The 136,213-nt window shown below is 38.6% G+C and overlaps 6 protein-coding genes and 1 long non-coding RNA gene across 12 annotated transcripts; 4 read left to right on the top strand and 3 right to left on the bottom strand.

Annotated features, from left to right (window-relative positions):
- The first annotated feature begins 15,197 nt into the window (after positions 1 to 15,197).
- Positions 15,198 to 22,641, top strand: LOC122011815 (probable tocopherol O-methyltransferase, chloroplastic). 2 transcript variants are annotated; one of them, XM_042568202.1, is made up of 6 exons: positions 15,198 to 15,624; positions 21,075 to 21,244; positions 21,343 to 21,447; positions 21,793 to 21,996; positions 22,093 to 22,195; positions 22,305 to 22,641. In XM_042568202.1, the coding sequence occupies exons 1-6, from the start codon at positions 15,423 to 15,425 to the stop codon at positions 22,406 to 22,408; spliced, it is 888 nt and encodes a 295-aa protein (XP_042424136.1). In that variant the 5' UTR covers positions 15,198 to 15,422; the 3' UTR covers positions 22,409 to 22,641. The 2 variants fall into 2 exon arrangements, with proteins under 2 accessions (XP_042424136.1, XP_042424133.1); XM_042568199.1 differs by lacking the exon at positions 15,198 to 15,624 and adding an exon at positions 20,039 to 20,707.
- A 581-nt stretch (positions 22,642 to 23,222) lies between these two features.
- Positions 23,223 to 31,586, top strand: LOC122011814 (SH3 domain-containing protein 2-like). Of its 2 annotated transcripts, none has more exons than XM_042568197.1 (10): positions 23,223 to 23,586; positions 25,119 to 25,235; positions 25,304 to 25,373; positions 25,452 to 25,600; positions 25,831 to 25,932; positions 26,015 to 26,215; positions 28,240 to 28,302; positions 28,465 to 28,986; positions 29,949 to 30,023; positions 31,147 to 31,586. In XM_042568197.1, the coding sequence occupies exons 1-10, from the start codon at positions 23,527 to 23,529 to the stop codon at positions 31,270 to 31,272; spliced, it is 1,485 nt and encodes a 494-aa protein (XP_042424131.1). In that variant the 5' UTR covers positions 23,223 to 23,526; the 3' UTR covers positions 31,273 to 31,586. The 2 variants fall into 2 exon arrangements, with proteins under 2 accessions (XP_042424131.1, XP_042424132.1); XM_042568198.1 differs by having other exon boundaries at positions 29,949 to 30,091.
- A 2,078-nt stretch (positions 31,587 to 33,664) lies between these two features.
- Positions 33,665 to 37,645, top strand: LOC122011722 (external alternative NAD(P)H-ubiquinone oxidoreductase B3, mitochondrial-like). The gene is made up of 10 exons (XM_042568094.1): positions 33,665 to 33,753; positions 34,284 to 34,548; positions 34,698 to 34,904; positions 35,288 to 35,538; positions 36,262 to 36,478; positions 36,553 to 36,657; positions 36,768 to 37,040; positions 37,135 to 37,256; positions 37,347 to 37,466; positions 37,558 to 37,645. Exons 1-10 carry the CDS (start codon positions 33,665 to 33,667, stop codon positions 37,643 to 37,645), a joined length of 1,737 nt encoding a protein of 578 aa, XP_042424028.1.
- Positions 37,646 to 42,933: 5,288 nt separating this feature from the next.
- Positions 42,934 to 46,723, bottom strand: LOC122011811 (equilibrative nucleotide transporter 3-like). Of its 3 annotated transcripts, none has more exons than XM_042568195.1 (10): positions 46,542 to 46,723; positions 44,996 to 45,103; positions 44,810 to 44,914; positions 44,573 to 44,728; positions 44,343 to 44,486; positions 44,142 to 44,247; positions 43,879 to 44,057; positions 43,624 to 43,784; positions 43,289 to 43,547; positions 42,934 to 43,216 (listed from the first exon to the last, which is right to left on the bottom strand). In XM_042568195.1, the coding sequence occupies exons 2-10, from the start codon at positions 45,035 to 45,037 to the stop codon at positions 43,109 to 43,111; spliced, it is 1,260 nt and encodes a 419-aa protein (XP_042424129.1). In that variant the 5' UTR covers positions 45,038 to 45,103; positions 46,542 to 46,723; the 3' UTR covers positions 42,934 to 43,108. The 3 variants fall into 3 exon arrangements, with proteins under 3 accessions (XP_042424129.1, XP_042424128.1, XP_042424130.1); XM_042568194.1 differs by lacking the exon at positions 46,542 to 46,723 and adding an exon at positions 46,278 to 46,436; XM_042568196.1 differs by lacking the exon at positions 46,542 to 46,723 and adding an exon at positions 46,376 to 46,399.
- A 22,670-nt stretch (positions 46,724 to 69,393) lies between these two features.
- Positions 69,394 to 85,616, bottom strand: LOC122009535 (equilibrative nucleotide transporter 2-like). Its single transcript, XM_042565727.1, has 5 exons — positions 85,542 to 85,616; positions 85,356 to 85,460; positions 85,115 to 85,270; positions 84,975 to 85,028; positions 69,394 to 69,525 (listed from the first exon to the last, which is right to left on the bottom strand). The coding sequence occupies exons 1-5, from the start codon at positions 85,581 to 85,583 to the stop codon at positions 69,394 to 69,396; spliced, it is 489 nt and encodes a 162-aa protein (XP_042421661.1). The 5' UTR covers positions 85,584 to 85,616.
- Positions 85,617 to 87,685: 2,069 nt separating this feature from the next.
- LOC122011813 lies at positions 87,686 to 88,505 on the top strand. The gene is made up of 2 exons (XR_006120039.1): positions 87,686 to 88,004; positions 88,074 to 88,505. It is a non-coding gene; the product is annotated as an uncharacterized LOC122011813 (long non-coding RNA).
- A 7,720-nt stretch (positions 88,506 to 96,225) lies between these two features.
- Positions 96,226 to 99,131, bottom strand: LOC122011810 (equilibrative nucleotide transporter 3-like). Of its 2 annotated transcripts, none has more exons than XM_042568193.1 (10): positions 98,910 to 99,131; positions 98,322 to 98,385; positions 98,136 to 98,240; positions 97,895 to 98,050; positions 97,665 to 97,808; positions 97,465 to 97,570; positions 97,202 to 97,380; positions 96,952 to 97,112; positions 96,617 to 96,875; positions 96,226 to 96,539 (listed from the first exon to the last, which is right to left on the bottom strand). In XM_042568193.1, the coding sequence occupies exons 2-10, from the start codon at positions 98,361 to 98,363 to the stop codon at positions 96,432 to 96,434; spliced, it is 1,260 nt and encodes a 419-aa protein (XP_042424127.1). In that variant the 5' UTR covers positions 98,364 to 98,385; positions 98,910 to 99,131; the 3' UTR covers positions 96,226 to 96,431. The 2 variants fall into 2 exon arrangements, with proteins under 2 accessions (XP_042424127.1, XP_042424126.1); XM_042568192.1 differs by having other exon boundaries at positions 96,227 to 96,539; positions 96,952 to 97,118; positions 98,910 to 99,130.
- Positions 99,132 to 136,213: the final 37,082 nt, after the last annotated feature.

Below are 136,213 nucleotides of genomic sequence, written 5' to 3'. Positions count from 1 at the left end.
TCGTCAATGGTCCTTTTATAACAGCTAAGTTCGGTAACGTCATTTTTGTTTGAACTTCCGTTGTTATCACTTTCAACATTTCCCTTTTTATTTGGGAATACGTTTTCAAAGAATATCGCATTCCGAGATTCTATGGTTGTTCCCACATGTATATCAGGAATGTCTGATTTGTGAACTAGGAAACGATATGCACTACTATTATGGGCATATCCGACAAATACCGCATCGAACGTTTTAGGTCCGATCTTTACTTGCTTTGGTTTAGGTACTTCGACCTTTGCCAAGCACCCCCACACTTTCAGGTATTTGTACGATGGCTCGCGGCCTTTCCATAGTTCATATGGAGTTTTATTATTTTTCTTATGAGGGATTCTGTTGAGAATGTGATTTGCCGATAATATTGCTTCCCCCCACAAGTTTTGAGGTAAGCCTGAATTTATCAACAAGGCATTCATCATTTCTTTTAGTATCCGATTTTTACGTTCGGCAACACCGTTTGATTGAGGTGAGTAAGGCGCCGTTGTTTGATGGATAATGCCAGATTCTGTACAAAATTCATCAAACAGTGCACCATATTCTCCACCTCTATCGCTTCGAATTATTTTAATTCGTTTGTCAAGTTGGTTTTCAACTTCTGTTTTATAGGTTCTGAACGCTTCTAGGGCTTCGTCTTTACTTCTTAAAAGAAAGACATAACAGAACTTTGTGCAGTCATCGATAAAAGTAATAAAATATTTTTTACCTCCTCTAGTTTGCACAAATTTCAAGTCACATAGATCACTATGTATCAACTCTAGAGGAGTTGTTGTCCTTTCCACCGAATGAAAAGGTAGTTTCGTCATTTTCGCTTCCACGCACACTTCACATTTGTGTGTTCCGTCAACATTGACGTTTGGTAATAAATTTAATTTGACGAGACGTTTGAGAGTATTATTATGCACATGTCCGAGTCGATCATGCCATAAATTAAAACACTCAACAACATAGCTGGAAGCATTTATTTTATTACCATCAAAATTTCGGAGTACAAGCATTACAACCATTTTGAATAGACCCTTTTCTAGGTACCCCTTTCCTACGAAGATACCATTCTTCGTAAGTACAAAGTTGTCTAACTGGAACACTAGCCTAAATCCGGCCTTGACCAATGCCGCTCCAGAAACTAGGTTCTTACTGATGTCGGGAACATGGAGTACATCAATGAGTGTTAGCTCCTTTCTGGACGTCATCTTCAGAACAACCTTTCCGAGTCCAACAATTGGCGACGTCGTGGAATTACCCATATAGAGCTTCCTGTCATTTATCGGAGTATACTTGGAGAACATCGCCTTATCGGAACAGATATGACGAGTTGCTCCAGTATCAATGAACCACTGCTTCGGGTTGGTATCCACCAAGTTGGCTTCAAATACAACTGCAGTGAGATCCAAGTCCTCAAGAGAGGTTGCGACATGATTCGCAGCATCCTTTGGCCCCTTGGTTGGCTTCTTTGGGCGTCTGCAGTCCTTGGACAGGTGTCCTGCCTTTCCACAGTTGTAGCAGGAGCCTTTGAACTTCTTTGCTTGAGCCTTCCTTTTGAACTGCTTCGGCTTTTTAGCGTTCAGCTCGACCAGGTTGGACATTTCGTCTATAGTCCGCTTGGTTCCTCTGGAGTCGGATAACTTTCGATTATCCTCCTCTATTCGTAGCCTCAGGATCAGGTCTTGCAGCCCTATCTCCTTTTGCTTGTGCTTTAGGTAATTCTTGAAATCCTTCCATGACGGAGGGAGCTTCTCAATTACTGCAGCAACTGCGAATGTCTCGTTCAGCTTCATACCTTCGGCGTCCAAATCATGCTGTATTAATTGCATATCTTGGACTTGAGATGAGACGCTTTTTGAGTCCACCATCTTGAAATCCAGAAATCGACTGACGATGAATTTCTTCAATCCAGCATTTTCGGTCTTGTATTTCTTCTCAAGGGATTCCCACAAAGATTTCGCCGTCTTCAGAGAACAATATACGTTATATAACGTGTTGTCTAAGGCGTTGAGTATATAATTGCGGCACAGAAAATCTCCGTGAGACCACGCATTGCTAGCAGCCTTACTACCTTCCGTAGCGGCTGGCGTGTCTTCGTGCAAAAACCGTACAAGGTTTAGCGTTGTTAGATAAAACAACATCTTCTGCTGCCATCTTTTGAAGTCGGTTCTGGTGAATTTCTCCGGCTTTTCTCCGTGCGGAATGGTTGTCGGAATGACGGTCGGAACGACGGTCGGAACGGTCGTCGGAATGTCGTTGGTAGCTATATCAGTTTGCACGAAATATCGTTTACGACTGTTATTCCCGGGTAGATTCTGGAGTATGCAAACTGATCGTCGAGGCTAGTGTTCGACATTATCTCCGTAAACGATATTGTTCCGCTACGGTGCTTAACGGATTGTTGTAATTCGTTCCCAAGATACAACGACGACGAACGTCACGGAATCGTAGCACTCCGACTTCCGAGACCAGCGAACCTTCTAGTAGACTTCTTGGACTCTTGAATGCACAAGATGAGATGAATGCTTGAGGAAGAGAAGAGAGGATTGAGTGAGTATTCCATCATCTGGAGGGTTCTATTTATACTGAAAGAAGAGGTTGAGTGTCATTTGGGTGAGTGGATGTGTTTCTTGGGCTGGATCGATCTAGATCATCCATTCTGAAGGGTTGTAACCCTTCACCAAGCCCACTTCAATCTCATCCATCAGATCTGAGGAGTTGTGACCCTCAGATCCCGCCCATTGTCATCGGCCATCGGATCTGGATCCATTGATTCGATGCTTCAGATCAAGTCTCATCCCAAGCCGTCAGATCGTTACTCTTTGCGATCCAACGCTCTAGATCGCATCACAAGCGATCCATCATACCTATTTGATCAACGTTGATCAACGGTAGCCATCCATTCCCTAAGTCAACTGTCCAGTCATCTCCCTTTGCCCACGAGGATGCCACGTCAGGTACGAGCCTGACACGTCACCCGAGTGCCACGTAGGCACTGCAATGTCACCTGGAGCATAAATTTAAGCTCCTCGCGACGATGCGAAGTGCAAAGTGCGCCTACCAAGCCGTCAGATCGTTACTCTTTGCGATCCAACGCTCTAGATCGCATCACAAGCGATCCATCATACATATTTGATCAACGTTGATCAACGGTAGCCATCCATTCCCTAAGTCAACTGTCCAGTCATCTCCCTTTGCCCACGAGGATGCCGCATAGGTACTGCCACGTCAGGTACGAGCCTGACACGTCACCCGAGTGCCACGTAGGCACTGCAATGTCACCTGGAGCATAAATTTAAGCTCCTCGCGACGATGCGAAGTGCAAAGTGCAAAGTGCAAAGTGCAAAGTGCAAAGTTCCATTAACACATCTTCATTAATAAGTAGAGAATACACATCGAGAATTTCCGATGTGGGACTATTCTCCCATGCACTTTATTAATGAATAATAAATGTTATTTTGGGCCGACTTTAAACATTAATTTCTCATTCACCCTTAATCGATTTTGAGCAAATTAATAGTTTAAATCTATCTACGCGAATTGTAGATTTCAATTTTGAAGTCAATTACGACTTTCAACAATTGATGGCTTCCTTCCTCAAAATCGTTTTTGGTCCATTTAAGGCCCCAATATCCAACAATACACCATTCGCTTAACATGTTCAAGAGTAGGGTGGGGTGGGTTAGTCCTGGGCCACCCTATTAGTTTATGTTTATTATTATTGATATTATTATTTATTTATAAAAAAATTATAAATTTTAAAATTAAAAATTGAATAAAAGAGGTAAAATTTATTTTTTAAAAAGTAAGATTATTATTGATCCGGCGGTAAAAATCCGGAACCCCATAAGGAGTTAACGCTGAGGGGAGGTCAAAGGGTCCAGTGGCTCGCCGGAAAAGGGCGAGCCGACCGGACTCAGAAGAAAGGGAAATCTGATAGTAAAAGGCACCCTGGTAGGGACCAGGGGTCCGACGCTCAAATAAAGCAGTGCGTAATGACCGAGCGGAAGGAGGTGCCGCCCGGACGGCGCAAAGAATCAAGGCCGTCCGGACGACGTTCATCGCCCGCTCGGCGGGCCGGGCACCCCAGTCAGACGGTGGGTAAAAGACGGGGACATCTTCTGACAGCCGTCAAGTCGTATGGTTGTGCCATACTTCTAGTCTGACAACGGGTGGTCCTGCCATCCCATCAAAGAACATGCTCGGACTGTGGCAGCATGGTGTCAGGTAAGCTCTCAGACAAGTGCATACCGTGGTATGGGTTGCTGACACGTACACACCTCGGTGGGCGTGCATCAGTTCCTTCTCCGTCTTATATAAAGAGGCTATTACTTCGCCAAAATACGAATTTGGCAGCCACTTTCTCCACCACTTACCTGACTTGAGCGTCGGAGGACCGTCGCCGGGACATCCCTCCCGGCTCGGTTTTGTTGCAGGTTCGCCGGAGCACACGAGGAGCCAGCGGAGAGCGCCACGTGCCCAGCGTCCACTGACTCTTGATTCGGACAGGATCAAATTGGCGCCGTCTGTGGGAACGCTCTTGCATCCGACCGGAGACAATGGACGAGGCTGGACGACAACACACGGTGACGCTTTCAACAGAAGAACTCGATGCTCTGGTCGAGATGAGGGCCGCCAAACTCATGGAGCAAAAACAAAAAGCATCCGCCGAGCGGGCGGAGCAACAAGCAACATCTGCGTCTGGTGGCCGAGCGGAAGCACCTCCAGCCACCGTCGCATTCCATCGGGCCTTATTTCGCACCCCTGAAGCCATACCAGCCCGAAGAGATAGAGGATCTTTCTCAGATGAAATGCCAAGACGGGAAGACAGGAAGGGGAAAGCTCCCCGAGCAGACTCCTCCCCCGAGCGGATCAATCGCCAATTTTCGGAGGCTATCCTACGAGACCCTCTGCCCAAGCACTACGTGCCTCCGACGATCGGCGAATACAATGGAACAACAGACCCGGATGATCATCTGGGTAAGTTCGATAATACAGCCACGCTCCATCAGTACACAGATGGAGTAAAGTGTAGAGTCTTCCTTACCACCCTCTCGGGATCGGCTCAACGGTGGTTTCGGAGGTTGCCGGACGGATCCATCACGAGCTTCAAGGAATTCCGAACGGCCTTCCTCCACCACATCGCCAGTAGTCGGCGTTATCAAAAGACAAGTGTCAGCTTATTCGCCATCAAGCAAGAGCCGAGAGAATCGCTTCGAGGCTATATTCAGCGATTCAACCAAGTGGCGATGGATATCCCCACGGCCACATCGGAGACGATGATGAATGCCTTCACGCAAGGCCTTGTGGATGGGGACTTCTTCCGGTCGCTCATCCGAAAGCCGCCCCGAGATTATGATCACATGTTACATCGGGCCAACGAATATATAAATGTGGAAGAAGCGCACGGAAAAAGGAAACTCCAGCCGAGCGCGCACCTGTTCATGCCGAGCGGAAACAGCACACCGCTCAGCAGCCACCCAGAGGACCGAGGGCCGAAGCAATTCGATCCCCTCACGTCAGATCGCACGTACAAGAAGTGGCTGCCGCTCGGCCCAAGCCAAAGAAGAGGTGGACCCCTATGTTCTGCAAATTCCACCAGACGGATACGCACAACACGAGGGATTGCCGAAGCCTTCCCTTTGTGTCCAATCCTGTTCCCAGGAAAGCCGAACGACGGTCGCCTCCCATCGACAGGAGACGTAGGACTCATGAAGCTGACCGGACCCGCACCGAGGGACGACACCAGCAGACACCCGATCGGCACCGATCCCCGAGGCAGGAGAATCGCCGGGCGTCCAGAGAACGGTCACGACCGTCCGCTCGGGAGGAGGAAAATAGGAGCAATACTTCTCGGGCGAGATCAATGTGGTGGTCCGGCCGGAGGAGATTCCAACCGAGCCGAAAGGCGGGCGTCCGGCATTGCAGATCCACGCCTACCGCACCAAGAGCGGCAAGTGGGCGAAATCACTTTCGGACCCGGGACTTAGAAGGAGTAGAAGTGCCTCACGACGATGCTCATTAAAGCGGTAATAGCAAATTACACCATTCACCGCATATTTGTTGACACGGGAGCTCGGTCAACATCATATTCAAGAAGGCTTTCATCGCAAATTGATCGAGCCGAGCCGCCGCCATGACGACCCGCCTACGGGTTTACGGCAACGGTTCACCCTACGGACAAATCCGGGCCACCCTGGGAGAAGAGCTCGGGAGGACCAGACAATAAACTTCGTGGTGGTCGACTCTCCTCATCCTACAACGTCATTTTGGGACGACCGGGGCTCGGCGAATTCCGAGCGGTTGTCTCAACCTTCCACCGAAGATAAAGTTCCCGTGGAGGACAAAGTAGGAGAAGTGCGGGGATAGCAACTCGGCGGTGCTATATAGAGATGATCCGAGCAAAAGCTTGTTCCGCGAAGGCGCCCGAATTGAGGTACACGCCATAACAGAAACCTCCCTTAATTTATGATGAAAAGGAGGAAGTCCAGATCCATCCGACCCGATCGGAGGCCACGACTTTATCGCCTCGATCCGGAGAAAGAAGGAGAAGTCGATTCAATGCCTCCAACGAAATCATGATGTCTTCGTCGGGTCGACACATGAGTTACCCGGAATTTCGCCGAGCCTAGCGCAGCATGAATTGCATGTCCGACCGGACGCCCGACCAGTGAAGCAAAAGGCAGAGCGGAATGCCATTATCCGGGCGGAGGTGGAAAAACTTCGAAGGCCGCCACATACGCGAGGTGCAGCTGCCTGGCCAACGTAGTCTTGGTCTCCAAGGCGGCAAGTGGAGGGTCTGCATCGACTTTCGAGATTTAAACAAGGCATGCCCAAGGATTTTTATCCTCCGCCTTGATAGATCACCGGTGGACTCCACGGTGCGAACTAATTTGCATGCTTGACGCTTACCAAGGGTATGTCGCTCGCCCGGAAGATCAAGAAAAAGTAAGCTTCATAACGGCCGGCACATATTGTTACAATGTGATGCCGCTCGGATTGAAGAATGCCGAGCCACCTATCAACGCTTGATGAACAAGGTGTTCAAGGAGCGGATCGGGAATCTGAAGTTTATGTGGACGACATTCTTATCAAATCCGTCCGAGCTACCGATCTTTTCAAGGATATGGAAGAAACCTTCCGAACGCGCAAATATGGAGTCAAACTAAATCCCCAAAAGTGTCTGTTGGAGCCAAAGGAGGCGTTTCTTGGGGTATATAGTGACCGGGCGGGAATTGAAGCAAATCCCAGTAAGATAGCAAGACATGCCGCCCCTAAGAAATACAAGAGAAGTGCAAAGGTTGACCGGTCGGATAATCGCTCTATCGAGATTCATCTCTAGAACCGCCGACCGGAGCCTGCCATTCTTCAAGATCCTGCGCAAGGCTACTAAATTCCAGTGGGATGAAGAATGTGACCGAGCATTTGAAGAGTTGAAGACATATCTTAATTCTCTACCAGTGTTAGCCAAGCCGGTCGGGGATGAGTCACTTTATATGTATCTGTCGTCAACTGAGCATGCTGTAGGCTCAGCACTTGTGAGGGCGAACGACGAAGAACAGCCGGTGTATTTTCTAAGCCACATTTTAAAAGATCTTGAATCTCGTTACACCGGGCTCGAAGTTGGCCTTTGCTTTAGTTCTAGCCGCTCGGCGACCGTATTTCTTGGCTCACACCATTATTGTCCGGACGAACAGTCCACTTGGAAGAGTCTGTGAATCCGAGCGTCCGGACGGCTTATCAAGTGGACGGCGAATTAAGTGAATTTGACATCCAATATCAGCCCCGCTGGCGATTAAAGCCCAATCCTTGGCTGATTTTGTGACCAAGTGCAAAGGGCCGAAGCTATGTGGAGAATATATGTGGATGGATCCTCCACTCGGCTTGGAAGTGGATCGGAATATTACTACTCTCACCTCGGGAAGAAAAGATGCACCTATCCGTCCGGCTAGATTACAAAGCTACTAACAATGAGCGGAGTATGAGGCCCTCATAGCCGGATTGCGGCAGCACGGCATGTGGGAGCAGGTCGGGTGACACTCTATTCGATTCACAGCTCGGCAACTTTCCCAAGACCTTTGAAATCAACTGTTCAGCTCAAACTCTACCGAGGCCTTTGAAAACTCAAAGCTACTTTCCGGGAGGTGCTTATTCAGATCCGAGCGGAGAACCAGGCTGCCGATGAGTTAGCCAAACTCACGAGCTCAATAACGCCGGCCGCCATTCAGCAACCAATTGAAAAAGCACTGCTGGTGGTGCATGTCGACCGGATGCAAGGCCTCGCGTTTCCAGTGACTGGAGGATACCTATTATAGAATTCCTCCGTTGGCACCACACCATCCGATGAATATGCAGCCCGGCTCCTCGGAAGAAGAGCCGGTCAGAGATCAGCTTACAAGAAAGCTTTCTCGTGCCCTTTGCTGAAATGTGTAAGCTCGGGACTCACACATCCTCCGTGAAGTACATCAAGGATCATGCGGGGTCATCCGGGCGGACGCTCATTGGCCAAGAAGATCCTCTTGGCCGGATACTTTGGCCAACTTTACAAACAGATGCCGCTCACAGTATCTACATGCCTTTCATGCCGAGTATCACAACTTCTCCCACCGACCGCAGAAGAGATGAAGGCATCAACCATCTCATGTCCGCTCGATCAATGGGAATGGATATTGTGGGTCCATTTCAGATGGCGGCAGGGCAGAGGAAATTTTACTAGTGGCGGTAGACTATTTCTCCAAGTGGATGGAGGCCGAGCCGCTGGCAAAGATCACTGAACAAATGGTTAAAAATTCATCCGCAACACATCATTTGTCGGTTCGGCATCCCTCGCCGACTAGTGTTCGACAACGTCACAGGAAGATGTTAGAGGATTGGTGCAAAAGCTACGGCAATTGAGCAACATTTCACGTCCGTGGCCTATCCTCGGAGCAACGGTCAAGTCGCCAACTCGGAATTCTTCAGACTCGGCTCGACCATTTGGGAGGAGTTGGCGGATGAAGTGCCGAGCGTCTTGTGGGCCATCCGAACGACGCCAAAAGAAGGGACGGGAGTCACACCGTTCCATTTTGTATATGGCGGTGAGGTGTCATACAGTCAAGTCGGCGTTGAGTCAGCCGGATTGAGCTATGATGATGACAACGCCGAAGAAACATGGAGTGGACTTGGTAGAAGAGGAGAGGGCAAAGGCGTCGTTCGACTGATGGCATACCGTCAGCGGATGAAGCAAAACTACAACCGGCGGGTAATTCCTAGATCGTTCAGGCGACCTTGTGCGGAAGAAAGTCAAGCCGGCGACGTCGGCAAGCTTGAAGCTCCTGGCGGGCCCTTTCAAAATCATCGAAAGGCTCCGCTCGGGTGCCGGATGAGGAGGACGGCGGCTAGATAGGCCGTGGAGCGAACCACCTCCAGCAGGGTGAAAGGTGTATCACTGTAAATCACCCCGTGTATTTCATTTTTCGACTAAATACTTGAAATGCAGAGATGAAAAGTCAAAAGAGCGAATATAAGGCATTATCATCGAAACGGCCTACTGCGTGAAGGCCCCGAGCCGATCGGCCAGGCGTATAATTATACGAGCCGGAGCTCGAACCGAAAGACCCAGTGCCGTTCGGGTAGGGTGTAGAATATAAGCAAGATCAAGTCAAAGACCCCGCGCCGCGCCATTCGAAGGCTGAAGGACGAAGAGCCAAAGCCGTTCGGATGTATATGATAGAGGTTAGCCTTAAAGGCCGAAGCCGGTCGGCCAGGTATATGGTTTTCCGAGCCAAGTGCTCGACAACGAAGGCCCCGAACCGCTCGGCCGGAGGTATACGGATCAAATTGGCGCCAAACGCTCTAAAAACGGAAGCCCCGTACCATTCGGACGGATATAAATTATCCGAGCCAAAATGCTCGAAGCAGACCCTGAGCCGTTCGGCCAGGAGTACGTTCTTGGGTAAAAGGGGCATATGGATTATCCGAGCCAAGCACCCGAATAGTGAAAGCCTCCCTGCCGATCAGGTTCGCAAGCGAATGATTCGTGCTGTTCGGCCGGGCATAAATATTGTTCAAGCGCGGGATGTGAAGGCCAAGGTCGCTCGACCTGGTAAGGAGTTAGCCTCGAAGGCCGTCTAGCACCGACGTTAAACATCGAGAGACGAGCCGGCGTCTATAAATCCCCGAGCGGAAGACCGACGAGCACCGTCGTTAAAAATCGAGAGTCGCGCCGATCGGCTATAAATAACCGCGCCGTCGAGCACCGACGTTAAACATCGAGAGACGAGCCGGCGTCTATAAATCCCCGAGCGGAAGACCGACGAGCACCGTCGTTAAAAATCGAGAGCCGCGCCGATCGGCTATAAACCTCCGCGCCGACGAGCACCGTCGTTAAAAATCGAGAGCCGCGCCGATCGGCTATAAACCTCCGCGCCGACGAGCACCGTCGTTAAAAATCGAGAGCCGCGCCGATTGGCTATAAACCTCCGCGCCGACGAGCACCGTCGTTAAAGATCGAGAGCCGCGCCGATCGGCTATAAACATCCGCCCTGACGAGCACCGTCGTTAAAGATCGAGAGTCGCACCGACCGGCTATAAATAACCGCTCCGTCGACCACCGACGATAAATATCAAGAGACGAGCAAAGGATGGTTAATCGGAATTAAAGAGGCAAACAAGTTTGCGCGCTGAGCGGCTGATCAGGCGCGTAACGAGACATTAAAGATAATTCGCTTGTCTGGCATAGCGAGGGGCCGAGCGGAATGGTTATAAAGAATACTTAGTAAGTTCTTGCCACAATAAAAGGTGAAAGGAACAGAAGATCATCTACTACGCAAGCTAAAAAATTCATTACAAAGATAGTCCGGGCCGAACGGCTGGAATACAAAAAAGTTTATAAAAACGCTCCTCAGACATCAAAATCAAAGAGAGCGTCGGGGATGGTGTCCATCACGCTCGCTATATCTTCGGGGGGGATGGTCAACTCGGCAGGCAGGTGACCTTTGGTCTTTAGATATCCCACCGCCGCCTTGATCGCCTCCTCAAACGTGAGGGATATCTTGTCAGTGAACTTCTCTCCGAAGTCCTCCGAGCAAAGGAACGCTTTCCTCACCTCGTCAGAGCGGGCCGACTCCCCCTCCTGGTATTCCTTGAGCGCGGCATGGGCGGCATCGCTGGTGGCTTGGAGCTCGGCCAGATCTCCGTCGAATCTTTGGAGATCCGCCGAGCGGCCCTCCTTCTCGGCGGCCAACAGGGCGTCCAAGTCTTTGATGCGTTGTTCCAACCCCCTGATCTCCACCTTCATACGGTCCATATCATTGATGGCCTGTTGCTTCCGAGTGGTCGCCGTTTTGAGCTCCTTCTCTCGTTGCTTGATCATCGTTTCGAGCCGAACGACTTTGCTCGCCAAATCGTTAGCCCTTTTCCGTTCGGCATCCAGCGATTTTTTGGCCTTCGCCAGAGCGGCAGCCGACTGCCCGTTACCCCCAACGGTTTGTTTTTTCAACTCGTCCTCCAGCTCGGCCAATCGATTGCTAATAGCGATCTGCTCCACCCAGTTCTACCAACAAATGTCCACAGGTTAGAAACCTAATTCGAATATGCAAATAAAGAAAAGGAGAGCATACCCCGGTGGCCTGTTGAAGGTTGCTATCGCCGAGCTGCCCGGGAGTCATCTTGGCTATGCGACGCCGAGCATCTATCCAAGCTTGGGCAAGAGGGCCCGTCAGAGTAATCTGCTGCTCGGGGACCACTGGCCGATCAGCAGCAGCCATGTACGCCTCTGAGGGGAGGCGCAGAACGGTCTTTATCAAGTTTTGGCCGCTCGGCTCGCTCTGAGAAGCAGCGGCCTTATCGGACGGCCCACCGGCAGAAGAGGAGGGAAGCTCACCCATACGCCTGATACGGCGCAAAGTTCTGGAAGGGCTGGACGGCGGCACCTCCGAGCTGGCCCTCGGAGAGCCCTGAGGAGTTGGGGTACTCTCGAGGGAAACCGTCCCGGATAGCACCGGTGCGCCCGCGCTCCGCTCGGGCAGTGGCTCATCAAGGTTAGAGGCAGGGGCAGAGGCAGGGGCAGATTCTGGTCTTCGGCGCTTCCGAGTGCGTAGCGGCACATCATCGGCCGAACGGCCCCCTACCTCAGCCTCGGTAGGAGGTTCCAGGTCACCCGCGGCCTCATTGGGAAAGGCAGGGACATCTGAGGCTTCGGGGACAGTTGGTGTCCCCTCACTTTCTCCACCGGTCGGATCGGATGGAGCAAGGCCCCGCTCGGCGGCCTCCTTGTTCGTCACCTCCTCAATCTGAGCAGCTTTCAGTTTGAGCTTCTCGGTAGCCTTGGCACGCCACATGACTTCAGCTGCAGAAGCAAAAAATAAATCAGTTAGAACAAAACAAATGAGGAGATAAGGAAACTTACTCATGCTGTAGGGCAGATCGGCGGGGATAGAAGACAAGCCAAATATATGCATTACTCCCGGAAGGAGCATCTCGTCAATATGATAGCGCTGACCAACTAGCCGTTCGGCTGCATGGAGATAGTCCGCGTCACCTCTAAACTTGCTGAGCTCCGGTTGCGCGGGCATAGCCGTCTGCCACTTGGTGCGGAAAGTCGGCCGCTCGGGAAAACGTATATAGAAAAAATGCTCCTTCCAATGTTTGTTGGAGCTCGGCATATGATCAAAAAGCACGAAGCCTATCCTAGACTGGAAAACAAAGGTACCCCACTCGGCTAGCTTGGGATAGTAAAAGTAGTGGAATATTTTTGGGTCCAAGGGGATGTTGTTCAACTTGAACAAAACTATCACTCCGCTCAGCAGCCTAATAGAGTTGGGAACTACCTGGCCGAGCGGAATGCGGAAATAGTTGCAGACTTCTAAGAAAAATTTGTGAGGTGGAAAACGCAGTCCGGCCAGAAATTGGTCTCGGAAGAAAAGCACTGTGCCGGACGGCGGTTCATGAGGCCGATCGGCTGGTGTGGCTAACACTATTTGGTGGTCGGTCGGCAGGTCATAAGTCCGGACGAGACGCAAGGCGTCTTCCTCATCAAAACGGCTCTCCATGGTCGTGTACCATAGACCTGGAGCGCCGCCAGTCGACTGTGAAGTGCTAGTCATGGTCAGGGGACGAGAATATAGGAGGCCGAGGGAAGGGGTGAGCAAAGAATGGAGAAGAAGCCGATTGAAGGAAATAGGTAACAAAAAGAAGAAAGCGCTGGGAACAAGAGAAAAGGCCTTACAAACAAAGAAGATGATCGACGAAGGGCCGAGGTTTGCCGAAGAGTTGAGGGGCGAGGTTGCCGGAAGAGAATACGAGCAGAGAAGTGCCGGAGGAGAATGAAGCAGCGAGGCGGCGGTGGAAGCGGAGCCGCAAGCTTTATATTGCCGCCCGGAAGCAACCTCCACCGTCCGATCCAGGTCGTCGATATCGAGGTTGTCATCGGATCGTCCGTTTCAAACGGCGGCTGTCCCATCGGAAGTGACGTAACCGCCATACTCTGACAAATGCACGGTCGCCACGTGTCAGCCAGTTACTAGCCGCATTTAATGAGCTCCCCTTACCGTGCGCAGAGCACGTGATGGGAAGTGTGGGAGAACAACGGACATCGATTCCCAGAAAATACAAGGCATGGACAAAGTGTCGCCGGACAGACAGATATCGCCACACGGAGGAGCATCTTTATGCCTGGCCGAGCGGCCTAAGGCAATGATCATTGTTCGACAGATCGGCAGTCCAGTCAGTCGGACTTTGCCTCCTTCGACTAGACTCGAGAGGAAGGCAAGTGATCCGGCGGTAAAAATCCGGAACCCCATAAGGAGTTAACGCTGAGGGGAGGTCAAAGGGTCCAGTGGCTCGCCGGAAAAGGGCGAGCCGACCGGACTCAGAAGAAAGGGAAATCTGATAGTAAAAGGCACCCTGGTAGGGACCAGGGGTCCGACGCTCAAATAAAGCAGTGCGTAATGACCGAGCGGAAGGAGGTGCCGCCCGGACGGCGCAAAGAATCAAGGCCGTCCGGACGACGTTCATCGCCCGCTCGGCGGGCCGGGCACCCCAGTCAAACGGTGGGTAAAAGACGGGGACATCTTCTGACAGCCGTCAAGTCGTATGGCTGTGCCATACTTCTAGTCTGACAACGGGTGGTCCTGCCATCCCATCAAAGAACATGCTCGGACTGTGGCAGCATGGTGTCAGGTAAGCTCTCTGACAAGTGCATACCGTGGTATGGGTTGCTGACACGTACACACCTCGGTGGGCGTGCATCAGTTCCTTCTCCGTCTTATATAAAGAGGCTATTACTTCGCCAAAGGTACGCAGAATACGAATTTGGCAGCCACTTTCTCCACCACTTACCTGACTTGAGCGTCGGAGGACCGTCGCCGGGACATCCCTCCCGGCTCGGTTTTGTTGCAGGTTCGCCGGAGCACACGAGGAGCCAGCGGAGAGCGCCACGTGCCCAGCGTCCACTGACTCTTGATTCGGACAGGATCAATTATTATTTTAATTATAATAATTATAATATTTTTAAAATATATTTAAATTATATTTATTTAATATGTATTTATTTTAAGATAATTGAGAATTTATAATTAATGTTAAAAAAATTTAGATGAAAGAGATATATTGTTATAATTAGTATTTAACAGTAGATCCTATGATTTTTGATGAGGCGTTGTGGATGTTCTTACTAATCACATCACTAGAAAGAAAACTTAGAATTTTTTTATTGAAAAAAAACTTATTTATAAATTTTATCATAAATTAACTTGTAATGCACTTTTTATTAATAATCTGTAAATTAAATTATAATTTCAAAAGTAAAAATTTTCACTTCAAAGTATTCGCTAGGAGTTAATTTATAAGATAATTCAACGGATATATGTTTCAAACGCGATATTTAGGGCTTTTTTTTTCCAGAAAACAATATCCAAATCAGACTTTTTTTATCTGTCATTAATTCGTAATAAATTATATTTTTAAAATCTACTACAGTCCCTGACACAATTTTCAAAAAAAAAACACGTGCATGCTTTTTTATAATAATAAGATCTCAAACTTGTTTGAAAGTAAAACAAATTATTATCAAAACAACACGTGCATCACCCTTAATCAATGCAGGTTTATAGAAGGTTTGACAAGTAAAACAAATTATTATCTTTAATTAATGCAGGTTTAGGGGGCAGACACAAGGGACGACGGAGGCGCCACCGCGATACTAAAACAAGAAGGAGCGCCGCTTTTCCACCGCTCCCACATTTGAAGTTTCACAAGAAAATGAAATGAGAGAGACAGATCCCTACGGACGTCACATGGGAACATCATCGCTATACATCCAAGGGCTTCTCCACTTGCCAACGCGCTTCCGCCTCTGAGAGGTGAAATCGTACGACTTCTCTCTTGCTGTGGGGATTCCCAAAGCATAGCGGATTCCGGCGATGGCGATGGAGAGTAAGGAGGAGGCGCTGAAAAAGGGAATCGCCGAGTTCTACGATGCGTCTTCCGGGACGTGGGAGGACATCTGGGGCGACCATATGCACCATGGCTTCTACGACCCCGGAGCCACTGCGCCTATCCGCGACCACAGGGCCGCTCAGATCCGCATGATCGAGGAGGCTCTCCGATTCGCGGGCGTTTCAGGTGTATTCGCTTCTCTTTTCATCTAACTGCAAACTAGTTCATTCATGATAGTCTTTCTATTTAACTGTCCAAATATGTTGCATTTCAAGCGAGGTTTTCTGTTTGTCTACTGTTTCATTTATTCACTTTTCACCGATTTGGTTCTTTACCTTCCATAGATTCCCATTTCATTTTTCAATTTCTATTTATTCCGCACTAGTTTTTTCAATAGATTTTTATCTTTGTTTTAAAAAACGAGACGGGGAAAATTATATTCACCCAGTTGTAACAAATCAGATCTAGTGCACAAAGTGCCGAGAAAAGTACAGAACAAACATTTTGAAAGAAATCTGAGCCCGCCAGGCCAATAAAGCACAACAAAACAATGCTTTGCACAAATAAAATTAAGAGAGAGAGTGTTATGGCAGCAAGGCTCCCAGTCGGTGTGTGTGCTTTTGAAATCCTCTGAAATGCTTAGAGATGCATTGGCAGAGGGCATGTAGCATCCTGACTTGCTCTCCCCTGACAATTATCTCATTTGTAGTCTTAGGAATGGTGTAAAGTTAAGCTTGAACGCATATATCACACAAATTCAAAATTTTTGGGCATGGGATCCATGGAAAGAGGTCAGGGAAAAGCATCCTTTCTAATTTCAACCAAAGCAGAAAAAAGAGAGAGAACGACCCCTGGTAAAGAATCCAAAGAGGAATGCTTTTGCACCATCAGCCAGTAAGATCCAAGCTTTAATAGAGCTTAAGACAACCAGACAATAGTTTTCGTCTCGTTCATCTGTTTGATCTACCAACAAGAAATATTCTGCCTCTCAGCAATTTGTAAGCATGGGCCTAAATGTGGCAAAAGATGGCGCGACCAATTTACACGACACACTTACCCACAATTTCACTAGTTAGGTTTTGAATTGAAAATCCTGGAGCAGGAAAAGGTTGACTTATGTATGACTTCCACATAAACGGGTTGAGTTTGAGTTTGGGTTTGGGTTTGATTGTGTTACACATATTTGACATGTTTAAAGGCAACTTGTTTTGATTCATTCAAATATGATAAATGGCTTGTTTAAATGTTTATTCATTCCCCATGTTGGTGTTTTTTTTTAAATTCTTTTTTTAGCTTCATAACAATTTCTCTTGAGAGCCACATACATGCCCTATCATGACTAGGTCCCACTACCAGCTAATTGATAAGTGTGTGACCCGATGACCTAATGGGACCCACTTAATTAACAAGCTAAGATGGTTCTGGTTAAACTATCTAAAACCATGCATTTTTTTGTTGTCATAGTTTTAACCCATTTATTAAATATGTGGTGTTCAGGTTTGAGTTGACCATTTCATGTGTCAAGGTAATATGACCGATTACACAACCTAGCTAGCCAGAATTACCACCTCTACATGGGTCCATACTAGTTTATCAAGGTGGTATTTAGTCCTCTCTGGCATTGATGGTTTATGTTAGTGCTACTGCTTCCAAAACACAATCACTAAGTAAACACATGCTGGCTTTCTTTGTGTGGATCTGTCACTGTCGGATCCCACGAATATTGTAAACACATTCAGGGTGGATGATTAGATTGATGATTAATTAGATTCTATATATCATGCTTAAATGAAGCGTACTCTTAGAGCATTCATAATGTTCTAATGTTATAACACCCACCATTTCATCAAAAGATATGAGGTTCATTGTCACATATTCGTTATAACAACACCCTTCTTTCATCCACATCCCTTTTAACGTTAATACTCATTATTCATGGGCTCCACCATCCACTCACTCATCTTAAAACTATATCATATTAAATAAATATATTTTAAATATATTTTAAAATATTTAAATAATTATTTAAATAACTATCTTTTATTTAAAAACAAAAAAAAGTTTTGCACATGGGGTGAGCCCGTCCTGGCCCACCCCACGAACACTTGAACACGTTCAAGCTTTTTAACGCCGCATTGGCATCTGCAACGCGGCGTTAATGCACAGTAGCATTATAACGCGGTGTTTAACGCCGCGTTGTAGATGCTCTTAGTCTAAATGATAATCTGCATGCCATGATTCGTGCTTCATGAAGCAACAACTTACTCATATATCATACATTCCATTTGGACGTATGCAAAGGATCGTTGTACTACGACGAAGGTTCTTCGTGATTTATTCTTTTTTCAGAGAGTGTGGGGCCATTTTGAAAAGGTTTTTAAGATAACGACTTTATCTTTTTACTCTAATACTTCCTTTGGCCGTCACAACTACCTGGTAAGTATAGTTTGAACAATAATGGTACGTATGAGAGTCTCTTTTGTATGATCGTTGCACTAGAGGGAGGAGACGAGTAAATAGCACTCGTGACTTTTCACGTTCGTTTAAAACTGGAAGTAAAATGTAGTGGAAATAGAAAGTAAAAGCAAATAAAACACTAACATAATTAAGTTTTACTTGGTTTGGAGCCTATGATGACTCTTATTTCAATGTATGCACTTGTTGAATGATTTCGATGAGCAATCCACTAATAGTTCCAAATAAGGATTACAAATTTAGTACAAGAACTTATAACAAATTACAAGAACGAAAATTAAAGTTGCTGACGACTTTAAAATTAAAGATTTGTGAGTAGTAGTCGTCGGGGCAGTGTTCAAGCATCGTAGGGACCTTTTCATAGCAGCGTGTAGGAGCGAAAGTTATTTGAATTGATGTGATGTAGTTATTGGTCGAACCCTCTTTTTATAGCCCTATCCATGCTCCTGGATCCCCTCACGGGCGCCTGGAGTGTGTTGACGTAGCGAGCTCTCGTCAAAAATTTATCCGAGAAGTTTATCCATGTCCGGACACCTAGACCCCTTCCGGGCAACTAGACCGTTGATGTGGTCGGCCAATAGTAACGTGTCGCCATGGTCGAAGATGAAATTTTGTTGGTCCGGACGCTTGGAGCAACTCCAGGCGTCCGGACCGTCTGAGTGCATTGCGAGGCACCCACTCGGTGTGCTCCCTCGTCACCGCTTACTCAGGAGTCTGGAGCAACTCCGGGCGCTCGGACAAGCTTGGGGCATCTGGAGCCCAGTTTTCCAGCCACCAACTTTCTGCATCACAAGGTTAGCATAAGAACAAGTAATATGTAAAGTAATATAATTTTTGACAGTCTTCATACTGTCCCGATTCTGACTTTGAGTTTCGTTGAAACTCTAGGTCGAACCGACATCTACTATTTCCTCTACGGAGAGCGCATCTTTACCCACTCCTTTCAAGAGAGTTTACCTTTTGCCAAACAGGTCCTCCAGACCGTCTGAACTTTTGCTCAGTATTCGAGACCTCAGGACTTTCCGCTGGACGTCTAAACCTCGACCCATCTAGTCTTCCGCCTAGTATCCGCGACTTCAGGGCCTCCACCTAGTGTCCACAACCCTAAGATTTCCTCCGACGTCCTCGACTTGCCAAGACTTCACCCAGTCCCCCAGACCAAAACTTCGTTGCCTAGTCACAACTAAGACTTTTCACCTACCTAGTATCCACTAGGACTTCTTTTGCTTAGCCTCAACTAGGACTTTCACCTTGCTTAAGATCACTTAAGACTTTTCTGCACACTCAGTTAAACTCGTTAGATCACAATACAACTTAACTTTGGACCTTTGCCAAATATCAAAGAATAAATTTGATTAGCTAGTGCTTCTAGCACCAACATCTTTGTGCTGGTTGTGAGCATGTTCGTGGCTGTTGATAGAATTGTATCACAAAAGTAAAATTTGAATCCCCTTATATTCATTCTCTTAAGGAATTAGTACCTCTAATATGGTTCAGTATAGTGATTTATCTCCATTTCATGGGAATTTAGGGTGGATAGTGGAGGGGTATTTGAGCGAGCGGCGTAATGACTTGGTGAGCGAGCAGCGTAATGACTTGGTGAGTGTAATCAAGTCCTGCCACATACCATAAACTCTCTCGTATTTTATCTTACAATTAAGAGATGCTGGACTTTTGGGCTGTCCACCGCTATTACTTCCCGATTTATCTTAGTGGCCAGTGAAAAATTTTCGTAGGACTGGATCGATCACTCCAGACTCAACGTTACCTAAGCTGGTTAATTATTTCTCTTATTTTACCTTGTCCTTGTCACATTCTTGGTGCAGTGCGTGTGTTTTTTACTAGAAAAAAAAATAATAAAAGAATCCTTCCTTTTAGAGCTTCCCCAATAGGAGAGGATATTTCTGATTCCACTTCCACATCATCACTCAAATATCCCACTATATAAATATTCAAATTTCATAATTAAATATTTCACCAACCAAATATTTATATCCTACTCTTAAATATTCACAATTCTACCAATATCACACAAACTAAATATTAAATATTTTTATTTAATATTTATCTATATATTTTAATAATTATTTAATATAAAAAAATAACATTGATAAAATATTTTTACTATAATTACTTTTTTAAACAATGATTGAATTTTTAAAAAATAAAAATTGGCAACGTTTATTTTTTTTATTTTCCAAGACAATTGAATTTAAAAGAAAACAAAACAAAAAATAAAAAAATAAAATAAAATGTAACGGTTGCCCACCTTTTGGTGGGCCCGATTGTATGGCAGCAAAAAAAGAAATTACAAACTCCGGATAATTTCTAACGTCTTTCAAATATCCTTTACAGTGGGGATATTTTAGATGCGGGGATATTTAAAGAAATAAATATCTCCCATTATCGATGTTCTGAAAATTTCACGAAAGGGTGCATTTAATGGCGCCTTTTGATTTTTTATCCAGTTTTTGCCCTTATAAAGCACTCCGGCCTTGATCAATTCCTCATTCCGAGATGGATGCTGTGCTGCGGTCGAGCTACTCCCCATTCTCGAGCTTCTACGATGCGCCATATCCGCTCACGGAGACGACAACGTTCAATAAAGCACGCGGTGAGGAGCTGCCGCAGGGAGCGGCTCAGCTGAACGTTTGCGAGCCATCAGGTATATGGAACATGCTGTGGTCTTGGAAGGGCTACAAGCATCCTGGATTATACCATCCGGATAACTCCATCACCTTTGTTTGCCAAGCCCCGATGATTGAAGCGGCGCTCCGATTTTCTGGCATCACAGGTCCTTTTTCTCTGATTTAAACTGTGGTGTAAGGCCTAGTCTTTTTTCTACCTGAGATTTTAACGACTGGTCACTTGATCTGTGCTGTGGATATTTTGCGACTGTATACATAAGCAATCCGCATGCATGTTGCTTACAGATACCTTCTATGTAACTCGTGTTTTTATGAACTGTTTATTATGTCTAATTTCAATTCAAATACTCTGACATTGTGGTCCTCGTGATCACCCGGTATGTCGGGTGATATAGTACCATGCATACCTATCAAAACATTACTTGATTAAATGCCATCGTATTTGGCATATATCATGATTTTATTAAAACAATGAGCTGAAATTTAGTTTCCTTTTGATTTTCCTTCACGCAGATAATCCTCTGAAAAAACCAAAAAAGGTTGTGGATGTGGGTTGTGGCATCGGAGGTAGCTCTAGATACATTGCAAAGAAGTATGGGTCTCATTGCCAGGGCATCACATTGAGCCCTATCCAAGTACAGAGAGCACAAGCTTTATCAGCTGATGAAGGACTAGAAGACAAGGTATGCAATATTGCCTTAACTTCCCCCCTGTTTTCTCTAGCCTCAACGGGGAAAATTTATTCTTGTTCAGCTATAAATGACCTTATGGACATGGACAGGTAAATTTTCAAGTCGCCGATGCTTTGAATCAACCTTTTCCTGATGGACAATTTGACTTGGTTTGGTCCATGGAAAGCGGAGAGCATATGCCAGATAAAGTGAAGGTAGCTGTTTTATACTACTTTAGAATATGTTCTCTAGCATTATTTTGCTATGCCCTCAGACTGTGATGCTATTAAGTTTCTACTATTCCCCTGGAAGAAATTTTTTTTCAAGTATTTAGAATGCACTGTAGTTCAGTGCCCCAGATCTTTCCTATTTGGACATTGTTCCATATCTCTTGCAGATAAGAACATGAGGAATTCTTTTTCTTGACTGTTTGCTTAATTTCCAAGTTGGAGGTTAGTCAGGGGCATAAGAAAGTGGACATTGTTCCCTAGTACTCCTGGATTTTTTTTTTTCCTTTTGCTGTTTGATATTTAGTCTAACATAGTTTTCTTATGAATCAGTTTGTGAGCGAACTGTTACGTGTTGCTGCACCTGGAGCTACAATCGTTATCGTAACATGGTGCCACAGAGATCTCTTGCCATCCGAGGCGAATCTGGCTCCTGATGAAACAAGCCTCTTGAACAAGATATGCAATGCGTATTACTTGCCGTCCTGGTGTTCAGCTGCAGACTACGTTAAAATAGCTAATTCTTTATCACTCGAGGTAGGAAGCTTCTCAAATATATTAATCGAATGTATTTGACAAATATACAAGTCTTGTGACGCTCACTTGTACCGGAAATAACGCATAATGTTTCAGGACATTAAGACGGCTGACTGGTCTGATTATGTAGCTCCATTTTGGCCTGCTGTCATCCGATCAGCCTTTACATGGAAGGGTTTTACGTCTTTATTGCGAACTGGTATAATCTCCTTTACCCACAAATTGTTATTGTAGCGGTAATTTTTTTGTTTCCTCCCTCAAATTACTTGTGGTGTACATGCCAATGTTGAACTTCTAAGCTTTTATAGGATGGAAGACTATTAAAGGTGCATTGGTGATGCCTCTGATGATCCACGGCTACAACAAGAAGCTGATCAAGTTTACCATCATCACATGTCGTAAACCAGCATAATCGTTGCTGTATCATCCAAATATCCTTATATAATAAGGACCTTTTTAGGGTTAATTATGTGCAGTGTACCTTTTTCAGATGCAGAGGTATTTTATGTACTTCTATTTAGCTGCTTTGTTTGTTTGTTTGATTTTTTTTTTAAATGAGTGTTTGCGTTTGCCTGGAACTTGTATAAATTGGCAGGAAAACTGATATTATTAATAATAATTTAATACAATAAGAAATGTTGATTATTCTTAATGGCTTTGCCGACCCTGAAGTGGGGTGACTTCACTCGTACAATAGTGAATCATGGAGTAAAGCAGCAATGAGCTGTAGTCCACTCTGTCAGCTTAACTCATGCAATAACGGATCTAGTTCGGTCTTTGTATATGATATGCCCAAAAGAAGTGTTAATCTCAAGTTCCTCTATTGGTGAGAGGGCAGTTCTTGATCATGGTACCGTGATAAAACATTTAGGTATCATTTAGATACCTACGATTTGAATTTCAGTTATGATGTATTTATAAAAAAATTTCTTCTAAATGAACTTACGTAATCAAAAAATGCTAGACTTCTAGACTGATCGTGACGTATATTTCTCGATTTATCTTGATAATCGATAAAAATTTTTCGTAAAACTAGATGGCCATCCACAAATAATCAATACGATTAATTGAAATTATTGTTTTTTTTCTCTTATAAAAATAAAAATAATAATAATAATAATTTTTTTTCAAATATATTATTTCCTTATTTGGGATTATACCCAACCACTCCCTCCGCTCCACTCACCCCACTAAAAATATCCAGCACTTTGCAACGGGCCACCGGCCATGGCGTTGAAACAACGCACTTCTGTCGGTTCCGTTCCGTCGCTGATGCAGACTGGTTCATCGATTCGGCGTGCGCTCAGACAGCCATCCCCGGAGCAGATGACGTGGCATCCGGCCATAGAACCGTAGGGGTGGACCCCGCCTTTCGTGCTGTATCGCCGCTATTGCGTCCGTTACCTTTCGCTAATGACATTTTAACTCCTCTTTCTCATCCTCTGTCTCTTTCTCTCTCTGTCTCTCTCTTTTCCGACTGGGATTTGAGTTCTTGATCACTGTTTTCTCCGCCGCCGGACTCTCGGAACCATGGAAGCCATCCGTAAGCAGGCCAGTAAGCTGAGAGAGCAGGTGGCCAAGCAACAACAGGTGCGTGCCTCGGCCCTAACTTCTTCCCCTTTTTATTTCCGCAGATATCTTATTAATTGAAACAGATAACTCTTTCCTGCATTCCGAAAACCAGAGAGGCGTTGTTTTTCTCTTTATTTTAATTTGGACATGAGATAGGTCTTGCGACGATGCACCTTTTCCGAGATTATATCTTTCACCATCTAAGAATGGTGTCTTCCGCAAATTTGTGCATATCAGTGAGTTGGATGTGAATCAGATATGAGTGTGCTCGTTCATACTTTGTTTTAGTGGTTATAGTTGCTTTGATGAAATTGGACAGTCGTAGATGGATAAAGATAACATCTTTTGTATTTGAAAAGATGATTGGAGAAATTCTCGATTGTATTTCTCTTAGCATAAAGAATATAAATACAGGCTATCATACAGAATTTATGGAAATATCTTGGTGTGTATAGCAATATGAAAAATATAGATATATTTTTCATCTACTTGAAAGCAAGGAAGTCCAAATGGAAGGAAAGGAGGAGGGAAAGCAATCATCTCCCTTGTCTACTTCAATGTAAGAATAAAAAGTTAGGGAAGAGAAAAGGAGAATTTGGATATCTTTTCTACACTTTTACTTCTAAAAATGAGCTCAAAAGTCTAGAAAGTATTGTAAGACCAATCTATCCTTGAATTTTTGGCAATGGTAAAATCAAAAGGATGAAATTGTCATTTTCTTTATTTCTGCATCATTTCAAAGGACTCTTTGTTCCTCTGAATAGGCAAAATAAATGATCATTGAGTGGAAAATGACTGCAAAAGTTTTGTTGAAAAATCACCTTGATAATCTTTTTTAACCCGTTTTGACTTGAAAATACTTTGTTTTGTAGATCTTGTTCTCATGAATTAAACAATATATTTATTTATGCAAACTGATTAGCTTTTAGTGTTACAAAAAAAAATAGAAAGGATGATGTTTTAATTCTATACACTTAAGGATATTTTGGGCATGTGGAAAAGGTAGGCATGTGATCCAGTGAAAAACAAAATGTGGTGGGTCCTTTGAGAAAATCTATGTATGTCATTTCAGAAATATAGTTATAAATCCAAACACAAAACATAAACATCGTAGTCATGCAATGCTTAAATTAGTAAAACTGTGCAATTCACATGTCAGTCTGTCCAAACTCAGCAAGTTCATATCAGTACTGTTTAATAATTATAGAACTGTGATATTGAGTGGTCTATTTAGATTTCATATAGAAGTGAATATACATGCCACATGAGGTGATCAAAGTAATCTCTCATCCAGGTCGGTTGACACAATATCTTCCCAGCTTAATTGACTGCTGCATTGCTATATATGATATCTTCCCATCTGAATTGACACAACCTAACCAATACTGATTTCTTCGTCATTTTTTCAATGCATTGTTGTCTGCATATTCTGTCAATAAGAAGAAAAAAAACTTGCTCCAAGAGCTTCTTAAAATAGTAAAATATTTGTTTAATTTGCTTTGTGAACATAAATTTCTAGTCACTAAAAGAAGTTCCATTCAATTGTACAGGCCGTCTTTAAGCAAATTACCGGACGTTTTGGTCATGATTTTTCTCTTGTTGATGAATCTGAACTTCAATGTCATCAAAAACTTCAGACACTAAACGCTTCTACAAAAGCAGCAAAGGTAAAGAGAAGTTGAATAAGAACTTACCTAAACATTTTCTTTTTATTTTAAATTAGCTGTTTATATAGCGCCTTCAACGGGATATAGTGCGAGGTGTAGAGGCATATATTGCTATAAGTTCTAAGCAGGTGGAAATAGGTAATATATAAATTCTTACTCCTCTTAAGTCCTTAATGATTATCATTCTTACATCTTAACACTATAATTTCTTTCCAGTAAAAAAGCTAGCTGAAGATTGTTGCAAATATGGAACTGAGTATCAAGATTTTGGTTATCCTCTTGCCAATGCTACTCTAGACTTTGGCACTTCTCACATTCTAATGGAGAAAGAGAGGAATAATCTTCTTAGAATGCTAGGAGATCAGGTTATTTCATGTGATTGAATAATGTTTTAAATTTTTAGCTGAACTGAAAACTTGGGTTTTCTTTTTTCTGCTACTTGCAGAAGATCAACATCATCTGACACAGTTTTTATATAATTGAAATTCGTTAGAATTTCTACAAAACCAATGATAATTATTTAATAACATATACTTGCAAGTCAGTTGGTGCAACTTTGTGCATTTTATTATGAACTTGATTGTTTTGAATGCAGGTTTATGAGCCAATTCGAACAATGATAATGGGTGCTCCTCTAGAGGATGCTCGCTTTTTAACTTATCGATATGAACGCATTAGACAAGATGCAGAAGCACAGGTAATCTTGTCTTTGCATGTATATTGTATTGGAGTAAAGAACATATGTTTAATGGGTTAGTGAGTACATTCATGCCAATTAGACAGCTGAAGTTGTTAGACGTCAATTGAAGTTCAAGGAAGTTGGTGCAACAGCAGATGTTTCTGCCAAACTACAAAATGCAGAATCAAAGTTATCAGAACTCAAGACTACTCTGTCAGCATTAGGCAGAGAAGCAACTGCAGCTATGATGGCTGTGGAGTCTGAACAACAACAGATTACTTTTAAGGGACTTCTCACAATGGTACTACCTATTTTAGTTAGACACCTATATTGGTGTCGTATTACTTTTTCCTTGTTCTTAGGGATTTAGTGCTTATTTTGTATAAGTTTTCTTGCTAAGGTAATGTGTTTATTTAAAGTCAAAAAAATTATTTAACCATATTGAAAAGATTGGACTAGATCATTCAAAATCAAAACTGGCTATTTGTTTCTGTTTGCTGGAGTACTCCTTTGGTCCTTCCAACTTGCCAGATTTGACTAATTTTGGTTGAATTATGGTGGTTCAAATGTAATCAATATTAGTTAAGTTTGCCAAGCTCTTTAGGTATGCTGTTCTAAGAAGGATTTAGGACACACAGTGCCTTTATCTACAATGCCAATACTCAACGTGAAGGACATCAACTAATTTGAGCTTAGGAAACCATGTTCATGGCTATAAAGGCTTATTAATTTGCAACATTCAATGCAAAAGTGATTGTGCATCATGATGTATATTTGAAGAACAAGTGCTAAAATTCTTTCATGATAACCAGTAATTAGATTCTTTTGGCTTCTCCTAGCAGAAATTTTTAGGTCCTGTCAAAGCCTATTTAAATTAAACAATGGTTACTAGAATCTCCTATAGACAGGTCTGTCTAACTGAATCATGATATACCTGCTTGAGCTTGAGAATGCTGTTTGTAGGGTGATGTGGCAGACAAGAGATCTCAAAAGTCATAGTATTGACATAACACCACGTAATTGTTCGGTTCCAATGCGAAAGTTAAACAAGAAAATGCAGCGGAAATAGAAAAAGAACCACCAAATATCCATGTGAGTTCTTTGATTTTTGTAAAGATGTCACCTCTTGATGCGTAAAACCCTTTTGCGTATCTAGAGAGTTTGGTCGATCTCAGATCAGTACATTACTGCCGCCCGTCTCACGAGCACAATTAGAGTCTCTCGATATTGTGCACGTAGTGTTAGCTACCATGCATATATATAAGTTTAGATCAAATCCTAACCATTAAGGTTATCTTATTTTATCTGTGGCCAAGTCTTATCTAATAATGTGGCCAAGTCTTATCTACTAAGAAATTATCTAATAACGTGGGCTTCATTTGATTTGGACTTATTTGAAAAACCCAAACAAATACTAGATTAATCATTAATCCAATAAGTTTATGATCCAATTAGATTAATCCAGTAATCCAATTAGATTAACCCATGATATTTTCCAATGTGAGACTTTGATTGTATTTCCAACCGTAACTTTAATTTTTGTATTTTTATTTGTATGTAGATTGCATTCCTGAAAATATTCTGTTCAAAATGATTTCATTCACCCAAGGAAGCTGAATTTGCCCACACTATCTAGTCTTGACTGTCTGTGTTGATTTGGTTTAACCAAGATTTGGTTTAAGAAAAGGTTTTAAAAAATAATAAGCCGGTTAGCTTTTTGTTTGTGTAACATGCACGAACAGGGAGCCTTAACTCTTTCATCCTTGTGTGTCGGTTTGGTCCAAAACTCACTGCAACTGGCAAACAACTAATATCCATGACCCATACTTCATGTTGATTACAAAATTATGAAATTTCAAGAAATAAAATGAAATACAAGATTACAAATTTGAGAGCAATTGAATCAGATAAATATGATGTGTTTCAATTTAATGCTTCCAGGCCTTGATCTCCAACAAAATTACATTGCTTTCTTCCCTGCCTAAATGCATTGAGGTTTAGACTTCAGATGTTTGTGTTTGAGATTTTGGCCTGGAAATTTGCAGTCTTCATGCACCGGCAAACAATTAATATCCATGGCCCATACTACATGTTGACTACAAAATTATGAAATTTTAAGAAATAAAATGAAATACAAGATTACAAATTCGAGAGCCATCAACTCAGATAAATATGATGTGTTTCAATTTAATGCTTCCAGAACTTGATCTCCAACAACTACATTGTTTTCTTCCCTGCCTAAATGCTTTGAGGTTTAGACTTTAGATGTTTGTGTTTGAGATTTTGACATGGAACATTTACCGTCTTTGTGTTATTAATTTTCAGGTTGAAGCTGAGAGAACGTACCATCACAATGTTGCTGATATTCTTGATAAGCTCCACGATGAGGTATTTGATTTGATCATTAAATAACTTCGACAAAGCATCTAAATGGAATCTATCAATCTACATTCTTGACTCTTGATAGGTAGTAATAGGTAGTTCTATATGTCATAGTTCACATGCCTTTTTATATAATGTGCATTTATAAATGTGTTCATCCTGTCATAGATGGTTCAAACCAAGGAAAATAATGAGTTACTGAGGCATACAGCAACAAGTGAACCAGTGCAATCTCAAAGTGGAAAGGAAGATTTCAAGACAAGTTGGTCTCATAGCGACCCAGAGACCCAGACTGCAACAACTGATTCTCAAACAGCGATGGAAGATTTCAACACAAGACATTATCCTGATGAGGTAAAGAAAGAAGCTGCAAAAACTGAGGTGGTAGAATCTCGAGCAGGAACGGAAGATTTCAAGACCAGCCAGCCTCATCACGAGTCTTTAACACACACAACAATAACTAAGACAGTGCAATCTGAAACAGGAAAGGAAAATTACAATACAAGTCGATCTGAGGGCGAGTCTGTAACACAGACTCTTCCCTCAAACACTGATTCTCAAATTGAGGCTATGACACAGGATACAATAACTGAGACCATGCAGACACAAACCAAAGACAGAGATCCAAAAAAAATTAAACCTGGTGATCCTGCTGTGAATGGTCAGCATCCAATGTATTTTGTTGCACAAGTAAGAATTACACTTTAGATGATTGTCTTAATTTTGATGGATGTTTGGCTTGCAAGGCCTTGCACATCTAATTGATCCATGCAAAAAATTTCCTTCACATTTAAAATTTTCTTGGAAGTTTTTATATATAACTTTTATTTTCCATGAACATTTTATGTTATGCAACTTTTCCCAGAATTACTATTGAGAATTGCTGCTGCAATGCACTCTGTAACTTCTAGACATATTTTATGTAAGAATGTTACTTCTAGAATTTAGTCAAACTTTCCAAAGAGGCTCCTAACTCAGTATTGAATGATGCTCTTGTGATAGTTGGGTTTGTGTGTCTTATCACAAGAGTTTCTGCGTATTGTCAAACTTAATAGTGAGATGACTAGTGGATACTAAATAATTAATGATAAATTTTGTGAAACAAGGGATTAGTCAGGGCTATTTACAAGAATTGGTGGTACTGCTAATTTACTTGCACGCCATTTATCATTCCTGAATAAAAAAGGAGATGAAACTACTTGTTACTATGACCTTGCTGCAACCAAAGTACAAAACTGATAGAGAAAATGTGTGGTTTTGTAGCCATAATGGCTTTGTTGCTTATTACGGGCTTTAGCCTAAGCATCTTGAGTCACATTCCCATTGCACTCATTAAAAGAAATTGTTTGCCAACAGGTTAGTTAAATGTAACAAACACCAAATACACAATATTAAAATATGTATAATTTTTAAAAAAATTGTTTTATGGATTGACACCAAGTAGCGTCTCACAAGTTTTCTTGTATCTTTTTCTTATTTTTATACAAATAGCAAATATTTGCTTTATTCCCTGTTTGCAGATTTGTGTCATGAAATAATTCTATGGGCGAATGTGTTTCTCACTTTCAAAGGCAACTTTTGCGTGAAATTAGTTTAGTAGATAAATTTCATGAATTTGGTACTTATCTTTTTTTTTTTCTACTTATATGAAGGTTATTCACCCATTTGATGCACAAACTGATGGAGAGCTAAATTTATCTGTGGATGACTATGTTGTAGTGCGCCAGGTACATCGTCAACAAGAGACAGGCTAAGTCATCTATGCCATGCATTTCCATTTGGATTTTCTGTTTGTGTAAGTGATGCACCATATTAGGTTGTGAAATAAATGATTTGAACAAACAAATTAATTTATTTGGGTGCTGGATAAGTTAGAGAAGAGAGAACAAAGAGGAATCAGAGGATAATCTTGTCATGCTAAATTTTACGACCAATTGACTCCAACCATTGTGAATATAAATTTTTTTAGTCATGTAGCAGAAGTCTAGTGAATCCCAGATACAGCTGAGAATCCTTTCGCCAATGTTAACCTACACTAAATGATATCTAAATTGCGACTACATAAGCCCACTCTGTTGGAATCTATATGCCACTAGGTTTGTACTTATTATCTTTGAATTATACCGACCTCCAACTCTTCTTCACAATCAGTGCCTTCAAGGCTCCAACTATACTTTTAAATCCAACCAATTAAAACTGTCATTCTTGTCCCTTACTCTTCCTCACTCTCTGTATAATCAAAGAGACTTTAGCAGTTGGAATGTGATTAAGCATTATTCTTAGAAAGGGAGAAGCAAGAGAGCTGCAATGTTGGTAAAGTTTCTATTTCCAGAGCAGTGGGTTGATGTGATTCATGTTGAGTTGTTTTGTTTTTGGAAAATAATCAATACTAAAAAAACTTAGTAATGATCAAGTAATCATCAGAGGACTTTGAGCTTGTTATGATATTTTCTTAGAATTGCATCACTACTCTACCTTTCAGATCCCTCTGGGAATTTTCTCACATACATCCACAGAGGTTGCAAAAATGCCTTTTGATAATAAACACAGAAGAACTAGCAGTAAAAAAAGTGATGGATTTTGATAAATTCTGACTTGTACGGTTGTTTATACAATCGAGTGCTCTCGCAGTGTTTCCATTTAGCCTTTTAGTGTGACTGTTTAGGTGAGAAAGGTACCTTGCAAACGTACTACTAAAAGTTTTATAATTTATGTTAGCTTTTGTTCTCTACTCCTACGTAGCTTCTGCTCATCTTTGTTAATGGTTGCAACAAAAAATGTGATAAGCGCTTTGAAGTTTTTTACGTAGGCAAGTCCATCGTTTCTTTTGACTTCAACAAGACTCCACAGGTAGCACCTAACGGGTGGTCCGAAGGTGAATGCAAAGGAAAAGCTGGGTGGTTTCCATCTGCTTATGTGGAGCGCCGAGACAAAGCACCGGCAAGCAAGGTGATGGATACTCACTTGCTTACTTGACTTTTCTATGCACGTTAGAATCGTTGTACAGATGCATGTGTGAGTTTCCCCTGCACACTGGTTGCTTGATGTCCACAATCAACTTGTTCATTGAGCGTACCATTGCTTTCTCAAGAAGGCGACACTAGAAATTATTGTAGAGGGCCATACTATTTCATTCAGTTGGCAATAATCTCTCGTCATGTCTTCTGAATCTGTATTCTCAGTCATGTATGTACTCCACGTGCTGTATAAAAAGGAAGAATTTTGCTTTACGGTTCAAGATGTGTAAATATTGAACAGAAATAATAAGTGCTGCATATGACAATTGCTGTTCTCGGCTCCAAGTCTGAACTCTCCTCTTTATTATTTGTAGGGCTGTAAATAAATCGGGCCGAATCGAATTTTGGAGTGTTTAAGTTTTTTGATAAGATAGCCAAGTCGAGTTTGAAATGAACTAAATTTTTGAAATGAGTGTTCAAGCTTGGCTTGGTTTATTTTTTATGAGCTTGAGTTTGTTTAAAATTTGACGAGTTTGATTTATTTAGATGTTATCAAGTTCTCAATTCAAGTTTGGTTTCAGCTTGGTTTGAGTTTGGTTTAAGTTTGCTTCGTTTACCAAGTCGAATACCAAACTTGTTCATAAACACTTGATTCATTTACAATCCTAATTATCTACAACTATGACATCTAGCTCCTCACTTCATGAGTCTTTCAGCCCTGCTAGACTTGTCTTCCTCGACTAATGATGAAAAAATTAATATTTTTTATTGGTTTGGTTTATTGTATTTTTATAGAAAAATTAGAGCCGTTAGATAAAGAAATTAATTTATTCTATTCAATTTAAGTAATAGATAAAATTAAATCTATTTTACTAAAATTACCATATTGATTTTAACCTAAATAATAATGATGATATAAAAGGAAGTATTATTTTAGGACAAATCAACTATTGAGCATGATTTTTTATTTTAAACCGGTGGAAAGAATATTTTTTTAAAATAGTGAATGGATGAAAATTTTCAATTAAATTAAATTTCTTATAATTTCCAAGTCATATTTAGTTTTCTCTGTATTATTAATTCTTCTATATTTATGCTCTTCGCCCATGAATAGGTTGATCATTATTTCTAATATTATTATTTATAATTTTTTTAATTATTATATTTAATAACACTTTAACGCTTGTTTGGGGGTTTTAAATTGGACCGAAAGAAAAAGATTTGGATGGAAAGGGAAGGGAAAGTTTTCCTTTCATAATTAAAAGATTTTCCACCCAAAAATGGGAGGAAAGGGAGGGAAATTTTTATTGAAAGGAAAATCATTAATTTTTATTCCAAATATATCTTTCAAAAGTTAATACAAAATATTGATAAAGTTGTTTTCTCTTTCAAAGACTTCCAAAGAGCAAAAAAACTTCACTAGTTGAGTAATATTGAAAAATGCACATCTTCTACCATATCAATTAACAGGTAATATTTTCCTTTACTTTTCATTTTGTTGATATCATTTACCTCTTTCTCACTTGTTCATAGTTATTTGTTGATTTATTTAATTATTTTATGCTTATTTTTGTTGATGGGCTTTATTTTTTTTCATATTTTTCTTTATTTTTCATATTGTTAATATACTTTTGCTCTTTTCTCATAATTATTTATTGATTTATTTAATTATTCTATACTTATTTTGTTTTTATGCTACTTTAATGGAATATAACAATCATAAATTATTAAAGGTATTCAAGTAATTGGAATACTAATGATTGTATTTTAGATGTATATGTAGCAAACCGAAGTTTTAAGAGAGCATGATTTCCTTGAGAGAAGTTGACAATTAATTATTGTTGAAATTATTTGTCGTGTTATATAACAGCGAATAACAGTAAAATATATTTATGCATACATTTGTAATAATATTTATATTGTCCATGTTTACCATATCAAACATACAATTAGAGCTATAAAAAATTAAAGATTATAAAAGACAAATAAATATATTATTAAGTATTTTCCTTTTACTTCCTTAGAACTTCCAAATAAAAAAAATAATTTCCTTTCTTTTCTTTACTCCGCTCCCAAATAAAACAACGCATCATTTCTCTTCCTTTCTCTCTCCTTCCTTTCTTTTCTTTTCCCTTCCAACTTCCAAACTAAGCATAAAATTTTTAATGATCAATTAGTTACGGCATGTAAACAATTAAGTTATTTTATTTTTATAAATGTAAATAAATATCGATATTTAAAAGATTTTAAATCAAATTTAAATTTTAGAATGTAATATCAATTGATTCGGCCTTGTATCGCTCCCTCTATATAACTGGTACGTGTTGCTGTGATTTCTTCTTCATCTACGGTTCCTCCTCTCTTGCTTTTCTATCAGAGGTTCCGATTGATCGTTGTATTGCATAGCACCAATGCGGTTCGCAGCTGCCTTCGAAGCGGCGTCACAAGCGATTCGACGCCGCCCTAAGTTCTCCCGACTCCTCGTCATATGTGCTATCGGGTTCGTTTCTTTCGATTACCATGTATCTTCTTAATTCGTTTATTGTCCGAGATCAATATGTGTGGATGATTTAGTTTATGCGTGATTTTTTAGTTTTTCTTTTGGTACAAAATACTGTTTTTTGGATGTTGGAAGGCCACTTCATAAAGGCGTTGCAGTAATGTCAATACTGTGGCTTTGAGTTATGGTAGGGAAGGCTAATGTTTGGTTCTCACTCTGTTCATAGAGGCTAATCTTATTTATCTAAATCATATACGAACTATTCTCTTGTATAAATTTGATACATAAATTTGTTTTTTTTTTAACATTACACACTGGCTTGTAAAATTTGGATAGATTAAAAGAAAGTGGATGAAAAGTTAGATTAAGACAAGAAAGTCGATGGTAAAATGAAATCTTTTATACATCCTCATCCCTTTTTTTTGTCCTTTTGAAAGACAAATTATACATCTTATTCCACACTATTCTCATTCTTTTGATCAGTAAAGACGGAATTCAACTTGTTTTTTTTTTTCCTTTTTTTCTTACAGTGCTGGTGGTGTATTAGCATATGCTGATGCAAAGTCGGATCATAGTTTTGATACACCCGGAACAACAAACAAAAAAAAGTTGGTTGTCCTTGGAACTGGTTGGGCTGGCACTAGCTTCTTGAGAAATTTAGATACCTCTCAATATGATGTCCAAGTGGTATCACCTCGTAACTACTTTCTATTCACTCCTCTACTACCAAGTGTCACTTGTGGGACTATTGAACCACGCAGTATTGCAGAGCCTATTCGCAATATCATGCAAAAGGTACTAATGCAATAACATTAATTCATTTTTAAGATGTGTTAAAACAAAGTGATTTTCCTTATTTATGAAACCTGTAAAAATTTGAGTCGCTATTAATTTTGTAACTATTGGAAGTTCTTTCTGTCTGATCTGACTGTCATATTTAACAGAAAGGTGAAAAAATTCAATTTTGGGAAGCTGAGTGTGATAAGATTGATCCAATTAACAAGAAAGTTCTCTGCCGATCCAATGTTTGCACAAACTCAGATGGGAAAGGGGAATTTGCTCTAGATTATGATTACTTGGTTCTTGCACTAGGAGCAAAGCCGAATACCTTCAACACTCCTGGTGTGGTGGAGAACTGTCATTTCCTTAAGGTATATTTAAGCCTGCGGTACAGAACTACATAAATTTAAGTCTAGTGTTCCATTTTTTTTTTACACTTTCTGAATATAGCTCTGTGAAGGAAAGCTCCCAAACAAAATATAAAAAACATACATTCGGTGTTGGTAAAAGTAATGGAAGTATGACATACTTGATGAACATAGAAGACTGAGTAAGCTATTCTATTTTGATAATACAGGTTGGAACTATCCTAATCCTTTGTCAGTTCTACTGTAGAAGTTCCTCTTACTTGATATTTCTAAATTTTTTATGCTAATAAAAATGCTTTATGGAAAAAAGTTCATTTTCTTTATTTGCTTGTTTATGTTCAAAGAGGAGTTACATATCTCTTGCAATTGGGAAACCTTTTCTCTAGGAAATAGAGGATACACAGAGAATCAGGAGGAGCGTGATGAATTGCTTTGAGAGAGCATGCCTTCCAGGCCTCAGTGATGAAGAGAAAAGAAATAACCTCCATTTTGTCATTGTTGGTGGGGGTCCCACTGGCGTAGAATTTGCAGCAGAATTGCATGACTTTGTGACTGAAGATCTGGCCAAGTTGTATCCCACTGTCAAAGATTTGGTGAAAATTTCAGTAATTGAGGCCGGGGAGCATATTTTGACAATGTGAGGAACAATTCTCTCTACATTTTTTTTATTGGCATTTGCTTTTTGATCAATATTTAATTTTGCTAATCACAATATCGGCTACTTGGCTTTCACTCGTTTCCAATCTCAAACTACAATGATGTTGATGTGATTTTGTATCACTCATCCTTGAAAGTTGTTAGCCTTTGATATTTTTCTGTATTTTCAAATCTCTGCTGATCTACAGTCTTGAATCCTTGATTCTTACTAATTTCCAATATCAAAGTGTAATGATATGGACTTTGAGCAGTTGCTCATGATATTATAACCTAGCTAGCAAACACCTTAGGTGTAGTTATATACAAGCTTTGAGGGCTAGACATGCCCCTGAGCGTAGCATAGGCCAGACGATGGGTGTATGATATCTCTGGTATAATAGTTAGGATTCGATTCATAAGAACTGATAACTTGGGTTTATCCCATCATATACCTAATGCTTGTGTACCATATTCATAAGACCGATAATAGAGGACCGTTAAGATAGCAAATCTACTATTTTTTTCAGCATAGGACTAGACAAAAATTATTAATTTGATAGAGGTTTCCAAAAGCTTTTACACATTCAATAGTTGGCAAGTATGTTGACACGTGACACTCTACAATTATAAATATACAATTTGTCTGTATTTGAGATGCCCTGTACAATACTCCACAAATATTCTTTTTCCAAAAACCATCGTTTCATTGAGTTTTGATACGTAGGTTCGACAAAAGGATAACTGAATTTGCCGAAGAGAAGTTCCAAAGGGATGGTATTGATTTGAAAACCAATTTCAAGGTTGTCAAGGTAACGGATAAGGATATCATTATGACTAATGGATCGTCTGGAGAGGTTTCAGTTCCCTATGGAATGGTTGTTTGGTCTACTGGTATTGGAACTCGTCCAGTGATACTGGATTTTATGAAACAAGTTCAGCAGGTAAGCTAATAAATTATATATATATATATATATAATATTTGATGACTATCTCATTGATTGTTCCTTTTATACAGGCTGATAGACGAGTATTAGCAACTGATGAGTGGTTGAGAGTCCCAAATTGTGATGGTGTCTATGCTCTTGGGGACTGTGCAACAATAAGTCAGAGAAAAGTCATGGTACGTATACTAATTTTCCAACATGTTCTGCTAAATATTGTTCAGAAACCATCCTAGCACTTTAGCAGATTTTTCAATCATAAGTCTATTGATCTCGAAATACTATTCAGGAAGACATCGCAGCAATTTTTAGAGTTGCAGACAAGGATTATTCTGGTACTTTAACCGTTAAAGCTATCAAAGACGTACTGAAGGATATCTGTGAGAGGTACCCTCAAGTGGAGCTTTACCTGAAGAGCCAGCATATGAAGGATTTTGTTGATCTATTTTCGGATGAAAATGGCAATGCTCTCAAACAATCCAAAGAATTGGATATAGAAGTGTTCAAGAAAGCTGTTGCCCGTGTGGATTCACAGGTTAAGATGCTACCTGCTACAGCTCAGGTATATTGTGGTTCTTTGCATCTTTATTTGTAGGGAGATTATCTCAGGCAAGGAAAATCCTTCTTATCTTCTTCTATTTTGTATAATGTTTCAGGTGGCTGCGCAACAAGGCGACTATCTTGCTAAGTGTTTTAACAAGATGAAAATCTGCGAGGAGCAACCTGAAGGTCCTCTTCGTATAAGGGGGTCAGGTCGTCATAGATTCCATCCGTTTAGGTCTGTATTCCATCTTCTTATCTATTTTGAGTCATACCAACGTGGTTGCACGGTACGTTACTGTAATTCCTTTCTTTGCAATTGAGTTAGATATCGGCATTTGGGGCAATTTGCTCCTTTGGGTGGAGAGCAAACGGCTGCACAGCTGCCTGGAGACTGGGTTTCTATTGGCCACAGCACACAGTGGCTTTGGTACTCTGTGTATGCAAGGTAGTACGAGTAGAAGATGAATTGTGCATGCAATTTATGTCTTTAGTTTTAATCTTATTTTATTGATTTTTTTTTTCATGGTAAAATTCAGTAAGCAAGTGACTTGGCGCACGAGGTTTCTTGTGATGTCTGATTGGACGAGGAAGTTCATATATGGAAGAGACTCGAGCTGTATGTAAGTCATGCAGTTGTCTAGAGAAAGTGCCAAACTCAACAGGATTCCTGCTGCTGCTGCTTGTCAATTATACTCTGTGTTCCTTTATATTTTTCTCACTTCAATTGAGTTATAAATGACAATTTTATTTATTCTCGAAGATGTTTAATTGATGTATAATTGCAGAGGATTTTTTACCCCCCAAGAACCGGATTGTGTATGAATATCTTAAATTTATTATCTTAAATCTAATACAAGTAATCATGATATATATATTGTTTACAAATAACATTATTTTAGTAAGACAGGTGAATGAGTAAATATTAAATTCAAATTTTGATAGAAATTATTAGAAAATAAAAAAGAGTAGGGTTAATATATTGTGCGATGCTACAGTGTTATTGTGAGTACAGTATATCAGATTTCTTTTTTTTTTAATTTAATTTTTTTAAAATTTTGAATTAAAAAAAATAATTAATTTTTTTTAAAGATTTTATATGTAGGTTCAGACTTCCTAATTGAGTTATAATTTTTAAATCAATTTTTTTTTTAAGATTTTATCTCACGTTTTCTAATTGGATTAAGTGAAATAAATTTAAGTATTTATGAAATATTGTAATATGTTTAGGAATATATTTATGTATTAATATTTTATATAAGAATATATTAAATTTTTTAAATATAAAATCTTAAAAAATAATAATTAAAAAAAAAGAAAGTTAATATGTTGCACGACGCCCACTGCAGCGTTAGTTAAAAGTATGACTATTAAGAAACATTTAAAGTAATATGTATTTAAAATTTTGATATAAATATCATTTATTTTAAAAATTTTAGTATATCATGGATAAAAATTTAGATATATATATATATATATATCATATCATTTATATTAAAAATTTAATAATTTTTTTAAACTAATTAAATCTATCAAATTTTTTAATAAAATGGAATAAATTAAATAATAAAATATTAATTAATTAGATTTTTTATCTGAATTAATCAAAATTTTTAATAATTATATATTTTTATCCGAGATTAACTTTTTTATTTGGTGAATTCAGAATTAAAAATTTAAGATTTTCTGATTTAAAGATTTAAGATTCAGCTTAATCGATAGAAATTTTAAAAATAAAATCGGAACAAATTAATTGAGATAATTAATTTTTAAAATAAGTAAATTGAATTTTTAAGTTTAATCTATTCAACTGATTAATTCATTTAACTAAATTTTTACTCACCCTTAATGACAGTAATCTCTTATGTTATGTGAATCATCTTTGCTTTCTTGCTCATCAATATTTACTTTATTCCACCATAGTTTATGAACAACTCAAAATCTGCAAAATGATGGGAGGCAGAATCATGTGAAATCAACGCTAATATCTGAAAAACCATACAAAACAGAAATGTTTGATGCATGATTCAATCAGATTGCACATTTCATTAAATTGTTTGCCCTTAGCTCATATTTTTCTAGTTTTTTTCTCGGTTTGACCCCTCCGTTTAAGTTTTTTTTATGGAATTCTTGAAACCAAAGCATGTGTTTCATTAGTGAAGTTTAGACATTTCTAACCATTACTTTTATCAATCAATCTCTTTCACTATAAGACACTGCATGTTTCATCGAGTAGTGCTATTAAATGGGCCAATTTATAATGAGGAGGGCCAACTCGTCCAAAACCCATAGGCGGAACGGGTCAGTGGATCGATGGGTCAGTGGGTCAATAGGTCGATGTAGTTCGACGGGTTAACAAATTGGAAAATCTCCAACCCAATATGGATCAACCCACAAATCCATCAAAAGTAATAAAAATTTAGAAAAAGTTTAAAATTTTAAATTTGAATTGTGAATTATAGGCAAACGAAATCCACGAACACATTAAGTTTTTTTTTTTTTTTTTTTTTGGTCTCAACTTGTAGGTAGGATTGTAAACGAACCGAGTCGAACTGAGTTTTGGGATGTTCAAACTTATTTAATAAGATAACTAAGTCGAGTCGAGCATAAAATGAACCAAACTTTTGAAATAATTATTCAAGTTTGGCTTGATTTATTTTTTATGAGCTTGAGCCTATTTGAAGATTAGCTTGAACTTGATTCGTTTAGATGTTATCGAGCTCTCAATTCAAGTTTAGTTTCAGCTTGGTTCGAGCTTGGCTTGAGCTTGACTCGCAATTCAAGCTTATTTGATTGTTTGAAACTTTTAGTTGTTTGATTAGATACTGAGCTTGATAATTCAAATTTATTTATTTATTTTATTGTTTATTTAGTATATCGAAAAAAATTTTACTAATAAATATTGTTCGCGAACGTCGTTCACAAATATTGTTCACGAACGTTAACGAGCTGAACACAGCTTGTTTGTTTAGTTTAACTTTTACTAAGCCAAACAACAAGTTTCTTCACGAACGTTTAGTTCATTTACAACACTACTTGCAGGCCAACCTAAGCTCACTAGGAACCAATTCGTGCAGGTCGCAAGCCTAGGCAGGTTAGCCTATTTGATTCCACCTTAAAATGAGATGCTAAAATCTCAATATAATATATTTCAAATTATTTGGTGGGACGAATTAATTCAACTAGGTAAATTTAAATTGATAATTCTACGAATAAATATAATAAAATTTTAAAGAAACTAAATATCATTAAATATATATTTATGCGATATGAGATTTAGTATCGATATGTCATATGTACCGTATCAATATTGACATTTTAATATAAACGATATGAATTTAATTATACTGAAAATTCATTATACAAAAAATTTAGTGTATCGAAAATTGATGATACCAAAATTTTAATATGACATCAATATAAATTTTTTATACGGAACTTTTTGGAATGATGTACAATATATGAGTTTAGGGTTCGATATACCATACCGGATCATCCTTATTAGTTAATGCTTCAATTATTTCTCCCTTTCATTTCAGAAATGCTATCTAACGAGAGTACTCATGCTTTTTCATATTAGCATATTTGCTCATAGTGTATTCAAGTGAGCATATTTGCTCATCTGATTTTTTAGTTCACTGATGGTGTATAAGATTAGTTAATAATACAAACTTTTCTTTTTAAACAGAACTACTGCAGTTTTTCAGGCTGGGTTCACAACTTCTGGGACTTAGACTTTTGCTTTGAGAATAATAAGGAAAGCAACATTGGAGAGTTCAGATGATCTTATTATACATTTAGAACTACCTTATGTGAAACAGAGCTCTAAATCCTCCTTTTCAGTGTTATGTCTTTAGATCTCAACATTCTTTGAGCTGTTTTGGCTTTTCTTTATACATGTATGTATCCTAATTACCAATTTTCAAATACTACTAAGCAAAAGTTGCTTATGAAGGATATAATTACTTTTGTCCTTGTTACGGCTGACATTGGAAAACTTGTCGTTTGTTTTTTTTATTACAAGTAGGACTAAGCAATCAGTATAAAATTAAACTGACCAAACCTATTTAATTGAAATAGAACAAATTAAATTTTTTCCGAAATAACTGAACCTACCAAATATTTAATAAAAATTAAATAAACTAAACTAATAAAATATTAATTAATTTAATTTTCGACCCTAATTTTTCAACAATATAACTATAATCGAATCAACACAGTTGTGAATTCGATGAAAACTTTATTTATAAGAAAAGCCTTGGTTTTGTCGAAAACTTTATTTATAAGGAAAACCTTCGTTTTGTCGAGTTCCCAGTTTTTTTGTATGTGCTTAATTATTCATGGCAGCTCCACAACTCATGTGCATAGTGTTTTATTATCTGACCAAACCTATTTAATTGAAATAGAACAAATTATTTTTTTTTCGAAATAACTGAACCTACCAAATATTTTAATAAAAACTAAATAAACTAAACTAATAAAATATTAATTAATTTAATTTTCGATCCTAACATATAACTATGATCGAATCAACACAATTATGAATTCGGTGAAAACTTTATTTATAAGGAAAACCTTCGTTTCGTCGAGTTCCCAGTTTTTTTATGTGTTTAGTTATTCATGGCAGCTCCGCAACTCATGTGCATAGTGTTTTAAGCAAGCCCCGTTTAGAATTCAGAATTTCAAGGAAAGCGTGAAACATAGAAAAGTAACTTCAACTTTATCGATTGGAAGATAACGACCCTTAAATTTTATGCCCTTTTACCTTCTTTAAATAGTAAAGGCCTCTAGAAAATTTAATATACATCTAAAAATTTTATTTGGGGCTAATATTTTATCATTTTAAATAAATATGAATATTATTGAATTTGTAAAAGCATATAATATTCTAAAATAATTAAAATAGAATGAATTGTTTTAAATCATTAAAATTGTTATTATAACTAGGAATATATTACAATTAATATAAATACAGTTTAATCTAAATATAATTAATTTTTCATGATTTAAGTTTATATTTTTTATATTAATTATGGATAAACAGGATACATCCAGATATGTGAATAAAAAGTAAATGTTAAAGTGGAATTTTTAAGTAGAAATCGTTAAATGTTAAAAGTTAAAGATTTTAGACTTAATAAATTAAAAATTAAATATATAAAATTTAAGTTTAATATTAGTAAGTATAATAAGAAATCATTAAAATAAGAGAAGTTGAGTTAATCACAACTAAAAGTTTAAAGTATCTAGAATTATTAAGTCGGGATCCTTTGAACTATTTTTTGTGGTTCAAGGAATAATCCCTAGACATGTATTGGTGGGGATAAATAGTCCCCATCTATTTTATAAATGGAGGTCATGTATTCCACCAATGGATGTTTAAAGATCCGTAAAAAGCGGTCCAGAGGATCTGCCCTCAGAATTATTTTCATAAAGGATGGAGAGGTTGATAGAAAGATTTTACTTAAAATAATTGAAATAAAAAAAATGCTAGGTGTTTTTTTTATAATTATAAGATATCTCTAAAGCTTAAATAAAAGTTTTACATGATAATGATTAGTACAGATAAGATAAGAAAATACTTAAGTGATTAAATATCTCAATTATGATCATGATAAATATATACAATAATTAAGAAAAAGGAAGTGGTAACACAAGATAAAATGACAATACTTAATAGGATAAATGCCTATTATTTTCATGTTAACAAAAGCTATCTTAATAATCCAAAATTATTTATTTAATTTCTTTAGGTGAAAAAACATGACTCTCATGATTTTAATAATACTTTTATAATTTAATAAAATATTAACTTCAAAAAAATCTAGATCCCTGCTTTGTGAGTTTAATTTTTTGACTCCGTATTATTTTTTCCATTCGGTTATAAGAATTCTGCACATGAATGAAGCTCGAAATGGCATGAGAAGCATATGACCAAGACTGAAATTCAAATGTTTAAACATCCACATGCTTAGCAATCTATGACACACATTGTCCAAAGTAACACATGAACTAGTAATTTTCTTTTATTTCTGCTTCTATCCTCTGTCTAGGATAATGTTGTTACTCCACTACAGATCATTTAATTTGTTACCAACCTTTACCAATTAGCCACAACCAGTCGAGTACGACGCCTGAGAAAAGACCTGCAATTAAAAAAACTACCAACAAATTCCCCAATGCATTTTGTTCCGGACCCTGCATTATAAATATAACAAATAAGAATTCATGAACAAAATGTATATATATATAATGGCCTTGATTAATTACCTTGTATCCTTTTGGTGCTTCTGTAAGAACGCAAACAGTGAGATAGCCATTGCTCAGTCCTAAGACGGAGGTCAACATTATCATCCACCCTTGATCTCCGTGTTTAGCTGTGAAATAGAATGCTGGGATGAATAGGAAGCGTGAGAGACTGGCAAACATGAGACTTTTCCTTGATACCAACTTGATGGGCTTCATAAGAGGTACATATCTACCCACAAGGTCCCAGACATTATACATGGCAATCAAAACAAGTGTATACCTGCATATGGAATTACATTTATCGTTTTCCTTTTAGGATAAATTCCTCTCTGAATAGATCATGCTTGAGCACTTACCATGAACCCAAGCTATGAGAACCAGTATCTTCTGCTAAGAAACCAGGGAAGATTGACAGTGTCAAGACGTATATCAAGAAGAGGTCAAGCGCATAATCGATATTTTGAACTAGCAGTTCTTTGTTACTTAAGCGCTCGAACTGCTTCGGATCCTCCATTGCCTGCAACTCAACTGAAAGGATTAATTCACATCCGAGACAAACTGAACTGCTCACTGAATTTAAGCAATAGCATAATGTTATTTATGAATCTTACAGCTGCATTGTTTACTGATGATTGAATGCCAGCAGCAGCAAGGTCAGCAGTGACTGTCATGGATCCTTCAGAAGCAGCTTTTGATCGGTAGTATTTGACTATTGGTAATTTAGGAAACATAAATGCATAGAGAAAGATGCAAAGCAGCTCAAAAAAAGTTGAGATCGCAAGAAACAACACTGAAAAAGGAAGATTTAGAGCTTTGTTTAAGATAAGGTAGATCTCAATGTATAATCTATGTAAATTGTAAATATCATATATACTTGCTCCCTTGCGAAGGCCATCATCTGAACTCTCAAATGCTGCTTTCGTTGTTAATCTCAAAGCAGAAGTCAGAGTCCCAGAAGCTGCGAGCCCAGCCATGAAAGACTGCAGTAGTTGTTTTAAGAAGAAAAGTTTGTATTACCAACTAATCCTACGCGCTGTCCGTGAATTAAGAAATCAAATGGGGCAAAGATGCTCACTTGAATAAATTCTGGACACATCAAAGATAAATCACCAACCATCCCTCCTTGAGCAAAACCGTCTGCGACACCAAATGCTGCACTCGCTATACAAACACCAATGAAGATGCCCAACCCACCTTTACCTGATGTTGCTAAATCTAACTGCGACGAATCAATGGTGTAATTGAATATATAGACAAGTAGTTTGAAAAATGATGCTTTAGAAAATGTTGATTCTTGATACTAACCACAAGAAGACCAAGTGAACTTAAGAAGAAGAGGGAGTAACCCGCCAGATTTCGACGTCTAGTATTAAGTCTTGCTTCGTGATACGCTAATATGACTATTGTTCCCAGAGCAAAAGGTTGGTAGACAAGTGTGAGTATTCTCGTCGGATGATATCTCTGAAATAAAATGAAGAAGAAATAGTTGCAGCACATATCAAAAGATAACAAGTCATTGTTGATGAGAAAGTGATTTCTTACCGGAAAGAGAAAAGCGTAGTAATCCCCAATGGTCAACATGCTGTTCCACGCGAAAAGAGATCCATTCCCAAGTAGCCAGGTTATAAACAACGCAGTAAATCTTCCCTGTTTCGAATAAGAGCTTGGTAAATTGATCGAATCAATACAGTTATGGACTCGGTGTAAACTGTATTTATAAGGAAGAACCTTTGTTTTGTCTAGTTCCCAGCTTTGCATGTGGGTACTCATGGCAGCTCCCGTTCAGCCGCTCCTGTAAATCTCGTTTTAAGCAAGCCCCGTTTAGAACTGAGAATCCTAGGAAAGCATAAAACAGAGAAAAGTAATCTCAGCTTTATGGATTTGAAGATCAAATATTTAGAGGGGTTTATGCCTCCTTTTAAAGGTCTGTACAAGAATTAATCAATCTTCAAATTACTTGGTAAACAAATAACTAACCAATAAAAGAATTTGTATATAAAATTTACTACTTTGTATTAACTAATTATAAAATAAAAGTTCTATATATATATATATATATATATATTAAAAAAGATAACATAATATCCTATGAGATTAAATTTTTTTAATCTAAACTACTATAATTGACGAGGGAAGTTTGAATTTTAAAATTAAAAAAAAAAATCTTATCAATTTAAATTTACTATAACCTAATACGTAAATTTTAAAATTTTAAATACTAAATATATATAATATATTCATGAGCATCTAAAATTTTTTATGTTAAATCCCATAATTTAATAGAAAAGCTTGAATTCTGGAGGGAAAATTTTATTGGCTTAAATTCATTATAACTCAATAGAAAAATTTAAATCATAGAAGGAAAATTTTATTGGCTTAAATCCATTATAATCCAATAGAAAAACTTGAGCCATAGAGGAAAAATCTTATGGGCTTAAACCTACTATAATCTAACCCCTAAATTCTAAAGCCTTAAATCCTAAATACATATAATATATAAAAAAATAAAAAATTTTAAAAGACCTTCTGATTGAATCCAGGCGCCCTGGATTGAATTCAACCCTGGAATACTATAATCCAATAGAAAAATTTCTTGAGGAAAAATTTTATTGACTAAAACGCACTATAATCCAATAGAAAAGTTTGAACCATAAAAAAAAATTTATTGGCTTAAACTCAATATAATTCCACCTCTAAATTCTAAAATCTTAAAACCTAAATACATATAATATATCAAAAAAAAATTAATAAAAAATAAAAAAAATCCTTTTGATTGAATCCACTAATAAAAAATAAAAAAATCCTTTTGATTGAATCTAGACGTCTTGATTCAATCTAGATGCCCTGAATCTGTGTAGTCACACAACAATAAGTCCGAAGCATAGTAATTTTATGTAAATATATACACACACGAAATAATTTAGTTAATCGGTCCAGAATAAAAGAAAACGAATTTAGAAGGAATAAATAAGCGCACAAACAATATAATTATTGTTATCATCATCCTTACAGCTTCCTTTCTTGAATGATTATAAACAATTGATAGTGTAACAGAGCTGACGAGGAGCAAGATTGATCAATATAAACTGAAATAAACTAAAGCCATACGAAAACAAATGAAATGGAGAGACAGAGAAGAACAACAAGGCAAAATTGAAGTGCAAAGGAAACAAAGAACGCCAGAATTTATAAGAGAAACTAGAAAACAAAATAACCAAAAGGAAATAACTTGTGGATTTGAAAGAGAAAAAGATGAAAGCAGTAAAAGTGATACCTTTAAAGCGTGTGGAGGAGGACGAAAGATTCTTCCATAAATTTAAACTGAAGTGAGGATTCAAGAACATCTTACGCTGGGAGGCCCAAAGTACGTCTAAAAAGGATGTAAAGAAGAGAAAGGTTGAGTGAGAAGATGAAGATGGGTTGATGGTCCCTCCGTAATAATCACGGCAAAGCAATAAAAAAACTTTGTTCAAAACATAAAGGGGCATTATTATCATAGAGAGGTTCTCCGTGTGTTGATTCCGAAAGAAATGGATTCCATTTTAAAATTGTAATAAATTATTTTATGGAAAAAGGTTCTCGAAGAGAGACAACGAAGGGGGACAATTTCATCCAACCAAGGAAAAGAGAGATAATAATAGACGCATTACCATGTGGATGCGGTGTATAGAGTTGACCGCCAGCCAAAGAGGCTTTTAGATAAATGTAGTTGATAGAGTCAGAGAAAGAATATAATATTTTTTAATTCCTGCAAATTTAAATTTGATAAGTTATAATTGGCCAAAAAAAGTATCCGTTGTGGACAAAACTTGTGAACCGTCCTCCTTGTAAGTTTGTGTCATACTTTTTTTTTTTCCTTAAATCAAAATCTTTTTATTATGAAACAACTAATCATTCCTTCCTCTTCACCGAATCCCTAGCTCGTAATTAGAGGTGTAAATAAACCAAGCCGTTCGTGAGCTATTTGAAGCTCGATTCGATAAAAGCTTGTTTGAGTTCATTTAATGAGACTCGTTAAGATAAACAAATTAAGCTCAAGTTTCACAATATTCAGCTTGTTAGTTCGTGAACATGCTCGTTAAGCTTATGAATCAATTTTTAAATAAAAAATAATAATTTTGATATTGAATTTATAGATTTTACACTCTACTTATGAAATATATTGACAAATATATTAAATTTATTTATTAGAATAAAATTATAAATTTTAATAAGAATATTATAATTTTCTCTTAATATATAATTTAGTTTTTAATGAATATTTAAATTTATAATTTATGTTTATTAAGCTCGTTTAGGCTCGATAAAAGCTCGAATAAACTCATGAATCATGAATATATTCATTAAATAAAGCTCAAACTCGGCTCGATTGTAAACGAGCCAAACTCAAACATTCAAGAGTTCGGCTCAGTTCGGTTCGATTACTCCCCTACTCGCAATTCTCCTCGCCACAGCTGCCCTCACTCGTGATTCTCCCCCGCGTGCCCTCTCTTGTCACGACAAGCTCTCACAAGCGCCGTCGAAGATAGTGTTCGCAGTGGTCCGCAGAATCGCCTTGCCCTCTCTTGCCGCATAATCTTGCAGCCGTCCTCGTTGCAAGCCCTCCCTTGTCGCGCCTCCCTCGCCGTGACAAGCTCTCACAGGCGCTATCGAAGCTAGGGTTCGTAGTGGTCTGCAGTGATCTACAGAATCTCCTCACCCTTTCTTGCTACATAATCTCGTAGTCATCCTCGGCAAACCCTCCCTCGCTCCTCCCTTACACATCTTGCCGAATCGAGGGTTTCCCGTGCCTCCCTCACTCGTCGCGACGAAGCTAGCTTGACTCTCGCCAAGGTAAAAGCTCATTTTTAGAAATTGATTTATGATACCTTCTTGTCTGAGTATCCTTTATGTTATGGTTACTGGAATAACTACGCAAATCACAAGGCACAACTCTACCCTTTGCATGAGGTCGAGGAAACCTATGAAAGGGGCTGTTGTAGTAGTGCCATATTTTGTTGATATATGGGTTACATACTGTAGCTTTGGTGTCTTAACATATGAGGATCCTATTGACATTCAAAAGTACAAGTTTTTATTAATGCAACATTTTGTTGTTGCTAATTTATGCCAAATTGGAGAAAATTTAGGGAGTTTCTAATCAAAGATTAGTTTTTTTAGGTTGGAGCATAATTACTCTTGCTTTGCTTCTGTATTTTGAAACGGTTACAAATTTAAAAATGTAAATTGAATATGTTGTTTTGCTTCTATGTTATACTGTTAGCTAAGATGATTTAATGTTTATATGAATGGATCTCAGTTTTTTGAATATGTGTATTAGTGGGAAGTCCACGTTATTTTGTATTAATCAGGTTACTTGCAATTTTGAGTTTATAAGAAACAAGTTATAATTTTTATTTATTAATCTAATCCTCTATTGTCAATTATAATGTGAGAGTGTCTAAAAATGAAAAAAAATAGAGTTGATGATCAGAAATACATTCCCCAAGTTACAGATGATCGAAAGTCAAAAATTGGAATGAAATTCTCATTACTAGAGGAGACATATTCGTTCTATAACTAATATGTACGAAAAATCAGATTTAGTTCAAGGATGCACACAAACAAGAAAAATAAGATAACAAATGAAGTAATATGGAAACAAATTGTATACTTTAAAGAAAGACATACTCGTTTAATGCGGTGGAATAAACATGCAAAAGCTGATCAACTAACAAGGGAAAGAGCACGTGACACAATTAAAACGAGTTGTAAGTGAAGTATTGCATTTGTTAATAAACAAATGAGACCTAATTGAGTTGTTAGTAACTTTATAGAAACCTATAATCATTCACTCTTGACTCCATCAAAGGTACATTTGCTACTCTCATATCGTAATGTTTTGACAACAAAGAAAACATTGACAAAATAGTTTTTAGAGGTCAATGTACCAACATGCCAACAAATGCGATTATTGAAAATAGAGTATGGAGGGTCTGAGAGGGTAGGTTGCATAGAAAGAATATTAGAAACTTTGAGAGAGATTTAAGGGATGAACAAAAGGGTATTGATGCTGAAACACTGATCAAGTTATTTATATATGAGCAAGAGAAGAATTCAATTTTTTTCTTTAATTATGAGACTAATTTAGCTAACAGATTTAGCAGGTGTTTTTGGGATGATCATGTATCTAGGAGGGCATACAATGTATTTAGTGATGTAGTTGTATTTGATACAACATATAATACCAATAAATATAACTTGATTTTGACACCTTTTGTAGGAGTTAATCATTATCATCAGACAATTATTTTTGGTTGTGGGCTTCTAAATGATGAGAAAACTGAGTCTTTTGTTTGGTTGCTTAAGAAGTTCATAGAAGCCATACCTAAAGGTCCACCAAACGTTATCATCATTGATTAGGATCCTGCTATAACAAAAGTCATTGCATAAATTTTCTCTCAAACAATACATCGATATCGTTTGTGGCACACGCTGAACAAATTCATAAAAAAATTAAATCCTTTGATTTTTTGAAACTATACTATCAAAGCATAAAGAATGTCATTACAAATTCTACAACACCTGATGATTTTGAAAAATCATGGGAAAAAACTATCAAGTGTGCTAACTTAGAGAATAATGATTGGTTGTCCTTGATATATCAATTATGACACAGATGGATGCCAGTATATTTTAGTCATATATTTTGTGTTGGAATGTCAAGTAGTTAGAGATACTGATATGAGTTTTGTCCTTTTGTCCTTGATTAAGAGGAACATTCCCATCCAATCCCATCATGCCAATCACCTACTCCCATGTGTTTGTTGGCAGTTTCATTCGTCAAGTGCTACAATTTCTTGCCTAATGTGTTGATTGGGAATGTATTTTGAATGGATGTAACAACTTATTGTTCAGAGGTGTTGGGAGGGAGCCTACGTTTTCCAAAAAGAATGACTAATTTCACATAAAAGAAAAAAGGCAGATTGGCAATAAAACATGGGATTGCGCATCCTTAGAACCCTTAGTAAACCAAGAACTTGATTTCCAAATTTTAGTTATTTTTTCCTTTTTTTTAGGGAAAAAAAAGGAAAAGGGGTTCATTGTGGTACGAAACTTAAACGAGGTCATTGATTGATAGATTCCATCAATTTAAGGTCAAGAAAACAAAACTCAGTACAACTGAAGCAGTTAATATTTTGGCAGGTAATTGCAAGGGGACGAGGTTGAGTAATTAAAATATGAGGCATAAGAAACTAAAGGCGGTAGAGGAGGAGCTTGGCAACACTGAACAACTGTAGCAGGCGAACACTTTGCCTAAGTTGTGCAAAGGCGGGTCCTGCCGCCCAGCGGCCCCCTAGGTCTGGTCCCACAGGGATCCTAGGAGGAGGTAAATCAGCGGTGAATGTTGGCCCGGGTAAAGCGTGGTGTCTCCGGAATTTAACATAGCCGGCCCAGATTATTCATCCAGTGCGCGTCCGTGAACCTTCGACCCTACGACTCATTGTGCAAGGATGCCACACCTTAACCGGTTGATCTAGCCCGCGGGGGCGAACACTTTGCCTAAGTTGTTGCAGGAGGTGATGGTGATGGTGATGACAACGACGGAGGTGCAACAAACTATATGTAAGCAGGTGGAGGAACATATCCCCAAACCTCGAGCATGACTGATGTTGAGGAAAAATCAGAGTCTGAATAGTGTTAGAAAACAAAGGATCTGCTTCCCATCCATGGCAAAGCAGCAACGACAAGTGCAATAGTGAGTAGAATTCGAGTTGGATGAACGACGCAGACGGTTTAAGTACACTTGCAACACTTTCTTTCATGTGGAATGGTACACATGCATTTTGTGCGTATTCTTTTGGTAGCGTTATGTATGCATGCATTTTGCCACATGGAATAACATCTATCAAATAGTCTGATCCTGTCTGAACATTATGGAGACAAAAAGTTATGGATATATATGGTTGCAACGTTGACTGGATATAGACCATGCTCCAATCTGTAAGTATGAGAAACGTCAGTGTCAGGCCAGGGAAGGGGTCCCCTGCGTTGACACTCCAATGTTCAAGTCAATCACAGCTGACACGAAGAAGAAGATGAAACAACAGAAACACAAGCGCAAAAATTGAATTACCCGTCCCTACGCCGTTTTACAGACCCCCCCATTTATATAATGCCCTGGTGGGCGATGTGCATGCTTTTCAAGGCATGGACATGTTCTCCCATAGGTTGCGGATACGATCCCTAATTGGTCCTGGACATGTGGTCATGGATACGTTCTCCAATTGGTCATGGACACGCCCTTCGATTTGTCCGTCGTACGATCCGCTTGTAGACCAAGTCACGTGTCCGCAACGTCATCTCCCAAAAGTATATCCAAATATACGTCAGCATTCCCACCGATCGGCTGAGCGGGATAACCGCTCGGCTGAGTACTCCTCTGCTCCCAAATACACGTCAGCGTTCCCGTCGATTGCCCGAGCGGGATAGCTGCTCGGCCAAATACTTCGAATACTCCTCTGCTTGGCCTAGTATTCCTCTGTTCGACTCCTCTTCCCTGGGCGACGAGTCTAGATAGAATGTTCACGCCCGATCGAAATAGTGATCCGATCATCTACACGCGCCTTTGCTTGGCTCATCCCATTACTGATCAGGGGACTCATGCCCGGTCGCCCCTTGATGTAGGGCTTCGCTTGGCTACCATTTAGTGAGCCCATTAGTCCTCTGGCATTGACCTCCACGTCGACTGCTATCTTCTTCCTTTGACTAGCCCTTGGTGGGCCCCCTTTATTACCGCATCACAAGCCTTCCCCTCAAGTTTAGTCGAAGGATGCGGCAAGTCCGAATGACTGGACAAGTAGCGTATCGGATGACCTCCTCCGGTCGACACTATCCATGGCCTGGTAGCTATTTAGAAGGCCGACCGACCATTCCTTTGTTGGGGATGTGTAGCAGCCGTTTAGATGGCACCTCATAAGTTTGTTGTTGGATTGGTCATTCGACTATACCATAATTGAGTATCTGTGCCAATCGGGGTGGTTAATGCCCATACTTAGAGGTTTTTTTCCATTTCTCTAGACTTTCTCGCCTAGGTGCCAAACGATAAGGGATGTCGTCATCTCAATTTCTTGAAAACCGTGCAAATCTCTGATCATTATGGCCGAGCACGCCACCCATGCCTTTTAATTAAGCCTCATTAATGTGCTACTATGACTTGCTGACACGTGTCCCACTTTCTGCCGTCGCACGCTCGACATGACAGGCAGATATCCGCTGGTGATGTGACAGATGTCATTTCAAATTCTACGACCGGATCCTCTCTTAGTTTTTTGCAACCCTTAATCTGACGGCTCAGGGCAATCAGTCGTGAGGTTTATAAACCTTACTTCATGCCGTTGTCATCTTCACTCCTTCCGTTTTCGTCTTCAAGCAGCATCTGCGACATTTCTTCTCCTCTTCTTCTCCGACGACCATTCCCAGTAAGCTCCTTCTTCTTTTCCTTTGTCGAATCCGTTCATTACTTCTTCCCGATTTCCTCACTTTCGATGGCTAGTTCCTCGCAACCTCCGGTGTCCATCCGTGGACTCTGGTATACTTCCACCGAGTCCAGGATTAACGGGGACGACATAGAGAGGCTGAAATCCATATACCAATTTCCCTCTTCTTATCAAGTTGTCTTTCCTTCTGCTTACAACCGACTACATGAGCCACCAGCCGACTTTTTGACTTTATTTAAGGATCAGTTTTTCGCCGGCCTTCGGTTCCCGATTCATCCCTTCTTTTCCTCTATGTGTAAATATTTTCATATTTTCCTATACCAATTAGTGTCGAACTATAACGACCCGACCCTTTGGCCTCTTGGGCGGCCCTTGCGGCGGCCCAGTGGCGGCCCTTGCGGCGGCCCAGTGGCGACCCCTTATGTCGTCGGTCCATTTGGCAACCTCTAATGTTGTCGACCGATGACCCTTGGCCGTGTCGTTACTCACTAGGACTTTCTACCCCTGGCAGTGGATTTTTGCCTCCCCCAGGATTCGAACTCTAAACCTCCAAGAACTCTAAACTCCTGATAGCTACCAGGATTCAAAAATTCTACTACTTAAGCCTTGAGGTTTAGAGTTCGAATCCTGGGGGAGGCAAAAATCAACTGCCAGGGGTGGAAAGTCCTAGTGAGTAACGACACGACCAAGGGTCGTCGGTCGATGACATTAGAGGTCGCCAAATGAGCCGACTGTTAGGATCTTCGGATGGCTAGAGAGGGGGGGGTGTGAATAGCCTCCTTTAAAAATCCAATCAATTACCTCACAAGAGTTTGTTAGCACAGCGGAAATAAGTAAAATGAAAACTGATGCAAGGAAAAGAACAAACCACCACTAACAAAACGATGTACGAGGTTCGGGGATAACTTGCCCCTACTCCTCGGCGTGTCCGTAAGGTGGACGATCCCTTGATCTTTCGGTAGATCACACCCCGGACAAATTCTGGCTAAGTATTTCTCCTTCTCGGTGGAGTAACCTCTCCACAAAAGTCACAGAATATATTTGAAAACAAAGCACAATGACTTACAGAGTTTTGGTGGCTGACAGAATGAACAAATGAAACTTACAGCCACGAAGTGAAAAACACAAAGACAGAAGGAAGCTTCAGCCAAGAGCTCAACGACACAGCCTCTTGCTTGAGCGACAGAGAGTTTTTCCAGAACCTTAGCAAACCTCTCTTCTTCCTCCTTCTTATTCTGCTTTCTCACTGTCCCGAATCACTGTCACCTGTGTCGAATCACTGCAACCAACTCAGGCGTCACCAATCACTCTTCCTTCTCATCTGGTTCTCTGAACTCACACCAATACCATCCATGGTCTTCACTGGTGTCTCTGAGCTCAAACCAATGAGCAAGAGTCCAACTGATCGCGGCCAGTGAACGTTGAAGCTCGAATTGTATCACTTGTAGTGAAATACAGCATAAAGGGTGCTTGTTCTTATTCTTCTGATGGAGCTTCATTTGAAATTAACCAATGGCACGATACCTGCAACCTGCAACTCAAAAATCTCACAGCAGATGATTTGATCAGGTGAATCAGAAGTGAATTAGAAGTGAATCAGAAATATCAGAGAAGCAGCAGACACAAACGACATGTTGTGGATCGGTCAACAGACCGATCCATAGCTCTCTGGACCGATCAGGACTCATCCTGATCGGTCTGGGAAGTGTCTGATCGGTCTGTGGACCGATCAGCCTATGGGTGGATCGGTCCACAGACCGATCCCCCCTAGCGCTTTGAGTCCCAGCGCATCCCAGCGCTTCTTTCTGATCGGTCTGTAGACCGATCAGATAACCCACAGAATGCTTCTGTGTGGTTACTGATCGGTCCACAGACCGATCAGATAACCCACAGAAACTTTCTGTGTGGTTCCTGATCGGTCACGAGACCGATCAGGTGACTCATGTATCACTGGATCGGTCTGCCGACCGATCCAGACAACCAGAGTATCGCTGGATCGGTCAACAGACCGATCCAATGTCCTTGTGTTAGTTTTAGAGCCTCTCAGCCCTAAACCCTAACGTCTTCCTGGTCCAGAGAACGAGCTACCAAGCCCTCTCTGACCTAGTCCGGAGAACGAGCTGCCGAGCCCTCTCCGACTTCGTCCGGTCCAGAGAACGAGCTACCGAGCCCTCTCTGACCTAGTCCGGAGAATGAGCTGTCGAGCCCTCTCTGACTTTGTCCGGTCTAGAGAACGAGCTGCCGAGCCCTCTCTGACCTAGTCCGGAGAATGAGCTACCGAGCCCTCTCCGACTTCGTCCGGTCCAGAGAACGAGCTGCCGAGCCCTCTCTGACCTAGTCCGGAGAACGAGCTACCGAGCCCTCTCCGACTTCACGTGCCAAGTATCCGTACTCGGACTTTTCCTCTCCACATGATCAACCTTGATCATTAATCAGTCTGAGTCTAATTAATATCTGATCCAAACTTAAATCCGTGTCAACATCAAAACAACAGCCAGGTCAGACTGTAGCAACAATCTCCCCCTTTTTGTTGTTTGACAACACGATTTAAGTTTAGATCGGAAATGTTCATATTTCCCTAATTTTAGGGGAATCAAGATCCTCCCCCTAAGACAGATACAACACCATGTAAGGATAGGGGAATCAAAGTCCTCCCCCTAGCCAAACTTTCATTTATCTTTAAACTTAGTTATTCTCTCCCCCTTTGTCAAACACCGAAAAGGTGCGAATTCGGTAAGAAAACTTTAAAAGACTCTCCCTTAACCCATACTGTCTTTTTCTTAATTCACCTAGAACACCCTCTAAGTGTATTATACGACAGTGATAAAGAAATAAGAGACATACAAGACACAGCATATTAAAAACCAATAAGGAGTGAAACATAAAGAAAGAAAATAAACAGCATAAATAGAAGAAATCAGTAAGTATCCAGGACAGACATGCATATCCAACAACCAACATCCAAAACATAGACAGTCAAAATGACATCATGGAACAATGTATATCAATCAGCCTCCTCATCATGAGGAGCATCAGCATCATCAACGGGAGGAGTGGGTCCCTGAGGTGGCATGCCGCTGCTCGAGGATGGATAGCCGGGGAAATCCTGCGGAGGTGGGTATCTGGCCATCCATCCCATAATCGCCTGATGTGTCGCCAACTGCTGACTGCGTAAATCATCGTAGCGCTGGTCAATCCGGACGCGCAGCCCGTGAAGCTCAACAACCAGCAACTCATCGTGCCGATCAAAGCGACTCTCCAGCTCGGCGATCTGCCAGCGCAGATCAGGATCGACCTCTCCATCGTCAGCAGCAGGAGGAGCAGCAACAGGAGCAGCTGCAACCTGTCGTGGAGGTCCCCGTGGTAACTCACCTAGAGCTCTCCCATCCTTCCACCAAACATCCCCATTTTGTCCTATGATTCCAGACTTGGAAAATGCCCACTTCCCAAGTCTGCAATCCTGTCTGACCATCTTGACTATTCTACCCTTAGAGATATCAATCTGAAGGGTCTCGAGCCAATCTGTAATTATATGCCCATAAGGCATATAAACAGTGTAGCCGCTCGGCTCACTATAGGAGATGATCGAAGAGTAGATGCTAGATATGATGTCAAAGTCGAGACGCCGACGTAATCCATAAAGCATCAGGCAATGATATGGGCGGATCTCAGACAATGGTTTAGATGTGATAGGCAGAAGGCAGTTTGTGACAATTTTAAAAAGAATGTAGTCTTGAGGAGATAATCTCAAGGCTGCAAAAGTAGGAAAGTCAACACCTAGCTCATCAAGGCCACCCGGTCTAGGATGTCTGAAGAAGTACTCATAAATATCGTCAGATGAGATATCAAAGGGTGGAGGTAAAGGATCTGGTAAATCAGGAAATATCGAAAAGACATTACCGGAACATCTCCGACAATCGAGGTAGCCAAAGAAGGATGAGAAACTGAAATCAAGAGTCCGCTTAACAACTCTTGTTTTATAACCTACATCATTAGTCTGATGAAGGTTGTTATAAAACTCAGAGACCAAGTCATAGTTGATATCCCGTTCTAAGTAGAGAAGTGAGTCAAGTTTGTAGTAGGCAATGATTTCAGACACAGTTGGATAAAATTCGTCCATGAATCTACGATCTACAGACCTACAAGGGAGTAATTTAAAGGTTCTTTTTCTAAAGGCTTCCTCAAAATTGTGGTTCGGGAATCTCCCGGAAACAGATGGTTGAGGTCGGGAAGGAGCCTTAGACTTCGACTTCTCAGGTGACTTAGAGGTCCCCTCACCCACTGGTTTCTTTCTAAGAGTTAACAAAGTGATATAATGGGGCAAGTAAGTGAGCACCGGAGCCACCCGAAACAAAAACCACAGATATGGTTAGAAATGAGACCGAAATGCCAAGTTCTAGAGAAGTAAGGAGTTACCTTGGTGCCATTGAAGTTTTGGCTAGAGCTTTGGCTAGGGTTCCGGCGTACAAAGAGAAGAGAGGAGGTGAGGTAGGGGAGAGGCGGCTAGGGCTTCCGCGTGAAGAGGGAAAAGAAAGGATCGGGAAGTTTTAAGGGTTTTCTGATGGGTGTACAGTTGATGAAATGATCAGACGGTTGTCCGATCAGGAGGTATCAGAGGAGATCAGGGCCATCGGAGAAAGAATCCTGATCGGTGCGTAGACCGATCAGAGACGATCAAGACCGATCGGTCCTCGACCGATCGGAACTTCTGATCGGTCGGTAGACCGATCGAGTGACTATCGGCCACGATCGGTAGTTGCCGATCGGTCTCCGGACCGATCAGAAACTCCCGATCGGTCCGTAGACCGATCAAAAGTGATCGAGCGGCTCTGCGTGCGGTGACCTGATCGGTTCGTAGACCGATCAGTGTCTGATACTTAGATCTCTCCAGTAGTTTCAGTAACTGAAATTAGATAGAGATGTTCGATAGTTCGTGGAAATTTCTCTAGGAAAACTTCCAAGTTCAGAACCTAGAACTTGGAGGATCTACAAGCATAGCGATTACCTAAAAATTATGGTCTGAACTTGTTTATAGCCCTAAAGTTGCAGACATTTAGAAAACAAACAACTTAAGGCCTGAAAGCTGAAATTTTTGACCTTTGTTATGTTCAGTTTCAAGTTTGTCAAAATATAACCAACTTGCTATCATTCTTTCAAGGACTTGTCCTAGTATCAATCAAAATCATGAAAAGCATCATTCAAGTGTATCAAACAGTCCATCAACCAAAGTTTCATAATTTCTAGGTAAAGGTCCAACCAAGTTTCCTTGGTTGGAATATATGAGTAAGATCTAGGAACCAAATACACATGAATTATGTAATGGTCTTCCCCATACTCAATTTATGTCTCTTCAACCTAATTATTCAAGGGATGCATGATACATTTTGAATAATTCGGCTGATCCTAGCATCTCACCCCATTTCTAGCAAATAAAAATCATTTGTTAAACCTTATAGTTTATGTGAGATGTTCCCAAGTTGCCCAAATTAATTTCCCTATTTCTCTTGTTGTTTTAATTGTCCTTATTGATCATGATGAAGTCCTAATGGCCTATTGAGCCAAACACATTCCCAATTCTCTCCTCAAATGACTAAATTCATTTTCCGAAAGAGGTTTGGTGAAAATATCGGCTAGGTTTGACTTTGACTCAACATAGGTGAGTGCAATGTCTCCCCTAGCTACGTGATCTCTAATGAAGTGGTGAGGCACTTCAATATGTTTGGTCCTTGAATGATGGACTGAGTTTTTTGTTAGGTTTATTGTGCTGATATTGTCACACAACACTTGCACTCCCTTATACGAAAGTCCATAATCTTCTAGAGTGTGGATCATCCACAACAATTGTGATACACTATCTCCCATGGCAATGTATTTAGCCTCAGTCGTGGAGAGAGCAACACAATGTTGCTTCCGACTTGACCAACTAACTAATGATGAACCTAAAAATTGGCAACCCCTACTAGTGCTTTTCCAATCCAATTTGCACCCAGCGTAATCGGAGTCGGTATAACCTATCAAGTCAAAAGACTCCGTGCGAGGGTACCATAGACCTACTCGAATTGTGCCCTTAAGATATCTCAGAATTCTCTTAACTGTAATTAAATGAGATTCCTTGGCACAGACTTGATATCTAGCGCATATGCCCACAGCAAAAAGTATGTCCGGCCTACTAGCTGTGAGATATAGAAGACTACCGATCATGCTTCTATATTGCGTTAGATCAACTGGTTTTCCATTCTCATTATTGTCAAGGCGAGTGTTTGTCTCCATTGGAGTGGATACTTCCTTAGAGTCACTCATTTTGAATTTCTTGAGCATCTCTTGAGTGTATTTTGTTTGATGGACATAAATGCCATCTCGAGTTTGTTTGATTTCAAGTCCAAGGAAGAATGTCAATTCTCCCACCAGACTCATCTCAAACTCACTTTCCATGTGAGTGATAAATTTATTCAAATAACCCTTGTTGTTTGAGCCACAAATTATGTCATCGACATACACCTGGGATACAAATATGTTTTCACCATCTCTACGCAGAAATAGTGTTGGGTCTATTTGACCTCTCACAAAACCCTTTTCTAATAGGTAAGTTGACAACCTTTCGTACCAAGCTCGAGGTGCTTGTTTAAGCCCATAAAGAGCTTTCTTGAGCTTGTACACGTGGTTTGGAGCTTCGGTATTCACAAACCCCGGTGGTTGTTCAACATAGACCTCTTCTTTAATGAAACCATTTAAGAAGGCCGATTTAACGTCCATTTGATAGAGCTTGAAACCTCTATGTGCAGCAAAAGCTAGCATTAAACGAATGAACTCTAATCGAGCCACGGGAGCATAAGTCTCATCATAATCGAGGCCTTCGACTTGACTATAGCCCTTGGCTACGAGTCTTGCCTTGTTTCTCACTACTTCTCCCTTTTGGTTTAACTTATTTTTGAAGACCCATTTGGTTCCAATAATGTGTTGGTTGCTACTCGGAAAACCTATAGGTTCCACTGTACAAAAATTTTGTACAAAGGTCTGAACCTTTTCCTAGCTACCATGTGTTCTTTTAAATTAAATTTTTGGATTGCCTGCGGAACTTAACACGTTTGATCCAAAACTTAATCTATTTGTTCTTTTAGGTTTTGACTTGGATCTCCTGCGGAACTTAACACGTTCGACCCAAGTCTCCTTAAGTTATTAATTCCATTAAATATTAATTTCCATAATTGGTTCCCAGTACTGACGTGGCGAGGCACATGACCTTCTTGGATATGGGAGCAACCACCACCGACTAGACAAAACCTTTTATAGAAAGCTAATATTTAATTTCCTAAAATAACTTTAGGTTAACCAAAGAGAACAATCAAATCACAAGGAAAAGAAAAAAACAAAAGAACACAACATCGAAAAACATATTCGAAATTCTAGAACGTAAACCTCTTGTATTTGGTATTATTTCCATAAATAACTAGCATGATGCGGAAAGAAAAATTACTAGTTATACCTTGTAGAAAAACCTCTTGATCTTCTACCGTATTCCTCTTCTAACCTCGGACATTGTGTGGGCAACGATCTTCCGAGACGAGAAACCACCAATCACCTTCTTCTCCTCCTAGCTAGGTTCGGCCAACAAAGAGGAAGCTTCACCAAGGAAGAAAATCAAAACACTAACCAAACTCCAAGAGATGCTAGCTTTCTCTCCTTCTTCTTCTTCTTCTCCGAGTAGTATCCGGCCACCACAAGAGCTCCAATGGAAGAAGGAGATTCGGCCACCACAAGAGGAAGAGAGGGAGAGGATGGCCGACCACACCAAGGAACAAAAAAGGGAGAGAAATAATAGATGTTGTTGTCTTGTGAAGGCACCCTCACCCCTTCTTTTATATTCCTTGGCCTAGGCAAATTAAGAAATTTAATTACAATAAAATTTCCTTAATTCCCTTGACATGATTTAATTGAGAAAAATAAAATAATATTTCCCCAATTAATCTCTAATGGCCGGCCACATCATTGGAGAACAAATTGGACAAGTTTCAATCAACAATTAAAACTTCCTAATTTGTTTCCGGAAATTTTAAAAAATAAAATTTCTCTTTAAAAATCTCTTCATGGTTGACAAAAGGAAATTTCTATAATTTTAATTTTATCAACATGTGAATAATTTTAAAGAGAAAATAAAATATCTCACCAATCTACAAATAAGGAAAGAGATCTAATCTCTTTCTTTAATCTTTTGTAGATCTTTTATAAGAAAGATATTTTAATTTAAATTCTCTTTAATAAATTATTTCTTCCACATAATAAAAATTAAAATTAAAATTCCTTTTTAATTTAATTTGGCCGGCCCCCACTAGCTTGGGTTCAAGCTAGGGTCGGCCACCCAAATTCATACCTAGGCCGGCCCTAGCTTGTTTCCCAAGCTAGCTTGGCCGACCCCTATTGGGTGGGTATAGAAGGTGGGTATAGAACTCAACAAATAAGAGACTACGATAGGGACCGAGAGGAGGAATTGGTTTTGGTCTCCCGATAAAATTAAGCATCCCCTGTTCGCCCCGAACACACAACTTAATTTTATCAATGATAATTCATTCCACTAGAGAACTATCATTGAACTACCGCACCAATCCCAAATTACATTTTTTGGGCTCCTTCTTATTATGAGTATGTTAGTCTCCCTGTGTTTAAGATATCGAATGTCCACTAATTAAGTGAGTTACTGACAACTCATTTAATTAATATCTAAGTCCAAGAGTAGTACCACTCAACCTTATCGTCATGTCGGACTAAGTCCACCTGCAGGGTTTAACATGACAATCCTTATGAGCTCCTCTTGGGGACATTATCAACCTAGTATCTCTAGGACACAGTTTTCTTCTATAATCAACAACACACACTATAAGTGATATCATTTCCCAACTTATCGGGCTTATTGATTCATCAAACTAAATCTCACCCATTGATAAATTAAAGAAATAAATATCAAATATATGTGTTTGTTATTATATTAGGATTAAGAGCACACACTTCCATAATAACCGAGGTCTTTGTTCCTTTATAAAGTCAATATAAAAGAAACGACCTCAAATGGTCCTACTCAATACACTCTTAGTGTACTAGTGTAATTATATAGTCAAGATAAACTAATACCTAATTACACTACGACCTTCTAATGGTTTGTTCCTTTCCATTCTGGTCGTGAGCTACTGTTTATAATTTATAAGGAACTGATAACATCATCTTCTGTATGTGACACCACACACTATGTTATCTACAATATAAATTAAATGAACAACTACAAACAAATGTAGATAATTTGACCAAATGTGATTCTTTATTCAAAACAAATGTTTACAAAAGCTTAGGCTTTTAGTATACACTCCAACAATCTCCCACTTATACTAATGACTAAGCTGTCATATCTTCTACCATACATCTGATTCCCATTCCCTCCACATGCCGATCGAAAACTTTCGCCGGAAGGGCCTTAGTGAAAGGATCTGCCAGGTTATCCGCTGATGCAATCTTGGCGATGACAACTTCTCCTCGCTTCACAATATCTCGTATCAGGTGGTACTTGCGCTCTATATGTTTACTTGCCTTATGAGCTCGTGGTTCCTTCGAGTTTGCAACTGCATCGCTATTATCACAATAAATTGTGATGATTTTGGGCAAACCAGGAATCACATCTAAGTCCATTAGAAAGTTCCTGAGCCATACTGCTTCTTTAGAGGCTCTACATACTCGACTTCCATGGTTGAGTCCGATACGCATTCTGCAACACACCTCCATGAAATGGCTCCACCTCCTAAAGTAAACACATAGCCCGATGTAGACTTATCGTTATCCCTATTTGATTGGAAATCTGAATCCATGTAACCCAATCGTCTGCTTGATAAACTAGCATATAATCTCTAGTCCTTCTCGTGTACTTTAATATATGCTTTACCGCAGTCCAATGTCCTTGTCCAGGTTACTCGATATCTGACCATGCCCACGGCAAAACAGATATCAGGTCTCGTACATAGCATTGCATACATTAGGCTTCCTACAGCCGAAGCATAAGGAACTGCTTTCATGTCCTCTATCTCTTTTGATGTCTTTGGAGACATCTCTTTAGATAGAGCTACTCCATGTCTAAAAGGTAAGAAACCTTTCTTGGAATCCTGCATGCTAAAACGAGCAAGGATTGTATCTATATATGAAGCTTGGGACAGACACAACATTCTTTTCTTACGATCCCTTATAACTTTGATCCCAAGAATGTGTGCACAATCTCCTAAGTCCTTCATATCAAATTGTTTGGACAACAATACCCTTACGTCCCGATAATACCTTGACATTGTTGCCAATTAACAAAATATCATCTACGATAGTACAAGAAATACCACCACGTTTCCGTTACATATACACAAGATTCATCCGGACTTTGAATAAATCCATATGACTGGATTACTTCATTAAACCGGATGTTCCAAGATCTTGAAGCTTGCTTTAGTCCATAAATGGACCGATTGAGCTTGTACACTAGATGCTCTTTGCCTTTTTCAATGAACCCTTCTGGTTGCTTCATATGGATGTTCTCTTCAAGACTTCCATTAAGGAAAGCTGTCTTGACATCCATTTGCCAAATCTCATAATCCATATGAGCAGCAATGGATAAGAGTATCCGGATAGACTTAAGCATGACCACCGGTGAAAAGGTCTCCTCATAATCGATTCCCTCTTTCTGAGTGTACCCTTTCGCAACAAGCCTAGCTTTGAAGGTTTCTACCTTCCCGTCTGTCCCTCTTTTCCTTTTGTAGATCCACTTGCATCCAACGGCTTTTACACTATCAGGTGGTTCTACAAGCTCCCAGACCTTATTAGAGTACATAGACTCTATTTCAGAATTCATTGCCTTTTGCCAAGATGCTGCATCTATATCTTGGAGTGCTTCGTCATATGTTCGTGGATCAGGTTCATGTTTACCCGGGATCAAGTCCGAAGACTCTCCAAAAAACATGAATCTCTCAGGTTGCCTTACAACCCTCCCACTACGACGAGACATTGTCTGTGGTTGTGTATCATGTGTGACACGTGTTGCAGTCTCTTGTGGTACTTCATCTTGTACTATTGGTACTGAAGTAGACGTGTCCTCTCTAAGTTCTTCTAAAACAACTTTGCTACTGGGCTTGTGATCCATTATATAGTATTCTTCTAAAAACTGGGCATTGGTGCTAACAATGACCTTCTGGTCTTTAGGACTATAAAATAAACCACCTTTCGTTCCTTTGGGATATCCTACAAACACACGAACTTCTGTACGGGATTCTAATTTATCAGCATCTGGTTTCAGCACATGTGCTGGACTACCCCAAATCCGAATATGTCTTAGACTGGGTTTTCGCCCATTCCACAATTCTATGGGAGTAGAAGAAACTGATTTAGAAGATACTAAGTTCAGAACGTATACTGCTGTTTCCAGAGCATATCCCCAAAACGAATTTGGTAATTCTGAATAACTCATCATCGATCTAACCATTTCCATAAGAGTTATGTTCCTTCGTTCTGCTACACCATTCTGTTGGGGTGTTCCAGGTGCAGACAATTGGGATTGAATCCCGGCCTCTGATAAGTAATTCCTAAACTCTCCTAAGAGGTATTCGCCACCACGATCAGACCGTAGTGTCTTGATACTTTTACCTAGTCGTTTCTCCACATCAGCCTTGTATTCTTTGAACTTATCAAAGCACTCGGACTTGCGGCGCGTTAGGTAAATGTATCCATATCTTGAATAATCGTCTATGAAAGAGACAAAATATTCAAAACCTCCTCTTGCCTGGACAGACATAGGACCACACAAATCAGAGTGAACCAATTCTAACAAGTTTTCAGATTTACCTTCTGGGTTTACAGGGTGTTATGATGAAATTGAATTTTCAGATCATGAATGTGATGTGGTAGATCAACTTAAAATTGCAAATGAAGTTAGTGATCCTACTATAGATGATTCTCCCACTGAGGATATTGATGTTGGTTTATTTTTTGATGCTTGTGTTGATGATGATGTTATGAAAGAAAGTGTAGAGAGCTATGTTGTGGAAGCAGAATCTCAAGAATCACCTCATTTATCCACACAACCTTATGAGATTATGAGAGTTGCAAGGATTGAATATGCTGTGGACCAATGTGTAGGGACTTGTGCAATAGAAGCAAAGCCCCAAGAATCATCACTTTTAGAGGCACCACCACTTAAGCCAGAGCTAGAGCCATCATTTAATTCAGAAGAGGTCACATCCACATGTTTAGAACTTTCAAGTATCTCTCAGCAAAGCAAGGTTAGTATTTCTTGTGATCTTTTGAAAAATTTTATAGAGGTACCTATTATTGATTTTGTTGGATGTGATTCAATTTGTGATACATACTCAGTTCATCTTAATAAGGTTCTAGTTCTATCTAATATAGCATGCTTGGGAGAGGTATGTTTTTCTTTTGGGTGTGCAGATTTTCATGGGGCCTATAATTGGAAGCTCGATCTGAACCCTCTTCGACCACCTGAAAGAACTCCAAAGAAGACGAAGATGGAAAGAGTTATACTTTACTCTGTAGCTCCTTTGATGAAAGCTCTCTCCATAATAAGAGCCCTTGATAGGAAGGTGTTGAAATATCTTACCCCTCCAAGAGCAAGATTTCGATGAATTTAATGAGGTGGTTGAGCTAATGACCTTAAACAATCGCTTCTTGGGAGGCAACCCAAGTTCAATTTTGCTTTCATTTTTTAGTTTCTTTTTAGTTTCATTTTTTTATATAATATGTATCCTCTACTTAATTTTTGTTGTTAATTTTCTTTTATAGGACTCAAAGATTAGGAGGAGTGCAATTACATGATGGAGAAGTTAATGACATGGGCACACATCATTTGGTAACTTCTCTTACTTTTAATCTCCTCCACATTGTTTTAGTTTTCATTGGGACAATGAAAAGTTTAAGTCTGGGGGGATGCATTAGATGCATTTGACTTAGTTTAGTTTTTGCTTATTTCTTTTGCATAAGAAATTTTTCCTAGTTGCATCATTCATAACATCATGATTGTTTGTTCCTTAATGCAAAATACTAGCACGTTATATCTAGATATTTATGTTGTGTGATTTGGTATGCTAGTATGTCTATTGATCTATGTTTTTCTATCCATAGTAGCATGAAGTGAGCATTGTAATTACTAGAAGAATTTGAATGTTGGCTTAGTTTTAGGATCTCTTCATATTATGCTTGACTTTGATAATAAATATTTTTGAAAATAGTCATAATTCATAGAACCGGACTAGTACTCTTGCTTCTATGGTGACTTCTCAACTGCATTTTGGTTACTGGATAAACTTAGATCATGTAAGCTCATTTGAAAAAATCAATCCCAAAAAAAAAAAATAAAATGATGAAAGTTTGCTCAAGTTTGATACTTTGCAAACAATAGAAAAAAAAAGAAAGAAGAAAAAAACATAAGGGATAAAAAATAGTTATCATGAGTGGAAACTAGCAATTCACCCATTTGAGACCGAGTTAAGTTACTAGGAAAATGAATGCTATGTTTCTCTTGATACTGAGTATTTCTTTGAGACCTTGTGTAAACGATGCATAAATTTTTGAGTGGAACGAACCTTGCGTGTGGCAGGTAAGTGCCTATCGCCCGAAGTATGAGGAACATGGTTAAATGAAAAATTGACTAGGCTTAGAGATTGATACTTGAAAAAGTTAGGCCACTTATTGCACTGAGCACGGAGAACTTCTACTTAGGCCACACTCGAATAATTTTTGTATCATGCTCATCAATGAAACAATATGATAGATTTATATTGATTCATTAGGGATTATTACATGCCAACTAACCACATGAATATTGATTGCGGGTTTTGCTTGAGAACAAGTAAAGGTTTAAGTATGGGGGTGTGATGTGCGTAGATCTTATGATCATTTATGCGTGCTTTGATGCACATATACTTGCATTTCATTAGCATAATTTATATTTATTATACCCTATTTCATTATAATATCATACTTCCATTATATTTGTTCGGAGATCTACTCTTTACTTGTTTGATTGATAGGACGTGATTTGGAGCAATAAAGAGCTTCCAGAGTGTCACGGGCATGCGAAAACTAAGTTCTTCCAAGTTCTGGCCGTGCGGAGACCACACGGCCGTGCGAAGGCCGTGTGGGGGGGAGTGTTGAGGTCGTGTGAATGTCACACGACCGTGTGAAGGCCGTGTGGAATTTTCAGCACTGTAGGCCAAAAGTAAAATGACCATAACTTTCTTCTCAGTTAGAGTTATGAGTCATTCAAGATATTAAAATGTAGATAACTTCAATATCTACAACTATTATGAAGACTTCAACCAGAGAAAACCAAGTCTTGAAGGTCTAAAGTTCGTTTCTATGAGACACGACCTTGGCACACGGCCGTGTCAAATCCTGCACTGCACACCAAGAGAAAAATAGGCATAACATTGTGGTCCATTGGAGTTTTGGGCTGTTATTTATACCAAATTGTAGCTAGCTTCAAGATATACAACTTTTATGAAGACCCCAACTCAAGATTACCACGTTAAGAGGCACTAGAATGGCTTACGAGTAGAGGTACGACCTTGATACACGGCCGTGCCAATTCTGCACGGCCGTGGCCGTGCGGATCTCACACGGCCGTGACACGGGCCGTGCGACACCCGTACCTTACCCTATAAAAGGGATAAGAACCCTATTCATTGGGGGATCTTTGGGTTCGGGACTTCGTCCCTCTTATCGGGAAAGGGTTCTCCCCTTCGGGGAAAACCCTAGAGCTTCATCCACCGCCGTCCCTTGACGTTCCATCCATCTCTAGAGCAAGGAGGCATCCCCAAGACATCGGAAACCTCGGCAAGCATCTCTTCTTCCCCTTCTTCTCACATCAAGGGTTGTAAGTATGCTTTACTTTATATTTTGGGGTTGTTCTTCCCTCACAATGGAGTAGATCTCCTTTTCTATGGATGTAGGGAGTAGTTTTGGATAGGGTTTGATGTAAGACTCATGTTTGTGACTTTACTCGTTGGATGATTTCTCTTGCTTCGTTTCTATTTGATATGCATGAGACTTGTTGCCTTGTTATGTTAATTGATTATGTAGGAATTGCTAATTTCGTAAAGAGAGGATCTTAGATCGTATACCCGAGGGCCCCTAGTGACAGGGGTAACCCGTTCATGGACGTCTAGGATATTCCCTTGAAAGGAGAGGCAACTTCTCCACAAGGAAGTAAGAGACCAAACCAAACCCCTATCTCTATCTCTAATGATACCGATTAGATTTGTATTCTTGTGATCTACCGAGGTGCCCTAGTGACAGGGGTTAACCGTAATAGGATTTCACAGGGATCTTCTCTAATTAGTACTTAAGGATAGTAGCTTTAACTTCCGGCGAAGGTATGTTGATTGACAATGAGTGAAAGATAAAACATGATGCATCAGGTTCCACCACAACGAAACTGAAATCCTAGAATCCATTTCCTAAAGCTCAATTCCCTCCAAGATCGATTCTCTCATCCTTCTCTTTCTCTCTTCAATCACTCTCGCTAGTTTACAAGCGCCAAAGCTAACTTTCGACCGTCTAGATAACTTACTTTACGACATCTCTAGTGCTTAATCAACAGTCCCTGTGGTTCGACAATCTTTTATATTACTGGCGACGAATCCGTGCTCTTATGGAATCGTAACAATGGGCTAGACTCCTGCGGCGACCAACGAGGCAGGAGGTAGTCAAACAACAACTAGTGATGCAGTAGCTGCTACAGCTGGCCTTCTTCCCGAACGACCTTCGATGCTTTCGATTGCGGTGGCTTTAGAGTCGGCCACTTCCGGCGAACCCCTCCAACGATGCAGGAGGCGCCGTGCGGAAGCTTCCTCCCGCTCCACCACATCCGCCCTGCAGGCCCCTGCCTGATCCGGTTCACGGCCTTCATCTGAGCGGGGTGAGACATAGAGGCCCGTTCTTCCGAAGTAGGGAGCATTCACGCTCCATACTTCCATATCCTCCGACCGGACTCCATCGCTGTCTGATCTACCGTTGGGGGTGATCTGTGCGTCGCCAACTGCCTTCATGCCACCACCATCCTCGCCGGCCGCACAAGTATACATCATCTGACCTTCCCCTACATCCAAGTCCGTGGGGAGAGCGACCTGTAACCCCTCGGGCCCGAGCAGCCAGCGCCAAATAACGGCAATCATACATTTGCCAACTGATGAATGACACAACTCGGATGATGTTGCGTTACAAACCCCCGAGCACTAGATTCGAATCCAGGGGCCACTCACACAAATATGGGCTGATGCTAGGACCCGTGCGGCGGTCATCTCTCTGGGGGAGGTCGCAAACAACCATACCCAGATGGCCATTGGGGTAAGTATACTGCATTTATATTTACATGTTTTTGCCCAATAGACCCTTATGTTCTCCTTGTCACTACAGTATTGTGTTGAGAGTTTGGCCATGTGCCAGAAGCTAGCCTTTCTCGAGCATGAAGTCCAACAGATGCACGGCTCTAGCGGCCAGTTGGAGGCTTCTCAGGCAAGCTTGGAGCAGCTGACCGCGGAGGGGGCTCAACTGAGGGCCGATCTGTAGCGAAGCTCCGAGCTGCTGGAGGCAGAGAGGAGTAAGAGTGTCGATCAGGCTTCATAACAGGCGAGGCTCAATAAACAGGCCAGCTCTTTTGAGTCGAAGATCTATTCGTCCAACACCAAGAAACTCTGAGCTATTGAAGACTTGGAGATCAAGAACAAAGAGGCTCGAGTCCTGGCTCAGAACCTGAAGAAGGTCGAGTCCATACTGAGAGTTGAGCGGGAGAGTCGATCGGCAGAGCAATCTATGGTGAAGGATACTGAGTTGGAGTCTCTAAAAGAGGAGTTGGAGGCCTCCCGATCAGCCCTACAAATTTATCAAGAGGCAGAGCCCGGTAGATTTGAAGTACTCAAGTGGGATTATTTCCGCTCAGATGCCTTCAATGATAGGTTTCCAGACCGAGCGCTCCGCCTCTTCAACTTTGGAATTGACAGGACTATCAACTAGTTGAAGGACGACGACTACCTCCCTTCTGTTGGTTGCTACTCGGAAAACCTAACGGTTCCACTGTACAAAAATTTTGTACAAAGGTCTGAACCTTTTCCTAGCTATCATGTGTTCTTTTAAATTAAACTTGGATCGCCTGTGGAACTTAACACGTTTGATCCAAAGTTTAATTTATTTGTTCTTTTAGGTTTAGACTTGGATCTCCTGCGGAACTTAACACGTTCGATCCAAATCACCTAGGTCACGAAGATAATTAAATATCTATTTCCAAAATCGGCTTCCAGTACTGCATGGCGAGGCACATGACCTTCTTGGATATGGGAGTAACCACCACCGACTAGACAAAGCCTTTTAAGGAAATTAAATATTTAACCTTCCCATAGTAACCCTAGGTTAACCTCTAAGAACAATCAAATCACAAGGAAAAGAAAAATAAAAGAACACAACATCGAAAACTAATTCGAAAAACTAGAATCGCATGCCTCTTGTACTTGGTATTTTTACAAAGAAATAAAACTAGTATGATGCGGAAATTAAATACTAGTATACCTTTTATTTTGCAAGCAAAAACCTCTAGGTCTTCTACTGCATTCCTCTTCTAATCTCGGACGTTGTGTGAGCAACGATCTTCCGAGATGAGAAACCACCAAAGCACCTTCTTCTCCTCCTTGTAAGGTTCGGCCACAACAAGAGCACCTCCAAGGATGAAGAGATTCAATCACCACCAATGCTCCAAGGGATGCAAGCTTTCTCTCCTTTTTCTCCAAGCTAGAATCCGGCCACCACTTGATCTCCAAGAGAGAAGAGAGTTTTGGCCACAAGGATGGAGAGAAGAGAAAGGGAAGAGCCGGCCACACCAAGGAAGAAAAGAGGGAAAAAAATAATAGAGGTTGTTCACCTTGAAGGCACCCAAAATCCCCTCTTTTATAATCCTTAACTTTGGCAAATAAGGAAATTTAATTATAATAAAATTTCCTTAGCTTTCCTTGACATGAATTAATTAAGAAAAATTAAATAAAATTTCCTAATTACCCATGTCATGGCCGACCACCTCATGGAAGAACAAATAAGACAATTTTTAATCAACCAATTAAAATTCCTTATTTGTCTCCGAAAATTTTAAAAAATAAAATTTTCCTTTAAAATCCCTTCATAGTTGATAAAAAGAAATTTCTATAATTTTAATTTTTCAACATGTGAATAATTTATAAAGAAGAAAAATAAAATATCCTTTCAATCTACAAATAAGGAAAGAGATTTAATCTCTTTTCTTAATCTTTTGTAGAAACTTATAAAAGAGATATTTTAATTTTTAATCTCTCCAATAAATTATATCTTCCACATAAGAAAAATTTAAAATTAAAAATCTTTTTAAATTTAATAGGACCGGCCACCTAAGCTTGGGTTCAAGCTAGGGCCGGCCACCCATGGACCAAGATTTGGCCGACCCTAGCTTGGTCCTCAAGCTAGCTTGGCCGACCCCTACAACATGGGTATGAAGGTGGGTATAGGTGGGTATAGTACTCTATAAATAAGAGGCTACGATAGGGACCGAGAGGAGGAATTGGTTTTGGTCTCCCGATAAAATTAAGCATCCTGTGTTCGCCCCGAACACACAACTTAATTTTATCAATAATAATTCATTCCACTAGAGCTATTATTGAACTACCACACCAATCCCAAATTACATTTTTGGGCTTCTTCTTATTATGAGTGTGTTAGTCTCCCTGTGTTTAAGATGTCGAATGCCCACTAATTAAGTGAGTTACTGACAACTTATTTAATTAATATCTTAGTCCAAGAGTAGTACCACTCAACCTTATCGTCATGTCGAACTAAGTCCACCTGCAGGATTTAACATGACAATCCTTATGAGCTCCTCTTGGGGACATTATCAACCTAGATAACTAGGACACAGTTTCCTTCTATAATCAACAACACACACTATAAGTGATATCATTTCCCAACTTATCGAGCTTATTGATTTATCGAACTAAATCTCACCCATTGATAAATTAAAGAAATAAATATCAAATATATGTGCTTGTTATTATATTAGGATTAAGAGCACACACATCCATAATAACTGAGGTCTTGTTCCTTTATAAAGTCAGTATAAAAGAAATGACCTCTGATGGTCCTACTCAATACACTCTAAGTGTACTAGTGTAATTATATAGTTAAGATAAACTAATACCTAATTACACTACGACCTTCCAATGGTTTGTTCCTTTCCATTTTGGTCGTGAGCTACTGTTTATAATTTATAAGGAACTGATAACATTATCTTCTGTATGTGACACCACATACTATGTTATCTATAATATAAATTAATTGAACAACTACAAACAAATGTAGACAATTTGACCAAATGTGATTCTTTATTCAAAATAAATGTTTACAAAAGCTTAGGCTTTCAGTATACACTCTAACAATCTCCCACTTATACTAATGACTAAGTTGTCATATCTGCTGCCATACATCTGATTCCCATTCCCTCCACATGCCGATCGAAAGCTTTTGCTGGAAGGGTCTTAGTGAAAGGATCCGCCAGGTTATCTGCTGATGCAATCTTGGCGATGACAACTTTTCCTCGCTTTACGATATCTCATATCAGGTGGTACTTGCGCTCTATATGTTTACTTGCCTTATGGGCTCATGGTTCCTTCGAGTTTGCAACTGCACCACTATTATCACAATAAATTACGATGATTTTGGGCAAACCAAGAATCACATCTAAGTCCATTAGAAAGTTCCTGAGCCATACTGCTTCTTTAGTTGCCTCAGAGGCTGCTACATACTCAACTTCCATGGTTGAGTCCGAAACGCATTTCTGCTTAACACTCTTCCATGCAATGGCTCCACCTCCTAAAGTAAACACATAGCCTAATGTATACTTACTGTTGTCCCTATCCGATTGGAAATCTGAATCCGTGTAACCTACAGGGAGCAAATCGTCTACTTGGTAAACTAGCATATAATCTCTAGTCCATCTCAGGTACTTTAATATATGCTTTACCGCAGTCCAATGTCCTTGTCCAGGATTACTCTGATATCTGCTAACCATGCCCACAGCAAAACAGATATCAGGTCTCGTACACAGCATTGCATACATAAGGCTTCCTACAGCCGAAGCATAAGGAATTCCTTTCATGTCCTCTATCTCCTTTGATGTCTTCAGAGACATCTCTTTAGATAGAGCTACTCCATGCCTAAAAGGTAAGAAACCTTTCTTGGAATTCTGCATGCTAAAACGAGCAATGATTGTATATATATATGAAGCTTGGGACAGATACAACATTCTTTTCTTGCGATCCCTTATAACTTTGATCCCAAGAATGTGTGCACAATCTCCTAAGTCCTTCATATCAAATTGTTTGAACAACCATACCCTTACGTCCGATAATACCTTGACATTGTTGCCAATTAACAAAATATCATCTATGTATAGTACAAGAAATACCACCACGTTTCCGTTACACTTCTTGTATACACAAGACTCATCTGTACACTGAATAAATCCATATGACTGGATTACTTCATTAAACCGGATGTTCCAAGACCTTGAAGCTTGCTTCAGTCCATAAATGGACCGATTGAGCTTGCACACTAGATGCTCTTTGCCTTTTTCAATGAACCCTTCTGGTTGCTTCATATGAATGTTCTTTTCAAGACTTCCATTAAGGAAAGCTGTCTTGACATCCATTTGCCAAATCTCATAATCCATATGAGCAGCAATGGATAAGAGTATCCGGATAGACTTAAGCATGGCTACCGGTGAAAAGGTCTCTTGATAATCGATTCCCTCTTTCTGAGTGTACCCTTTCGCAACAAGCCTAGCTTAATATTGAATTATTATTTGGGATTGGTGCGGTAGTTCAATAATAGTTCTCTAGTGGAATGAATTATTATTGATAAAATTAAGTTGTGTGTTTGAGGCGAACACGGGATGCTTAATTTTATCGGGAGACCAAAATCAATTCCTCCTCTCGGTCCCTATCGTAGCCTCTTGTATATAGAGATTTATACCCACCACATACCCACCTTCTTACCCATCCAATGGGGCCGGCCAAGCTAGCTTGGAACCCAAGCTAGGGCCGGCCAAGACCAAGTGGATGAGCCAAGTTGGTGGCCGGCCAAAGCTTGGGTCCCAAGCTTAGGTGGCCGGCCACTAGAATATTAAAAAAGATTTTTATTAAAATTATTTCTTATGTGGATATCATGGTTTTAAAATAGAGTTTAAAAATTAAATATTCTCTTTTATAAGTTTCTACAAAAGATTAAGAAAAGATTTAATATCTTTCCTTATTTGTAGATTAAAAGAGTTTTTAATTTTTAGAGATAACTTTCTTTTTATCCACATGTTTAAAAGAAAGATTTTAATTTATTAAATTTCCTTTTTATAAACCAATCATGAAGGGATAAAAATTATTGGAGAAATTTTTATAAATTTCTGAAAATAAATTAGGAAGTTTTAATTCTTGTTTAATTAAAACTCTCCTTGATTTGGGGAAATAAGTGTCCGACCATGTTATAATGAAAAGAAAAATTATTTTTAATTAAATAAATTTTTCCTTTTCATGGCAAAAGAATTAAGGAAGTTTTTATTTAAATTTCCTTATTTGCCAAGATCAAGGATTATAAAAGAGGGGGTAGAGGAGGCTTTATGGTGAACGACTCTATTATTCTTTTCCTCCCTCTCTTCCTTGGTGGCCGACCTCTTCCTCTTCTCTCTTCTCCTTCTTGTGGCTGAACCATCTTGTTCTCTTGGAGTCTTTGTGGTGGCCGGATCTAGCTTGGAGAAAAGGAGAGAAAGGAGGCTTCGCTCTTGCATCCCTTGGAGCTTGGTGGTGGTGGTCGGACCTCATCCTTTCTTGGAGTCATGTGGTGGCCGAACCTTGCAAAAAAAGAAGAAGGTGCCTTGGTGATTCTCGTCTCGGAAGATCGTTGCCCACACAACATCCGGGATTAGAAGAGGAATACGGTAGAAGATCAAGAGGTCATTATCTACTAAGTAAGGTATAACTAATATAGTTTTCCGCATCATGTTAGTTTTATCTCCATGTAAAAATACCAAATACAAGAGGCATGCGATTCTAGTATTTCGAATTAGTTTTCGATGTTATGTTCTTTTATTTTTCTTTTCCTTGTGATTTGATTGTTCTTTTCGGTTGACCTAAAGTTATTTAAGGAAATTAAATATTAGCTTTCCTTAAAAGGCTTTGCCTAGGCGGTGGTGGTTGTTCCCATATCCAAGAAGGCCATGTGCCTCGCCATGCAGTCCTGGAAGCCAATTCTGGAAATTAATATTTAATGAAATTAATAACCTAGGTGATTTGGATCGAACGTGTTAAGTTCCGCAGGAGATCCAAGTCTAAATCTAAAAGAACAAGTAAATTAAACTTTGGATCAAACGTGTTAAGTTCCGCAGGCGATCCAAATTTAATTTAAAAGAACACATGGTAGCTAGGAAAGGTTCAGACCTTTGTACAAAAATTTTTGTACAGTGGAACCATTAGGTTTTCCGAGTAGTAACCAACAATTGGTATCAGAGCTAGGGTTTTGTCTCTGTTTATTTGGTATTAGTTTAATTATGCACATGTCATACATAATTTAGGCAGGATAATAGTAGGATGTGCTAACTTTGTGGATGCAGGATCCAACTATTATGGCTTATAGTTATTATGTGTGTGATTGGACCCTTGGACATGTGAAGGGCATTTATTGTGTGTGCATGATTGTATTATAAAATACAGCAGGAGCTGTATTTAGTTTTATTAGGATTTTATTTTTGATCTAGATACATGTACATTCCTTCGAGGAATATAGGATCGAAAAATGTAAAATTCTATTTATGTCGCGGATCGAATCTTGCAAGGCGTGGAACCTTTTGAGGACCAGAGGCGCAGCGGAACAAGGAGCAAGATGGATGCGACAACTAGACCAGGTGGCGGTGGCCAAAGATGGCAGCAGCTAGGGTTGGCGACACACGGAGGACAACAATAGATAAAAGCCATAATAGTTGAAAATTAGTTTTTTTTCTATTTATTGCTTTTTATGTTGTGCTGTGTGTGCTTGTTAGTATGCATGTTAAGTAGGCTAGCTTAGTCAAAATTCCTCACTTTAAATAACTAAGTGGGAGAGGGATTTATTTTTAAATAAATTCCATGGTCTCCATTACTGGTTTATAAGTGATGCAACAAGCTTGCACGTTGGCTCTGAGTGCCTTCCTCCATATCGGATGAGCTTGTTTGCGGATAACTAGATTAAACTTCCATTTTGGATGACTATAGGAAGTTAATTAAGAGCATGTGATCTTCCCCATCGGAAGGGGCACAATCTTACTAATGGGCTTAGTGTCAAGTAATGGTATACACTTAGGCACGTCTAATAGTATCCTCCCCATCGGAGTCACTGCTATTATTTGTGTGGCCGAAGAAAATCAACTATTAATTTGTCAAATAAATATGTTGACAAGATAATAAAATTAAAAACTCCTCTTACAAATGTTTGATTTTGTATACGTCCACACTATCGTGGCATACAAAATTCAACGGTGTTTGAGGTAGTTTTATTTTGTCATAAAGATTTATTGGCAAGATAATTAATGGGTAAAACCCTCCTCTTACAAATGTTTAAATTTTGTATACGTCCACACTATCGTGGCATGCAAAATTTACGGTGTTTGAGGTGTTGGTGAATTTAAATAATATTATTTGAGGAATCAATGTTATTTTAAATTCAAAACGTTTTGACCAAATATTTGATCAAAGACATATCAACTATTAATTTTATTCGTCATAAAGTAAAGTTGACGAGATAATAAAATTAATGGATAAAATCTCCTCTTTGATTTTGTATACGTCCACACTATCGTGGCATACAAAATTCATGGGGATTTTAAAGAATTGATCTTGACCAAATATTTTTGTGATTCTTAGGATTTAAAATGTTTGTCAATCCCCTAGTTGTTATACTATAGAAAAGACTTAGTAGTCCCAATTGTAATGATTGGAAATAGGACTTGGACATTAAGGTAGACTGTCTTCTTAGAACTGAGAGTAATATGTGTGTATTTAATTCATTTGTTGTTGAAACATGTTTAGTGGTGTTATCTACCAGTACCTGGAGTGTAAATACAGATACCACTAATCATGTCTGCAATTTATTGCAGGGTTCCAGGAAACCCGACAACTATATGAAAAGGAAAACACTGTCTGCATGGGAACTACTGCAAAAATAGCAGCTGTTGCAGTGGGAGAGGTTTAAAAAATGGATTATTAGTAATTGTCTTTACGTACTAAGTTTAGAAAGAACCTGATTTCAGTTTCTAAACTATAAATAGATATAGTGTCTATTTTGATAACAAAGCTGTTATCAAGAAAAATAGAGAAGTTATCTATTCTGGTATATTGGTTGACAATTTATAATCCAATAACTCCCACGATACAATAAATGAAAATTAGTAACACATCTTCTAACTTTAAAAGAAAGCAATCTTCGGAAATGAACCAATTATATCTTTGACATCTAAGGCTAGGTTATATTAACTTGAGTAGGATTCATTGGTAGCTAATGAACTTTTGGGTTCATTGGTAGTGGAAATCTTTCCAACCTGCGAGTCTTACTTGGAAGGAAAAATAACCGAGAAGCTTTTAAGTATAAGGGGTATGGAGCCAAAGATACATTGGAATTGGTTCATTCTGATTTGTGTGATCCTATGACTATCCAGACAAGAGGTAGTATCGAATATTTCGTCTATTTTATAGACAACTATTTAAGATACAAATACATTTACTTAATGTGCCGCAAGACTAAGTGCTTTGATTAGTTTAAAGAGTACAAGGCTGATGTGGAGAAATGTTAAAGTAAAAGTATCAAGTCACTATGGTAAGATCGTAGTGGCAAGTACCTCTTGGGACAATTTAGGAGTCACTTATCAGAAGTCGGGACTCAATCCCAACTAACTGCACCTAGTACACCCCAACAGAATGGTGTAGTAGAAAGAAGGTATAAGACTTTTATGGAAATAAGTAGATTGATGATTACCAAATTCGTTTTAAGGATATACACTAGAAACAGAAGTGAACATAATACCTTCTAAAGTCAGAACTCTCTACTCCCATAGAATTGCAGAATGGGCGTAAGCTTAGTCTGAAACATATTCGGATTTGGGTGGTCTAGCACATGAGAGACACTGATAAGTTGGGCAGGAGTTCACTTGTTTGTGAGTTATCCTAAAGAAACGAAAGTTGTTTTATAGTCTTAAAAATCAGAAGGTCATTGTTAGAATCAATGACCGATTTTTAGAAAATGACTATGTAATAAACCACAAGCCCATAAGTAAATTTGTTCTTAAGAAATTATAAAGGACATGTCTAATCTAGTACCAACTGTACAAGATGAAATATCACAAGAAACTGCAAAACGTATCATAAATGATACACAGACAGTGGCTCATCGTAGTGGGAGGGTTGTCAAGCAAACCTAAAAAATTCATGTTTTGGGAGAGTTTTTGGACTTGATCCCAAATGAACATGAGTCTAATCCCGGACATATGATGAAGCACTCCAAGATAAAGATGCAGCATCTTGGCAAAGAGAAATGAATACAGAATTAGAATATATGTATTCTAATAAAATCTGGAAGCTTGTAAAATCACCAGATGGTGTAAAAGCCATTGGGTAAAAATAGGTCTGCAATAGGAAAAGATGGATAGATAGGAAGGTAGAAACTTTCAAAGCAAGGCTTGATGAAAAAGGAAATTTTTTCACTGGTAGCCATGCTTAAGTCTATCTGGATTCTTTTATCTATTTGACAAGTGGATGTCAAGACAGCATTTCTTAATGGAAGTCTTGAAGAAAGCATCCATATAAAGTAACCAGAAGAGTTCATTGCAAAGGGCAAAGAGCATCTTGTGTGCAAGCTCAATCAGTCTATGGACTAAAGCAAAGCTTCAAGGTCTTGGAACATCCGGTTTATCAAAATAATCCAGACCTATGGATTTATTTAGTAACCGGATAAGTCTTGTGTATACAAAAAGTGTGATGGAAACGTGGTGGTATTTCTTGTACTATACGTAGATAACATTTTTGGTAGTTGGAAACAATATCAAAATGTTGTCAGAAGTAAGAGTATGGTTGTCCAAACAATTCGATATGAAGGACTTGGGAGAATGTATATATTCTTGGGATCAAAGTAATAAGGGATAGCAAGAAAAGAATATTTTACTTATCCCAAGTTTCATATATCGAAAAAAATCCTTGCTCGTTTTTGTTGGTTGCTACTCGGAAAGTCTAACGGTTCCACTGTACAAAAATTTTGTACAAAGGTCTGAACCTTTTCCTAGCTACTATGTGTTCTTTTAAATTAAACTTGGATCGCCTGCGGAACTTAACACGTTTGATCCTAAGTTTAACTTATTTGTTCTTTTAGGTTTAGACTTGGATCTCCTGCGAAACTTAACACGTTTGATCCAAATCACCTAGGTTACGAAGACAATTAAATATCTATTTCCAAAATTGGCTTCCAGTACTGACGTGGCGAGGCACATGGCCTTCTTGGATATGGGAACAACCACCACCGACTAGACAAAGCCTTTTAAAGAAAGCTAATATTTAATTTCCTTAAATAACTCTAGGTCAACCAAAAAGAGCAATCGAAGCACAAGTTCGAAAAGAAAACAAAAGAACACAACATCGAAAACTAATTCGAAATACTAGAATCGCATGCCTCTTGTATTTGGTATTTTTACAAAGAAATAAAACTAGCATGATGCGGAAAAACATTACTAGTTATACCTTTCTTTTGAAGACAAAGACCTCTTGATCTTCTACCGTATTCCTCTTCTAACCTCGGACGTTGTGTGGGCAACGATCTTCCGAGATGAGAACCACCTTTCCACCTTCCTTCTTTCTTCTAGATTTCGGCCACAATAAATTTCTTCAAGGATGAAGAATTTCGGCCACCACCAATGCTCCAAAGGATGCTAGAGCCGAGGCTTACTTTCTCTTCTTCTTCTCCTTCCTTGATCTGGCCACAAACAAGAGCTCCACCAAGAAGATAGGTTTCGGCCAACAAGAGGAGAGGAGAGAAATAGGGCCGGCCACCAAAACCAAGGAAGAGAGGAAGGAAAAGAATAAAGGTTGTTCACCCATGAAGGCTCCTCCACCTCCTCTTTTATAATCCTTGGTCTTGGCAAATAAGGAAATTTTAATAAAAACTTCTTTAATTCTTTTTCCATGAAAAAGAAAAATTTATTTAATTAAAAATAATTTTTCTTCTCATTATTATAATGGCCGGCCAAACCAAATCTCCAAGCAAATAAAATTTTTAAACACAAATTAAAACTTCCTTATTTGCTTCTGAAAATTTTATAAAAAATTTCTCCAATAATTTTTATCCCTTCATGATTGGTTAAAAGGAAATTTTATAAATTAAATCTTTCTTTAAACATGTGGATAATTTCCGGAAAGTTATCTCTAAAAATTAAAATCTCCTTTCAATCTACAAATAAGGAAAGATATCAAATCTTTTCTTAATCTTTTGTAGAAACTAATAAAAGAGAATTATTAATTTTTTAAACTTTTAAATCATGAACATGGTTAAAAGGAAAGTTTTTACCAAAATTAAAATCAACCTTTTTAATCTACAAATAAGGAAAGAGATTTAGCTCTTCTCTTAATCTTTTGTAGAATCTTATAAAAGGAAAGATTTAAAATTTTAAACTCTCTTTTAAATCATGTTATCCACATAAGAAAAATTTTAAAAAATAAAAATCCTTTTATTTTAATTTGGGCCGGCCACACCAAGTTTGAACCCAAGCTAGGGTCGGCCACCTTGAAGCACCCATGAACCAAACTTTGGCCGACCCTAGCTTGGTCTCCAAGCTGGCTTGGCTGGCCCCTATGGGATGGGTAAGAAGGTGGGTATAGATGGGCATAGTACTCTATAATTAAGAGGCTACGATAGGGACCGAGAGGAGGAATTGGTTTTGGTCTCCCGATAAAATTAAGCATCCCGTGTTCGCCCCGAACACACAACTTAATTTTATCAATAATAATTCATTCCACTAGAGAACTATTATTGAACTACCGCACCAATCCCAAATTATATTTTGGGCTCCTTCTTATTATGAGTGTGTTAGTCTCCCTGTGTTTAAGATGTCGAATGTCCACTAATTAAGTGAGTTACTGACAACTCATTTAATTAATATCTTAGTCCAAGAGTAGTACCACTCAACCTTATCATCATGTCGGACTAAGTCCACCTGTAGGGTTTAACATCACAATCCTTATGAGCTCCTCTTGGGCACATTTTCAACCTAGATTACTAGGACACAATTTCCTTCTATAATCAACAACACACACTATAAGTGATATCATTTCCCAACTTATTGGGCTTATTGATTTATCGAACTGAATCTCACCCATTGATAAATTAAAGAAATAAATATCAAATATATGTGCTTGTTATTATATTAGGATTAAGAGCACACACTTCCATAATAACTGAGGTCTTTGTTCCTTTATAAAGTCAGTATAAAAGAAACGACCTCTAATGGTCCTACTCAATACACTCTAAGTGTACTAGTGTAATTATATAGTTAAGATAAACTATACCTAATTACACTACGACCTTCCAATGGTTTGTTCCTTTCCATTTTGGTCGTGAGCTACTGTTTATAATTTATAAGGTACTGATAACATGATTCTCTGTGTGTGACACCACACACCATGTTATCTACAATATAAATTAATTGAACAACTACATTTATCATAAATGTAGACATTTGACCAATGTGATTCTTATTTCTAGATAAATGTTTATACCAAAAGCTAGACTTTTAGTATACATCCTAACAGTTTTAAGCATGCAAAACTCCAAGAAAGGTTTCTTACCTTTTTAGCATGGAGTAGCTTTATCTAAAGAGATGTCTCCGAAGACATCAAAGTAGATAGAGGAAATAAAGGCAGTTCTTTATGCTTCGGCTGTCGGAAGCCTAATGTATGCTATGCACGATATCAGAAATCTGTTTTGCCAAGGGTATAGTTAGCAGATATCAAAGTAATCCTGGACAAGGACATTGGACTGCAATAAAGCATATATTGAAGTACCTTAGAGGCACTAGAGATTATATGCTAGCTTACAAGACAGTTAATTTTGTCCCTATGAGTTGCACGGATTTTGACTTCCAATCGGATAAGGACAATAGTAAGTCAACCTCGAGGTTTTGTGTTTACTTTAGGAGGTAAAGTCATAACTATGGAAGAGTGATAAGCATATGTGTTTTTTTGGACTCCACCATAGAAGCTGAGTATATGGCAAGCCTATGAGGTAGTCATAAAAGCTGAATGACTCAATAACCTCAAGATAGACTTAGATATGATTTCTGGTTTGTCCAAAGATTATTACAATTTATTGTAATAATAGTGGTGCAGTAGCAAACTCGAAGAAACCATGAGTCTATAAGGCAAGTAAACACAATAGAGCGCAAGTACCACCCAATACGAGAAATCATATAAACGAGGAGAAGTTGTTGCTGCCTAGATTGCATCAGATGATGACCGGTAGATCTTTTCACTAAGGCCCTTAAGGCAAGAGCTTTTGATGGACATGTTGAAGGGTTGGGATTCAGATGTATGACAGCAGATATGGCAGCTTAGTCTTTTAGTATAAGTGGGAGATTGTTAGGATATATACTAAAAGCTTAACTTTTGGTATAAACATTTACCTAGAAATAAGAATCACATTGGTCAAATGTCTACATTTATGATAAATGTAGTTGTTCAATTAGTTTATATTGTAGATAACATGGTGTGTAGTGTCACACACAGAGAATCATGTTATCAGTACCTTATAAATTATAAACAGTAGCTCACGACCAAGATGGAAAGGAACAAACCATTGGAAGGTCGTAGTGTAATTAGATATTAGTTTATCTTAACTATATAATTACACTAGTACACTTAGAGTGTATTGAGTAGGACCATTAGAGGTCGTTTCTTTTATACTGACTTTATAAAGGAACAAAGACCTCAGTTATTATGGAAGTGTGTGCTCTTTGTTAGGATCGATGATCGCGGCTAGAGAGGGGGGGTGTGAATAGCCGACCCCAAATCTTCGTTTCTTTCTACAAGTTGACGTTAGCGCAGCGGAAATAAAACGAATAGAAACGAAAAGGGAAAGCAAACCTCAACACGAAGATGTAACGAGGTTCGGAGATGATACTCCTACTCCTCGGCGTGTCCGTAAGGTGGACGAGCCTTATCAATCCGTCGGTGGATGAGTCCCCGGAAAATCGGCTAATAACAACTCCTTCTGGGTGGAGAAACCTCGCCGCAATAACTTGCAACAACAAGATAGAAATACAGCAAGAACTACAAACAATATGAATGTAAAACACCTTGCTTGCCTTCGACTGGTTTCCGTTATCGAAGCAGCAACTTCACGGAAGAACAGCAGCAGCTGACCAGCCGGGGAAGCTCACACGAAGCTTCACGAATCAGAGAGCTCAGCAAAGCTCAAGTGCAGCAAGAAGCAGGGGCAAGAAGGAAGCAGTAACTCACTGGAACAGTAGCTCCTCAACCCCTTTTATAACCTGCGAAGAAGACACAGAAGAAACTAGCCATTGCTACGCAACAGCTAGGACGTGGACCGATCAATGGGGCCGACCAATCCAATGGGGCCCACCTTCTTACCCATCTAATGGGGCCGGCCAAGCTAGCTTGGAACCCAAACTAGGGCCGACCAAGACCAAGTGGATGAGCCAAGTTGGTGGCCGGCCAAAGCTTGGGTCCCAAGCTTAGGTGGCCGGCCACTAGAATATTAAAAAGGATTTTTATTAAAATTATTTCTTATGTGGATATCATGGTTTTAAAAGAGAGTTTAAAAATTAAATATTCTCTTTTATAAGTTTCTACAAAAGATTAAGAAAAGATTTGATATCTTTCCTTATTTATAGATTAAAAGAGTTTTTAATTTTTAGAGATAACTTTCTTTTTATCCACATGTTTAAAAGAAAGATTTTAATTTATTAAATTTCCTTTTTTATAAACCAATCATGAAGGGATAAAAATTATTGGAGAAATTTTTATAAATTTATGAAAACAAATTAGGAAGTTTTAATTCTTGTTTAATTAAAACTCTCCTTATTTAGGGAAATAAGTGTCCGGCCATGTTATAATGAAAAGAAAAATTATTTTTAATTAAATAAAATTTTCCTTTTCATTGCAAAAGAATTAAGGAAATTTTTATTTAAATTTCCTTATTTGCCAAGATCAAGGATTATAAAAGAGGGGGTAGAGGAGGCTTTATGGTGAACGACTCTATTATTCTTTTCCTCCCTCTCTTCCTTGGTGGCCTGCCTCTTCCTCTTCTCTCTTCTCCTTCTTGTGGCCGAACCATCTTGTTCTCTTGGAGTATTTGTGGTGGCCGGATCTAGCTTGGAGAAAAGGAGAGAAAGGAGGCTTCGCTCTTGCATCCCTTGGAGCTTGGTGGTGGTGGCCGGACCTCATCCTTTCTTGGAGTCATGTGGTGGCCGAACCTTGCAAAAAAAGAAGAAGGTGCATTGGTGGTTCTCGTCTCGGAAGATCGTTGCCCACACAACGTCCGGAATTAGAAGAGGAATACGGTAGAAGATCAAGAAGTCATTATCTACTAAGTAAGGTATAACTAATATAGTTTTCCGCATCATGTTAGTTTTATCTCCATGTAAAAATACTAAATACAAGAGGAATGTGATTCTAGTATTTCGAATTAGTTTTCGATGTTATGTTCTTTTATTTTTCTTTTCCTTGTGATTTGATTGTTCTTTTCGGTTGACCTAAAGTTATTTAAGGAAAATAAATATTAGCTTTCCTTAAAAGGCTTTGCCTAGGCGGTGGTGGTTGTTCCCATATCCAAGAAGGCCATGTGCCTCGCCATGCAGTCCTGGAAGCCAATTCTGGAAATTAATATTTAATGAAATTAATAACCTAGATGATTTGGATTGAACGTGTTAAGTTCCGCAGGAGATCCAAGTCTAAACCTAAAAGAACAAGTAAATTAAACTTTGGATCAAACGTGTTAAGTTCCGCAGGCGATCCAAATTTAATTTAAAAGAACATATGGTAGCTAGGAAAAGTTCAGACCTTTGTACAAAAATTTTTGTACAGTGGAACCATTAAGTTTTCCGAGTAACAACCAACAATAACACCAATGAAGATCCCCAACCCACCTTTACCGGATGTTGCTAGATCTAACTGCAACGAATCAATGGTGTAATTGAATATAAAGACAAGTAGTTTGGAATAGGATGCTTTAGAAGAAATTGATTGTTGATACTAACCATAAGAAGGCCAAGTGAACTTGAGAAGAAGAGCGAGTAAGCTAACAGGTTGCGGCGTCTAGTATTAAGTGTTGCTTCATGATATGCTAAAATGGCTGTTGTTCCAAGAGCAAAAGGTTGGTAGACAAGTGTGAGTATTCTCGTTGGATGATACCTCTGAAATAAAATGAAGGAAGAAATAATTATTGCAACACATATCAAAAGATAAGAAGTCATTGTTGATGAGAAAGTGATTTCTTACTGGAAAGAGAAAGGCATAGTAATCCCCAATCGTCAACATGCTGTTCCACGCGAAAAGGGATCCATTTCCAAGTAGCCAGCTTATAAACAATGCAGTAAATCTTCCCTGCTTCAAATAAGAGCTTGATAAATTGATCAAATCAATACAGTTACCGATTCGGTGTAAACTGTATTTATAAGGAAGAACCTTCGTTTTGTAGTGTTCCCAGTTTTGCTTGTGGGTACTCATGGCAGCTCCCGTTCAGCCGCTCCTGTAAATCTCATTTTAAGCAAGCCTCGTTTAGAATTGAGAATTCCAAAAAAGCATAGAACAAGAAAAGTAATCTCAACTTTATGAATTGGAAGATCAAATATTTAGAGGGGTCTAGGTCTCCTTTTAAACGCACAAGAATTAATCAATCTTCAAATTACTTGGTAAACAAATAACTAATCAATAAAAGAATTTGTATATAAATTTTACTCCTCTGTGTGTGTATATATATATAAAAGCTTTGCTGCGGAACAAACATCCCATGTGCACCACTAGATCTTAGAAAGAAAATCTTATTGATTTAAAATTATTATAATTCGTCCCTTAAATTTTAAAATCTTAAATGCTAAATACATATAATATACTTGTGATTATCTATAGTTTTTATTTTGAAAATTTTAATCCATTAGAAAGCCTTAAACTTTAGAGGAAAAATTTTATTCACTTAAATTTTATTGACTTAAATTTACTATAATCCGACCCCTAAATTTTAAAATTTAAATCCTAAATACATATAATATACCCAAAATAAAAAATAATGCCCTGGATTTAATGAGGCGCTGAATCTGAACAGTCATTGAATCCGAACAGTCATTCAACAACAAGTCCACGGCGTTTTTTATAATAATTTCGTATATATATATAGATACACGAAATAATTTAGTTAATCCGTCCCGAATTAAAGAAAAAGAATTTAAAAGGAATAAATAAGCGCGCACACAATATTATTATTGTTATCATCATCCATCCAGCTTCCTTTCTTGGATGATTATAAACAATTGATAGTGTAACATAGCTTACCAGGAGCAAGATTGATCAATATAAATTTAAACAAACTAAAGCCATACGAAACAAACGAAATGGAGAGACAGAGAAGAACAGCAATTAAGGCAAAATTGAAGTGCAAAGGAAACAAAGAACGCCACAATTTATAAGAGAAACTACGAAAATAAAATGACCAAAAAGAAACAACTTGTCGATTTGAAAGAGAAGAAGATGAAAACTAAAAGCAGACACCTTTAAACTGGGTTGATGGTCCCTCCGTAATGACTGCAAAGCAATAAGAGAACTTTGTTCAAACACAAAGGGACATTATTATCATAGAGAGGTTCTCCGTGTGTTGATTCCGACAGAAATGGATTCCATTTTAAAGTTGTAAGAGAGGTAATAATGGACGCATTCTTATGTGGATGCGGTGTGCGGAGTTGGCTGCCAGCCAAAATTGAGATTTTTAGATAAATGTAGTTGATCAGAGTAACAGAAGGAATATAATATTTTTTAATTCCGGCAAATTTAGAATTGGATATATATATATATACACTGCACGGCACGTAGCGATAATTTTTTATTTTTTTTATTAATATTATTATTAATATTATTATTATTTAATATTAATTAAAATAATAATATTTCTCTATATATAACCTAAATATATTAATATATCCTGTAAATATATTACTATACTCCATGAATATTTAATTTTTTTTTTTTAATTTTTCTTTTTACTGAATATTATAAATCAATTGAAAAGTCTGAACTTTAGAGATAAAATCTTAAGAAAATTTCTTACCTTGAATACTATATCGTAATTAGGAAGCTTAAATCTTAAAGGTAAAGAGTTAAAAATTATTTTAATTAATTTTTTAATCCAAAATAAAAAAATCCGCTAATATCCTTCGCTCGCACGCACTATATATATATATATATATATACACACACACCAGGTGCATTTCCTCAAGGATGTCCTAAAGTTCCTCCTCCAAATCATAGTACGAAATCATCCCCAAAGATTTCGGTCAACGCAGGCATATGCAAAACATGAATACCCCCGAAGCCACGGGTATAACACCTGGTTTTAGAAACCTAGGTGTCATATTTGGTTATGTATTGAAATCTCCTTTTGGGGGAGAAGGGTTGCTAATGTAGACAATATTAGAAGATATAATTGGGGACATGTATGGTTAGGTGTTATTTGTATATTTGGTGGAATTTGACATAATTTAACCAAACCCTTTGCATGGGCTCGTTGTCCATTTGTGTATATATATATATATATATATCGACCTGCGGAACGCACTCGTGATAAGTCTGCGTCACACTTTTTTTCCTTAAACCAAAATCTTCTTGCCACGAAATGCCCGAATCGCTCCTCCCTCCTCACTGAATCCCTAGCTTGCGATTCTCCTCGCCACAGCCGCCCTCGCTCGCGATTCTCCTCGGTGCACCCTCTTTCGTAGCGACAAGCTCTCACAAGCGCCGTCGAAGCTAGGGTTCGCAACGGTATACAAAATTGCCTTGCCCTCTCTTGCCGCAGAATCTCACAGTCGTCTTTGTGGCAAACCCTCCCTTGCCACGCCTCCCTTGCCGTAACAAGCTCTCATAGGCGTCGTCGAAGCTAGGGTTTGTAGTGGTTAACAAAATCTCCTCACCCTCTCTTGTCGTAGAATCTCACAGTCGTCCTCGTGGCAGGCCCTCCCTCGCTCCTCCCTTACTCGTCTCACCAAATTGAGGGTTTCCCGCGCCTCCCTCACTCGCCACGACGAAGCTAGCTTGACCCTTGCCAAGGTAAAAGCTCATTTTTAGAAATTGATTTATGATGCCTTCTTGTTTCAGTATCCTTTATGTTATGGTTATTGGAATTAAGTACACAAATCACAAGACATGACTCTGCACTTTGCATGAGGTCGAGGAAACCTATGAAAGGGCTATCCTAGCAGTGCCATATTCAGTCGATATATGGGTCAAATAATGTAGCTTTGGTGTCTTAACATATGAGGATCCTATGGACATTCAGAGGTATAAGTTTTTATTGATGCAACATTCTGTTGTTGCTGATTCATGCCAAAATGGAAAAAATTTAGGGAATTTTTAATTAAAAATTAATTTTTTAGGTTGGATTTCTGTTGTCGAGGATTCATGCATAATTACTCTTGCTTTGCTTTTCTGTTTTGAACCATTTCAAAATGTGATTTGAATATGTTGCTTTGCTTCTATGTTACACCGTTAGCTATAATGATTTAATTTTTATATGACTGGATCTCAATTTTTTGAACATGTGCATTAGTGGGAAGTTCACATTATTTTATATCAATCAGGTTACTTGCAGTTTTGAGTTTATAAGAAATAAATTGTAGTTTTTAATTATTTATCTAATAATCTATTGTCAATTATAATGTGAGGGTGCCCAGAAATGAAAGAAAATAGAGTTGATGATCAAGAATACATCCCTAAGTTCCAGATGATCGAAAGTAAAAAATTAGAATAAAATTCTCATCACTAGAGGAGGCATATTCGTTCTATAACCAATATGCATGAGAAGCCGGATTTACTTTAAGGATGCACACGAGCAAGGAAAATAAGATAGCAAATGAAGTAAACGTGGAAACAAATTGTATGCTTTAAAGAAAGACATATTGACCTAATGCGGTGGAATAAACATGCAAAATCTTATCAACTGACAATGGAAAGAGTACGTGATGCATTAAAATAGGTTGTAAGTCAAATATTACATTTGTCAAAAAAACAAATGGGACCTATTAGGTTGTCAGTATTTTTATAGAAACCCATAATCATCCACTCTTGACTTCATCAAAGGTGCATTTGCTACGCTCACATCGTAATATTTCGACAACAAAGAAAACATTGACAAAACAATTTTCAGAGGCCAAAGTACCAACTTGTCAACAAATGCGATTATTGGAAATAGAGTATGGAGGGCCCTGAGGGGGGTAGGCTGCACAAAAAAAAATATATTAAAAACTTTAAGAGAAATTTAAGGGATGAACAAAAGAGTATTGATGTCAAAGCACTAATCAAGTTATTTACATTTGAGCAAGAGAAGAATTTAGTTTTTTTTCTTTGATTATGAGACTAATTCAAATAACAGAGTTAGTAGGTGTTTTGGGCTGATCATATATCTAGAATGACATAAAGTGTATTTGGTGATGTAGTTGTATTTGATATAACATATAACATCAGCAAATATAACTTGATTTTGACACCTTTTGTAGGAGTTAATCATTATCATAAGATAATTATTTTTGGTTGTGGGTTTTTAAGTGATGAGAAAACTAAGTCTTTTGTTTGGTTGCTTAAGAAGTTCATAGAAGTCATGCCTAAAGGTCCACCAAACGTTATTATCACTGATTAAGATCCTGCTATGACAAAAGTCACTGCATAAGTTTTCCCTCAAATAGTGCATCAATATTATTTGTGGCACACACTGAACAAATTCCCTAAAAAATTAAACCCTTTGTCTTTTTGAAACCACTATCAAAGCATAAAGAATATCATTGCAAATTCTACAACATCTGATGATTTTGAAAAGTCATGGGAAGAGGCTATCAAGTGTACTAACTTAGAGAATAATGATTGATTCTCCTTAATGTATCAATTATGACACAGATGAGTGCTAGTATATTTTAGTCATATATTTTGTGCTAGAATGTTAAGTAGTCAAAGATATAAAAACTCAAATACATTTTTCAAGAGATATGCCTCAAATAAAAACTATTGATGAATTTTATCACCCGTTTTAATAGAGCATTGAGACACCAAAGACACAATGAGTTAGTTGCGAACCATATTGATATGAATGAGCACCCCAAGATTATCACAAACTGGTCAATGAAAACTTAAATGATTAAGCTATACAAAAAAAAAGAAATGACTGGAGTTTCAAAGTGAAATGAGAGAGAGTTATGATTATTATGTATAACATGCCAGCATTTACAGAAGTTGACTTAGTGGTTTACCATGTGATGAAATTTCAAAGTTCTTCTTCCTCCAAACTAAGGTGCTCATGCATGACAAACAAAGGGACTACATATCGTGTAGCGGCACGAAATTTGAGTTTGAGGGCATTCCATGCAAACATATGTTAGCTTTTGTTTCATATCAATTAAGTGTTTCATTTGCCTGATACATATATACTCAAACGATGGACATAAGATGCAAACATTGGAGTAATATATACTTTGAGGGAGAAAATTTTCATCGATGATCCAGATCCAGAAAGGTGTTTAATTTCGAGACACTTGAAGTTATCCTATAAAATTTCAATATTAATTGATGATGCATCTTTGACTAATGAGGGACAACCTTCTTGGATGAACAATTCGATTGTATCTATAACAAAATTTAAGAGATGAATATTAGCATGATAGAAGTCAAAAGAAGAAATCTATGGATGATGGTCTTGGTATTATTAATCCTTCTTTAGTAATAACAAAGGGGTGTGGGAAGATATTGAAATCTTCAAAAGAGAAATCAACCTCAAATTTCAGGCTATGTCGTGGATACAAACATCAAGGAGGGTCACATGAGAAGCGTAATTGTCCAAATTTACAGCAAGGGTATGTGTCAAGTAATTATGCATTTCTATTATAATTTACTTGCAAACATAAATTTATTTTATTACATTTTATAAATATGACAATCTGTCAATTATCAGATCAACTAAAGATAATAATCATAACATTGTTGATAACACATATGAATCATATTTAATATCTATAACTGGTATTATCAAAGTTTTAATATATTAAATTATAGTGGTTCATCGAGAATAAAGTTAATAATTGTCTTTATTGTTACAGGTTCTAACAACATGCGTTAGGATGCTTGTTAGAGCTGTCAAACGGGCCAACCCATGACGGGGTGGGTTGGCCCGTGGCGCGCCAACCATTTGGCGAGGCGGGGCGGACCGACCCGTCAACTTGGCGGATTGGAAAATTTTCAACCCAACTCAATCTAAGGCGGGTTGCGGATTTGACTGGATAACTCCGGGCCCATAAATTTTTTTTAAAAAATAATTAAAAAATATTTTATATTTTCAACGTTTTACTTTGGAAATATTTCATCAACCAAATGTATCCATAAATATGCATTTTACATATAAATGAACACAAACAAGTAATTATGTGGGATAATAGCACTATTTTTATTTCAAAATTATAACAAAGAAAGATAATAAATTGGTAAAAAAAGTTAGCTTACATGTGTTTCTCAACCCGCGGGCCAACCCAAGCCTATCGCGAGCCGACCCGCGCGGGTCGCGGGCCTAGGCGGGTCGTCCCGTGGTGGGCTTGGGTTGATAAAATTTCAACCCAACCCACTTAAATTGTTTGGCGGGGACGGCCAACCCGACGGAGTCAACCCAAATTGACGGTTCTAATGCTTGTAATTATCTATGGTAGGTATTCATCTATTTATTTTGTTTGTATGTTTGATTGATTTAGTACATTTATTATATTAAGGTGTTTACATACGGTATGCTTCTTGTTATTTGGTAGAAATTTTGGTTTAATGTGACAGTCATGTTTTTGTTTAATACAGCTCCTAATGTTTCAGTAGTTATCACATTCATATTCTATAACATTGAATTTTTGAGACCAGGGTGAATTATGAGACCTATTTTGAGGGCATGTTATTTGATTTGTTTGATAAAATAGGGCCAGTAACTTTGAGTATGATGTGATACTTGTTGATACAAATTTGATTGAGTGAACAATGCTTAATCTACATGTGATTTCGTGTTACTGAAACAGTGATGTCTAGGTTTAAAATTTTAAGCATAAAGTCTTTTTTGTAATATTAAATTTATGGAAGTGTAAAGTGGTGTTGGCTGATTCTCTAATTTTTATTGTAAACTTCAAAATTAAATGAGTATATATTTTTTGTCCATTAGTGCAATCACTACTAGTTTAACTTGCCATTGAGTAAATGGATACCAAACATCTGTCTCCAAGAAGCGATGAGCTTGATCTTATTTTAGTTTCCATTGGATCTGTACTTCTATGTCATGTTTGAGTAGAGCTTGTAGTTTCAAGCTGAAGATTTCATAACGTATTTGTTTCTCTTGATAATTTTGGATTTTCAGATTTTGAAACTATTTGAGAACAATGTTTATGTTGGTGATTGCTCATTGTTTGGTACCAACGTGTGGTAGTTTAATCTATAACCTAGAAAATGAACAAGTGGATTTTCAATATTTTGGCTTTGTCTCGTTACTATTTTCTCATTAATAATTTTTCTCAAAGCATCATGAACATAATTCTCACATGTTTGAATTATGTATTTTAGTTTTATATTTACCAGCAGTTTCATTGACCCTTTAAGAGAAGCTTTCACCTTGTCAAAATTTGAGTTTATGCATCTCAAAAAGTTTGGGCAGAAAATTATCACAAAGAATATGATTGGCCATTATAAAGTATTAACAGAGAATATTATAAATTGTTAATTTTTGATGCATTGTTGCTACAACAGAGAATCTAAGTTATGGCCTTTGGTCATTATATTCTGTTTTATATTTGCATCTGGCTATTTTTTTTTTCATCTATTCTAACAAAGATGAGAAGGATTTTGAAAAATAGATGCATGCATTCCTGAACTGAATGCCCTTCAGCGAAATACCACCTTTTTTTTTCCTACTTGGAACTTTTTCCTTGATTTAGAGGAACACTCCCATCCAATCCCATCATGCCAATCACCTAGCTCCCATGTGTTTGTTGGCAGTTTCCTCCATCAAATGCTACAATTATTTGCTTAATGTGTTTGTTGGGAATGTATTTTCAATGGTTGTAATAGTTTATTGATGAGAGGGGAGCCTACGTTTTTCCAAAAAGAATGACTGGTTTCACATAAAAGAAAGAAATATTGGCAATAAAACATGGGATTGCACACCTTTACCACCTTTCAGTAGGTCAAGAACTTGATTTCCAAATTTTAGTTTTTTTTCCTTTTTTTAGGAAAAAAAAACAGGAAAAGGGCTTCATTGTTGTATGAAACTTAAACCAACTGATTGATAGATTCCATCAATTGAAGGTCAAGAAAATAAAACTACAACGGAAACAATTAATATTTTGGCAGGCAATTACAAGGGGCACGAGGTTGAGTAATTAAAATATGAGGCATAAGAAATTGAAGGCGGTAGAGGAGGAGCCTGACAGCATTGAACAACTGTAGCAGGCGAACACTCTAGCTGAGTTACTGTAGGAGGTGGCAGTGGTGATGGCAGTAACGGTGGAGGTGCAACAAATTGTATGATGCGGTGATAAGGAGGGGCCCACACTGCAGGGGGTTATTTGTCACAGTGGAAGTCAAAGTTAAGACGGTCAACATTTAGGTATCATATGGTCAAACGGATGAAAACCATATTGGTCAGTCAAACGATATGTAGAATCCTGGCCGAGCGGCTACCCCACTCGGCCTGACAACATGTACTACAAAAAAATTGCAATTTAGAGACGAACATTTGGGACGAATATTATTCGTTGCAAATTTGCGATGGATTTTACAACGAAAACCTAATTCGTCGCACATTAGCAACGAAAATAGCAACGAAAAACATTTGTCATAAATTAGCAACAAATATATTTTCGTCGTAGAATTTGTTCCCAATCAGCATCGAAATATAAACTTCGTTGGAAATTTTATAAAATCTGTGACGAAAAAGTTTCTTCACTGTAGAAGCTAACATAAAAAAGCAATTTTTGTGAAAAATCTCTATATTCATCGCTAATTGGCAACAAATATATGTTCGTCGCTAAATTCGTGGCAAATTAGGGACGAATTCCAAAATTCTTCCCCAAATATTTTTTAAGTTATAATTTTAAAAAATGGAAGATGGCCCTAGAGAGATAGGAATGACACGAAATAAGTTTCTATGGGTTCGTCTTATTCTCCTGATCTTACTAATGTGTTCAAACATAATTTTTAATCAATACACCGATGTTTATAAATTTTTGGAACAAGAATTTAATATTTATTAGTCGTTCGGGATAAACATAGTTGACTGTTATGCTCAAGGAAGAATGGTTGGTGATTTATCTTTGATGTGAACATAGTTTATTCAAGTGAGCATATTTGCCCATCTGATTTCTTAGTTCACTGGCAGTGTATAGTTAATAATACAAACTTTTCTTCAAAAAATAACTACTGCAGTCTTTCATGGCTAGGTTCACAACATCTGGGATAGAGACTTCTCCTCTGAGAATAATAACGAAAGCAACATTTGAGAGTTTAGATGATGACCATATTATACATTTAGAACTACCTTATGTGAAACAGAGATCTAAATCTTCCTTTTCAGTTTTGTTTCTTTATCTCAACATTCTCTATGTTGCTTTGGGTCTTTCTCTATGCATGTATATTTACTAAATTACCAATCTTCAAATAATATCGTGCAAAAGATGCTTATGAAGGATCTATGACAATTAGTGTTGTCCTCATTGCTGTTGACATTGGGGAACTTGTCGTCTGTTTTTGTGATTGCAGGTATGACTAAATAATCGGTTCAAAATCAAATCGACTCAAACTATTTAATTAAAACTGATCAAACTGAATCTTTTTAATTAATAATCGTATCAAACATTTTAACAAAAAATCAAATAAATTGAACTAATAAAATATTAATTAATTTAATTTTCGATCGAATTAATCCAATTTTTCAACAATATAACTATGATACACAATTATGAACTCGATGAAAACTTTATTTATAAGGAAAATCTTCGTTTTGTTGAGTTCACAGTTTGGGATGTACTTGATTACTCATGGTCCATGGCAGCTCCCCTTCAGCAACTCATGTAGCGTAAAATATAGAAAAGTAACCTCAACTTTATCCAATGGAAGATGTTTCTAATTAGTTTTACCTTCTTTTAAGTACTAGAAAATTTAATAAACATCTTAAAATTTTATTTGGGGCTAATATTTTATCATTTTAAATAAATATGAATATTATTGAATTTTTAAAAGCATATAATATTCTAAAATAATTAAAATAGAATGAATTGTCCTTTAAATCATTAAAATTGTTATTATAACTAGGAATAGATTACAATTAATATAAATACAGTTTAATCTAAATATAATTAATTTTATGGTTTAAGTTTATATTTTTTATATTAATTATGGATAAACGGGATACATCTAAGATAAGTGAAAAAAAATAAATGTTAAAATCGAATTTTTAATAGAAACCATTTGAAGTTAAAGATGGTAGACTTAATAAATTAAAGATAAAATATATAAAATTTAAATTTAATAATAGTAGACATAATAAGAATCTATTAAAATAAGAGAAGTTGAGTTATTTGTAACTAAAAATTTAAAGTAGGTAGAATTATTTTCACAAAAGATTGAGAGGTTGATAGAAAGATTTTACATGGAATATATGTAAGATAATTGAAATACAAGAAGTGTTAGGTGTTTTTTATAATTATTAGATATCTTTAGAGTTTAAACAAAAGTCTTACAAGATAATGATTAGTGCAGATATATAAATATGATAGGATAAGAAAATACTTAAGTGATTAAATATCTCAGTTAGACACTACTTTAATAGGAAAACTGTTTATTATTTTCATGTTTAACAAAAGTTATCTTAATAATCCAAAATTATTTATTTAATTTTTTTAGGGTGAAAAGACATAACTCTCATGATTTTAATAATATTTTAATAATTTAAAATAATAAAATATTAACTTAAGAAAAATCTAAACCCCTGCTTTGTGAGTTTAATTTATTTGTTCGTATTATCCATTCGGTCATAAGAATTTTGCACATGAATAAAGCTCGAAATGGCATGAGAGGCATATGACCAAGACTCAAGTTATCACAATTCAAATGTTTAAACATCCATATGATATCTATAACATACATTGTCCAAAGTGACACATGAACTATATAAATATATATTAAAAAAAATACATGGCTCGTTTCTCTTATACTAGTCATTTCCTTTTCTTTCTGCTTTTCAGATCCTCTGCCTATATTGGTCTTTGGGCAGGCGGGTAGGATAATGTGGTTACTCCACTATAGAATTTGTTACCAACCTTTACCAATTAGCCACAACCAGTCGAGTACGACGCCTGAGAAAAGACCTGCAATTAGAAAAACAACCAACAAGTTCCCCAATGCATTTTGTTCCGGACCCTACATTATACATACAACAAATAAGAATTCATGAACAAAATGTATATGTGTAATGATCTTGATGGATTAGTAATTACCTTGTATCCTTTTGGTGCTTCTGTAAGAATGCAAACAGTGAGATAGCCATTGCTCAATCCCAACACGGACGTCAACATTATCATCCACCCTTGATCTCCGTATTTGGCTGTGAAATAAAATGCTGGGATGAATAGGAAACGCGAGAGACTAGCAAATATGAGACCTTTCCTTGATTCCAACTTGATCGGCTTCAAAAGAGGTACATATCTACCCACAAGGTCCCAGACATTGTACATGGCAATCAAAACGAGTATATACCTGCATATGGAATTAGATTTATCATTTTGTTTTTATGATGAGTTCCTCTCTGAATAGATAATGCTTGAGCACTTACCATGAACCCAAGCTGTGAGAACCTGTATCCTCGGCTAAGAAACCAGGGAAGATTGACAGTGTCAAGACATATATCAGGAAGAGGTCGAGCGCATAATCGATATTTTGAACTAGCAGTTCTTTGTTACTTAAGCGCTCGAACTGCGTTGGATCCTCCATTGCCTGCAACTGCAAGGATTAATTCACATCTGAGACAAACTAAACTGCTCATAGAATTTAAGTAATAGCATAATGCTATTTATGAATCTTACAGCTGCATTCTTTACTGATGATTGAATGCCAGCAGCAGCAAGGTCAGCAGTGACTGTCATGGATCCTTCAGAAGCAGCTTTTGATCGGTAGTATTTGACGATTGGTAATTTAGGAAACATAAATGCATAGAGAAAGACGCAAAGCAGCTCAAAAGAAGTTGAGATGGCAAGAAACAACACTGAAAAAGGAGTATTTTGAGTTCTGTTTCAGAAAAGGTAGTTCTTAATATATAATCTACGTAGATTGTAAATATCATATATACTTGCTCCCTTGCGAAGGCCATCATCTGAACTCTCAAATGCTACTTTCGTAGTTAATCTCAAAGCAGAAGTCAGAGTCCCAGAAGCTGCGAGCCCAGCCATGAAAGACTACAGTAGTTGTTTTAAGAAGAAAAGTTTGTATTATCAACTAATCCTACACGCTTTCAGTGAACTAAGAAATCAGATGGGCAAAAACGCTCACTTGAATAAACTCTGGGCTCATCAAAGATAAATCACCAACCATTCCTCCTTGAACGAGACCATCGGCGACACCAAATACTGCAATCGCTATACAAACACCAATGAAGATCCCCAACCCACCTTTACCGGATGTTGCTAGATCTAACTGCAACGAATCAATGGTGTAATTGAATATAAAGACAAGTAGTTTGGAATAGGATGCTTTAGAAGAAATTGATTGTTGATACTAACCATAAGAAGGCCAAGTGAACTTGAGAAGAAGAGCGAGTAAGCTAACAGGTTGCGGCGTCTAGTATTCAGTGTTGCTTCATGATATGCTAAAATGGCTGTTGTTCCAAGAGCAAAAGGTTGGTAGACAAGTGTGAGTATTCTCGTTGGATGATACCTCTGAAATAAGATGAAGGAAGAAATAATTATTGCAACACATATCAAAAGATAAGAAGTCATTGTTGATGAGAAAGTGATTTCTTACTGGAAAGAGAAAGGCATAGTAATCCCCAATCGTCAACATGCTGTTCCACGCGAAAAGGGATCCATTTCCAAGTAGCCAGCTTATAAACAATGCAGTAAATCTTCCCTGCTTCAAATAAGAGCTTGATAAATTGATCAAATCAATACAGTTATGGATTCGGTGTAAACTGTATTTATAAGGAAGAACCTTCGTTTTGTAGTGTTCCCAGTTTTGCTTGTGGGTGCTCATGGCAGCTCCCGTTCAGCCGCTCCTGTAAATCTCATTTTAAGCAAGCCTCAAAGCGTAAAACAAGAAAAGTAATCTCAACTTTATGAATTGGAAGATCAAATATTTAGAGGGGTCTAGGTCTCCTTTTAAACGCACAAGAATTAATCAATCTTCAAATTACTTGGTAAACAAATAACTAACCAATAAAAGAATTTGTATATAAATTTTACTCCTTTATATATATATATATATATATATATATATACACGAAATAATTTAGTTAATCCGTCCAGAATAAAAGAAATCCAGCTTCCTTTCTTGGATGATTATAAACAATTGATAGTGTAACAGAGCTTACCAGGAGCAAGATTGATCAATATAATAAACTAAAGCCATACGAAAACAAACGAAGTGGAGACACATAGAAGAACAGTAGTTAAGGCAAAATTGAAGTGCAAAGGAAACAAAGAACGCCACAATTCATAAGAGAAACTACGAAAACAAAATGACCAAAAGGAAACAACTTGTCGATTTGAAAGAGAAGAAGATGAAAGCTAAAAGCGATACCTTTAAAGTGTGTGGAGGAGGACGAAAAATTCTTTCTTCGAGAAATTCAAACTGAGCTGAGGATTCAAGAATATCTTACGCTGGGAGACCCGCCTCAAAAACGATGTAAAGAAGAGAAAGGTTGCGTGAGAAGATGAAGATGGGTTGATGGTACCTCCGTAATGACTGCAAAGCAATAAGAGAACTTTGTTCAAACATAAAGGGGCATTATTATCATAGAGAGGTTCTCCGTGTGTTGATTCCGAAAGAAATGGATTCCATTTTAAAGTTGTAAGAGAGGTAATAATGGACGCATTCTTATGTGGATACGGTGTGCGGAGTTACTGCCAGCCAAAATTGAGATTTTTAGATAAATGTAGTTGATCAGAGTAACAGAAAGAATATGATATTTTTTAATTCCGGCAAATTTAAATTTGTTCAAGTTAGAATTGGATTATATATATATACTGCACGGCACGTAGCGATTTATTTATTTATTTATTATTATTATTATTATTTAATTTTAATTAAAAATAATAATATTTCTTTGTATAAAACCTAAATATATTAATATATCATGTAAACATCTTACTATACTTCATAAATGCTTAATTTTTTTTGATTTTTTTTTTTTTTTTAATACTATAAACCAATTGGAAAACTTGACTCAAGAGATAAAATTTTAACTTGAATACTATAATGTAATTAGGAAATTTAAATCTTAGGGTAAAGAGTTAAAAAAATATTATAATTATTTTTTTAATCCAAAATAAAAAAAAATCCACTAATATCTTGCGCTCGCACACTGTGTATATATAGATATATATACACTGATGCATTTCTCCAAGGGTGTCCTAAAGTTACTCCTCCAAATTATAATACAGAATCATCCTCAAAGATTTCGGTCAGCGCAGGCATATGCAAAAAAAAAAGAATACCTCCGAAGCCACGGGTATAACACCTGGTATAGAAACCCAGGTGTCATATTTGGTTATTTACTGAAATCTCCTTTAGGGAAAGAAGGGTGGATTGCTAGTGTAGAGAATTTAGAAGATATAATTGGGGACATGTATGATTAGATGTTATTTGTATACTTGATTGAATTTGACATATCTTAACCAAACCCTTTACATGGGCTCATATATATATATATATATACTCGTGATTCTCCTTGGCGCGCCCTCCCTCGTAGCGACAAGCTCTCACAAGCACCGTCGAAGCTAGGGTTCGCAATGGTCTGCAAAATTGTCTTGCCCTCTCTTGTTGCAGAATCTCGTAGTCATCCTCATGGCAAGCCCTCCCTTGCCGCACCTCCCTGTCGCGACAAGCTCTCACAGGCGCCGTCGAAGCTAGGGTTCATAGTGGTTCGCAAAATCTCCTCACCCTCTCTTGCTGCAGAATCTCACAGTCGTCCGCGTGGCAGGCTCTCCCTCGTTCCTCCCTTACTCGTCTCGCCAAATTGAGGGTTTCCCACGCCTCCCTCACTCGCTGCAACGAAACTAGCTTGACCCTCGCCAAGGTAAAAGCTCATTTTTAGAAATTGATTTATGATGTCTTCTTGTTTGAGTATCCTTTATGTTATGGTTATTGGAATTAAGTACACAAATCACAAGGAATAACTCTGCACCTTGCATGAGGTCGAGGAAACCTATGAAAGGGCTATCCTAGCAGTGCCATATTCGATCGATATATGGGTCAAATAATGTAGCTTTAGTGTCTTAACATATGAGGATCTTATGGACATTCGGAGGTGCAAGTATTTATTGATGCAACATTCTGTTGTTGCTGATTCATGTCGAATTGGACAAAATTTAGGGAAATTTTAATTAAACATTAGTTTTTAAGGTTGGATTTCTATTGTTGATGATTCATGCATAATTACTCTTGCTTTGCTTTTGTGTTTTGAACCTGTTGCAAATTTCGAATCTGTTGCTTTGCTTCTATGTTATATCGTTAGCTACGATGATTTAATTTTTATATGAATGGATCTCAGTTTTCTGAACATGTTCATTAGTGAGAAGTCTACATTATTTTGTATCAATAAGGTTACTTGTAGTTTTGAGTTTATAAGAAATAAGTTGTAATTTTTATTTATTTATCTAATCATCTATTGCCATTTATAATGTGAGGGTGTCCATAAATGGAAGAAAATAGAGTTGATAATCAAGAATATATTCCCAAGTTCCAGATGATCAAAAGTAAAGAATTGGAATTGAATTCTCATTACTAGAGAAGGTATATTTGTAGGACCGTTAGATTCGATAGAGGGGGGGTGAATATCGATTCGAAAAAAACGAGTATAAACGCAGCGGAAAAAGATAAAGTAGACACAAATATTTTTACTTCGTTCGGAGCCTGTGACGACTCCTACTCGAAGGCCCGTGGTCCTTGACCACTTTCGTTGGGCAATCACTAGCAAGTCGAAATATGATTACAGAAAAAGTACAGGAGATGCTAGTAATAATAAAGCAATACCGACAAAGAGAAAATTAAGCAAAAACCGGAAGAGCACTTTTGTCGGAGCGTTGTTGACGTCGCACTTGAACGTTGAGCAGCAAGATCAGCAGAAGAGTTCTCAGTCAAAGTTAAATCTGAAGCTCCTGTCTGGGGCTTCTTTTATATGCTGTTCCGGGCGCCTGGAGTGTGACGTAACTGCTCAAATCAAGATGCTCCACGTAGCGACGAGTCGTCTGGATAAAATTCGCCTTCCGGGCGCCCGGATCCCCTCCGGGCGCCCGGACCACCTTGTTCCAGAAAGACTCCTTTTTTCTGCAAAACAAGGTTAGTCCGAGGTAAATATATATCCTGTTAAACAAATGGTTAGCACAGTTAAAGTTCAACAGATAGATAAAGAGAGTATGACTTAGATTCCGTCTTTTCGAGACCGGAATCTAGTCACGATCTCGACTTAGACATCCGAAATGGATCTAAGCCGGATCGACGCCTAATGTCCCCTTCCCGTGAACGCGTCCTCACAGTCACTCCCCTCCAGTGACTTATCTCACTTACCTGCCAGACGTCCGGTCAGCCCGTCAGCCCGTCAACCCGTCTGGACTTCTCGCCAAGCGTCCGGTCAGCCCGTCGACCCGCTTGGACTTCTCGCCAGCTATCCGGTCAGCCCGTCGACCTAGCTGGACTTCTTGCCAAGCGTCCGGTCAGCCCGTCGACCCGCTTGGACTTCTCGCCAGCTATCCGGTCAGCCCGTCGACCTAGCTGGACTTTTCCTGCACACTTGATCAAAGTGTCAGACAACAACACAACTAACTTAACCTATTTGTCATTCATCAAAACCTGGGTTAGACCGTTAGTGCTACCCGCACCAACAATCTCCCCCTTTTTGATGGAATGACAACCTGGTTAAGTTAGTGAAAGCATATGTACGAAACAACTTGCATTTGTGTGGTTTTAAAGTTAGTTTGTGTTTTCAAATTGGTTTAGCTAACTTAACCACCTAACCTTCCTCCCCCTTTGGCATTCATAAAAAAAACAAGGGAGACAATCATACTGAAAACAATAACACTTAATCTTAAAAAATAATTGAGTTTGGTTCAGAATTCAAGGAAAAAAATATAATTTTTAAATCCAAGAAAAGATCAAGTTGACTTGGGGGAGTATAAAGTTTTGAAAACTTGTATAAAGCAGTAGTTTTTAGCGTTTAGAAAAATTGCTAAGTTTTAATTTTCAAACATAAGTGTATAAGGTCTAAATTTCAAGATTAAATATTCAAAACAAGTTTCAACTTTGAAACGCTTTTCAAACATAAGTTTTTTAAAAAAAATCTATTGTTCAAAACTAATTGAAATTTATTTTTCAAGTTTGTAAAAGATTCAATTTTCAAAATCAAGGAAAATTAGTTTGAGAAGCTTAGTTTTTTTTTTTTTTTTGTAAAATTTAACCTTCAAATCAAAATGTCAAAATTAAGTAAAATCAAATTTTAAGAACTAGATTCAGGACAATTTTCAAAGTAAAGTTAAATTAAATTTAAATTTTTACTTTTAGTTTTCAAAGGAGTTTGGTAAAAGTAAGATCATATTTTTAGAATGTTTTTGTAAAATTTGTTTTTCAAAATCAAATTTTCAAAGTTTAAAAGTATTAGATTCAAAACCTTTCAAACTTTCAAATTTTTGTAAAAAATTTCACAATTTTAAACAAGTTGTTTTTAAATTTTGATTTTCAAAAATTAAGTTTAAAATTCAATTTGGAAAACTAAAGTAGTTTTATTTCTCCCCCTGAATTGGATACTTAACTTTAACCAGCTGTCTAACCAATTAGGTACTAACTAACTATCAAAAGATAGTAGCTTTCACTTGGTTATTCAGATTAAGTTAATTATAATCAGTCAGTGTTTGACTTGACTGATGAACTTTAATCTGATTAATATCTGAATTGTATTTAACGTCCAGACTTATGCTGATGCACTGAAATAAACATCTTAAGTCCAGACAGTTGGCCTATGCATCTCACCCCTTTCTATGTTTATCAAACACAAGCAAGGTAAACCTAAGGTGTTGGTGAGATGCTCAGAAAACTAGTCCTATGGGTACATGCTTTCTAAGGATGTAAAACTAGTCTAAGGCCAAAACTGTTTTCGAAAGTCTAAAAATGGAAAGTTTGAAAACAAACAAGTTTAGCCTATAAGTTGGTGAAATCAATTTTGAAAGTATTTTTGAAAGATCCTAGTCTATTAAGCACATCCCTAATTTTCGTCGTAAGTTGCTAAATTCACTTTCAGGGAGAGGTTTTGTAAAAATGTCAGCTAAATTTGATTTGGACTCAATGTACTTGAGTTCAATATCGCCTTTACTAACATGATCCCTGATGAAGTGGTGTCTAATTTCAATATGTTTGGTTCTTGAATGATGCACAGGATTCTTGGTTAAGTTAATTGAACTTATATTATCAATTAATACTTTTACATTTGTGATATTTAAGTTGAAATCTTTTAGAGTATGCATCATCCATAATATTTGTGCAACACATTCGCCTATAGCTATGTATTCTGACTCAGTTGTAGATAGAGCAACACAATGTTGCTTTCTACTAAACCAGCTAACAAGTGATGAACCTAATAATTGGCATCCACCACTTGTGCTTTTGCGGTCTAATTTGCATCCAGCATAATCTGAGTCAGAATACCCTATTAGTTCAAAATTACTTGTCCTAGGATACCAGATTCCTACATTTGTTGTTCCTTTAAGATATCTAAAAATTCTTTTAACCTGTGTCAAATGGGATTCCTTAGCACAAGTTTGGTATCTAGCACACATACTAACTGCAAATAAAATATCAGGTCGGCTTGCAGTTAGGTACAGTAGGCTACCTATTGCACTTCTATAATGTTTTAAGTCAACTGGTTTTCCATTTGGGTCACTATCTAAGATTGTGTTTACAGCCATCGGTGTTTTTATTTCTTTTGTATTTTCCATTCCGAATTTTTTAAGTAATTCTTTGGTGTATTTATGTTGAGAGATATAGTTTCCTTCATTTGTCTGTTTAATTTGTAATCCTAAGAAATAGGTTAGTTTTCCCACTAAGCTCATTTCAAACTCTTTTTCCATTAGATTAATAAATTCTTCTAAAAATTCTGAATTTGTTGAGCCAAATATTATGTCATCCACGTATATTTGTGCAATAAATATGTTTGTATTTAATGATTTGACAAACAAGGTTGGGTCAATTTGACGTTGTTTGAATCCTTTAGATGTTAGGTAAGATGTTAGCCTCTCATACCATGCCCTGGGTGCTTGTTTAAGTCCATATAGGGCTTTCTTTAATTTAAAAACATAATCAGGGTGTTCTAAGCTTTCAAAACCAGGAGGCTGACCTACATAAACTTCTTCTTTGATTAGTCCATTAAGAAAGGCAGACTTAACATCCATTTGGTATAGTTTAAATCCCTTATGGGCTGCATAACTTAGTAACATTCTAATGGATTCTAATCTGGCTACCGGGGTATATGTTTCGTCATAGTCAAGTCCTTCAACTTGACTAAATCCTTTGACAACCAGTCTAGCCTTATTTCTAGTAATTTCCCCAGTTTCACTTAGTTTGTTTCTGAATACCCATTTTGTTTCTATTATTTTCTTATTCTTAGGTGGTGGGACTAGGTCCCAGATCTCATTACGCTCAAATTGGGCTAGTTCTTCTTGCATAGCTATAATCCAATCTGGGTCTAGTAGGGATTCATCCACAGTTTTAGGTTCAATTTTTGAAATTAATGAGATTTGACTTAGGTTTCTAAAAGATGATCTGGTTTGAACTCTTAAGTCTGGGTCACCAATTATTTGATCAGTTGGATGATTTGGGTTTACCTTTATTGTTTTAGGAGGTTGATTCTCTTGATGTTGTTCCTCGTCTTCATGATTTAGAGTTTGGTTGGTTTCTGGAACAAACTCTGGGGGTTGTGTAGGTTCTATGTCTTGTTTAGTTTCTTTAAATTTTACATTAGTAGTTTCTTCAATTTTTAAGGTAACTTTATTATAAATTCTGTAGCCTCTACTGCTTAGGGAATATCCTACAAAAATTCCATTTTCAATTTTAGAGGTGAATTTTCCTAAGTGTTCTCTTGTATTTAAGATAAAAACTGGGCACCCAAATACCTTAAAGTATTTTATGTTTGGTTGTTTATTATAAAATATTTCGAAGAAAGTTTTGTTATGAGTTTTATTTATTGTTGTTCTATTCTGTACATAGCAGGCTGTACTAACGGCTTCTGCCCAAAAGTATTTAGGTAGGTTATACTCATTTAACATTGTTCTAGAAGCTTCAAGTAAGGTTCTATTTTTTCTTTCTACAATTCCATTTTGTTGGGGGGTTTTAGGGCATGAGAACTCATGATGGTAACCGTTTTCTAGACAAAAACTGTTAAAGTTATGATTTTTAAATTCTCCCCCATTGTCACTCCTAATTCTTTTAATTTTAATATCTTTTTCGTTTTCAATCTGTTTGCAAAAATTTGTAAGAATTTCAAAAGTTTCATCTTTATGTTTTAAGAATTTTACCCAAGTAAACCTAGAGTAATCGTCTATAATTACTAAACAGTATAAGTTTCCATTAATGGATTTGACTCCATGGGAGTCAAAAAGATCTAAATGTAGAAGTTCTAAGATTGAGTTAGTTTGTGGTTGATTTGTTTGTTTGTGGGTTGATTTAGTTTGTTTTCCTTGTTGACAAGCATTACATATAGTTGAATCTAAGTTAGGTAACTTCGGTAAACCTTTTACAAGTCCATTTAGTTTACTTATATTTCTAAAGTTGGTGTGAGACATTCTCCTATGCCATAACCAAGTTTCTTTTTTTTGTGTTAAATAGCACTTAATGGAAGAAATGGTTAAGTTGATGACATAGATGTTGTCTTTTCTAAAACCTTTTAGGCTTATGGTAGGATTATCTAGGTGTTTGATTGAGCATTCTGTAGATAGAAACTTGACCTTATACCTAGTATCACACAATTGACTTATACTTAGAAGATTATATTTAAAGTTTTCAACAAGTAAGACATTTGTAATTATAAAATCTAATTTTAATTCAATATTACCTATACCAATTACCTTGAGCTTGCCGTTGTTTCCAAAGGCAACTGTTCCTAGGCTTTTGTAAGTGAGTTGAGTGAACTTGGTGTGATCTCCAGTCATATGTTTGGAGCAACCACTGTCCAAAATCCACTTGGTTTCCTACAGTAAGTAGGATTTAAAGTGAGTCTTTTGAGCATGCATTAATTTAAGTTTAAAATTAAGTTTAAAATTAATTTAAGTTTTAAAATTAAAATTTTGAAGTTAATTTTTTAAGTTTAAAATTAAATTTTAAAATTAATTTTTTAAGATTAAAATTAAAATTTGAAATTAATTTAAGTTTTAAAATTGAAATTAATTTAAGTTTTAAAAATTAAAATTTTGAAATTAATTTAAGTTTTAAAAATTAAAATTTTGGAGTTAATTTTTTAAGTTTAAAATTAAATTTTAAAATTAATTTTTTAAGTTTAAAATTAAATTTTGAAATTAATTTAAGTTTTAAAAATTAAAATTTTGAAGTTAAATTTTTTTTTAAGTTTAAAATTTAATTTTGAGATTAATTTAAGTTTTAAAATTAAAATTTTGAAATTAATTAAAAAAATTGAAAATATTTTTTTTTAAAATTTAAATTTAAAATTAATTTTTAAGCCTTATTCATCTCACCCGATCTATATTATCAATCAGGGAATCCTATGGTTTTGTGAGATGAAATTGGTTTGATTACAGAGTTTTGGTTTAACTAGTGTTAGATTCAGACTTAGCTTTGGTTTCCACAAATAGGCATTCTTCGGATAAACTTCTAAGCTTGGTGAGTCACAAGGACATCATTAGAAGTAACCAACCTTTCGAGGTTTTCCGAATAGTCCTATCCACGGAACTTAGTACTAAATCTTGGTCTAACTGGTTAGGATTCGTTTAAGGGTAGCTTCGGTCAGTTCCACTTGGCCAAATGCACCAGATCGAAACCATATCTTTCTAGACATGCGATGCCCAAGTTTCCCTAACGTACTATCATCCAAAAATTTCACCAATACCATGTTTCAAGTTAAACTTGGTCTCTTTTTAACTAATCCTAATTACCCTGCCGGGTTGGTAAATTTTGGGTTACCCTATCGGGTAAGTTAGTTTTGGAGGTGCCAGCTATTCTGGAGCCTCCCCCTGAATTATTGGCCATTAATTTAAGTTTTGATTTTAGGCTTGTGTCGATTCTTTTTATAGTTATAGTTAACTTGGTGATAATTTTGTTGTTTTTTAAACTGTTTAGATTTTGAATTTGATTTAGGTTTGTATTTTGGATTTTGGTTTGGTTTATTTAATTTTATATAATGTATTTTTTCTTTAGGTATATAATATTGATTAAGTCCTACTTGCGTGGTCAGACACGCTTTCGGAACCCAAGCTAGATTGGTTGACTTGTATTGGGTTATTAATGATTTGAAGGTTTTATTTGAATTCGACTTATATCCTAGTCCGGTTTTATTATAACATGCTTTTTGATTATTTAGGATTAAATCTAAATTTTTTGATCTTGTTGTAAATTTTTCTAACATCTCTTTTAAGTTGTTTATTTCATTTTTTAATGATAAATTCTCCTCCTCAAGTGTTAGATCTTGAGTTGGATTTGAATTCTTTAATTGTTCCTTGAGGTTTTGATTTTCCTCAAGAAGTGATTTGTTTTCATTTTCTAATTTAGTTAATTTACTATTTAGACAGGAAATAATTCTAAAAATTTTTTTGTTTAAATTAAAGTATACCTCATTCGGGCCTTCGGAAACGAGTACGGACTCGTGGCTTGTTTCGGGTTCAGACCCGTCGTCATCTTCCGACTCGTTATCTGTTTCGGCTTCGCGGGCCATCAGTGCGAGGTGGCTTTGATGTTTCTGCTCTTCTTCCTCCGATTCGTCCGAGGAGTCGTCCCACGTTGCTTTGAGTGCCTTCTTTTTGGTTGGCTTTGGTTTGTCGAACTTTAGTTTTGGACATTCGTTCTTGTAATGTCCCTTTTGTTGCAGCCGTAGCAAGTCACGTTCTTTTGTTACGAGGAGAGCTGATCTTTTGAAGATCCTTTTTGTTGAAGCTCCTCTTTTCCCGGTGAACATTTTCTTACCAAGTTCACCGGGTGTTCTGAGTCTTGGTCGGAGTCTTCTTCAAGTTCAAGCTTGCCTTTCTTTTCTTTGGAGGAACCCGCAAATAGTGCTATACCTTTCTCGGCTCCGGCATTAGTTTGTTCGTGTAATTCTAATTCACAAAACAGCTCGTCTAATTTTAAGTTAGAAAGATTCTTAGAAATTTTGTAGGCATCCACTATTGATGCCCACAAACTATTACGTGGAAAAGCGTTTAAAGCGTACCTTATTAGGTCTCTGTTCTCCATTTGGTGGCCTATTGCATGAAGCCTGCTGAGGATGTCCTTGATCCTCGCGTGTAGTTGATTCATTGTTTCTCCTTCCTACATTTTTATATTAAAGATTTTGTTTAGAAGGTGTCTCGCTTTGTTACCTTAGCGTCGCTCGTTCCCTCCGATCAACTTGTCCCATAGCTCTTTAGCGTTTTTGTGTGCGACTCTGTTAAGTTCTTCTCTTGTCAATCCACACCGTAGAGTGTTGATCGCTTTATTTTCATTGATGCTTTTTCTTGAGATCTGCTGTCCGGTCTTGAGATCCACTAGATTCCCGGCGTTGTCCACTGGAATTTTGTAAGGTTTCGTAATACTCATCCACTGGTCGAAGTCTGTTTTGAGGTAGACCTCCATGCGCTTCTTCCAGTAAGGGAAGTCGTCCCCGTTGAAGAGTGGAGGTCGCACTGTGCTGAATCCTTCTTGTTGGGACATTCTGTGCACAGGTAAATAACCAAAAAAAAATATCCCCAAGAGGAGTAATTGTGGGAGAAAAGATAGAAAAAGAAATCTAAATTCGTGTTGAACTAATTTAAATTGATTAGTGAAATATTAAGTTAACGAAACACCAGTTTTTAAAATTAATTAAAAAAAAATAATTCACCCCCTGTCTGATTGGTGGTTGCACCAAATCAGAGCGGTACCTGCTCTGATACCACTTGTAGGACCGTTAGATTCGATAGAGGGGGGGGGGGTGAATATCGATTCGAAAAAGACGAGTATAAACGTAGCGGAAAAAGATAAAGTAGACACAAATATTTTTACTTCGTTCGGAGCCTGTGACGACTCCTACTCGAAGGCCCGTGGTCCTTGACCACTTTCGTTGGGCAATCACTAGCAAGTCGAAATATGATTACAGAAAAAGTACAGGAGATGCTAGTAATAATAAAGCAATACCGACAAAGAGAAAATTAAACAAAAACCGGAAGAGCACTTTTGTCGGAGCGTTGTTGACGTCGCACTTGAACGTCGAGCAGCAAGATCAGCAGAAGAGTTCTCAGTCAAAGTTAAATCTGAAGCTCCTGTCTGGGGCTTCTTTTATATGCTGTTCCGGGCGCCTGGATCCCTTCCGGGCGCCTGGAGTGTGACGTAACTGCTCAAATCAAGATGCTCCACGTAGCGACGAGTCGTCTGGATAAAATTCGCCTTCCGGGCGCCCGGACCACCTTGTTTCAGAAAGACTCCTTTTTCCTGCAAAACAGGGTTAGTCCGAGGCAAATATATATCCTGTTAAACAAATGGTTAGCACAGTTAAAGTTCAACAGATAAATAAAGAGAGTATGACTTAGATTCCGTCTTTCCGAGACCGGAATCTAGTCACGATCTCGACTTAGACATCCGAAATGGATCTAAGCCGGATCGACGCCTAATGTCCCCTTCCCGGGAACGCGTCCTCACAGTCACTCCCCTCCAGTGACTTACCTCACTTACCTGCCAGACGTCCGGTCAGCCCGTCGACCTGTCTGGACTTCTCGCCAAGCGTCCGGTCAGCCCGTCGACCCGCTTGGACTTCTCGCCAGCTATCCGGTCAGCCCGTCGACCTAGATGGACTTCTTGCCAAGCGTCCGGTCAGCCCGTCGACCCGCTTGGACTTCTCGCCAGCTATCCGGTCAGCCCGTTGACTTAGCTGGACTTTTCCTGCACACTTGATCAAAGTGTCAGACAACAATACAACTAACTTAACCTATTTGTCATTCATCAAAACCTGGGTTAGACCGTTAGTGCTACCCGCATCAACAATATTCGTTCTATAACCAATATGCATGAGAAGACGGATTTAGTTCAAGAATGCACATGAGCAAGGAAAATAAGATAACAAATGAAGTAACGTGGAAACAAATTGTATGCTTTAAAGAAAGGCACACTGATCTATTGCAGTAGAATAAACATGCAAAAGATGATCAACTGACAAGGAAAAGAGTACGTGACACAATTAAAATAGGTTCTAAGTCAAATATTACATTTATCAAAAAACAAATAGGGCCTAATTGGGTTGTCACTATTTTTATAGAAACCCATAATCATCCACTCTCGACTTCATCAAAGGTGCATTTCCTATGCTCGCATTGTAATGTTTCGACAACAAAGAAAACATTGACAAAACAAATTTCAGAGGCCAACGCACCAACTTGTCAACAAATATGATTATTGGAAATAGAGTATGGAGGGCCCTGAGGGGGTAGGTTGCACAGAAAAAAATATTTAAAATTTTAAGAGAAATCTAAGGGATGAATAAAAGAGTATTGATGTCGAAGCACTAATCAAGTTATTTACATCTGAGCAAGAGAAGAATTCATCTTTTTTTTTCTTTAATTATGAGACTAATTCAAATAACAGATTTAGTAGGTATTTTGGGCTGATCATGTATCTACAAGGACATATAGTGTATTTGGTGATGTACTTGTATTTTGATATAACATATAACATCAGCAAATATACCTTGATTTTGGCACCTTAATTTTATAAGAGTTAATCATTATCATCAGACAATTATTTTTGGTTGTGGGTTTTTAAGTGATGAAAAAATTAAGTCTTTTGTTTGGTTGCTTAAGAAGTTCATAGAAGTCATGCCTAAAGATCCACCAAACGTTATTATCACTGATCAAGATCCTGCTATGACAAAAGTCATTGCATAAGTTTTCCCTCAAATAGTGTATCAATATTATTTGTGACACACACTGAACAAATTCTCAAAAAAATTAAACCCATGTACATGTGATTTAGTGAACAATGCTTAATCTGCATGTGATTTCGTGTCACTTAAACAGTGATGTCTAGGTTTAAAATTTTAAGCATAAAGAAGTCTTTTTTTTTGTAATATTAAATTTATAGAAGTGTAAAGTGGTGTTGGTTGATTCTCTAATTTTTTTTGTAAACTTCAAAATTATATGAGTATATATTTTTTCTCCATTAGTGCAATCAGTACTAGTTTAACTTGGCACTGAGTAAATGGATACCAAGCATCTATCTTTATATCTAAGAGCATCCACATCGCTGTTAATATTTTAGCGTTAATATCTACGTGGATGTACTGTAGATGCACTGTAGCATTTAACGCGTTAAAGGAATTGAACGCTGTTAAAGACGTACAAATTGAAAAAATTATATATATATATATATATATATATATATATATATATATATATATATATATATATATATATATATATATATATATATATAATATTATATTGCTATTAACGCGTCACGCGTTAATAGCGTTGTAGATGCTCTAACAATGAATATCACAAGTACCATTATCTACTGCAACTTAATCTCAACCCCTTGCTTCAGTTTTTTTATTGTGTGGAAATCTTTTTTACAGAAATCACATAGGACTTCATGTTGAATAAGTGTGAATGGAGAAGAGGTGGAAGAGGATAGAAGCTCCATTGTGAATGAGACTTTAGTCCTGTTGGTTGCTACTCGGAAAACCTATAGGTTCCACTGTACAAAAATTTTGTACAAAGGTCTGAACCTTTTCCTAGCTACCATGTGTTCTTTTAAATTAAATTTTGGATCGCCTGCGGAACTTAACACGTTTGATCCAAAACTTAATCTATTTGTTCTTTTAGGTTTTGACTTGGATCTCCTGCGGAACTTAACACGTTCGACCCAAGTCTCCTTAAGTTATTAATTCCATTAAATATTATTTCCATAATTGGTTCCCAGTACTGACGTGGCGAGGCACATGACCTTCTTGGATATGGGAGCAACCACCACCGACTAGACAAAACCTTTTATAGAAATCTAATATTTAATTTCCTAAAATAACTTTAGGTTAACCGAAGAGAACAATCAAATCACAAGGAAAAGAAAAAAAAATAAAAGAACACAACATTGAAAAACATATTCGAAATTCTAGAACGTAAGTCTCTTGTATTTAGTATTATTTCCATAAATAACTAGTATGATGCGGAAAAGGAAAAACTACTAGTTATACCTTCTAGAAAGACCTCTTGATCTTCTATCGTATTCCTCTTCTAACCTCGGACGTTGTGTGGGCAACGATCTTCCGAGATGAGAAACCACCAACCACCTTCTTCTCCTCCTAGCTAGGTTCGGCCACAAAGAAAGAAGCTTCACCAAGGAAGAAAATCAAAACACTAACCAAGCTCCAAGAGATGCTAGCTTCCTCTCCTCCTTCTTCTTCTTCTCCAAGTAGTATCCGGCCACCACAAGAGCTCCAAGGGAAGAGAGAGGTTCGGCCACCACAAGAGGAAGAGAGGGAAAGGATGGCTAGCCACACCAAGGAACAAAAAGAGGGAGAGAAATAATAGAGGTTGTATCTTATGAAGGCACCCTCACCCCTTCTTTTATATTCCTTGCCCTAGGAAAATTAGGAAATTTAATTACAATAAAATTTCCTTAATTTCTTTGACATGATTTAATTGAGAAAAATAAAATAAAATTTTCCCAATTAAATTCAAGTGGTCGGCCACATCATGAAGAACAAATTGGACAAGTTTCAATCAACAATTAAAACTTCCTAATTTGTTTCCGAAAATTTTAAAATTAAAATTTCTCTTCAAAAATCTCTTCATGGTTGATAAAAAGAAATTTCCATAATTTTAATTTTTCAACATGTGAATAATTTTTAAAGAGAAAATAAAATATCTCACCAATCTACAAATAAGGAAAGAGATCTAATCTCTTTCTTTAATCTTTTGTAGATCTTTTACAAGAGAGATATTTTAATTTTAATTCTCTTTAATAAATTATATCTTCCACATAATAAAAATTAAAATTAAATTTCTTTTTAAATTTAATTTGGCCGGCCCCCACTAGCTTGGGTTCAAGCTAGGACCGGCCACCTAATTTTATACCTAGGCCGGCCCTAGCTTGGTTCCCAAGCTAGCTTGGCCGGCCCCCTTTGGGTGAGTATAGAAGGTTGGTATAGGTGGGTATAGTACTCTATAAATAAGAGGCTACGATAGGGACCGAGAGGAGGAATTGGTTTTGGTCTCCCGATAAAATTAAGCATCCCGTGTTCGCCCCGAACACACAACTTAATTTTATCAATAATAATTCATTCCACTAGAGAACTATTATTGAACTACCGCACCAATCCCAAATTACATTTTTGGGCTCCTTCTTATTATGAGTGTATTAGTCTCCCTGTGTTTAAGATATCGAATGTCCACTAATTAAGTGAGTTACTGACAACTCATTTAATTAATATCTAAGTCCAAGAGTAGTACCACTCAACCTTATCGTCATGTCGGACTAAGTCCACCTGCAGGGTTTAACATGACAATCCTTATGAGCTCCTCTTGGGGACATTATCAACCTAGTATTTCTAGGACACAGTTTCCTTCTATAATCAACAACACACACTATAAGTGACATCATTTCCCAACTTATCGGACTTATTGATTCATCGAACTAAATCTCACCCATTGATAAATTAAAGAAATAAATATCAAATATATATGCTTGTTATTATATTAGGATTAAGAGTACACACTTCCATAATAACCAAGGTCTTTGTTCCTTTATAAAGTCAGTATAAAAGAAACGACCTCAAATGGTCCTACTCAATACACTCTGAGTGTACTAGTGTAATTATATAGTCAAGATAAACTAATACCTAATTACACTACGACCTTCTAATGGTTTGTTCCTTTCCATTTTGGTCGTGAGCTACTGTTTATAATTTATAAGGTACTGATAACATCATCTTCTGTATGTGACACCACATACTATGTTATCTACAGTATAAATTAATTGAACAACTACAACTAAATGTAGACAATTTGACCAAATGTGATTCTTTATTCATAATGAATGTTTACAAAGCTTAGGCTTTCATTATACACTCCAACAAGTCCCACATTGGAAGTTTCAAGGCATGTTGGTTAGTTTATATTGATTCACATGCATCGAGGATGTGAACAAATACATGGAGAGAGGCTCTCTCTCACGTATGGGTGCGCAGGAGGGGTGTAAATCTAGAGCCCGGATTGCATTGAACTATGTTAACTCGTGTGCGGGCATGACCTGCGCGCGCCGAATGCCGGACTGGTCGGGGCAAAATTTACCCAAGTGGAGCAACTAACATTTTGTGTAAATATTTTTGTTGTTGTGTAACGGATACATTAAATTTGAGATTAATGTAGAATCAAAATGGTTGAGTGATAATGAGTGAAACGGTGAGTGTTTTATTGCTCGATGAGTAATGGTCATTAATCGATCATTAACGCTGTCGTTGATCTGAGCTCCTATATAAGGAGGCTGCGATCACATGTAGAGAATACACACAGAGCAACACAAGCAGAAGCTCTCCACCTTCATTCCCTCATCCTCTATCATGTAACTCCTGCTCGGCAGAGTGCCTGCGATAGCATTCGAGTGTCACTCAGTGTTGGTTGCTACTCGGAAAGCCTAGAGGTTCCACTATACAAAAATTTTGTACAAAGGTCTGAACCTTTTCCTAGCTACCATGTGTTCTTTTAAATTAAATTTTGGATCGCCTGCGGAACTTAACACGTTTGATCCAAAACTTAATCTATTCGTTCTTTTAGGTTTTGACTTGGGTCTCCTGCGGAACTTAACACGTTCGACCCAAATCACCTTAAGTTATTAATTCCATTAAATATTAATTTCCATAATTGGTTCCCAGTACTGACGTGGCGAGGCATACGACCTTCTTGGATATGGGAGCAACCACCACCGACTAGACAAAACCTTTTATGGAAAGCTAATATTTAATTTCCTAAAATAACTTTAGGTTAACCGAAAAGAACAATCAAATCACAAGGATAAATAAAACAAAAAAAACACAACATCGAAAACATATTCGAAATACTAGAATCGTAAGTCTCTTGTATTTGGTATTATTTCCATAAATAACTAGTATGATGCGGAAAGGAAAAATTACTAGTTATACCTTCTAGAAAGACCTCTTGATCTTCTACCGTATTCCTCTTCTAACCTCGGACGTTGTGTGGGCAACGATCTTCCGAGATGAGAAAACACCAACCACCTTCTTCTCCTCCTAGCTAGGTTCGGCCACAATAAAAAAGCTTTACCAAGGATGAAGAACAAAACACCAACCAAACTCCAAGAGATGCAAGCTATCTCTCCTTCTTCTTCTTCTCCAAGTAGTATCCGGCCACCACAAGAGCTCCAAGGGAGATGAAGGATTCGGCCACCACAAGAGGAAGAGAGGGAGAGGATGATGGCCGGCCACAACACCAAGGAAAAGAGGGAGAGAAATAATAGAGGTTGTATCCTCTGAAGGCACCCCACCCCTTCTTTTATATTCCTTAGCCTTGGTAAATTAGGAAATTTAATTACAATAAAATTTTCTTAATTTCCTTGACATGATTTAATTGAGAAAAATAAAATAAAATTTCCCTATTAAACTATAATGGCCGGCCACATCATGGAGGAATAAATTAGACAAGTTTTAATCAACAAATTAAAACTTCCTAATTTGTTTCCGGAAATTTTAAAAATAAAATTTCTCTTCAAAAATATCTTCATGGTTGATAAAAATAAATTTCTATAATTTTAATTTTTCAACATGTGAATAATTTTTAAAGATAAAATAAAATATATCACCAATTTACAAATAAGGAAAGAGATTTAATCTCTTTCTTTAATCTTTTGTAGATCCTTTACAAGATAGATATTTTAATTTTAATTCTCTTTAATAAATTATATCTTCCACATAATAAAAATTAAAATTAAAATTCTTTTAAATTTAATATGGCCGGCCCCCTCTAGCTTGGGTTCAAGCTAGGGCCGGCCACCTTAAACCATGCTTAGGCTGGCCCTAGCTTGATTCCAAGCTAGCTTGGCCGGCCCCCTTTAGGTGGGTATAGAAGGTGGGTATAGGTGGGTATAGTACTCTGTAAATAAGAGGCTACGATAGGGACCGAGAGGAGGAATTGGTTTTGGTCTCCCGATAAAATTAAGCATCCCGTGTTCGCCCCGAACACACAATTTAATTTTATCAATAATAATTCATTCCACTAGAGAACTATTATTGAACTACCGCACTAATCCCAAATTACATTTTTGGGCTCCTTCTTATTATGAGTGTGTTAGTCTCCCTGTGTTTAAGATATCGAATGTCCACTAATTAAGTGAGTTACGGACAACTCATTTAATTAATATCTTAGTCCAAGAGTAGTAACACTCAACCTTATCGTCATGTCGGACTAAGTCCACCTGCAGGGTTTAACATGACAATCCTTATGAGCTCCTCTTGGGGACATTATCAACCTAGTATCTCTAGGCCACAGTTTCCTTCTATAATCAACAACACACACTATAAGTGATATCATTTCCCAACTTATCGGGTTTATTGATTCATCGAACTAAATCTCACCCATTGATAAATTAAAGAAATAAATATCAAATATATGTGCTTGTTATTATATTAGGATTAAGAGCACACACTTCCATAATAACTGAGATATATGTTCCTTTATAAAGTCAGTATAAAAGAAACAACCTCAAATGGTCCTACTCAATACACTCTAAGTGTACTAGTGTAATTATATAGTCAAGATAAACTAATTCCTAATTACACTACGACCTTCCAATGGTTTGTTCCTTTCCATTTTGGTTGTGAGCTACTGTTTATAATTTATAAGGTACTGATAACATCATCTTCTATATGTGACACCACATACTATGTTATCTACAATATAAATTAATTGAACAACTACAAACAAATGTAGATAAATTGACCAAATGTGATTCTTTATTTAACATAAATGTTTACAAAAGCTTAGGCTTTCAGTATACACTCCAACAATCTCCCATTTATACTAATGACTAAGCTGCCATATCTTCTACCATACATCTGATTCCCGTTCCCTCCACATGCCGATCGAAAGCTTTCGCCGGAAGGGCCTTAGTGAAAGGATCTGCCAGGTTATATGCTGATGCAATCTTGGCGATGACAACTTCTCCTCGCTTCACGATATCTCGTATCAGGTGGTACTAGCGCTCTATATGTTTACTTGCCTTATGAGCTCTTGGTTCCTTCGAGTTTGCAACTACACCACTATTATCACAATAAATTGTGATGATTTTGAGCAAACCAGGAATCACATCTAAGTCCATTAGAAAGTTCCTGAGCCATACTGCTTCTTTAGCTGCCTTAGAGGCTGCTACATACTCAGCTTCCATGGTTGAGTCCGAAACGCATTTCTGCTTAACACTCCTCCATGAAATGGCTCCACCTCCTAAAGTAAACACATAGCCTGATGTAGACTTACTGTTGTCCCTATCTGATTGGAAATCTGAATCCGTGTAACCCATAGGGAGCAAATCGTCTGCTTGGTAAACTAGCATATAATCTCTAGTCCTTCTCAGGTACTTTAATATATGCTTTACCGTAGTCCAATGCCCTTGTCCAGGGTTACTTTGATATCCGTTGACCATGCCCACGGCAAAACAAATATCAGGTCTCGTACATAGCATTGCATACATAAGGCTTCCTACAGCCGAGGCATAAGGAACTACTTTCATGTCTTCTATCTCCTTTGATGTCTTAGGAGACATCTCTTTAGATAGAGCTATTCCATGCCTAAAAGGTAAGAAACCTTTCTTGGAATCCTGCAAGCTAAAACGAGCAAGGATTGTATCTATATATGAAGCTTGGGACAGACACAACATTCTTTTCTTGCGATCCCTTATTACTTTGATCCCAAGAATGTGTGCACACTCTCCTAAGTCCTTCATATCAAATTGTTTGGACAACCATACCTTTACGTCTGATAATACCTTGACATTGTTGCCAATTAACAAAATATCATCTACGTATAGTATAAGAAATACCACCACGTTTCCGTTACACTTCTTATATACACAAGACTCATCTAGACTTTGAATAAATCCATATGACTGGATTACTTCATTAAACCGGATGTTCCAAGATCTTGAAGCTTTACCTCAGTCCATAGACTGATTGAGCTTGCACACAAGATGCTCTTTGCCCTTTACAATGAACTCTTCTGGTTACTTTATATGGATGCTTTCTTCAAGACTTCCATTAAGGAATGCTGTCTTGACATCCACTTGCCAAATAGATAAAAGAATCCAGATAGACTTAAGCATGACTACCAGTGAAAAAGTTTCCTTTTTCATCAAGCCTTGCTTTGAAAGTTTCCACCTTCCTGTCTATCCATCTTTTCCTATTGTAGACCTATTTTTACCCAATGGATTTTACACCATTTGGTGTGTAACGACCCGCCTTATACTAACTAGGCTGTAAGGCCGATCGTCACATTAATCTGTGCTAACTATTCCCTGACCATCACTAAATCTAAATGCGGAAGCTGTACTAATTTAAATTTTGCTAAACTGTTACTTTTCTTGATTCTATACATGCTAAAGGGTGTAATCTAAACTATACCTAGCATATACTACATCCCCTATGGTCAAGGAACTGAAATAAATGTTTTCCAGCTGTTATCAGACCTCCCAATCGATCCACAGATCGATTGGAATAGTTGATCGATCTAGTGATCGATTCAGCCGGCTACTGTATGCGGGACATAGGTTGGATCGATCCAGTGATCGATCCAGCACGCTACTGTGCTCGGGGCGATATTCTGGATCGATCGGCTGATCGATCCAGTCTGGTCAATCGATCCAGCGATCGATCCCAGAGCTCTCTGTTCGCGACCGAAATTGCTGGATCGATCGACTGATCGATCCAGAAACCTACTGTTCGCGGAACAAATTGCCCAATCGATCAGCTGATCGATTGGGAACCCCCAATTGATCCACCGATCGATTCGAGTTTCTGATTTCGTGCCAAAGGTCTGATTTCAGCACTGTTTCGTGCCTCAATCACATTACAAATTCTAAAATGACTAGGAAACACTCTAACAATAACAACTAACATTCTAACATCATAAAAGAAGTGTTCTGAGCATAATAGAGTGCATGGTTAACTAATTCATAGCAATTAGCATACTAAAGTGCAAAGGCTACAACACTGAAAAGTTCTAATGTTTAAACAAAGCTTGCTAGAGTTCCCTAAGATCTCTATTCCAAGTTCCTGCCCACACACATCTTCGTAGCATTGTCCTCCAGCCTCCGCTAGTCCATCTTTTCTTTACCTTTATCTGTAGTATAAGGGAAAGAAAGTATCTATAAGCTTTCGCTTAGTAAGAAACCATCTACCTCACTAAAACATGCATACGATGCGTTAATGCTTTTAAAAACATGCTATCACACATATGTTAAACTCGTTAAAACATGGAACACTGAAATCACTGAACATGAACACCAAAGCATGGCATACAAAGCTAACCATAACTATCATGTGTAACAATAAAGAAAACTGAGCTGAACATGAATTAAGCTAGTCTGGAACTGAATTCAAACTCAACTAACATAACTGATCTTTGTGAGTTTTGAAAAGCTATAATATAATAGATTAAAATACATAATCATACTGCTAATGGGCCCGACAACTGTACATGCTATGCGCGCATCCTTAACTAGACCCGGGGTTGCAAATCCCGAATTTAGTAAGGTTTACTAGGTTATCTAAACCTAGGGACCGACTATGGGAGCCCAGCCCAATGGATATCTAATCCTGTACAGTGCCCCTACTGAAAATAAAATACTAAATCATAGCTAACTAATTTCTCTTGCTTTCACTAGGTTATCTGAACCTAGAGGCGACTGGGGGTGCTCACCCATTGGACCGTAGTCCCATATATGCTGTAGCAAAGCTAACTAAACTATTTAAATGCTTCTATTGCATTTACTGAGCCATTAAAAATGCCTACTGTAGCATTTTACTGAGCTAGACATTTTATCGAACACTTAGTGTGCTCCAACTCTCCCCTCTATTAGGGAGACCACCTTTAGGCACCCGACAACGTCTAGAATCTCCAACTGAAAGGAGAAAACGCGTCCGACCCATCTAGAGGTGCTCAACTAGATCCCTAAATCTGTGAGGAGGGTCAAATACACCCTATGCGTCGAAACATCTACATGTAGCAAATTTACAAGCATAGAATCATACGAAAAACTACTTATACTGCAGGTGAGGGGTTTCTTACCTCCTGTTCGGATTTTCTTACGATTCTAATCGCTAGATTTCCGAAGGAGACGATCTTTTCGACGATCTTCTCGCGTCTATGCGTTCTTCTCGCGGAGAGGAACGTACTCGTGTCGGAGATGTCGCCGTAAGGTGTCCTTGAAGCCCTAGGAAAGGAACCCTAGGCTTCTTCTTGTGGTTGGCGCCGAGAGAAGGAGAGGAGAAGGGGAGTCGGCGGTGAGGGTTTGAGGAGAGAAAAGCTACTATCCAAAAATAACTCTTCACTTAATTCCTCCCTATTTATATTAAATGATTAATTCGCCCAACTCTAATATAAATTTAATTGCCTCCCTTTCCTTTCAGCACGGCCCTGCTGGGTTCAACTGGTTACTAAAAATTATCCGTAAACCATAGGTCTCGGGTTTAATTCCCGCTTAGGCCGTTTTCGTTTTCTATTTGTTTTTGCTACCTCCGCTACTCTAGAAATTCTGTAAAAATATCCTAAAATTTCAGAAAAATCATAGAATATTTCTAAAATAGTTTTGAGAATTTTCGGGCGTTACAATCCCCCATACCTTATAAAAAGTTCATCCTCGAACTTAGAATAACTCTGGGTACTTCTGTCTCATGCTGGCTTCTGTCTCCCATGTTGTCTCTTCTGCTGTGTGACTGTGCCAAATAACTTTGACTAACGGTACTTCCTTATTCCACAATTTCTTAACTGCTCGGTCTATTATCTGAATAGGCCGACTGTCATAGCTGAGGTTTTCGCGGATCTGTACCAACTGGGGCTCAATCACCTGGGTGACATCTGGGGTATGCTTCTTCAGCATAGAGACATGAAATACATTGTGGACAACTGACATTTCCTGAGGTAGCTCTAGCTCATATGCTACCTGGCCAACTCTTCTGCTGATAAGGTATGGTCCCACATATCTGGGACTTAGCTTGCCCTTCTTCCCAAAACGCATTACTCCCTTCATGGGAGCTACTTTGAGGAACACTGAATCCCCAACTGAAAACTCTAAGGGTCTGCGCCGTGTATCAGCATATCTATCCTCTGGCGGATCTGCTGTATAGCTGCTGTGGTATCTGCCACTAGATCTGTCTGAAGTTCTAGTTCTTTCTGCTCACCACTCTCATACCAGCAGACTGGAGATCTACACCTCCGCCCATAGAGAGCCTCGTAAGGTGCCATGCCGATAGTGGCCTGATAGCTGTTGTTGTATGCAAATTCTGCTAGGCTCAGATATTTGCACCAACTTCCCTTGAAATCTAGGGCACATGCTCGGAGCATATCTTCGAGTACCTGATTTACTCGCTCCGTTTGACCATCTGTCTGAGGATGGAAAGCTGTGCTGAACTTTAACTTCGTGCCCAAAGCTGACTGTACACACTCCCAGAAGTGTGATGTGAATCTACTATCTCTGTCTGAAATAATGGTTCGTGGGACTCCATGTAGTCTAACGATCTCCTTGAGATACAACTGAGCTAGCTGTTCCATGGAGTAGGATATCCTGATAGCTAAGAAGTGGGCTGATTTAGTTAACCTGTCAACTACTACCCAGATGGTATCAAAACCGTTCGTAGTTCGGGGTAGTCCCACTATGAAATCCATAGAAATGTCTTCCCACTTCCATTCTGGGATCTGAATGGGCTGCAAAACTCCTCCTGGTCTCTGATGTTCTGCCTTGACCCTCTGACGGTTAGGCAGGTGCTGACATATCGAGCGATGTCTCTCTTCATCCCAGACCACCAAAAACGCTTCCTCAAGTCCTGGTACATTTTGGTGGAACCTGGATGCATCGCATAGGGAGTCTTGTGAGCCTCATCTAAAATCTTCCTTCTGAGTTCCTCCTGAGCTGGAACACATAACCTGTCGCCAAAATACAGCACCCCGCTAGCTGACACTCTGAACTCTCCGCTTTCTGTTCCTGCTAATCCTTGCTTGATTTTCTGAATTTCAGGATCCTGTTCCTGAGCTGTCTGGATGTCACCAAGCAAGGTAGACTCTAATGTCATAGTAGAGAGCTGTCCGACTATGAGTTCAAGACCGAAATCTGTGATCTCTTTCTGTAGGGGCGGTGACATGGCTGCTAGAGATAATAGGGCAGCACTGGACTTTCTGCTAAGGGCGTCTGCTACCCTATTCATTTTTCCTGGGTGGTAGAGGATGTCTATATCGTAGTCCTTGACCAGCTCTAGCCATCTGCGCTGTCGCATATTCAGATCCTTCTGAGTGAAGAAGTACTTCATACTCTGATGATCTGTATACACTCTGCACTGAGCTCCATACAAGTAATGTCTCCAAATTTTGAGAGCGAACACCACTGCTGCAAGCTCAAGGTCATGAGTAGGGTAATTCTTCTCATATGCCTTGAGTTGTCTGGAGGCATAGGCGATTACCTTGCCATTTTGCATCAGCACTGCTCCTAGTCCCAACTTCGAGGCATCACTATATATATCAAAGCTGTCTGTATTTTCTGGTAGAGTCAGAATAGGTGCACTGGTCAATCTCCTCTTCAGCTCGCTGAAACTGTTCTCACAGTCCTCTGTCTACTGAAACTTTCTGTTCTTTCTGGTAAGAGCTGTCAGTGGGGAGGCTAACCTAGAGAAGTCCTCTACGAATTTTATGTAATAACCCGCTAATCCCAGAAAGCTTCTGATCTCACTGGCGTTCTTAGGTCTTTTCCAATTACTCACAGCTTCTATCTTACTGGGGTCTACCATGATACCATCCTTTGAGATGATATGACCCAGGAAGGATACCTGATCTAACCAAAATTCACATTTTGTGAACTTGGCATATAACTGGTTCTGCTGAAGGGTCTGCAATACTGTTCTCAGGTGCTCTGCGTGTTCTTCCTGAGTTCCTGAATAGATAAGAATATCATCGATGAACACGATGACAAACTTATCTAAATATTCCCTGAATACTCTGTTCATGAGGTCCATGAAAGTAGCTGGAGCATTGGTCACACCAAAGGGCATGACTACGAACTCGTAATGTCCGTATCTAGTCCTGAATGCTGTCTTAGGTATATCCCCTTCTTTGACCTTCACCTGATGATAACCCGATCTGAGGTCTATCTTAGAGAACACTGCTGCTCCCTTTAGCTGATCAAACAGGTCATCAATTCTGGGAAGAGGATACCTGTTCTTGATTATGACTTGGTTCAGCGCTCGGTAGTCTATACACAGGCGCATACTCCCGTCCTTCTTCTTCACGAACAATACAGGCGCTCCCCATGGTGAGTGACTAGGACGTATGAAGCCTTTGTCAAGCAGCTCCTGTAGTTGTTCATGAAGTTCCTTCAGTTCTGCTGGAGCCATGCGGTAAGGCGCTTTGGAGATAGGATTTGTACCGGGAATGAGCTCTATCTCAAATTCGATCTCCCTGTCTGGTGCTAAGCCTGGTAACTCTTCGGGGAAACGGCTGGGTAGTCACATACAACTCGGACCTCTGCTAGCTGTTGGTCCTTGTCCTGACTGGTATTGACTACATGTGCTAAAAATCCCGTACATCCTGAATCCATTAACCTCTGTGCCTTCATAGCTGAGAGAAACTTCTTGGCCTTTCTCTTGGGTTCTCCGATGAACTCGAACTGTGCTTCTGCTTCGGGTTGGAATGTGACTTTCTGCTTACGACACTCGATGGAGGCACCGTATTTGACCAAGAAATCCATCCCGAAGATGACATCGTAGTCAGTCATATTTAGCACTATCAGATCACAAAAGAGTTCTCTGTCTGCTATAATGACTGGCACTACTCTGAGCCAGTGCGTGGATGCCATAATTTCTCCTGAAGGTAGCGTCGTCAGAAACTGACTACTGAGTACCTCTGGAGGTACTGCTAACTTCTCAGTTAATGCCCTGGATATGTATGAATGGGTTGCCCCAGTATCGAATAAGACAGTTGTACTTTGCTGTAAAATACTAATCTGGCCTGTAACAACTGTCGAGGCATTTGCTACGTCCTCTCTGGTCAGTGAGTAGATCCTCGCATTAGTCGTAGCTGGAGGGGCTTCTAATCTGCCCTGGATGATGTGGGGACCATCTAAAGCGGCCTGCATCTGATGCAATTGTGCTGGCTTGGCTTCATACTGGATCGGCTGTGGTGGAGGAAAGCTGGTCTTGTTCGGACACTGCTTGGCCATGTGCCCTTCTTGTCCGCACTCAAAGAATCCTCGTGTGCCCTTACGACAAACTCCAGGATGGAATTTTCCACAAGTAGCACACTTTGGATAACTGGGCTGCTTGCTGGCTGGTCCTCCTTTTGGATAACTCCCTGGTTTGCGCTTGTTGCTGGAGTTCCCTTTCCAGTTAGAGCCGTGGGAGCTGTGGCCCTGCTGTTTCTGAGTACCTGAGCCTCCTTGACCTTTCGACTTTGAGAGAACTTGCTTCTGTTGCTTGATATTGTTCTGGTAGTGCTCAGTGGTCAGAGCACTGCTGACTAGTTCTTCAGTGGTTTGCGGCCTATGAACGCCACCAGCCACGTTCATTGCTATTTCCGGCCTCAGCATCTTGAGCATCAACCGAACTCTTTCTTTTTCTGTGTTGACTAGCTCAGGGCATAGGCGAGCCAACCTGTTGAATTTCTTCACGGCTTCCTCCACTGAAAGGTTGCCCTGGCGAAATTCAGTGAACTCATCGTAGTGACGGTTCGTGACCCGCATGTGAAAGAACTCCTCAAAAAATTCTTTCTCGAAGTCAGCCCATGTCATCTAGTTCACTGGGCGCTTCGCTCTGATTCTCTCCCACCATATGCGTGCATCTCCTATCAGACAGAAGGAGGCGCACTTCACCTTCTCATGTTCTGACCAGTCCAGAAGCTCCATCGTACTCTCCAGTGTTTTGAACCAGGCCTGAGCATCCCATGGTTCACTGGTGCCTGAGAAGTTCTCGGGCTTGACTCTCTGCCACTGGATCAGATAGGCTTCTCTCTTTGCCTCTACTGTAGGCTGGACTGGTGGAACCTCTAGGACTACTGGTGTTGCTAAGTTAGGCTCTGGAGTGACCGTGGGAGTGTTCTGCTGGTTAGCCTTCAAGGTGGCTATCTCCTGCTGCTGCTCAGCTAGCTGCTGCTGTAACTGGGCACCGAACTGCCTGCCTCATGCTGGGGCTCAGTAGCTGGTGCCCTTCTAGCTGGGCGTCCTTGTGCCATCTCTAGAGACATGGAGGACATACATGACTAACACAATCATAAGGGAATAACTATTGTTATCATGTTAACTACTATCATAAACAAGCATGTTTTAGTTATATCTAAATAGGAAAACAAGAAACATGGAGAAAGTGAGAGATGTTCTTACTTGGAAGCTGCAGGTTCAATGCTGATGTGTGTGAAGGAAGTATGGAAACTGCTCTGATACCACTCTGTAACGACCCGCCTTCTACTAACTAGGCTGTAAGGCCGATCGTCACATTAATCTGTGCTAACTATTCCCTGACCATCACTAAATCTAAATGCAGAAGCTGTACTAATTTAAATTTTGCTAAACTGTTACTTTTCTTGATTCTATACATGCTAAAGGGTGTAATCTAAACTATACCTAGCATATACTACATCCCCTATGGTCAAGGAACTGAAATAAATGTTTTCCAGCTGTTATCAGACCTCCCAATCGATCCACAGATCGATTGGAATAGTTGATCGATCTAGTGATCGATTCAGCCGGCTACTGTATGCGGGACATAGGTTGGATTGATCCAGTGATCGATCCAGCACGCTACTGTGCTCGGGGCGATATTCTGGATCGATCGGCTGATCGATCCAGTCTGGTCAATCGATCCAACGATCGATCCCAGAGCTCTTTGTTCGCGACCGAAATTGCTGGATCGATCGACTGATCGATCCAGAAACCTACTGTTCACGGAACAAATTGCCCAATCGATCAACTGATCGATTGGGAACCCCCAATCGATCCACCGATCGATTCGAGTTTCTGATTTAGTGCCAAAGGTCTGATTTCAGCACTGTTTCGTGCCTCAATCACATTACAAATTCTAAAATGACTAGGAAACACTCTAACAATAACAACTAACATTCTAACATCATAAAAGAAGTGTTCTGAGCATAATAGAGTGCATGGTTAACTAATTCATAGCAATTAGCATACTAAAGTGCAAAGGCTACAACACTGAAAAGTTCTAATGTTTAAACAAAGCTTGCTAGAGTTCCCTAAGATCTCTATTCCAAGTTCCTGCCCACACACATCTTCGTAGCATTGTCCTCCAGCCTCCGCTAGTCCATCTTTCCTTTACTTTTATCTGCAGTATAAGGGAAAGAAAGTATCTATAAGCTTTCGCTTAGTAAGAAACCATCTACCTCACTAAAACATGCATACGATGCGTTTATGCTTTTAAAAACATGCTATCACACATATGTTAAACTCGTTAAAATATGGCATACTGAAATCACTGAACATGAACACCAAAGCATGACATACAAAGCTAACCATAACTATCATGTGTAACAATAAAGAAAACTGAGCTGAACATGAATTAAGCTAGTCTGAAACTGAATTCAAACTCAACTAACATAACTGATCTTTGTGAGTTTTGAAAAGCTATAATATAATAGATTAAAATACATAATCATACTGCTAATGGGCCCGGCAACTGTACATGCTATGCGCGCATCCTTAACTAGACCCGGGGTTGCAAATCCTGAATTTAGTAAGGTTTACTAGGTTTATCTAAATCTAGAGACCGACTATGGGAGCCCAGCCCAATGGATATCTAATCTTGTACAGTGCCCCTACTGAAAATAAAATACTAAATCATAGCTAACTAATTTCTCTTGCTTTCACTAGGTTATCTGAACCTAGAGGCGACTGGGGGTGCTCACCCATTGGACCGTAGTCCCATATATGCTGTAGCAAAGCTAACTAAACTATTTAAATGCTTCTATTGCATTTACTGAGCCATTAAAAATGCCTACTGTAGCATTTTACTGAGCTAGACATTTTATCGAACACTTAGTGTGCTCCAACTCTCCCCTCTATTAGGGAGACCACCTTTAGGCACCCGACAACGTCTAGAATCTCCAACTGAAAGGAGAAAACGCGTCCGGCCCATCTAGAGGTGCTCAACTAGATCCCTAAATCTGTGAGGAGGGTCAAATACACCCTATGCGTCGAAACATCTACATGTAGCAAATTTACAAGCATAGAATCGTACGAAAAGCTACTTATACTGCAGGTGAGGGGTTTCTTACCTCCTGTTCGGATTTTCTTACGATTCTAATCGCTAGATTTCCGAAGGAGACGATCTTTTCGACGATCTTCTCGCGTCTATGCGTTCTTCTCGCGGAGAGGAACGCACTCGTGTCGGAGATGTCGCCGGAAGGTGTCCTTGAAGCCCTAGGAAAGGAACCCTAGGCTTCTTCTTGTGGTTGGCGCCGAGAGAAGGAGAGGAGAAGGGGAGTCGACGGTGAGGGTTTGAGGAGAGAAAAGCTACGATCCAAAAATAACTCTTCACTTAATTCCTCCCTATTTATATTAAAGGATTAATTCGCCCAACTCTAATATAAATTTAATTTCCTCCCTTTCCTTTCAGCACGGCCCTGTTGGGTTCAACTAGTTACTAAAAATTATCCGTAAACCATAGGTCTCGGGTTCAATTCCCGCTTAGGCCGTTTTCGTTTTCTATTTGTTTTGCTACCTCCGCTACTCTAGAAATTCTGTAAAAATATCCTAAAATTCTAGAAAAATCATAGAATATTTCTAAAATAGTTTTGCTCAGTAGATCTGCCCACTCAACGACTGAGTCTGATATGCTGCTCTTCGGCACGTAGCAGAAGCCAGTCCTTGCTGGCAGCCTGAAATATCCGCTTAGGTCATTTCTATTGTAAGTTAAATTTAAATTTCGTGTAATTTTAAATTCAGCTAAGTCCCTATAATCTCCGGCAACAGATTGTTATTTTTCAACAATCTTGAAACAGATTCGATTCTGTTGAGATAGTCATAGAACGAAATGTTGAGGTGTAACAGACTCAACAAGTGCAGGCCCCCTCCGCCCCGATTGGAACTGTGCCAATCAACCACGGGGAAAAGCCAGAGAAGTTCAATGGATCGAACTTCAAGAGGTGGCAACAGAAGATGCTCTTCTACATAACCACGCTCAACCTGGCTCGATTCTTTACCGAGGACCCTCCCAAGCATGCTGAGGATGCTAATGTGCAGTCCATCAGTGCAGTGGAGACATAGAATCATTCTGAGTTCCTTTTCCGAAACTACATCCTGAACTGCCTTACCGACTCGCTGTACGCTGTGTATAGCATGAAGAGAACGACTAAGGAGCTGTGGGAGTCCCTGGACAAGAAGTACAAGACGGAGGATGCAGGGGCCAAGAAGTTCATCGTGGGCTGATTCCTAGACTACAAGATGGTTGACTTTAAAACAGTGATCAACCAAGTCCAGGAGCTTCAGGTGATCTTGGACAAGATCCACTCAGAAGGGATGGTTCTGAGTGAAACCTTCCAGGTGGTGCTATCATTGAGAAGCTGCCTCCCAGTTGGAAGGACTTCAAGAACTATCTGAGCACAAGCGGAAGGAGATGAATGTGGAGGAACTCATTGTTTGACTTCGCATTAAAGAAGACAACAAGAGTTCAGAGAGAAAACTATTCTCTCAGGCTATTGTTAAAGCCAATGTGGTCGAGCACGTTCAACGCTCAAAACGGAAGAACCCTAAATCTTTCAAGATGGGACCTAGAGGAGGCATCAACAAAAAGAAGCTCTCTAGGAAGTGCTTCAATTGTGACTGACTGGGTCACAAATCTTCGAAGTGTAGGAAGCCGAAGAAGAAATAGGAGGCCAACCTGAACGAGGGACCAGAAATGGACGACCTCTGCGCAGTGGTCTTAGAACTGAACCTGGTCGGTTCAACCCCGCGGTAATGGTGGATTGATACCAAATCCATCAGACATGTGTGCTGTAATAAGGAGCTGCTCCACAACTTCGAAGAAGTCACTGGAGACAAACTGTTCATGGAGATCTCAGCAATCTCCGACATCATGGGCTAAGGAAAGGTGGTGCTGAAGATGACATCGGGCAAGGACCTTACTCTGAACAATGTGTTGTATGTTCTAGAGATTCAGAAGAATCTAATGTCCGGATCACTGCTAAGCAAGCATGACTTTCGCATTATTTTTGAGTCGAATAGAGTTGTATTGTCCAAGAATGGAGTGTTTGTAGGAATGAGCTATGTATCTGATGAGCTGTTTAAGCTCAATATAATGGCGATTAGGCCTAAGATAAATAAAACTGAAAGCTCTTCCACTTATATGCTTGAGTCTTCGTGTTTGTGGTATGGTAGACTAGGACATGTTAACTACGATGTATTGTGTAGATTAATTAATATGCAAAGCATACCTACATTTCACCTTGACCCAAAACACAAGTGTGAGATATATGTTGAAGTGAAAATGACAAGGTCATCCTTTCAACATATTGAAAGAAGTAACAAACCACTTGACCTAATCCACACTGATGTGTGCAACATAAAAGGTACACTAACACGTGGTGGTAATAAATATTTCATCACTTTTATAGATGATAACAAAGATATTGTTATGTGTATCTTCTCAAAAGTAAGGATAAATCTATAGAGAAATTTACTCTCTATAAAAATGAGGTTGAAAACCAACTTAATAGAAAGATTAAGGTGGTTTGAAGTGACCGAGACGGTGAATATGTATCACCGTTTGCTGAGTTGTGTGCTGAACATGGGATCAGACACGAAACAACATCTTATACTCCTCAGCAAAATGGAGTTACTGAGCGAAAGAATCAAACTCTAAAGGAGATGATAAATGTTCTTCTATTGAGCTCTAGATTACCATAGTCCATGTGGGGGAAGCTGTGTTAACAACTAATTACCTTTTAAATAAGGTGTCCTGGAAGAAAATAGATAAAAGTCCTTATAAGTTGTGGAATGGAAGACAACCGTCCTACAAATATTTATGAATGTGGGGGTGTTTTGCCAAAGTGTTGGTGCCTGATCCGAAAAGGATTAAGATAGGACCAAAGACTGTTGATTGCGTATTTATTGGATATGCACAGAACAAAAGTACTTATCAGTTTGTTGTGTATGAATAAAAAATATCAGAGATACACAAGAACTCTATAATAGAATCGAGAAATGTCTAATTCTTCGAGCATGTGTTTCCGTATAAGACCTGAGAGGATGCTAGCTCCTCAAAGTGGGTATATGAAACACAAGGCGAAGAATATGATGATGAACCAGACAAGGTTGAGCTTAGACGGAGCAAAAGAGCTTGGGTTGGAAAATTCTACAGATCAGATTTTATCACTTTTATGTTGGAAAGTGAGCCCCGAAGTTACTCAGAAGCAGTAAGCTCATCTGATGGACCTCACTGGAGAGAGGTAATTGCATCTGAGATAGAGTCTATCTTGCAAAATCACACTTGGGAACTTGTGGATCTTCCTCCGGGAAGTAAACTACTAGGTTGTAAGTGGATCTTCAAGAATGAAATGAAATTAGATGACACAATTGATAAGTATAAGGTCAGATTGTTAATCAAAGGATACCGACAACAAAAAGACCTTGATTACTTTGATACGTATTTTTCGGTATCAAGAATAATTTCCATTAGAGTATTGTTGGCTAATTGCTACTCTATGAAATCTTGAAATATATCAAATGGATGTAAAGACTGACTTTCTAAACGGAGATTTAGAAGAGGAAATATACATGGAGCAACCTAAGGGATTTTATGTGCCAGGATAGAAAAACAAGGTATGTAGATTAGTGAAGTCATTATATGACTTGAAACAAGAACCAAAGTAGTGACATGAAAAATTTGATAATGCCATGAAGAAATGTGGATTCAAGATCAATGAATGTGATAAATGTGTCTACATGAAAGCTACAGAGAGTAACTATGTCATCTTGTGTCTTTATGTAGACGACATACTTATCATTGGAAGTAATGATAAGATAATAAAATCCATAAAAGGTATGTTGAGCTCAAGAATTGATATGAAAGACATGGGCCTAGCTGATGTGATTCTAGAAATCAAAAGTCTTAGAACAATAGAAGGACTTATTCTTAGTCAGTCCTATTACATGGATAAAATTCTTGAGAAATTCACCAAGGGTAATACTACATTGGCACGAACATCGATAGATATGAGTCAACATCTATCGAAAAATCAAGGTGAAAAATATCTCTCAGCTAGAGTACTCTCGAGTGATTAGAAGTCTAATGTACCTGATGAGTTGTAAATGACCAAACTTGGCCTACGTAGTAAGTAAACTGAGTAGATACGAGTAATCCCAGAGTTGGTCACTGGAAAGGGATAACAAGAGTAATGAGGTACTTAAAGTATACTCATGAATATGGTCTGCACTATACGAGATATCCTGCTATGATTGAAGGATACAACGATACAAGTTGGATATCTGACATAAAAGACTCTAAGTCTACGAGTGGTTATGTATTCACTCTGGGAGGTACAGCTATTTCCTGGAAATCTTCTAAGCAAACCATAATAACTAGATCCATGAAGGAATATGAGTTTATAGCTCTTGACAAATGTGGTGAAGAGGTTGAATGGTTATGGTAATTCTTAGAAGATATTCCACACTGGCCGAAACCTGTGCCGCCAATTTGCATACATTGTGACAGTCAATCAGCGATTGGTCGGGCACAGATCCATTTGTATAATGATAAGTCTAGACATATACGTCGGAGATATAATACCATTAGACAACTACTCTCAATGAGAGTTATCACTGTTGACTATGTGAGCTCAAAGGATAACCTAGCGTATCTACTAACCAAAGGGTTAAATCGAGAGTTAGTTGCAAACTCATCACGAGGAATGAGCTTGATGTCATTGTCAACGATCAGTGCAGAGGACACCCAACCTATGCTGACTGGAGATCCCAAGAACTAGGTTCAAAGGGACAATTAATCTGCACTGACTAGACACACTGTGGGGGGATTAACCCCCGGTAATCTCCTGTTATCTCAAGTCGCTCCTTATGGGTGGAGAAACCTCACCATAAACTCACCAAGACTTCTTGGATTACACAAACACTTGAGAACTCTTGTGACTACTAATTAGGCTTCAACCAAGTCTAATTTCGTCACCTTGGCTAGCCATCCTAAGCTCCTTCTTATAGAGCTTGGAAGAAAACAACCCTGCTGTTTTACTATTACCAAGTGACTGCTCCTTGCACCAGTCGACTGGTGCCAGCCCAACGGCTCTCTACCAGTCGAGTAGTCCTTGCACCAGTCGACTGGTGCCTAACCGTTCGGGTACAAAAGCTCTCTGTTAGCATATCCTACTATTATCCTGCCTAAATTATGTATGACATGTGCATAACTAAACTGAAAACCAAACACACAGAGGTAAACCCTAGCTCTGATACCAATTATTGGTTGCTACTCGGAATATCGTACCGATTCCCCTGTACAAAAATTTTGTACAAGTCCTGAACCTTTCCTAACAACCGATTGTGTTCTTTAGAAATTAAATTTGGAATCGCAAACAGAACTTAAAATTATTGATTTTAAATTCAATTTATCTGCTCTTAGAAGTTTAGACTTGGATCGCAAACGATGCTTAACATTATTAATCCAAATCCACCTATGTTACAAATTTGATTAAATATTTATTTCAGAGATCGGTTTCCAAGTTAAACATGATGAGATACTAAGCCTTCTTGGTTATGGGAGCATCCACCATTTTCTAGACAAAGCTTTTCAATGAAATTCAATATTTAATCTCGTTATAGTAACCCTAGGTTTAACCAATAAGAATAATCGAATAACAAGATCGAAAAACAAAAGAAACCCAAATTCAAATCATAAATCCGAAACCTAGAAATGTTAGTCTCTTGTGTTTGGTATTTCAAGATCTAAACAAAAGAATAAACTAGTTATGATGCAGAAACTAATAACTAGTTATACCTTTTATAGCTTATAGACCTCACGATCTTCTATCGTATTCCTCTTCTTATCTCGGACGTCGTGTGGGCGACGATCTACTAAGACGAGATTCCACCCAAGCTTCCTTCTTCTCCAAGCAAGTTTCGACCACCAACAATCTTCAAGAGATGAAGAACTTTTGGCCACCAACCAAGCTCCAAGGGATTCTAAGAAACAAAGCCTCCTATCTCTCCTTCTTCCTCTAACAAGAACCGGCCACCACTAAGCTCCTTGAGATGAAGATGCCGCTAGCCACACAAGGAAGAAGAATAGGAGAGGAAGAGGAAGAGAGGGCCGACCACCACCAAGGAAGAGAGGAATAATAGAAGATATATTGTTATGAGGTGAGGCACCTCTACCCTCTCTTTTATATGTTGGATCGAGACGCGCTAGAGGGGGGGGGTGAATAACACTCGTGGCTTTCACTCATTTCAGATTCGTAAAAAAAAATGTTCGAGTAAATGCAGCGGAATTAGAAAGAGAACAACACACGAACACAAGCTATTTACTTGGTTCGGAGCCTTGAGCGACTCCTACTCCAAGGCCCACGCTCGTTGAGCGTTTACGTTGGGCAACAACTATAATTTCGTAAAGTTCAGTACAAGTATGAAGTACAATGTTAAAATTAAAACAACAATTATACCGACGATGAAAAATAACAATCTTGAAGCTTCGGGTCATCGGGGACTTGTCGTAGCTCAACTGGAATGTCTCGTTCGCAGCGTACTTGAAGAAGAATCGATTTGGAAGTTCTGAGATGAAGTGTTATTCGAGATGTCTTTAAATAGCCTGCTTGAGGCGCCTCAAACATGGAGGCTTATCCCGCATTTTGTGCTGCGATGATCTTCTCGTTAATGCCTCTTATCTGCCTGGAGGCGCCTTAATCTCACTCTGAGGCGCTTCAAAGGAAGCATTCAAGGCGCCTCAGCCTCTATTCAAGGTGCCTCAAAGCCTGCAACGTGCAACGTCTGCTCCTTTGCACCCGAGGTGCCTCCAAGCTCCATGGAGGCACCTCGGACACTGTTCATCCGAGGCTTGACTTGCTCCTTTGTCCCTGCAAGATATGTTATTCCACAAAACATACACATACCCTGCAAAACAAAGTTAGCACATATAAAATACGACAATAGAATATTCTGACAGTCTTCGGACTGTCCGGTTTTGACTTCGGATTTCCTATCGGAAACCCTAGGTTGAACCGACGCCTACTGTTCTCTCTACGGGGAACGCGTCCTCACCTACTCCACTCAGGAGATTTACCTTTTGCCAGTTCGGTCCTCCAGACCGACTGGACTTTTGCTCAGCCTCCTAAGCTTCCGGTCTTCATGCTGGATGTCCGATCCTCGACCCATCCAGACTTCTACCCGGTTCGCGACACCAAGATTTTAACCTAGGGTTACCGCCCCCTAGAATTTTTGCCCGAAGCTCCGAACCGCCAAGACTTCTCGCATAGGGTTACCACCCCCTATGACCTAGGGTTACCACCCCCTAGGGTTTTCCCCTTGCCTAACTGCAGCTAGGACTTTCCTGAAATACTCAATCATACACATTAGATAACAATTAAAGTTAACTTTGAATCCCTTTGCCATTATCAAAACTTGAGTTCGATCGTCGGATGCTTCCCGCACCAACATTATATTCCTTGGTCTTGGCAAATAAGGAAAGTTTTAATTAAAACTTCCTTAATTTCCTTGCCAATGAAAGGAAAATTTAATTAAAAATTTCCTTTTCTTGTTTCTATTGGTCGGCCACCTCAAATCCTCCAAATAAGGAAAGTTTTAAATACAAAATTAAAACTTCCTAATTTGTTTCCGGAAATTTTTAAAATAAAAATTTCTCTTTAAAAATTCCCTTCATGGTTGGTTATAAAATGAAACTTTTATAAATTAAAATCTCTCTATTAAAACATGTGGATGATTACAATAAGGAAAGTTTTCTCTAAAATTAAAATCTTCTTTTCAATTTACAAATAAGGAAAGATATCAAACCTTTCTCTTAACATTTTTGTAGAAACTATAAAAGGAAAATTTTAATTTTAAAACTCTCTTTTAAATCATGGCTTCCACTTAAGGAAAGATTTTAAAAAAATAAAATCCTTTTAATTTTATTGTGGCCGACCACCCAAGCTTGGGTTCAAGCTAGGTCAGCCACACTTCAACCCATCCAAGCCTTATCTTGGCCGACCCTTGCGTAGGCTCTAAGCTTGGCTTGGCCGACCACCTTGGGATGGGTAAGAAGGTGGGTTTAGGTGGGTATAAAACTTCATAACTAAGAGGCTACGATAGGGACTGAGAGGAGGAATTGGTTTTGGTCTCCTGATGAACTTGAGCTTCCTGTGTTCGCCCCGAACACCCAACTCGAGTTCATCAATAATAATTCATACCACTAAAGAGTTATTATTGAACTACCACACCAATCCTATATTACTATATGGGCTCCT

The sequence above is a fragment of the Zingiber officinale genome, chromosome 8A (genome assembly GCF_018446385.1).
Source record: "Zingiber officinale cultivar Zhangliang chromosome 8A, Zo_v1.1, whole genome shotgun sequence".
NCBI lineage: Eukaryota > Viridiplantae > Streptophyta > Magnoliopsida > Zingiberales > Zingiberaceae > Zingiber > Zingiber officinale.
The sequence above is the reverse complement of the archived record's forward strand: the minus strand, read 5'-3'. Positions and strand labels throughout refer to the sequence as shown.

Excerpts from the sequence above, each read along its gene's own strand:
- LOC122011810 (XM_042568192.1), bottom strand. The coding sequence starts at position 98,363 with ATGAGCACCCACAAGCAAAACTGGGAACACTACAAAACGAAG. Across the intron at positions 98,241-98,321 it reads GGGAACACTACAAAACGAAG|GGAAGATTTACTGCATTGTT; the intron begins GTTCTTCCTTAT and ends TATTTGAAGCAG. Across the intron at positions 97,119-97,201 it reads CATCAGTAAAGAATGCAGCT|TTGCAGGCAATGGAGGATCC; the intron begins GTAAGATTCATA and ends TAATCCTTGCAG.
- LOC122011815 (XM_042568199.1), top strand. The coding sequence starts at position 20,431 with ATGGATGCTGTGCTGCGGTCGAGCTACTCCCCATTCTCGAGCTTCTAC. Across the intron at positions 20,708-21,074 it reads CCGATTTTCTGGCATCACAG|ATAATCCTCTGAAAAAACCA; the intron begins GTCCTTTTTCTC and ends TCCTTCACGCAG. Across the intron at positions 21,245-21,342 it reads ATGAAGGACTAGAAGACAAG|GTAAATTTTCAAGTCGCCGA; the intron begins GTATGCAATATT and ends GGACATGGACAG.
- LOC122009535 (XM_042565727.1), bottom strand. The coding sequence starts at position 85,583 with ATGAGTACCCACAAGCAAAACTGGGAACACTACAAAACGAAG. Across the intron at positions 85,271-85,355 it reads ACTATGCCTTTCTCTTTCCA|AGGTATCATCCAACGAGAAT; the intron begins GTAAGAAATCAC and ends ATTTTATTTCAG. Across the intron at positions 85,029-85,114 it reads GTTCACTTGGCCTTCTTATG|TTAGATCTAGCAACATCCGG; the intron begins GTTAGTATCAAC and ends GATTCGTTGCAG.
- LOC122011814 (XM_042568197.1), top strand. The coding sequence starts at position 23,527 with ATGGAAGCCATCCGTAAGCAGGCCAGTAAGCTGAGAGAGCAGGTGGCC. Across the intron at positions 28,303-28,464 it reads TTGATAAGCTCCACGATGAG|ATGGTTCAAACCAAGGAAAA; the intron begins GTATTTGATTTG and ends ATCCTGTCATAG. Across the intron at positions 30,024-31,146 it reads ACTATGTTGTAGTGCGCCAG|GTAGCACCTAACGGGTGGTC; the intron begins GTACATCGTCAA and ends AAGACTCCACAG.
- LOC122011811 (XM_042568195.1), bottom strand. The coding sequence starts at position 45,037 with ATGAGTACCCACATGCAAAGCTGGGAACTAGACAAAACAAAG. Across the intron at positions 44,729-44,809 it reads ACTACGCTTTTCTCTTTCCG|AGATATCATCCGACGAGAAT; the intron begins GTAAGAAATCAC and ends ATTTTATTTCAG. Across the intron at positions 43,217-43,288 it reads AAGCACCAAAAGGATACAAG|GGTCCGGAACAAAATGCATT; the intron begins GTAATTAATCAA and ends TTTATAATGCAG.
- LOC122011722 (XM_042568094.1), top strand. The coding sequence starts at position 33,665 with ATGCGGTTCGCAGCTGCCTTCGAAGCGGCGTCACAAGCGATTCGACGC. Across the intron at positions 34,549-34,697 it reads TTCGCAATATCATGCAAAAG|AAAGGTGAAAAAATTCAATT; the intron begins GTACTAATGCAA and ends CATATTTAACAG. Across the intron at positions 37,041-37,134 it reads TGCTACCTGCTACAGCTCAG|GTGGCTGCGCAACAAGGCGA; the intron begins GTATATTGTGGT and ends ATAATGTTTCAG.